This window comes from Panicum virgatum, chromosome 6N, assembly GCF_016808335.1.
Source record: "Panicum virgatum strain AP13 chromosome 6N, P.virgatum_v5, whole genome shotgun sequence".
In the NCBI taxonomy this organism is placed as follows: domain Eukaryota; kingdom Viridiplantae; phylum Streptophyta; class Magnoliopsida; order Poales; family Poaceae; genus Panicum; species Panicum virgatum.
Window position 1 is genome coordinate 44116638 of NC_053150.1, and position 142397 is coordinate 44259034.

General features: G+C 48.9%; 9 protein-coding genes, 1 long non-coding RNA gene and 4 pseudogenes across 10 annotated transcripts; 8 read left to right on the plus strand and 6 right to left on the minus strand.

The window, feature by feature from the left end:
* The first annotated feature begins 13848 nt into the window (after positions 1 to 13848).
* Positions 13849 to 15269, plus strand: LOC120677369. The gene is made up of 2 exons (XM_039958523.1): positions 13849 to 14458; positions 14697 to 15269. Exons 1-2 carry the CDS (start codon positions 14087 to 14089, stop codon positions 14736 to 14738), a joined length of 414 nt encoding a protein of 137 aa, XP_039814457.1. The 5' UTR covers positions 13849 to 14086; the 3' UTR covers positions 14739 to 15269.
* A 14800-nt stretch (positions 15270 to 30069) lies between these two features.
* On the minus strand, positions 30070 to 34960 carry LOC120680222. The gene is made up of 2 exons (XR_005677531.1): positions 30621 to 34960; positions 30070 to 30496 (listed from the first exon to the last, which is right to left on the minus strand). It is a non-coding gene; the product is annotated as an uncharacterized LOC120680222 (long non-coding RNA).
* Positions 34961 to 37482: 2522 nt separating this feature from the next.
* On the minus strand, positions 37483 to 38839 carry LOC120679434 (alpha-amylase isozyme 3D-like). The gene is made up of 2 exons (XM_039961018.1): positions 38200 to 38839; positions 37483 to 38103 (listed from the first exon to the last, which is right to left on the minus strand). The coding sequence occupies exon 2, from the start codon at positions 37885 to 37887 to the stop codon at positions 37555 to 37557; it is 333 nt and encodes a 110-aa protein (XP_039816952.1). The 5' UTR covers positions 37888 to 38103; positions 38200 to 38839; the 3' UTR covers positions 37483 to 37554.
* A 1404-nt stretch (positions 38840 to 40243) lies between these two features.
* Positions 40244 to 41477, minus strand: LOC120678448 (probable BRI1 kinase inhibitor 1). The gene has a single exon (XM_039959634.1). The coding sequence runs from the start codon at positions 41154 to 41156 to the stop codon at positions 40470 to 40472; it is 687 nt and encodes a 228-aa protein (XP_039815568.1). The 5' UTR covers positions 41157 to 41477; the 3' UTR covers positions 40244 to 40469.
* A 5817-nt stretch (positions 41478 to 47294) lies between these two features.
* LOC120678446 (protein transport protein SEC23-like) lies at positions 47295 to 54568 on the plus strand. Its single transcript, XM_039959632.1, has 14 exons — positions 47295 to 47542; positions 48135 to 48736; positions 48826 to 49041; positions 49199 to 49372; positions 50413 to 50574; positions 51557 to 51699; positions 51790 to 51865; positions 51954 to 52129; positions 52233 to 52314; positions 52442 to 52519; positions 52721 to 52882; positions 52965 to 53228; positions 53561 to 53665; positions 54204 to 54568. The coding sequence occupies exons 2-14, from the start codon at positions 48227 to 48229 to the stop codon at positions 54345 to 54347; spliced, it is 2292 nt and encodes a 763-aa protein (XP_039815566.1). The 5' UTR covers positions 47295 to 47542; positions 48135 to 48226; the 3' UTR covers positions 54348 to 54568.
* A 3-nt stretch (positions 54569 to 54571) lies between these two features.
* On the minus strand, positions 54572 to 55893 carry LOC120678447 (probable carboxylesterase 12). The gene has a single exon (XM_039959633.1). The coding sequence runs from the start codon at positions 55838 to 55840 to the stop codon at positions 54707 to 54709; it is 1134 nt and encodes a 377-aa protein (XP_039815567.1). The 5' UTR covers positions 55841 to 55893; the 3' UTR covers positions 54572 to 54706.
* Positions 55894 to 56923: 1030 nt separating this feature from the next.
* LOC120678197 lies at positions 56924 to 62473 on the plus strand (annotated as a pseudogene).
* A 3579-nt stretch (positions 62474 to 66052) lies between these two features.
* LOC120678964 (probable carboxylesterase 7) lies at positions 66053 to 67536 on the minus strand. The gene has a single exon (XM_039960431.1). The coding sequence runs from the start codon at positions 67415 to 67417 to the stop codon at positions 66308 to 66310; it is 1110 nt and encodes a 369-aa protein (XP_039816365.1). The 5' UTR covers positions 67418 to 67536; the 3' UTR covers positions 66053 to 66307.
* A 4468-nt stretch (positions 67537 to 72004) lies between these two features.
* On the plus strand, positions 72005 to 73604 carry LOC120678961 (annotated as a pseudogene).
* Positions 73596 to 75052, plus strand: LOC120678962 (tuliposide A-converting enzyme 1, chloroplastic-like). The gene has a single exon (XM_039960430.1). The coding sequence runs from the start codon at positions 73796 to 73798 to the stop codon at positions 74768 to 74770; it is 975 nt and encodes a 324-aa protein (XP_039816364.1). The 5' UTR covers positions 73596 to 73795; the 3' UTR covers positions 74771 to 75052.
* A 17665-nt stretch (positions 75053 to 92717) lies between these two features.
* On the plus strand, positions 92718 to 100227 carry LOC120678198 (annotated as a pseudogene).
* A 17907-nt stretch (positions 100228 to 118134) lies between these two features.
* LOC120679559 (uncharacterized oxidoreductase YoxD-like) lies at positions 118135 to 122220 on the plus strand. Its single transcript, XM_039961168.1, has 5 exons — positions 118135 to 118729; positions 118842 to 119131; positions 119242 to 119335; positions 119447 to 119558; positions 121509 to 122220. The coding sequence occupies exons 1-5, from the start codon at positions 118591 to 118593 to the stop codon at positions 121666 to 121668; spliced, it is 795 nt and encodes a 264-aa protein (XP_039817102.1). The 5' UTR covers positions 118135 to 118590; the 3' UTR covers positions 121669 to 122220.
* Positions 122221 to 122692: 472 nt separating this feature from the next.
* LOC120679558 (phosphoglycerate mutase-like protein 4) lies at positions 122693 to 125867 on the minus strand. Its single transcript, XM_039961166.1, has 6 exons — positions 125540 to 125867; positions 124450 to 124500; positions 124266 to 124376; positions 123991 to 124122; positions 123355 to 123430; positions 122693 to 123114 (listed from the first exon to the last, which is right to left on the minus strand). The coding sequence occupies exons 1-6, from the start codon at positions 125813 to 125815 to the stop codon at positions 122882 to 122884; spliced, it is 879 nt and encodes a 292-aa protein (XP_039817100.1). The 5' UTR covers positions 125816 to 125867; the 3' UTR covers positions 122693 to 122881.
* A 680-nt stretch (positions 125868 to 126547) lies between these two features.
* Positions 126548 to 127715, plus strand: LOC120679545 (annotated as a pseudogene).
* Positions 127716 to 142397: the final 14682 nt, after the last annotated feature.

A 142397-nucleotide genomic window follows, 5' to 3' on the forward strand; every position in this document is an offset into this window, starting at 1 on the left:
CACGGCCGGACATGGCCGGCGCACAGGGACCGGCGGTGGCCGGCAGCCAACCCTCGGCCGACGCTCAAGGGGGCGGGCGAATCGATGGAGAAGGGGAGGCGCCGACGGAGCACCCCGACACCGACGGCGGCACTGGGCACCACCCGCGGCGGCGCTCGGCGCGGTGCCCTCCAGCAGCGTCGCCAGCAGCGCACGGCCCTCGCTACAGCGGCGCCCACCGGCGCAAGACGGCGTTCGCAGTGGTGCACACCGACAACGTATGCCGGGGTCGGCGGCGGCCTCCAAGGGGCGGCAGCGCGGCCCCACCAAGAGGCCGGCGGCGGCGGCACACAGGTGCGGCAGCGGCGCACCCGAAGGAGCCCGCCGGGCAGAGGCCATCAGGCGGCGGCGCCCCATCGGGCATCAAGCGGCGGCGGCGGCGGTTCCAGGAGTTGGGGGGTTAGGGTTTCAACCCTAACCGCCCCTTCCTTATATGGGCCGGCCACCGCCAGGCCAGTTTTGGGCCAAATCGGCCCACAGGCCGAGCCGCCAGAGGCCCGGCAGGCCAGGCCGGGCCAAACAGATGGCCAGCCAAGCCGAGCCGGCTTCTCTTTTATGCAATTTTACAAAAAGGCTCCAGGCTTATAAATATTTACATAATTTAGAATTTCAATTCTGCATGTTTATATTTAAGTCTCTAGATTGTTTCGTTTTAGTCCTCGGACTATTCTGGATTTGCATAATTATAGTAAATAGCTATATAGACTATCAAGTTTAAATATTAGCACCAATATAATATAGATGCTATAATTACCGCAGTAATTGTACATTATGTAGTCCGCAGATCTCACATTGGTTATGCAAATATTTTTAGAACAATCTTTTCATGTGCAATTTATTTTATTAGTATCATTACAAATATAGCACTTGATTTATATTCTACATCATGTAGAGTTATGCAAAATTAAAACTAGGTATATAAATCAGATTTTTTGGAAAAACCCAAGGTAATGGAGACCTAGGAATCGGCTACGATAATTTTTTTAAGAATTTATTTGCCCTAAGACCATGCTTTTAGGCAGCAAGTTACTTGCCCATTACTAAATGTCTACATCTTATGATGGTTACCTATAATGTGTATATTCAAAATATTTTACACAATTAAATTTGTATACATTGAGACTATCAAGTCGATTAATTCCTGCGGGAAGCAATTAAAATAGTTACACTATTGATTCAAAATACCTTAAATTATGATTCAAGAATCATCTTGATTTCATTATTTTGCATAAATTTACACACACATTTTTTTTAAATCTATCACAGAAAATTAATTCTATATATGATCTTTTATATAGATAAATGGCTAATCTAGTTAATAAGGATTTCACTGGAATTGCAGCAGATGGTCGCAACTATCTGCTCTGGGCTATAAATGTCAAAATAATGCTAACAGCAAAAGGTTTTATTGATGGCATCAATAAACCTAATACACAAGCCCACATTTCAGACACAACCAAATATAATACATTACTTCTTGAGACATCATATTCACGTATATCTCAAGATATTGTCAAAGGATCCACGTAAATTTTGAGGTGCACTCAAAATAAACATAGGGCAATCATTTTGCCAGAAGCGTGGCGTGAATAATCACTATTTCATCCTATGAATTTCAAATCTATCGTAGAATACAATTCTACAGTACCAAAGATTTGTTGCAAACTTTAGTTTTGTGACCACACTATGGAGAAATGATCAAATAGACATTATCTACATTTTCTCTTTCAAAAAGGTTATTGCAACAGCAATACCGTCGGTATAACAATGCCAAATATTCTGATTTCATACATCAACTGCGCCCAGCAGGGCTCAGCACTACTACTGGAAAATCACCAGAATGATCAGAATACCAAAACAATATTTGGTGCCACGTAATTCAAATTGAATTTCAAGGGAAAACTAAACATCATCACAAATACAAGGGTCTTAACAAAGGCAAAAGTACTTTCAAAAAAATATTCAATATGACAACTCACAAGTTTGTCAAAGGTGTGATTGTTATATCACTAAAAGTGCAACAATATTTGGTTGAATTATATTTGAAATCCATTGGCAAACAAGTTCAAAGGGATAAGTTTGAAGCTCACTTCAACAATCGACCTACAAATATCAGTTGCTCCAAAGATGTTCCTACGGAACACAATAAAGATGTTCTACATAACATGATAATAAGGAGACCCCATTACATGGAACTATCTATTGAGCACTGACAACATGGTCATAGAATTTAAATCCAACAACATATTTGGAGACACAAGTTAATCTCCATAATCCCCAAAAATTTGATTACTTAGCCATATTTATATTGTGTTGTAAATATTTGTTGTCAAGGATTATCCTATAGGAATAATCCAAATCAAGAAAGGAATCTATTTAGTGGACATGATACAACTAATACTCAAGGAAATTAAATACTTTCAAACTCTCACAAAAGAGTTAAGGAAATTCCACACAAATCGCATGCTGCGATATTGTGATCATTGATTTTGGTCAAGCCACATTAATTTTCCCTATCGATACCCAATTAGCAATTGAGGATGCACTTCTATATCCCAAATCAACTCGTACCCTATTGAGTTATAAAAATATCCGTTACAATGGTTTCCATGTGGAAACACATAATGACAACAATAATGAATATCAATTCATCATAAAAATCACGGATATATCAAGCAAATGCTTGAAAGAATTCCTTCAACATCAACCGGATCGTATATCACATACATCAAACCTGTAGAACTATTGCGTACAAGATAATTTTCAGAATCTTGATATCCTCAAGATATGGCATCATCGCCCTAGTCATCCTAGTATATGGATGACTTCAAAATTTTCAGCAATTCAATTGGTCACCACAAAAACAATTCAAAATTTCCCAAATCTTCATATTTGTGTGCACGCCATGTGCCACGGGAATTCAATCTTAAGAACCTCTTATCTTAAGATTAGGGCTGAACCATTACAGTTCCTTGAATGCATTCAAGGAGAATTTTGTGGTCCATTCATCCATTAGTCGGATCAAATTGGTACTTCATGGTACTTATTGATGCATCAACTAGATGGTCCCATGTGTGTTTATTATCCACAGAAAATCATGCTTCCGCATGATTCTTTGCTCAAACCCTCAAATTAAAGAGCAAATTATCTAGAACACATAATCAAATCCATCAGGTTTAACAATGCCGCTAAATTCTCCTCAAAAGCCTTCAATTATTATTGTATGGCTCTAGACATTAATGTGGAATATTTTTGTACATACACAAAATGGATTAGCCAAATCTCTTACCAAGAGAATAACTTACTTGATAGACCATTATCATAGAATTGCAGTCAACATCATATTGGCAACATACGGTCTTAAACACCATAAATTTAATTCAAATTCATATAATTGCAATCAAAATGGTACCCCCTCGTTGCAGTAAGTACGTGGAATATTGGCCTCCGCCAAATATTTCCCATCTGCGTGTCGCTTGTATTTCACACATACCGATATCACCACTGCAGCATACATCCATGGGCATGAGGATCCATATAAGATATTTATCCGTCATTCATAATATATCTTGGATCACTCAAAAGGGATTAATTCATTCATTTACAAGCCCGTATGCTGACTACATTTGTGGAAAATTTCAGGCATTAGGGGGAGGTTAATACCATACGAATGCTAGGAATTATAAATTATAGAAGAATATTACGTTCAAATAATATTTGAACCAATAGTTCGGAATATCATTATTTGCAACACATTGCAAATAGTCTGCCAAATGCATTTACTAATCAAAAGTGTCATCAAACAAAATTCCTATAATTATTGTACCAGAAAGAGTGAAGCACTTAAAATTATCACTCAACTCCCATATCAAAATAAGAGGAGGAGAAGTATGGTCACAAGCTAGGAATACAACTTAATACAAGCATCCGCGGAAATAGGGAGAGACATCCTCCAAGACAGTAAATGCAAATCAACATCATGAATGTTATTAGACACTTTATGGATTTATTTAAATCCAAAGCCTATGAATGTTTTGCATTGTGAAGCCTAGTATATGTGCACGTCAATAAGGCACTGGGTCGTGGAACACCCTGATTCTATGGTCGTGGGGAATGACATAGGATTCAAAAGGGTTAATCTCTCACAAAATATATATTGATTATGATCACTCGATCATATTAAGACTACAAAATTTGTCGACATATACTCCTATTAAAAATTGATATACACCTTTAACTGGATCCAGACTAAAAAGTTCTAGGCAGAGTGTTAACAACCACTCAAATTGGGTCAAAGCAAAAGGTGGCAATTAAGGAGAAGTGCTCGCATTTTCAAATAAGCAAGTCTTATCTATATATCACAATGCTTTTCTTTAAGAAAGCAAGGTGGTGAGATAGCGAGAGCTTGTAGCACAAGGTTTCACGCAGAGACCAAGAAACATACCATCAAGGTATATGTGAGAATTACATTCCCATATTCAAATATTGGCAGATCAATTTAATTTGATAAATTTGGATTTATATGCCCCCAGAGGACTTTGTATGCTAAATCCAAAATAAAATTGCAACATATAAATGTCACTTTATGACTTGAGATAGTCAATTGATTGTGGTACAACTGACTAGATGAGTATCTCCCATAAAAGGATTACTCTAATTACTATGAATGCATATGTGTGTCCATAAATAAATTTCAAACGAAATTTTCATCATCTCAACACACAAACAACAAGCATTCATTTATGATGGAATTCGAGATGAAAATTGAGTAAAATCAAAGGATGTTTAAGTTTTCAACTTAAACACATATCAGTTCGCCAATATTCAATCAATATTGGATAATCGAATCTGTCAACACTTGTGTTCATTCAATCCCTAAAAATGGATTAATACCCATTTAGACTCTGGGATAGAAACTGAGTGCCAAAAGCGCTATTGTATCATACAAATTGCAACAAGCCAAATATTACTTTTGTAGATACATTGCTAGCTCAAATTAGCACAACTCCAATAATACCATATAGGCCGGAGTCAAATAAGATATCCTCAGATATTTGAATGGCACAAAATATCTTGATTTGTTATTATAAAATCAGAACATATCAAAAGTGGGATATCGAGATATTGGCTAACTAATCCCTATTTTGCTAGAATATAAACTGATACCAAAGTACTAAAGTTTCATATGAATCATCAGAATAGATTCTAATGAAATACTTTGGTCTATCATTCTAAAGTATTACATCAATACATGACTTCTATGAATGATTAAATTATGATTCATCGGATCATTGAATATTATCTATAAATGATAATTAAGCTTGTAAATTTACTAACTCAAACCTTGCACAACTCCAACGAAATGCCATTGGACGTGAACTAAAAATATCTTTAGATATTTCCAATGCACATTTGATCTTAGATTTAGCCAAGACAAGACTATTGTTGGTTACATTAACGCTGGCTAGAATCATGATCCACATAATACTAGATCTTAAACAGGTTTTATAATTTTATACTGTGGAACAACTACATCTTGGAAGTCATCAAAGATGACTCTTGTAGTTATATCCACGAATCGTTATGATATAGTTACATTATATGAAGCTTCACGTGAATCATATGGCTTCACAGAATGATCAACCACATGCAACAGTCATGTGGCATTGGTTCAATCATGAAACCAATAATTATCTATGAAGATAATTCATCTTGCATTTGTACAAAGGAATGCAGGCTATATAAATGGCAATATCACAAAGTAGATTGCTCATAACTATTTTATGGGGAAATAGAAACCTTGCAAACCAAATCATGAGATTTACAAGGCTCAGGGGGAGACTCTCTCTGAACCATAATCATCAGATTATATAATTGTACTCTTTTCCTAATGAGTTTTTCCTATCAAGGTTTTTCTCATATATATATATATGTTTTTAATGAGACAATATTTTATGTCATATCTCTAATTTTCCCCACCGGGGTTTTTAGTGGGATATTCAAGAGATATTACATATACATATCTTCTGTTTTCTCACTAGAGTTTTTAAGAAGATATTCAGAATATTATTTCTCCTCATATTTTCCCATCAGGTTTTGGGGGAGAATTAGTTCAGATATGATCCACAGATCATAATACATTCAAACTTACTTATGAGTTTTCCTTCGAGGTTTTTCTCATATAATTTTGCAATCAATGATATTCCATATCATTTTCTCCTTATATTTTCCCACAGGGTTTTAAAGGAGTTTTAATGGAATACTAACACATATATGTCATATCAATATTTTCTCCTATTTTCCCAAAAGGGTTTAAGGAGTTTTTCTCATGACATATACATACACAAATTGGTTTCTCCTCAGATTTTTCTCACAGAATTTTTAGAGGAGTTTTTTCTATATAATCGAACAACGAATATCGAATGGAGTTACATGAAGCTAATTGATCAAGGGGGAGTGTTGCAAAACAAGAAGTTAGTGTTCAATTAGGATTAATAGATAATCATGTAATTAGTAGATAATTACAAAGAGGAAACCGCCACCCCGAAAGGGTGTCTCCGAAAGACATCTTTCCCTGTTCGGTGGTATATATATGTAACTCATTCACATCAATGAGGACAACCATTCACTCTATTCATTCTCTCTTCTACATTCATTTCTAATAGCCTGATCGTCGTTTATTGATAACTATATTTCAAAAACACAAATGTTCATAAATGATAGCTATATTTGCTGTTGGTATAAGCTATGACAATAAATAGCATTCCTAGTTACTCCCGCTGTCCAGGTTTGATTTACGCTTAAGAAGCGGACTCACAGACCAAAGAACAATCAATCGCGGCCAGGTTAGCGCTTCGTAACCTCCTCACGCGGCCACGCGAATTAATGGCGCTCCCCTCCCGTTTGACGACGCCATTACTCCCTCCCTTCCAATTCTGCCTGGGCCATCGATCTCGGGTAGAGAAGGCAAACGGCGCGCAGACGAAAGGAAACAGTGTGCGTGGGAGTCGAAGCGAACACATTAAAGCGATGCGGCAGCCGCGTTCGCCACGAGGGAAGAAGCGTCCTCCAAAACAGTAGATGCATATCATACTTTGATATTTTTCAAATACTTAAGCGCACAACAAACCTGGACGGAGGGAGTAAAATATTGGAGAACCAAAAAAATATTTGTGTTGGATTTATTATATAATACTCCCTCCTTCCCCGTTTATAAGGCATGGTGGAACATGACACGGTCTTCTAAACAACACTTTGACCATTTATTTATCATATATTATATCACTTTTGATTATAAACTTATAATCATTGTAAAATATATTTGATTATGAATCCAATCATATGAAATTTGCATTATAAAAATAAAAATTTAATAGTCAAATTATTGGTCAAAGATGACAAGGTTTGAATCTTGATATACGTGTATGCCTTATAAACAGGGAAGGAGGGAGTATAAGTAAGATTATTTTTTTATCATTGTGTGAAGGGGAAATATAGCTACCGAAAATAAATGAAGTAAAACTCATGCTACACAAAGTGCTACAATATAGCGGCGTGTCGTCACAGGGAGTCGAATCGTGCTGGCAAGAAGAGATTTGCAAACGAGGCAACTCTTGCTCTCTCAACCATCTTTGGTTACATCTATCTATTATCTTACTCCCTCCGTTCCGGAAAACTGGACGTTTAGGACATGATCACGGTAACCAAGGTGGAGTTAATTAGGGGGTATTTTTTCCTGTCTGCCCCTAATAAATAGACCTGGGGGTGCATTTCTTCAGAGAAACAGCTTTAGCCCAGTTGACGAGTGGAGCCAGGCGTGGGTCGCGAGCACCACGGTTCGAGTCTTGGTGGCCACAACTTTTTTTGATGGATGCCCCATTTTGCATGGGGATTTTGCATGGCGCTGTTCAAGCCCGCGTGGTTGGGGCGCGTTTTGCTGCCGCGGTTCGCTCGTTTCGGCCGAGAAAACGTTTTTTGATGGTGTTGGCGCGTGTTTTGGCCCTTTTTTCGCTCCTTCGACCGGGAAAACAATTTTGCGATGGCGCCACTCCCTCCGACGTTACAGATTCACCGTGGATATTTAAACCGAGCTGTTTCCCTGCCGACGCTTGCTTCCCTTTGCTTTGCTTTCTCTGGCGACACTTCTTTGATTTTCTTTCCCTGGCGACGCTTCACGGCGCAATGGCTGATGGCAACGCTGCCTTTAACCTCAACGTTAGATTAGAAGAAGATGACGATGACGGCTTCGATCTTAACAATGGTAACACTTATTTGCTTCTTTGCTTTGCCTTGCCTTGCTTGCTTTGCTTTGCCTTGCCTTCCTGATGGCGACGCTTCTTTGCTTTGTTTCTTTGCTAGCTGTTCATTTAGAGGACGACGACGGCGGCGGCAACATTTCCTTTGACCCCGTCGAGCATGGAGATGACGACGGCAACGCTGCCTTTGATTTCAACGAGCATGACGATGACGACGAATGACCCTAGAAGATGTTCCTAATTTAAAGAAAGGTAGAAGTGGCCGTCCGGCAATCCCTATTGATTTGGAAAATTTGAGGAACATTCCTCTCCAACAAAGAATGACCCTAGAAGATGTCTCTAGTAGACTTGGTATTAGCAAGACTAAGATACATAGGTATTTGAAACAGGGTCTGCTTAGGCACCATTCTAGTAGTGTCAAACCTTACCTCACGGAGGCTAACAAGAAGACTAGATTGAAGTGGTGCATTAACATGATTGACCAAAGTTTGCTTGACGATCCAAAGTTCAAGGATTTGTTTGACATTGTGTTTATTGATGAGAAGTGGTTCTATCTCTATCAAAAATCAGAGAGGTACTACTTGCTACCCGATGAAGATGAACCACATCGTATTTGCAAGAACAAGAACTACATTCCTAGGATCATGTTTTTGTGTGTTGTTGCTCGGCCAAGATTTAGAGATGGAGTATGTGTGTTTGATGGCAAAATAGGTTGTTTTCCACTTGTTACTATTGAGCATGCTATTAGAGACAGTCCTTATCGGCTGCGTGGTGAGGAAGTAATCTAGCCAATCCAATCAATCACAAGGGATATCATAAGAGATTTCATGATAAATAAGGTGTTGCCGGCAATTAGAGCAAAGTGGCCAAGAGAAGATGTGCACAAGCCAATAGTCATACAACAAGATAATGCTCCTACTCATTTGAAAGTGGATGATCCTCAGTTTTGTGAGTGTGCTAAGCAAGATGGCTTTGACATTCGGCTTATATGTCAACCGGCCAATTCTCCAGATTTTAACATTCTAGATTTGGGTTTCTTTCGAGCTATCCAAGCGATTCAGTACAAGAAAAATGCTAAGACATTGAAAGAACTAATTCCAGCAGTGCATGAGGTAAAAAGATCTAATTCCATTTGATTGTTTCAATACAATAAAGAGAGTAAGACATAGAAAGATCTAATTTCTTCAACACTTGTTTTGTAGGCATTCTTGGAGTACAGTCCATGGAAATCAAACAGGATATTTGTAACATTACAAACTGTGTTGAAGGAAGCAATGAAGGTTAAAGGTTGCAACAATATAAAGATTCCTCACTTGCAGAAGCAAAGACTAGAGAGGGAAGATAGGCTGCCATTGCAAATCCCTTGTGAAGCTTCATTGCTAGCTGAATCCATAAGTAGTCTCCCTGCAAATTAGAAGATGCAAATTAGTTTATGCAAATTAGAAGATTGCTAGCCGAATGCTTACTGTTCAAATGCATGTACCTTACTGTTTGCTTGCTTCACCTTCTTTGTTGGCCTTTGCACTTTTTCTTGCTTGATTCATCTCGTCCAACTTCTGAACAACTTGTTCAGGGAGAATGATGGTGTTACCCTCCAATTGAAGTTCCTCCACAACAGGAATGTAGAACTTACAATCAAAATTTTCCATGCCATCGAGAACTTGTGTGACGAGGTCGTAATCTTCATGTAAAAGGCCACAACGGGCACACTGCGAGCGTTGCGGCGAGCTTGGCGACAGGCTTCTCCGAAGACGCCGCCAGCGTGGAACGTCCTGCAGCGAGGACAATGGACCACCTCGTCGACGTCCGGCGCCTCCTTGACGGTGTCTGACACATCGTCCTTGACGGCATCTGGCACGTCCTCGACGGCGTTCGGCACATCGTCGTCGACGGAGTCCGGCACGACAGATTCCGAGACAGCGCGTTGGGCCGCGGCGGCGGCGTCACTGCGTGCGCCGGTCCAGCGTGCCCGTTTGTGGACGCGTCCCAGAGGCGTGGAGTACGACTCACTGTCGCTGGCGTGTTCCAGAGGCGTGGAGTACATCCCATTCGTCGCCGACTCACTGGCGCCGTCCATGCTCCACGCCGCGGCGGCGCCCGGAGCGTGGACCACGGCGTCGCCGGCGTCGAACACGTCCGCGCGGGGAACGGCGTCGGGCACTTGCTCCACCGAGTCCGCGATGAGCAAATACTCCGAGCCAAACGATGGATCCATGGCGAACCCTAACCGCGGCTGCAGACGAAGTGGATCTAGGAGCGTGGGAGATGAAGTGCGGGCGGTGACTGAACTGCTTCGGAGGCGCGTGGGAGATGAATGGCGTCGGGCACGCGTGGTGATAATTGCGGGTGATGAATGCGGCAGCGCAACGGACGGTTGACTCGCGTGCGTGAGGGCAAAGGCGTCCATATACCGCGGCGGCGCATCGGGAGGAGCCAGGACGTCAAGTTTTTCGAAAACGGGAGTTTGGCCCAGGACGTCCGGTTTTTCGGAATAGAGGGAGTATTATTTGACTAACAAACGGAGTCTCCACATTCGCTCTCAAGGCCTAAAAATTCCCACGTTAATCGGAGAGAAAAAATAAAATTACCCACCACCGCCATTACAAAAAAAATTAGCCTAAATTACTCATATACATGTTTATAAATTACCCACCAGTGCCATTAAAATATATTTCTATTTATAAATAAAAATCTATCCATCGTTTTGCATATCAAGCTACATATCGTGCATACCTATAGGATACTAGCTACACAAACAATTAACATGTTTTACCACACGTATATCTTATTATATTACCAAAATCCCAAATAAACCTTCATGATTATATTATTATTTGTCAAAATAAACAAAATACAAAATCCCAAATAAACCTTCATGATTATATTATTATTTGTCAAAATAAACAAAATAATTCTAGACATTGCATTATATTAGACTACCACTCTCCAAAGATTTATTGCTGACATTGCTACACGACACTACCACACCTCACAATTAATACCACAAGCTCAAGAAAATTAACACCACAAGCAGATCAGGAACCAGGACAATATCGATAAGGCCATGATTGATATAGTAAGCTCATCAGGCTTGAACATGAACATATGATGCTGAAATTCTGAATGGAATCTTGTACTCTGCACTATGGAGATTTGTTGGCTTCCAAAAAGCAAGAAACTTGGATCGATTGTTCCCCAACAGAAACTAGGCCATGGAGGTATGGTACCATGCAACAGAAGATAGAATTAAACATAGTACCAATAGACGACCAAGAGAATCATAAAGTAGGGAAGCTAGCAAAATAACAGCTGAGTCAGTTGAACTTAGCAGTGGGTAGCGAATGGTAGTAGCTAAGATCGAGGCGATAGGAAGTTGTGACATGATTATGACTGTGCGCTTGCCATGCGGCCACATCATTGACAAAGGAATATGTAGGCAAAAAGAGGCACCACTGCACTAGCAGCAGAAGAGCACTTTTGATTATGTAGCATGTGATGAGAAAAATTTAAATTTATAAATAAATAATTATATAAAAATACAAGATATATTTAGAATATTAATACTAACCGCGTATTTTGCGCCGGTCACCTCACTAGTTTTTTTAGATAATGAAATTTTTCGGTCTCTACGGTTTAGCGTATACAGCCTTTAATTATTATATTTTTCAACTTCAATAGCTGGATTAACAGGAGAGTCAAAAAGTAAAATTAAGTCGGACAAAGTCTATTATTATGCTTCAATTCATGACTCATCTTTGGCTACATAAATTGCAAAAAGCTCGAACTTTTATTCTACAATAAAGAACACTCCTACTCTTTTCTCTCCCAAAAGCCATGGCCAGCTGAAGAGCGCTCTCTCCAGGGCAGCACGTCCAGCCGCGGCACCACGGCCGCCGACCATACGCCAGGGCGGCCTAGGTTTCCGGCCTGGTACGGATCCAAAGGTTCGGTGTGGCAGTGCCAGTCCCATCCCAGTATTCTGGCTCCAGCTAGCATCGCACGCACAGGCACGGCCCCCCAGCCTGCGCCGACGCGCAGAAATAAATCCTGCCCCGCGACTGCGAGCCTGCCTGCCCGCCTGTCCCCGTGGAGCTGCCTGCCACGGAGCAGCGGTCCACTCCGACGCCGAGAAAATGAGCAAGATCCCGTGCACGCATCCGTCCGGCGTCTACGGCAGGTGCCGGACCGGCACGCATGACAAACATGCACGGACGCCAGTTGAGCCATTGCTGCTGCTGCCGACACCCATGGTCGCTAGAGTAGTAGAAGGTGTGGGATATCAAGCCCTGAACCCCGGTCCCCGGAGATGAGCTGAGATCGTCCGTCGTCGATCACAAGCATGTGGCCAAATCGACGGTGCGACTGTTTCGCCCGTGGCGCGGCTCGATCTCGGGAATTTCCTGGTGTCCGGGGACGGAGCTTCAGCTTGTGGTCCTAGCTGGTGGCCGGCCGGGATGCAGATGGCAATGGCATAGTTTTTTTTTGAAAGAGCCAGGAGCTGTAAGAAGTCTCAGCACATAGAACATGTCATACCGAGGCTTACACACACCACCTCACACACGCATATACAGCAGCATACACGTACACCACCTCAGTACCCGGTGAGGCACACGGGTTGCGATTCCCAAGAATCGAACCCACGCCCGTCCGCACGCTCACCTGGCGAGCGAACCAACTGAGCTACGCTCAGTCCTCATGGCATAGCTTCTCGTTCGAGGCTCTGTTTAGTTCCCCTGAAAAACACTGTTTGTGCTGGTGAAAAAACACTGTAGCACTTTTCGTTTGTTTGTGATAGATATTATCCTACCATGATCTAATTAGGCTCAAAAAATTCGTCTCGCAACGTACATCAAAACTATACAATTAGTTTTTTTATTTACCAATATTTAGTACTCAATGCATGTATTATTTGCTACATTTAATATTTCGATGTGATGGAGATGTGACGGAAAGTTTGGTTTTTGTGCGGGTTTTTGGGCCCGAGTGTTTTCTGGACCTGCGCGAACCCACCCGTCGCTGCTTATTTATCGCCCCCATCGGGCGCGTTTGAATTCGTGCGGGTACAGTGTCGATCGCACGCTGCGACTTGTTATTTCCCCGGGCTCTGCGTCAGACATAATCTTATAAGCACACCTTGATTGTTAAACTCGTATTTTTTTTGTCAAATTCAAATGGAGCAAAGTCAAAGCTCTAAAGCTTAGCATGCCCGAGATTTTGACTTGGATATTTTAGCGACAAAACCAGTTAAAGCCGACGCGTATTGCATGCAGGCGCTCAAGGTCAACTGTATTTTGGAGTGGCAGTTGTTTTTTCTTTTCCTCCTCCAATGCTCCAGCCTCCAATCAACATGCATGCTGCATAATTTTATTCTTTACCGAGGTTTGGATCTCCCAAACCTGACATGCATCGCTGGCTGCCTGCCACTGGAACACGTACGCAGGCCGCAGTCAACTGTGTGACCGTCAGAGGCCAAGAGCACGTGCTCGGTACTACGAGGAGTGGCTCTCCGGCCGCTCTTGAAGTTATCACCGTCCGTTCCACTGCGTTTCCCTCTCCCCTACCTCTAGACTGGAGAGACTAGCGCTCGTGCTATATAACCCCTCGCACCCAGGCCAAATCCGTCCAGAGCTTGGCGCATCGTCAGCACACTAGCTTAGCCACTGCACTAGTGGAGGACGAGGAGGAAGAGCAGAAGCAAGCGCACGCCGCTTCTCCCACGCGCACGAGGCTAGCCGCACGTGTGAAGCAGGAGGGTTTTGGTCGCGCGCGTTAGATGGCACGTACGCGTTGACATGTACAGCCCGGAGCAGCAGCCGCCGCCACCGCAGCACATGGCGCCGCCGCGGATGTCCTTCTCCAGCGACTTCGCGCTGGAGCAGCCGCCGCCGCCGCGCCCGCCGGGCCGCGCGGACGCCGACTTCGAGTTCTCGCCGGTGGGCAGCCGGCCCATGATGGCCGCGGACCAGCTCTTCTCCAAGGGCCGCATCCTGCCGCTGCGGGAGGCGGCGCGCGGGGCCGGGTCCCCGACGACCCTGCGCGACGAGCTGCGCGCGCACGCCGCCGACGACCGCGGCGCCGCTCGCCGCGGGCCGCGGTGGAAGGAGCTGCTGGGGCTCAAGAGGGCGCACAGGAAGGGCGCCGCGTCCGCCGCCGACGCTCACGTGGTAACACTACGATCGACGCTAGCTGGCTAGCTTCTTCAAGTTGATTTATTTGCAGACATGGCATTTTAGTATTGGTTTGACTTGCATCTGGGATCTCCGGTTTTATTTCGAGATGATTTTCTGCTCTTCCCACGCAGACAGATACCACATTGCGCCATAGCTTGTCGAGCACTAGCTAGCGAATCCTTGTAGCTTTTTTTTTTTGTTACTGACAGCATGTGCACTCTTCAATTCGCAGGATCTTGCTGGAGACCATGCTGCCGCAGATGCAGGAGAGTGAACAAGCCAGCAGAGGCTGTCACTGATGAGGCATGTAACTGGAGCATGGCAAAGTAACTCCTGATGAGGCAAACTAGTACTTAATTTGGCGTTGCAGAGATGTAATCCTAGCATTGATCTTTCAAAGTTCACCGTCGTCTAACTTTCCATTTCTTTCACTGGTTTGGGAAGTAAGAAACCTAAGGCGCGGCCATGTCCATTCACCTATTGGATTCCTTTCTGGAGCGGAAAAGAAGATCTTGGGCTTTCGATGACCTTTTTTTTGGGGGGCTAGAATTGAGTAATGGCTACTGCTAGTAACTAGTGGGTGAAATGAAACGTTGAGATTACTTTCAGCTAGCTGAGTTCTATATTTTTCCCCTTCTTTGGTCTGGAGGGTCAAGTAGTGATTGTACTTTTCTAGCTGGGGTGGTGTGTTTTCACTCTCAACCTGTACAAATTAAAATGTGTTTGTCCGTAGCTTTTGGATTCAGTGAAAAGAAAAAGGGTAACGAAAAACGGGTTACCTGGTCCGATTCATCAAAGTGTTCAACCCCGTTGTGAAGATGTGCTCTACGCTACGTTTGTTACTGGACATATTGTTCTATTTGGCTCTTGTTTAGATGTGTAAAAGGGAAACTGTAAAGTACTGACAGCCAGTGGGCAGGGGCGATGGTGCTCGTACTGGTTGCTGGGACAGGCAGGGTTACGAAGGGATCGCACTCGTGTACAGCCAGATACAGCCCGTGGCCGCCGACGGCGGAAGTCAAAGCCGCGCCGCGCCGATCTCCAAAGATTCGGAAGCGAGCGCGGGCAGCGCAGGACCAACTAACCGGAGAACACTCCAGGTCCGCGCTGCGCGCACGGTGGCGAGCATCTCTCTGCTACCGGACAGGCCTCCCTGCGCGCCATGCGAGACTGCCCGCCGCTCCGGCCGGCCGGGCCTCTCGTCCCCTCCTGTCCTCCGGTACGGTACGACGGGCCGCAGGGGAGGCTGCACCCGCGCTCGTCTGCCGTCTGCCTGCTGCGCCTACGGTGTCGAGCAGAGCTGTCGACCGCGGCTTTCGACGAGGCGGTTTTTTTATTTTTTATTTTCGTTTTTTACAAACATATATTTTCGATTTTGAAATTTACATGAATATACTCCGGCCGCCCGGCAGCGGGGCGGCAGGGGCATTTCTGAAAAAAATTCGCAGAAAAAATTTCGCGCAGGTCCCTGGGGGCCGGTCGCTCGGTAGCGGGGCGGCCGGCCCCCCAGGCCGCCAGGCAGCGGGGCGGGCGGCCCTGGCCGCCCGGCTGCAGGGCGACCGGCTCTCCCACCCTTATATAAGGGTTGGCTAGTCCCCCACCCCTCATTTGTATCACTAAAATTCCAGAAACCAAGAAAAAAGAGGGAGGGAGGGAGGGAGAGACGCGAAGCCCTACCGGATTTTCGAGCCGGCGATTGCAGGTAATCAAAATTCTTCTACGCTTTACAAATAGATTATGTTGTAATTATTTTTGTTGAAACAGTAGATTAGTAATCAATTTAATATCATGATTGTGTGTCCAGATATGTCGAGCAAGCTTCGTTTTCAAATTTATTATGGTGACTACTATATTTCTCATGATGCGTATGGAGTAGATCTATCAGCTTTTGAACGAAGAGAGTGCGGAATAGATAAACCCTTAGAGAGGAGTTTTGGTTCCATACGCAAATGGCTTCACGAGATATTCAATGTGAATCCAAAGACTCATTTCCTAACCGTTCAGACTGTGACGAATTGGGGAACTGAAGGGGATTTCTGAGAGTTGATGCTTATAGCAAACACCGAAGAATGACGGACTTACATGCAAGCAGCTCTTGACCGTGGGTGGCCTCTTGTAATGCTAATTCAGATTCACCAGAAGGCAGCCCATTTCGGTGAAGGGTCAACAAGTACATCATCTCATATGAACCAAACAGTGGAACAAGAAAATGAAGATCAGAACATGCATGTCACAGAACCTGAGCCGCAAGGTATAGCTGATCAGGTAGGAGAAAAAGAAGATCAGAACATGCATGTCATTCAACCTGAGCCGTAAGGTTTAGCTGATGAGGGGGAGCGGATACCTGGAATAGTGGAAGCTGTACAGAATGAAGACCAAGAGGCTCGAATGATGGAAGAATGTGGGGACTCATCAGATGATGAGGACTACCCGTTGCTAGGTGAATGGCGAGACAAGGGTTTTGGAAATCCAGTGATACATGATATTAGGAGTAATGAGTACGAATACAGAGAGAATGAGGTTGTGCAGGGGGCAAAGTATCCTAGCATTGAAGCTGTGAAAGATGCTGTGAAGCTTTGGGCTATATCGTTGAGTAAGGAATTCAGAGTTGTGAAGTCTAGCAGCAAAGAATATGAGGTGAAGTGTGTCAATGGCGATTGTACATGGCGAGTACATGCATACAAGGGCAAGTACAAGACACACTGGGAGTGTTCAATTATTACACCACATACATGTAGATTAACTGCTATTGCGCAAACTCACCGTAACATCACATCCACTTTCGTGGCCAAGAAGATGTATGGGGTGATTCTGGACAAAATTGATTATGAGCCAAAATTGATAATTAGGGACATCGACGACCGTTTTCAATACAAAATCAGTTATGCAAAGGCTTGGCGGGCAAACCAAAAGGTGTTTGAGATGAGATTCGGCACAAATGAGGCATCATATGATAACATGCCTCACACGCTGTCAGCAATTGTGCAGAGAAATCCTATAAGCGCGACTGATACCTACATTATACCGAGTTTATGTGGGGGACTTAGGTTTCTGTTTCGTGCTTTCTTCTGCCTTGGTGCATGTGTGATGGCATTTATGTATTATCTTCCTGTTCTATGTATTGACGGCACATTCTTGACAGGAAGATATAAGGGGACAATACTGACAGTGATTGGAGTTGATTGCAACAAGCAGGTGGTTCCCATCGCCTTTGCTTTTGTTGAGAATGAGAACACAGAGAGCTAATACTGGTTCCTTGAACGTGTGAAGATTCACGTTGTTGCTGGAAGGCCTGATGTTTGCCTCATCAGTGACAGACATGCAGGTCTTCTAGCGGCAATAAGGAAACTACATGAACGAAGTCGAGGACAACCTCCTCTATGGCCAGATGTTGTGAGTAGGTGGTGCATAAGGCATATGGGTGCAAACTTTTATGAGCGCTTCAAGAATAAAGAACTTATGAATTTGTTCAAGATGTTGTGCACTCAGAATCAGCAGCGGAAGTTTGATGAATTGTGGCAGGTACTAGATAAGATGTGCGCCGAGTTGCTAAAAGAACAGGCCCCAACCTCCAGCCGGAGACGTTCTGGCGGCGGACCTTTCACACAGTGGATTAAGGATGCACCTAAGGAGAAGTGGTCAATTCTATATGACACTGGTGGTCGTCGATATGGGATCGAGACAACCAACCACGCAGAGTGTTACAATATGGTAATGCATCATGTTCGTGGATTTCCTCTTGTTGGCATAGTTGAGTTCATCATGTATGGATGCACAAGGTACTTTAGAGAGCGGTACCAGGCAGCTGTTGTCTTACTTAATGATCCAAGAGTGATTTTTTATAATAGGGTCACTAACTACATGAAAGAAAAGATTGAAAAGGCTCAATATCACAGAGTGGTCTCCATGGGCACAAAGGATCAAAGGTTTGAGGTTTCATAAAAGGATAGGACAGAGCAGGGTGTCCGCAGACAAAGTGTCGTTCAGGATTGCTTGATAACGCCGGAAGGTAATGTTTTTTTGCAGATGCAAGAAGCCACAGCTTCTTCACTTACCATGCTCCCATGTCATTGCGGCATATTCAGAATCTGGGTTGGATCCTGAGATTTTTGTTTCAGAATATTACAGAAAAGAAACTGCTGTGTACACTTGGGGCCATGAGATATATGGCATAGGCAGTCTGGGATCATTCAGTACACTAAATATCTCTCCAATGTACATTCTCAATCCAGATGCTAGGAGAGTCGACGGCAGACACTTCGTATCCGTACCGGAATGGATGAGTCTGAGGCAGGAAAGAAGAAAAAACGATGCAACCTGTGTGAAGCAGATGGTCATACTTACAAGAAGTGCCCTAAAATGCAAATAGATAATGTTGGTGCTGAGGTTGGACCTTCTGAAAATCCCACCGATGGATTGCCTCCGGATTTTGGAGCCCGTCGCGTCTAGATTTCGTTATGTGTGCATATGTATTTGAACCAGATGTATGGATATGTATTCCGACCTGTATGTGATAATTACATTTCGTTATGTATGGATATGTATTTGCACCAGATTGTAGCATGTAATATTACGAAGGTATTTTTGTAGTAAGATTTCTTGGTTGCAGTTCTAAATGTGTAGGTTGGTTCAATTAGATTGCTCACTGAATGTAGTGTACTGAAAATAGAAGGGTAGTTAAGAATCATAAATTTTCGGTTTGCAATACAGTTTTGTAAACAATGCTACGATTACAAAGCAGAGGCCTAAGGCGTTCGTACTACTAGGTACTTGGATAATGAAAAGCATGGCATGTGCAACACGATAACCTCGTGTTGTGAGTAAACCTAACATGCCTTAGAAAATATAAAATGCCGGGATTATATGGTGGTGCTTTACTGAGTGCACCGGGGAAATTTTCCTTTCGTAATAGCTTCAGACCCTGCTTCCTTAGCACGGCGGGCCTTCTCTCGCTTCCTCTCCCTATCAGCTTCACGTTCCTCTACCTTCTGACGTTTCACTTCTGCAATCCTCTTCTGAATCTCTTCCTGGTTTTTCTTGCGCTTCTCCTCCATCTGTTTTTCTTGCAGCATTCGTTGCCACCTTTGTGCAGCCCACCTTGTTTGACACTCCACGTGGTCCTTATCCTGCTGAGATTGCTCGGTGTCTAACCACTGCACGAAATCACATAGAGGCGGTGGAGTCTTTCCCCAAATCATGTTAGAAGTCATTACTAGATCTGAAAGTGACAAACTCTGATAGTGTTTTGTAGTATCTTTGCTCGGTCCTTGCCGTAATGCTTGGGCGGGTCGTACTCGTAATTCTCGCACATGAAGAACCTCTTGCCAAAGTCGTCCCCCAAAACCCTTGATTTCATTAGTTTGCACAAGGATCCGCAAAAACACATAGGCACCTGGACTCCTTGGGCGACTGTTTCTGTCACCTTACTCCATGAAATGTAGGTGGATCCTGAGGATGCCATGATGTTGAGCCATGTCAATCACAAGTGAGCAATCATATTGCTAATATACTATATCAATGCTAATCATTACAAGTAACTGCACCTAAATGTACCACTAATCACTCCTAACAATAATTAAATTAATTGCTAAACTACTGTTTCAAGAAAAATAATTACAACATAATCAATTTGTAAAGCGTAGAAGAATTTTGGTTACCTACAGTCGCCGGCTTGAAAATCCGGGAAGACTTCGCCTCTCTCCCTCACTCCCTCTTTTTTCTTGGTTTCTAGAATTTTAGTGATGCAAATGAGGGGTGGGGGGGACCAGCCAACCCTTATATAAGGGTGGGAGAGCCGGTCGCCCTGCAGCCGGGCGGCCAGGGCCGGCCGCCCCGATGCCGGGCGGCCTGGGGGGCCGGCCGCCCCGCTGCCGGGCGACCGGCCCCCATGGACCTGCGCGCAATTTTCTCCGCGAAATTTTTTTCAGAAATGCCCCTGCCACCCCGCTGCCGGGCGGCCAGGTCCCGGCCGCCCGGCAGCGGGGCGGCCGGGGTATATTCCTGTAAATTTCTAAATTGAAAATATATTTTTGTAAAAAATGAAAATAAAAAATATAAAAATAAAAAAACCGCTTCGGCGCGTGCGGCATCTGGTGGCTGGTTGTCAAGATGCAAACGGCGTGGGCCACTTGCCTAACCCACTGGGTTGGGCAGCGCCGTGAGCCCACATACTCGTACATCCCAGCCCACTTCGGCAAATGGTTCATATGCGGGTAAACCGCACAGCACGTGTATCCCGCCTTACCCTCCCAGGTCCCAGCTCCTGCTGCAGCCGGAGCGTCGGCGACCGGGACGATCTGCCCCTGCTGCTATAGAATACCAAATGGGTCGGCCACGATTGGCGGACCGAGACACGACCCTAAAAGGCACGGTCCTAGCTCGGCCCTAGGCACGATCAATAGTTCTTAGTGCCGGCCTGGCCCGATAAGGAGTTAGTGCTTGGGCCGCCACCACGGCCCATAGTGACGGTCCGAAGCACGGCACGATAATGGGCCGACCCGATAGCAGCCCGAAGTACAACACCCTCATCCCGTCATTCGTGCCCCCTCCCCCCTTCTCTCAGTCTTACTCCCTCCCTCTCCAGCTCTCCGCGACTCCGCCCTCCACCGCTCGCCCCCTCCCTCCCTCTTCATCCAGCTCAGTGCTCAGTGTCCCGCCTCCAGCTCGCAGCCGCTGGCCCCCCTCTCCTCTCTCCTCCCTCGCCGGGCGCCGCCGGCCCCTTCTCCCCCCGCCGCCGCGCCATGGCCTGGATCCATGGTCGCAGCGCCATGGCCGAGCTCGTGCGGCGTCGAGGTCGCGGCCTCGAGCTCCACCGCGCCGAGCTCGACCGGATCTGCAGTGGGGACTCCTCCGCCCCTCCACCCCCCTCCCTCCCTCTGCGGCGGCGGCTCCTCCCTCCGCCGCGCCATGGCCTGGATCCATGGTCGCAACGCCATGGTCGAGCTCCTGCGGCGTCGGGCTCGGCGGCCTCCAGCTCCGCCGCACCGAGCTCAATCGGATCTGCGGTGGCGACTCCAACGCCCCTCCACCCCGCTCCCTCCCTCTGCGGCGGCGGCTCCTCCACCCTCCGTCCTTGTGCGGCGGCGATGGGGCGGGGGCGCGGGGCTGCTCGGCTCTGCCCGGGCGCCCTGCTCCCTCCGCCGCCCTCAAAGCCGGGCCGGCCACGACACGATGGGCCGGCTGTGCATTCGGGCCGGCCCGGCACGAAAAAGAGGCCTTAGTGCCGGGCCTGGGCCGTCGGTTAGGCACGAAGCCCGACACGGCCCGGCATGAACAATTTATCGGGCCTGATAGGCCCGGGCCGCTTCGGGCCGGGCCATATCGGGCTAGGGCCAGGCGGTCCATTTGAAAATCTATACCTGCTGCCCGCCCCGTGGCATGCGGGTCGCCCCGTTGGCGTCTTTTCATAGCTCCACGGCGAGCCCCTATTTGTCGCAGCCGTCGTGGACAGGAAGGGTAGGCATAGCCAGCCCTGCCGCCTGGGGGCGTGGATGGCGGCGGTGAGGAGTAGTAGTAGTAGAACTGCTTTACTAGGGGTATGTCGTCGTCTGCGGTGTGGCCAGTGACGGCGGGGCCGGGAGCGAGTAGGCCGTCGCGAGGTGGAGGGCGAGCGCGAGAGCATGCAGGGCGGGCGCCATGGGAGCGGGCGAGGGAGACTGGGAGAACTGGTAGCTCGATGGGCTCACCGGGGGTGGTGCTGGCACGTCGTCGTATGCCGCTATATACGTGGCGGGGTTTGCGCGAGGCCATGAGTATAGTTGGCCAAATGGGCGGCCCGAAGACCAGCCCGAAAAAGCACGGCCCAGGCACGACCTGGCACGAAAGCAATATTGTTGGGCTGGCCCGAAACGATCATGCGGGCCGTGCCTGGGCCGCCATCTCGACCCGTAGTGCTTGCCCGACCACGGCCCGACTAAACACCAGGCCCGATACGGCCCATTAACAGCCCACAATCATTCTCCATATATATACTCTCTCCTAACCCTAATTTTTACCAGCCCCCTGCCTAGGGCTGGAAACGAGCCGAGCCGAGCTGAGCTCGGCTCGGCTCGGTTCGGCTCGGTTCGGCTCGGCAAGTGAACGAGCCGAGCTCGGCTCGGCTCGCTATTTTTGCGAGCCAGAAAATCAGGCTCGGCTCGGCTCGGTGGAGGCTCGCGAGCCGGCTCGCGAGCCACACTAAACAATGTGAACTAAACTCAAAATAAATTAATTTTTTTTTGAATGATAACAATAATTATGTGGCATATATTTCTTATGTACATACAAATTGCTATGTTATGTGTATAAATATTAATTTATACCACTAATGATGAAGAATTAATTCATCAATCATCGTGAAATTATTCTTAAACTGTATTGGGTCGAGCTCGCGAGCCGGCTCGCGAGCCTGAACGAGCCGGCTCGGCTCGGCTCGCTATTTTTGCGAGCCAAAAAATCTGGCTCGTCTCGGCTCGTTTGAGGCTCGCGAGCTGCTCCGAGCCGAGCCGAGCCGTTCCGAGCCCGAGCCGAGCCGAGCTACGAGCCACGAGCTATTTTTCCAGCCCTACCCCTGCCCATCTCCCCCTATCCAGCCGCCCAGCCGCCAGCCTCCTCTCTTGGCCGCTGCTTGGCCGTCCGCCTCCACTGGCGGCTTGCGCCAGCGCCGCGGCAGCCGTCGGCCTCCCATCACGTTGTCGGCGCGGCGGCCCGCATCCTCCCGTCACGCCGTCGCCGCGGCAGCTGACGGCTGCCGGCGCCATGGTCGCGGTGACCGTCATCCTCCCGGCGCGTCGTCGCCACGGCAGTTAACGGCCACCGGCGTGGCAGCCGATGGCCTGCAGCGCCATGGCCGCGGCATCCCACGGCCTCCCCTCGCTTCGTCGCCGCAGCAACTGATGAAATCCGGCGCGGTAGCTGCCAGTCTACAGCTCTGTGGCCGCCGCAAGGCCATCGGCCTCCATGGAAAGCGCCGTTGCCGCAGTAGCCAGCGGCCCTCCCTCGCGCCCTTGTTGCGGCCCTGGGCATCGGCCTCGCGTGGCGCGCCGCCGCCTGCCGGCATTCCCCACGGCGACCTCAGACCGGCACGGGCACGAAAGGCCCGGCATGCCGAGCGGCCCGACCCGGCCCATTTATGAGAGCTTAGGGTCGTGCCTGGGCTGCTGAATCAGTACGCCGGGCGGTCTGGCACGGCCCGACCAATTGATCGGGCCAGATAGGGTCGGGCCTAATCATGCCTGGGCCGAGTTGGGCTAGGGCCGAGTCGTGCCGGGCGGCCCATTTGGCCAACTATAGCCATGAGGCCAGTATGCTTAAGCTGTTAAGCGGAAGCACTGTGTCACATGCATACAGCATGCATGCGGGCTGCCGCATGAGTCTGCAGCAGCACACGGCGTGTCGCCGACAGCCGCATAAGGGGTTGTTTGGTTCCAGGGATTTTTTTTAAGTCTCTGAAACTTTTTAGTATTTAGAAGTATTAAATAAATGTTAATTATAAAACTAACTGCAGAACCCTGGGGCTAAACTGCGAGACGAATCTAATGAGGTATCTTAATCTATGATTAGCGAATGGTTACCGTAGCATCAATGTAGCAAATTATGAATTAATTAGGCTCGTTAGATTCGTCTCGCGAAAAAGCACTCAGCTGTCAAAAAACATTTATAAACAAATTTTATTTAATACTATAAAATAGTAAGATTACTTTTGATGTGATAGGGACTTCTGAAAAAAGTTTGGTTCCAAAACACCCCCTAAGCCCGCAGAAAGCTAGCAGTTGCTGTCTTTTTATCACAAATATATAATTGAACAGACAGTTTGTACAATGGGATGTCTGCTTGGCTGTCTGTAGGGTAATTAATTCATTCTTTGACACATAAACACATGGTGATCTAGTGTACAATTGATCTTTGTAGCCATTTTATTTCTAGATGAGAGAATGCATAATACATTCAAATAATTCGTATGAATTATATATATATAATATTAAATCATAAAATATATATAAACATTAATTCGCTTGGTTTTTTAGCAATTTTTAAGCCACCTATACATTAAATCATAAATGGCTTATAAACAATTCTCAAGAGTAAAGGTATACATTTTTGAAATGTAAATCTAAAATGGTGTCTAACAAACTTTGTTTCACATTTTGTTGGATCAATACATAATTTATTATGTATTTAAACATCCTAGCACAAATAAATCTATAGATAAAAATAGAGGATAGTAGCATGGGTATTCATATTTTTTAAATGTAAAGCATCACAAGACATATCCAACGAAAAAAGTTTGAGATCATTTGGACCTATATTTATTTTATTATGGATTTTCACAAAATCATGAACACACAAGTTATACTAACTTTGCTAGCTTGTCACCGTCGCCGCCGTCCCCATTCTGCTCATTGCTGCTGCACCCCTCCTCCGGATCATGCTGCTGCTCGCCGTTCTCCCACGGCTGCGGGTTCGCCCTCTCGTCGCCGTCGATCTGGGGCTCCTCCTGCGCCTCCCGGCGCAGGCCCCCGCTGGCGGCCTGCTCATCGAGCGCGCTCTGCTCCTCCTTTCGCTGCCTCTGCCCGCGTAGCTCGCCTCCTCGATGCCGCCGTCCAGGTTCTTCTCCTCGATGGCGGCGGCTCGGGCCTAGTCGTGCGGCAGCTCCAGCTGCGGGTCGCGGTTCTCCTCTAGCACGGCCTCGCGCTCCTTGGCAAGGTGTGGCGATCGGCGGTCGGTGGCGCTGCTGCCGCGGCCTTCCTGCCCCAGCGCCTTTGTGGCCGCGGTCATCCATGGATTTCGAGCGCGCGGAAGCGGGAGTAGCAGATCCGAGCGGGGCATTATTGAGATGGAGCAGCGGCGTACAACACGCTTCGAGCTGTCCCTAGGCCCTCGGAGCACGAGCCTCCGTCGTTGCCTTGCGAGACGACGAGGAACCCGTCTGCTCGCCCGACCGAGGGGCTTTTTGCAAAAAAGGTCTGCATGTCGACGGGTGTCGACTCCCCGTTGTACATGCCCTATATGCGGACGGGTAGTGGGTACCCGTGCGCCACGCCACTTGCAATTTGAGTTGGTTGTCATCCATTCCTGCGCGGTGTGTGGAGAGAAATCCGAGCGAGATGCCATCCGGTGAGCCGCCGTCGAGACTCGAGATCGGCAGCGTGGGACTTGTGTCTGTCAATGCTTAGATTTAGTTGCTGAGAACTAGGGTCTTGCTAATCAGCGGGCGCGCATCGGGCGGATCAGGGTCCTACTGTTCTCTTCATGTTCAACTTGATCCATATATATATTTTTGAGTTAGATCCATATATATATTAAGTTCAAAGTTGTATAAGACTAGAGCCCGTCCTAATAAAATGTAGTAAAGGGTAGCCCTGGGCATTCGGGTAATTCGGGTCGGGTAATTCGGGTAATGGAAAATTCGGATATCTAAAAATGCTACCCGAAATTAACTCGAAAAAAGAAATACCCGAAATTTCGGGTTCGGGTTCGGGTTTTCCCGAAATATCCGATCAATTGCCAAATCATTGTTTCTCCCATTAGGCAACAAGTAAAAAAGAGGGATGAAATACAAAAGTAAGATCAACATATCGCTATTATTGCACAAATCAAACAAACAAGCAATCAATAAATATAACAATTAAATTTCTTATTGCGTTGTTGGGGTCAAGTGAGTGGATTAGACCATAATCTATTAGGTTTTAAAGGAGTTCGGGTAATTCGGGTACCGGGAGTCAAAACCCGAATTAAATTCGGTTTTCTCAAGTTCCTACCCAAAATAGTGATCGGGTAATTTGGGTTCGGGTAATTTGGATTCGGGTTCGGGTAATTCGGGTTCGGAGTTCGGGTTCGGGAAATTGTGCCCACCCCTAGTAAATTACTAGGGTTTTAAAGTTAGCGTGTATCATGACTCATGAGAACTCGACTGCTTGTGTCGGGATGTCCCGCACGGCCACGCCTAGGGTTGAGAAGGGAAAGGGCGCTGCCACCGCTCACCTTCTTAACCCCCACCTACCGCCGTCATCTCCAAGGTCCCAGCCATCTCTTATCGCCGCCGGCTGCCGCTCGTGTCCAAGATCCCCGCCGACGTTGCTCGTGTCCAAGATCCCCGCTGGCCTCCGCTCGTCTCCAAGATCCCTGCTAGAGAGAGAGGTTGGAAGACCCGGGACGCCGAACCCCACCTTCCATCGTGTTGCCGCTACCGTCTCTGCTCTCAGTGACCGGGATGCTGGATCCCATTCTGGATCTCTCTGTGTGTCCTCCCCCACCGTGACGCCCTCGCTATGCCTAGGCGTCTGTTAATCCTGATGTCACAACCCCGAGACCACCGGTGGTGAGGGCCGGGGTGTGAGGAAGATAACAGGCTCTCACCGGATAAATTCTCCCGTTGCCGCCGGCGAGATCACCGTGACGTGAGATGGAATCGCCGCCACCGTCAAGGACGAACAAGCAAGGGGATAAGTTTCTATTTGATTTCTTCGTTGCCTTCCTCTGTTCTGGTTGCTGGCTTATATGTCTCTCCATAGTCTTACATGTGGGACCCGCCATGAATAGACCATGTCCACGGGTGTTACATTTCCAAGCAACAACATGATCTGAAGTTAATCTTCTTTGCCCAAGTAGGTATCGATGCCATGTCTCCTTCAAGTTAAACTTAAATAGCTATCATGAATGGTTTCTCTGTGACCGAAGATCCAAGTAATTCTTCCATATAGTGAATAAACTATTCTTCAGCCTCACAGATTGCTTGAACAGCAAAGACTGGTCACTTGGTTTGTAAAATTCTACTATACCTGGATCCCATTGTGTCACAGTTGTCATGTACTATATCTCAGGTTGCTCACTTTCTCCTGAGATACAGGTGGGCACTGTGTTCGCCCTGTCCACATCAATCAGCATAATAATTGGGGAAATGTCGACTTGATCAAGCACCTTATCCATGATCAGCTCATCAACCGATACTAGCTGTTGCAGTAAGTTGCCATTGTTAGCAAGGTGGGAATCCTTGCCCAACATATGCACAGGCTTGTTGGAAACAATGGCCAATAAGTAGAAATCTTTGAGTTTGTATAGGTCCTGCAGTAATGTCATTTCTTCCAATGCAATGATTGTTCCATTTCCATGCCCAAAGCGATGTCTCCCAATTTTCAGGATAAGGGCTTCCTCCGGCACCCTCGCCAATGATCTAATACCCCTGTCCTCTTGAATACTGATAGCCGGACTAAGACCAAAGTCAAGCTCAACTGGGTTCATTTTCCCATGATACACATACTCTCTAGCACTTGCTAGCTGCTGTGATAGGCCACCATGTGAATTGACGTTGACTGACATCTCATTCACATGATCAGTACCAATTCCCAAGAGAAAAGGAGTGTTTCTCTCAAGAGTTAGCTCATCGTCCATGTCTGCCTCGCAAACCCATTTGCTGTCCTCATGAAGCTCTTCAACAAAACCGTGGTCTGAATCAACCAATCTAAACTCTAAGAATCCCAAGGGGCCATCAACAACCTGCTCATCATCTGGGTACACTCCACCGCAAGCTAGGAGCTGCAATAATTCATTGTTTATGTCGAGCTCTGCTGGCATTTCCTTGTCCCATACAACTTAGCCAAACATTTCATCATACTCCAGTTCTGCATCATGCTCGAATAGCATTGGGTAAACATTCTTGCACTGCATTTGGTCATCCACCCCATGAGCTAGCTGCTGCAACAAACTGTTGTCCAAGTCAGGGATCTGCAGGAACTCATCATCCCATACAATATCATTGTGGTGCTTTTCATTGAGCAACTCAGAAACAACACCCACATATGGCACTGGTGGCTTGCACACAGCATGCTCATTCTCTAGATTAGTTTCTGCCATACCAACATCATGCATGGTGATCTGAAATTTCAAGGCTTCAAATTCATCCACATAATCTCGCACCGAGCCCGTCTGCTGCAACTCAATGAGACCATCAATAGCATGTTTGTAATCAAAGGAACCAAACTTCTCCTGAATAGCCTGAACAAATTGCTCCCAAGTACCCATCCCATTCGTCAGCTTATATGCTTGCCACCACTTAGAAGCATTCCCATCCATGTGCAGAGAAGCGGTTAGAACCCAAGACGACTCACTGATGTTCTGAATTTGGAAGTAATGTGTGCATTTATCAATCCAGATCTTCAGATTGGACCCATCAAACAGAGGGAATGACATTTTCGGCACATAGTGGTGGCCCTCAGCCCGTGCCTCATGATGGCGACGAACAGCAGGATCAGGATGAGATGACGACGGCTCACCTCGGAGTGGCCGCTTCGGCCGACGTGATGGTGGCCGGCAAGACGACGACGGTTTGGTGGGCCGATCCCTGGAGTCTGAATCCTCCATGCTCGAAGAAGAGAAGAGTCGCTCCACTGCACGCGCCGTGGCATCAATCTGCTAGTTCATGCCATGTTGATCTCGCGCCAATTGATTCAGGGCCCTTGTGTTCAGAGCGACCTGCTCCTGCATATGCTGCTGCAAGTGATGTAGATCCCCCACCCGAGCGAACAGCAGATCCACGCTCTCCGTCAACTGATCCAACTTGCTATCAGTAGTCTCTTGAGCCTCGTACATCGCGTCGAGGAGAAGCTGCGTCTGGGCGGAAGGCTCTAGGAGCGCCGTGATGACCGATCTCGAACAGCTCCACAGATCGCAGAATCCCGCAGTGTGAGCTCACCAGCCCCAACTACAACCCTAAGCGGCGCGACGGAACTCGAGTGGACGACGGCGCCGGACTAGCTAACCGGCGTTTTGCAGGGAAGCCGCCGCCGACTGGAAGTCAGTAGGCGGGGCATGGACGCCGAGATCTGAAGGAAGTCGGCGGAGCGGGCCTAGCGCGTTGAGGAGACGGCAGGCCGGGGAAACAGGAGCAGTAGCGCGCCGAGGATCACCAAATCTGATATCAATTGTCACAACCCCGAAACCACCGGTGATGAGGGCCGAGGTGTGAGGAAGATAACAGGCTCTGACCGGATAAATTCTCCTGTTGCCGCCGGCGAGATCACCGTGACGTGAGATGGAATCGCCGCCGCCGTCAAGGACTAACAAGCAAGGGGATAAGTTTCTATTTGATTTCTTCGTTGCCTTCCTCTGTTCTGGTTGCTGGCTTATGTCTCTCCATAGTCTTACATGTGGGACCCGCCATGAATAGACCGTGTCCACGGGTGTTACACCCGAGTGCCTGACCGCCGACCTCTCACCTCGTGGGTAGAAATAAGGTGAGCGTCCCCTCTACCCTCCCTGTTTTTTTACGGGTTTAATTGCCTTTTCAACCAAAAAATGCAAAAGTAGGTACTCGTGCGCATCCAAACACCCCCATAGTGTTGCATCTTGTCAACTCAAATCAGTAATCTTTAGAGTGTCATGATTTTGCAAAACTCAATCTTTTTGTGTCATACCTAAATGCCTTCTTTTTTCTGTATGAATTGTTGTATATCCTGAGGAATCAAGATGATACTGTCGACCACATGTCTAAAATCAAGCATACCAATTTTTTGGCTTCCATGAGTGATATTCATGGTCTTTACTGTATGAAGTGTGTAATGAGGAATTCGCTTCTTGGACGGTAAGTTTCTTAAATATTCATGCAATTATCACCTTTGCACTGCATCGACTAAAAAAAGGGTAAATGCTAGTACTTTGTATATATTTAGAAAGATATATCTCAACTTTGGCTGATAATGGAACATGCTTGCGTGATTCTTTACAAAAGATTTTATCATGCCTGGACAATACTACTAGCCATACATTATTCATAAAGCTACAAATTTCAATATAATGACATCGAATATAAGAAAATTTCTATACAACATCATTTGTAGCATTTTCACTTGATAAATAGTTTTCATCCGTATTCTGGAATCTGATAGCCACACCGAGCAAAAAGGTGTCAATGACCACATCATCTTCAGAAAGCAGCAATGTGACCTCGATGAGTTGGACGGGTATGCCACTCCATTATTTGCCCGATTGAGTCTACAGTCAGGAGGGGCTCCTTTGAAGAAATTGGATCAGAAAATTCTGAAAGGTCCCACATTGAGTCTGCGTTACACGTGCAGTATGTCAGCCTTATCTCATGCACTACTGTTTGAAAAATTTAATCATTGTTGTATTATTAAGAGTCTGATATCTGTAGACTATGATGAGGAGGCGCAATAGAACATACCTATGTTTGACGAGCCCAAGGATGAATCCGATGGCATACCTGACTAACATGAAGTCTCATTTGCTTAACCTATTAGCAATATCTCAAGTGATAATGAAGACAACATCAAGATAATGTAGTTTCCTATCTACACACTTTTCCTTTAATATCATGTTCCACTCTTTTTTGAGCATTCCTTTCTAGTTGCTCGAATTTTTGGAAGCTAGATACTGAATTTTTTGATTTTTTGGAAACTAGATTATTAGAATTTAGAATTTTTTTGAAACTAGATTCTTTTCTAGCTGCTGAAAATTTTGGAAATTAGCTGCTGGAATTTTTAGAAACTAGATGCTGTAATTTTTGGAAACTAGATTCTTGTAAACTAGATTTTTGGAACCATATTTTTTGGAAACTAGAAGCTAGATTCTTTTCTAGCTGCTGCAATTTTCGGAAACTAGATTCTCACCATGTTCTTCTCTCTTATCTCTATGTTGGTTCACACAAGCACATGAGAAACAAGTACTAACTCTATAGCTTTCACAATTACAACTTGCATCACTTTTTCTCTAGCTCTCATACTACTCTCTAGGCTTCTTTTATGTACCTAAGGAACCGCCGTACACACAAGAGCACAAAGCATCTATATCTAAGCACTAGCAAAGATATGTAAATGTCCTCTATTGCAGATTACATGGTCGAGAACTGTTCTAATATTTGAAGAACTTGGGATTTAATGTTGATTAAAGGAAGGAGATGAAGTCAAAATTTGTTATTGCCGAAGGTATCAGTGGAAAGGAAGCTCTGAAGAGAGTAACTATGTCCGTGGGGAAAATATGCTGAGCAGGACTTTTTCACCCTACACAGTAAAGGTAATAAAGGGAAGAGGGCTGCAGGAGGAACAGATGCATGTGAATACTATGATACATTGCAGCAGCTTTGCTTGCAGAATTTCTGGACATATAAACTTTGTCCTGCCAAGGGAAGGAGAATGTTTGCAGTAGCTCAAGTAGCAAAGCATTACCTTGAGGATGAAAATCATAAAAGAATAAGGAAAAATGTGTTACACTATATGTATCCTGATGAATTTGATGAGCCAAACTTGAGTGAAGACTGGGTCCAAGATAGAATATGAGAATATGTCTTCTCTCTCAGAATCACTTAAAATTCCTCATGAGTGTTTGGAAACAAGACCAGCAGCCCATGGTTTGATCCTTGGCCAAGTTAAGCTATATGTCGATGACGAGGAGCTCGCAGATTGCATGTTTGGTGGGGAATCAGGAACACTGATTCCTAGGGAATTAGTATTGGTGAATAGAATTGAGATCCCTGACAAAGTAAAACACGTCTTTGTCATCGAAAAGGAGACCATTTTCTATGACCTAGTTGCAAAGAAATTTCATGAAACAGATGACACAATTCTGGTTATGCCAATCTCAGTGGGAGTGTTATAGTAGTGTCATGGATATTAAATGTGCTAACATGTACCAATAGTATGAGGAGAGAGAAAAGATGAATGTCATGAAATGTGAGAGGAGTGTCATCACCATGACACTCCACTGGCACAGTTCTCAAGTTTCCAGTTTTGGTAACTGTGTCGATGACACTCCCACTAAGACTGACCTTATAGGGAGAAGCCATTCGGACGTGGCAACATGGATCCTACCGAGGAAGTTAAAAGATGCTTATCAGACCCCTAAAGTATTATGCGTTGGTAGATTGCAACCCGAGTGGTGTGTTAATCTACTTATTTTATAACATTATTGGCTCGGAAGAATGTACCTATGGCATGTGTTTGGCAGTAGCTGATATAGAGCTGCTTGGATTATATTTAGACGATGTCAAGGAAGCTGATTGTAGACCATTTAGTGATAGAGATCTAACACTTGTCGAATATCTGATGAATGGAAAAAGCTACATTTGTTATACCACATATGTCATGATCTGAAAGCAAATTTGATTAATACGTCTTTTAAAGGGCAGAATGCAAACATGGACATGCTTATGAACCGAAACATGCTACTGCAATTTTTTTTACGATAAATGGGATCAAGCAAAACTGAAGTGTTAACTTCTAAAACTAATAATCGGGTATGATAATGAGTCTTGGAAATAGACAATATTACTTACATATTAGGTTTGGTATGATATTTTGTGTTATCTTGCTATTTTATTAACATTCCTTATAATTGTTATTTTTTCATCATTAAATCAGGCGACTCTCGGGCATGCTCTTGATACTTGTTGGGTATTTTAGTGATAGTGGAAGAATCCGCAAGCGCATGGATATCGTTGTAACTTTCATCTCAGAGTTTTCCAAGAGTTATTGAATTCAAGGGAACGTGTGTACACTAACTCCTATTTTAGTCGATCCAAGGACACACCAAAGTAGGTGGCAAGGGTAGTGAGAATTCCAACAATAACATAATAGGTGAGTTAAAACTCGATCTCTCGGACACTATACTTGATTCGGGCACCGGCTTACATCTGGTCTGCCAGGCAACTCCGGCCAATAGTTCTACGCTATATCCGAATGTGGAAGATTGCATAGGACCATTAGGACTGTCACCACATACAGCCTACCTCTAACAAATTGTGGGATATAAGGCGAACGAAGGATATCCTTTAGCCTAGACACTATATCTACGCTATAGATTACTACTATAGTCTAAATACGTTTGGTACCCTGTAGCAAACTACAACACTCTGTATAAATACAGAGCAATGAACCCGCGACTAAGACAACTGATCTCACTCAGTTACAAGTACTACTAGCATATACTACACCAAATAAAATACTAGAGATAGGGACCACGAATGCTTACTGAGCATCGAAGAATGTAGCAGCATTCATAGAGGTACAAGTTGGGAGAAGAATGCTGACATCTTGGCACTTCTCACGAACTATTCCCTCACTCTCGTAGAGGTAAAAATTGGAGAAGAGCACCGAAGACTTGACGCCCCTCCAGAGTACATCTACCCCTAACCTTTTTAAGGCAACTCTAAACTCGAGAAAGCTTGTTGAGCACTTGATGGATAAGTTCTCCATTTGAAACCCCCTCTCATATTTATAAAGGATGACCATGGGTGTTTCACCCAGTTATTCAGCTGCAATCACCTGGAACCGACATTATGAGCCCATGTGAGGCTGCCACGTTGAAGGCTAAAGGTCGGTTGTGCCGACCATGTACTACTACAAATCTGGATTAACCGAGGTGTTTTGAGGAGGCCTCAGAGGCGGGCAGGCCGGTAGCCCGCCTCTGTTAATAGATTAACTGAGGCAGTCACCATAAGGAAACCGGCTCAGTTAAGGGTACATTAACTGAGGCGGTTCTGTTAAGGAGACCACCTCAGTAAATAGATTAATAGAGGGGGCAGACGTAACACAACCTCCTCTGTTAATGACTATTAAGGGCTTGTTTGCAGCACTCCACTCCACAAACTCCACTCCACATTCTAGCTCCGCTCTAATAAATTTACTCTATCATGTTTGGGTGATGTATGGTTCCACTCCACCAGCTTTAGTAGGCCTACCCAGTGCACGAGCTAATGGCCCAACTCCCTCCACCACAGCGGCCCAGCTAGGCCCACCCTCCTCACCTCGCTTCCACGTAGGCCCCACTTATCAGATATTTCTTCTACCTTCATGCTGGTTCTGTTTCGGTACTGGGATTATCAAGCAAAAGCTTCAGTACTACTAGCGTCACTACTACTAGCGTCTCGAGGAGGTCACGGCGGCGCGCCCTGGAGCTTAGTGCTCGCGGTCACCGCTTGCGGCGGCACCATCCGCCTCCACGCCTCGGTGCATCGCACACTAGTCGCAGACCACCACGAGCACCAGCCGCACCGCTGAAGGATGCCTCACCACACCTTGTGTCCACCCAATCAAGCCAGACGCGCGTGCGCGACGCACGGCGCCGTTGCTCGGTTGCCGCCACCGAAGGATGCCTCGCCGGAGTTGGTGGACACAATCCGATTTGGGGGTTTTTCGTAGGGTTGATTTGGGATGCAATTGAGGCGCTGCGGAGCTCGTGTGGGGTGTGGGGTTTCGATTTGGGGGCTTAGCCGAGCTGGAGGAAGCTCCATGGCGGCTGGCGGACGGCGGCCATGGTGGTGCTCAGGTTAGAGCGACGGAGGACGCGGCAGGATCTTCCGGGGGGAGGCGACGTGATCTCGCGGAGGCGCCGGAGGAGGAGAACCGGTCGACGGCAAGGAGCTCAGAGCTCGGCAGCGGCAGCGTGGCCGGAGGGCGGCGTGGGAGGCCAAGTACTCGGTGGGGAAGGAGCAGCGTGGGAGACGAAGACTGTAGACTTTTCTTCTTTTTTCGGGTGCGAACTGGTACAACAATGGCAGGTCGATAATATTTCTGAACTGCACTAGCTCCGTTATTTCGTAGAGCATCTATTGAGGAGCTCAAAAAAAATATAGAGTGGAGTCAATTTTCTTTAGAGTGGAGTGGAATGGAGCTGACTGATTTGTTTGGATATTTTTTTATGGAGTGGAGCTATTTTTTGTGGAGCAGAGCTCTCCCAAACACCTCCTAACTGAGGCAATTTTTTTAATGTCTGCTCGGCTCTGTTAAGATCTCTATAAATACCCATTAGCCCTTTTCTTCCTCCCCGCAGCTCCTCCATTATTTTGTGCTTTGAGCTCAAAACACGAAATTTGGCCATTTTAGAGGGGGAGGTTTTGCCCTTGGATTTGGTGAAGGGGGCACCACAAGAGGTTGATTTTTTACTCTCCAACTCTCATATTCTCTCTTTACATGATTTTGGTGCTTTTTTCTATATCTAGATTTAGATCTAGGAGGAGAAAGAAAACCGGATCTAGAGCTGACATGACTTTAATTCAACTTCCAAGCTTTCTACACTCACGAATCTAACCATTGCCAATAAAGCACATCATCACCGACGAATTCAAACGACGCGCCTGTTCTGAGTGCGGTCGGCAATTAGTGGGGCGCCGCTAGACGACGAGACGACGGCAGTTCCCAAGGTTGGCTTTCGGACTTCTCTTTGATTGTTACATAAGACAACGACACCAAGTCCACTCATCCCTTTGCCATTGCGCCCTCACCTCTTTCCGCCCCCATTGTAGCCGACCACTGCAACCAGAAGCTCCTTCGCCCTCCTCGTCGCCGAGCGGCCTATGGCGCCTGCGAGATCCCTCGCCGACCTTCCAAAGGAGATGCTCATCCACGTCACCTCACGCGTCGCGGCCTCGTTCGACTTCCCCATGGCCGATCTCCGTCGCCTAGGGGGGCTTTCTCTCTCATGAGAGACATGGAGTGCGGCGCGGCGCTGGTGTGCCATAATCTCAACTTGAGGCTAGTGATGCGGCAATCGGACGACGCGGCGACTAGCGAGCGACTGATCGTGAACACCCACGGCGCGGGCAACCTGCAGGCGCTCTTCATCATGGGGACGAGGGTCGTCTTCCGACAGCACGTCGGAGCTCTTCATGCGCCGCTCGACGATCTCGATCAGGCTGCCCGGCAGGGCCACAAGGAGGCGGCGTACCTGTTTGCTATGCTCCTGTGGAGAGCAAATCGTGGCACTGAGGATGACCTCCAGGCCAAGGAGCTCCTGGCGGAGGCAGCGGACGACGACTCGGTGCTCGCCGTCTTGAACGACCGCGGGGTTTCTCTTCCACGCGAGCACGTCTTCCGCACACTGTGGAGGTATGTGTGGCCTATCTGGCGTGAGGCCTTCCCCGTGCCTCCGCCAGAGCCTCGCGCGGACGTTCACCATTGCGTGTCCCCGTACCGGCAGATCGGATGGGTCGAGGAGGGCTGGTGTGGCAAGCGTGTCAGCCATTACAGGTGGTACCGGTGGTCGAACTTCTGCAGCGAGGAATGCAGGATTCGTAGCGTGTGCGAGTCCTTTTTCAGCGTCCTCGGGTGTTATCCTTAGGATGTTGTACTTCTGGCAAGTTATGTTATCCCTAGGGCCTCATATCATGTTATGGTTAACGGCTTTAATAAGCATCCTAGTGAGAATATCTACTACCAAATTAAAATTAAAGAGAATAGAGGACAGAGGATCACCCACTCTAAGCCCTTCCCATGTGGTACAGAAGTGACACATTTGTTGATGTGCACTCCTATAGAGCTACATAAAAGAATTTTCCTAATCCAAGAAATCCAAGTATGCCGAAAACCTCTTTTTTCTAAAATTTGTAGCATAAAGTCCCAGTTAACTCTATCATAAGTTTTTTCATAATCTAATTAGAACACTGCCCCTGGACGTTAAGAATGCTATTTTGTGCATAGGCTGCAGCTGTTCTGTAATGTGTAAAATGGGCATTGTTTTGATATTGACAAACACTTTTTTTCCCCCAAATCATGTCTGAGTTTATCCCATCAGTTTCAAATACTATGAGCCTTTTGTTTTTAAATGCCCTTGGCATGCTGTGAGATGGTTGACGTCTATTGATATTTATAGTTAAGAACTTTCTACACAACTCTTGGTATCACGTACTAATGTACCTATCCAATGTTGCATTCTCTTCTGACTAGACGTCAATAAATATCAGAATCTGACTAGTAGAGATATTTATCAGTATCTGACTAGAAGAGATATTTATTGTGAAAAATAATGGAATATGAAATTAAAGGAACAGCGAGTAGAAAGAAAAGTACATTGTCTCGGTGTTGTCTTCATCATCACTTGACATATAGCTAATAGGTTCAGCAAATGAGTTATCAGGTTCGTCAGGTATGCCATCAGATTCATCTTTGGGCTCGTCAAACATTTAACATAGCCACATAGGTATGTTCTCTGAGTCGATCAATGCATGGTGCAACATTTTTTTTTGCTACAGACTTACAGTATTTAGATCCCTCTCACTCCAAATTTAGAGGCGTGCATACGTTCAGGAGATCATGTTTGTTTATTTATGTGTTTTATGATGACAGTGTTTACATGTCGAATTCGAAATGAAAATACAAAAGTACAATTCAGGAAATGCTCGCTATAGGGGGGCAAAAAACGTGGTCGATGTCGGGCGCCGCGGCGAACCCCTCGCCGGTGTCGCGGTGGCCCGTGCCGTCCGAGTACTGCGTGTCGTCGCTGCAGATCATGCCGGGGCCCCAGTCGAGGCGGTCGTCGGGCGTCCCGCCCTCGAAGATGCAGTAGACGCCGCGCGCGTCCTTCTTCTCCGCGCACCGGTGGTTGATGACGATGTCGGCGACGCACTGGATGCCCCTGCCGTGGAACGCCGCGATCAGGGACTTGAGCTCCGCCGCCGTGCCGTACCGCGACGCGTCCAGGTCGTACAGGCGCCCCGGCATGTAACCTGCCGGTGGCGATTATCGACGCATTTTATTCGAGTCACAGATCATTGCAAATTAAGACGAATAATCTGAGGTGTTTCCTTGTGGGGCGACGGAGTGCGAGGGAGGAGGCAGCCAAACGTGTGTCACACCGGCCTTGGCGATGTCGTCGACCTGGGCCTTGAGGCTGTTGTACCAGCCGCCCTGCTTCTTGTACGACTCCCAGTTGAACCCCTGCTCGAACAGATACGTCGACAACCTTCAGCTCACAGAGTACCGAAGGTACTTGATGTTCTACGGTGACAGCATGCAAGTCTACGTGCAGCGTACCTGGAAGAGGACCTGTGCCTGGACCAGGCTGCAGAGGGCCACGACCACGAGGGAGAAGAGCAAGCAGAAGCTGCTCGAGTGCTTCATCTGTCTGTGTCTGCGAGTGCTCCACTGATCTGAGATCGGAGGGTGAGTAGTTGTGCCCAGTGGCCTCGCCGGGGGCCCTATATACAGGCGCCGCTGCCGCCTCGCCGGCACGGTGGTCGAGGCAGGGAATGTTCAGCCGAGGCCCCACATTAATGTGATGTGGATATGGATAGAGGGGCCACGTAGATCCCGCGTGGAAAGAGGGAGAGAGCCGAGATGCGGCGGCGTGGCGCTGTTGACGACGAAGACTGTGCCGTTGCCCGTTGGGGGCTGCGGCCGTTGCTCCCACTCCAGGCAGGGCGGAGGAGCTCGGCGATCGAGCTCGCGTGTGCAGTCGCAACGGGTGGCCTGACCGGCGGCGCGGCCGCCACGGCGCTCGGCTAGGCGGCGGTAGCTCTGACTGGACGTCGTCTGGACGCTCCCGCCGGCGTCGGCCTCCTTAAATTCTTGACATGGCGGTTCTATCCGCCAAAGGTAGCTTGATGGTCGAGCCCCCTGATGCGAACCTCGAAAGGAGAGAACTGGATAATGCTCCGATCAATTGATGGCTGCCAGCTGACCTGAGACTGACGCAAGGCGTTGCCGCGTCGCCGACTCTGAAGATAACAGCAGCCTACTAGGCTTTAGCTACTACCAGGGGAGGAAGCATTGAAGCAAAGCAGCAGCAGACTGAAGGATGGTTGACGAATGGGCCGCCTCGCAGAAGTTGTTGGGTTCGACGGCCCAATTTGAGGCTCGGTTGTGTGGCCACAGCGAGCTAAACGAAGTGGTGCGCGGCCCGTGTGCCTAGCGAACTTTCGGCCCGTTAATCGGTGCCGCGGGCTCATCACGAACGAGTTAGCACGGCTCAGAAACGCACTCCTCGCTCGGCCCACTCGTTGATCGTATTTTGTACTCCTTCAATTTCAGTGAAATTAGTAGTCACTTTAGCTTTGTTCCAACACAAACCTAACTAGTTTCGATTAACTTTTAAAAATATGATAATATTACTAAATAAAGTTACTATTTCAATATATTCCCTGGTAGGTTCAATTAACTAAAAGAATATTATTATAATTTTTTATAAACTTGGTTAAAGTTAAACATTTTTAACTTCGGATAAACACGACTTTTATACTTTCTCTCTTTTAAATAGACTACTGGCTCCCTTTGTTCTCCTCTTATCCTTTTTGGGTTGTGAGGAATAGACCGGTGATTTGTTGGTCGCTAGCTGCACACTCTCTTTCTTCCTTTTTCCTTTTCATGTAGGACAGAGTCTCATTACTAGTAGTCATTGCTAGCTAGGGTACCGACGGTTGGACGATAGAAGAAAAACAGTCAGCAAGTTTAGCTGATACGTACCAGCTAGTACCAGGACCTGGCATTTATTCCCAGGTCATGATCCTGAGCCACTCGCAGGTTGGATTGACGGTTGATCGATCCACATGCTTAATTCTGTCAATGGCAAACAGCCAGCCAGCCAGCCAACAACCCGTCGCCGTCGCGGCTGAATGGGGTTCCCCCCCCCCCCCCCCCCCCCCCCCCCCCCCCCCCCCCCCACCCCACCCCCCCCCCCCCCCCCCCCCCCCCCCCCCCCCCCCCCCCCGGACTTGTACGACCTGCAGGTGCAGCAAGCTTTGGAATTCATTACGGCGATGATTATCGCCAACCACACCTGCTTAACGCAATACTGCGTCCCTGATTAGTGATTTGTCAGAAAAGGTTTTGTACGAGCAGTACTGCCTTCCATTAACCTGCCAACAGTGTGCTTCTGTCTCGTCCAAAAAGGGCTGTTAGCTCGGCCATTCATGTAAACCTCTTTTCACGAGAATCTCATGTCGCGTCAAAATTGATGTGTCTATGTGTACCAAAAAGTTCAGAAACTACTAGTAAAGAATTCAAATCTCAAAGAATCAGTGTGTCACAATTTAGAGAATTTTTGACAATTAGTACTAGTACCAAATCAATTTGACTCTCCTTTTGCATGCATTATTGGTTCCACTCATGCATCCATGCAGTTTGATTTACAGGTCCCTGTAAACACACACCGAAACCATTAAACCTGTCACGGCCGGCCGTGCCCCGGATACCCACTACTGTACATGCCTGCGCGTACGTACATTTGCTCGTGACGTCCCACCGTGAAGTACTGTCACGCACGCAAAGACACCACGGCGCCACCACCGCCGCCGCCGCCGCATCATTTACGCGCGCGGCTGCTGCGGCTCGCCGCCGGCGGAGCTCTTGCAGTGCGCGATGGCGGCCTGGATGGCGCTGTGGAGCTCCTCCATCGTGCTTACCTCCGACGGCGTCGACGCCTTACGAGCCACCGACTCCCCCACGGCGAGGTGCCCGCTGTTGGCGGGCGACCCCCGCAGCGACGCGGGCGCCGACGACTGCCTCCCCTGCTTGTGCCGCCTGCTGGACGACGATGAGGCGCCGCCGCCGCCGCCGCGGGCGTAGGTGAACGTGTGCGGCCTCCGCCGGCGCCGCGCGTCCCGCCCGTCCCCGTCCCGGCGGGCGCTGCTGCCGCGGCTGGAGTAGGACGCGAAGAGCTGCTCCACCATCGACACGTACTTCCGCAGCGCCAGGACTATGTCGAGGCCTCGGCGCCTGGCGCCGGCTCCTCCGCCATTGGCGGTTTGCTGCTGCTTCTTGTTTTTCTCCCTGCTGCTGCTGCAGCCCGTTTCGCTGCTGCTCTCGCTCCTTGTCCAGGCGACAACGCCGGAGAAGAGGAGCGCGAGCCTCTGCCTGGCCCTGCCGGCGTTGCCGCGGTCGTGGTTGTTGCTCGCCGTCGTCGTGCTCTGGTGGTGGAGGCCCTGCTGGCCCGCTGCGCCGCGGGAGTTGCTGTGGCTGAGGTCGCTGACGACGCGGCCGAGGCGGTGGGACATGTCGGCCGGTGCGCTGCCTTCGTCGTCGGTGGCGGGGAGCAGCGGAGGGGAAGGGAGAAGAAGATGGCGAGTGGAAGCGGTGTGGGGGAGAGCGAGGAGGCAGGGAGGTGGTGGTGGGAGAGCGATCGAGGCACGAAGCTGTACGTATAATTATTGGCCAGCAGGATGCCGTCGGCGGTGGTGGCCATGGCTCTGAGATGTAGGGTTCGTGTGACTGCACGTGTGTGCATGCGGGGTGCGCGTGGTCAGCCAGTCGATCGCTTCGCGAGGTAGGGGAATGAAGGACACGAAGGCTAAAGCTTGGCGCTGCAATGGCGTCTTGTTCAGTCGTGATAAACTTTTGTAATCCAACAAGTGATCCGAAGAAGATGATGAGTGTTTTTGTTACCGCCGGCCACTACGTCGTCTCTAGTTTTTTTTTCATGTTCGCCTGAGACAGCAACTGTGGGGGACGATGCTGATGTGTACAGTATAACACGCGTATCGATGGCCAACGACGGCGACGTATATATTGTCCATTTTTTCTCACCATCAGATGCACACGAGCTGCAGAATAACCTAACATGGCGACAACATGCTTCGCGATGCGGGCCCTCCGTGGTTTGTGAGGCGCACGAAAGGCCTCGTTTTCCCATGGCAGCCCAACACGACATATATCCACAACTAAAGGTTGTAGATTGATCAAGTACGTCCTGATGTAATTGTTTTAGAACATGCTAGCTATTTTGCTGTTGCACTTTAGCATTTGTACAATCTAGAAGCTAGCCGAAAGTAGTTGAAACAGATATATTTTTTTTGTCATCCTTACGAAAAGCCAACATTTAAATATTAGCTTTTCGAACACCTTACATATTTGTCAATGGAGAGAGAAGAATTCTTTCAACATGGCAATGTGGATGGGTTAAATAGGGCGTAATTTGTTTTTGGGAAATCAATCTTTGTGTCTTTTGACCAACCCTTAAATCAGAGCAAATACTGATTTTGTGTTGCGAAATAAATCATAGGCGTGCATTCCGCGATTATGTATAAATAAATTCTAAATAGAGTCAATTTAAACTTCCAAGTAAATGTACTTGACATTTAACTATAATGTAATTAGCTTGTAGTAATCATATAAGACTAGAAGGTGTAAACAACATGTAAGATAGCTTGCAAGTATATTATTAGCAAATAATTCCATAGTATCCTACATCTACATGTATAGTTTTGTAAGGTGTGTCCCACAAACAAAATATTCTTAAAAATAAACAACATGTATTATTTTTGAACTCAAGTATGCACATTGATGTTTGAAAATACTTTCAATTGAAGTGGACCGTATATTTGGTAACAATCATAGGTTCAACTACAAGGCATCAACTTTAAGTGAAAATTATTTACAATACTACTAGATTTAAAGTTTTATTTTTTCACATTATGTTCCACTATTTATCAACTAGTAATTAATGCATTTTTGTTATATTGGATATGAAAACAAACACGAGAACCTCACAAATACAAAGGATCAGTATAACTTGATAAAAGTAAAATTAGCAGAGCTCCGTTGGTTAGGTTCTTATAGTGGAACTTGTCCATATGTTTGAGTTCTCAACTTTGGACAGAGATTTGCATTTATATCTATTATTTCTTGGTGATAGATGATGTGCCCGTCGACAGTGCGATGCATGTGTTTACTTAGTCAATCAAGATATACCATCTATATACCATCTAATCTATTAGAGATGCTCATGAATGTAGGGTGTGTGTTTATAGGAGTGATAATTTGTGAATCTTCACATTCGTGTTGTGTTTCAAGAAAAAATTATATGAGCCCTAAACTTATATATAATTAAATTGATCAAAAACTATTCTAAAATTGCATATTACTTGCTAAAAGATCTCAGGTGACTCAAAGACAACAAATTATGTTATAGCTCAAGGTTAGAAAATAATATTAAGCCATAGTGCCATACCACATGCAAAGAGTATATTTTCTTCTATTTTCTGTTGCACTAATATTTAGCTAAGTAGGGGTCAATTTCTTTTTTGTTTACCAATTTTCTCTGATCTCTTTCTTTAAAATTAGCTATTTTCCTCACGCCTCTTTCCTCAATCCTTTGTGAGCTAGTTTCATGTTATTTGCTTTTCAGGAGGTTCATTCATTCCCATATCTTTTTTGTTGACCCAATATTTTTTATTTGATTTGAGGAACCACCTCATTGAGTTCATTCTATATATTTTGGTGGGATGATTCAAATCCTTTTATTTATAATAATTGTTAGCTTGTGACTATGAGGGATGGGATGGTGATGGATCAAAAAAAAAGTGAGAAGATTGTCGTGGGATTTCTAGGGTACCCACAGCCGGGTGGCGGAATGCACCCGCCTATTCCCAGAGAGGGAGTGCTCGGGAAGGTACTAGGCGATTGGGCTGATCTTGCTCTGAGATAGGCACACAAGAACACACGATCTAGAGTGGTTCGGGCCGCCGGAGCGTAATACCCTACATCCACTGGGAGAAGTTTTGATCTCTGTTGTGTATGAATCTATCCTCTGCCGGGCCTTGGCTCTCACCCAGCCTGAGTTTTCCTTCTAGCGGGCGCCCCCTTTTATAGACCAAGGGGCGGATACATTGGATGTTGGGGCCCGACAGGTGGGCCCAACGTGACTGCGCAGCATACTGCGCAGAGTATTTAAATAGCTACAGTGGTTACGAATCTTTCCTCTAATACACTCCCACGCCCTGCTAGCGCTATGACGAAAGGTGGTCTTCTCTTGTCCCGTCAGCAAGGTGTCCGTTGGGGGAGCGTAGCTTGCGGCGTGGCCTGTGGAGGCTATTATGTAGGCGTCATAATGGGTGAAGCCGAGCCATCGTATCCATCTGTTATGGCAGACTGGCAGCAGCGGCGTGGGCGGCGCCAGCAGCTCCACTATCTTGGTAATACGCGATCAATAGTGTCCCCTGGTCAAAGTATCGCATCGGCTTCTGCTACATCAATGCGGACATCCTCCTGTCGTAATGAATGCAGCAGTAGGTGAGCCTTACTAAGGAGACCAAGCGGCCTTATATACGTGTCTGGGCCTGTTGACACGTGGTGGCCCCGGACCACCCCGAGGCGGGGTGACGATTCCTTTCCTTGGAGAGGGGTCCGGTTACTACCCAGGGGGTCCCGGACCCCATGGGGGGTCCCGGACCCCAAGGGAGGTCCGGAGCTTCCGGCCGTTCAGGCTGACCGCCAGCTTTACCCGGGACACGTGGTGCTCCCGGACCTTTCCCAACCAGGGGACGGGTCCGGGACCGCTGTTGGGTGAGCAGGGCTCCGGACCGCAGGGGTCCGGCTGCTGGACGTAGTTAAGGATAACTACAAGGCTCTTGTCTAGACGCAGCAAGAGGGGGTACCCCAGTCCTGGGGTACCGACAAAGATGATGGACGGCCTCATTCCTCAAACTAAGAGGCTGTTCGGCTGACCCAGTGAATAGTGTTCGGCTGGTAGAATGAATAGTATTATGTGAGAGGAGATAAGCCGAGATTGGATCAGCCGAACAACCCCTAAACACCTCTAAATTTGTGGGTTCAACATTTTTGGCTGTGTTTGGTTATCCATCACATCAATTTTTCACAAATAGACGAATGTTCGCATGGAGTACTAAATAAAGTCTATTTACAAAACCTTTTCAGGGATGGGTATAACTTTTCGAGACGAATCTAACGAGCCAAGTTCCACCATGATTGGCTACAGTGATGCTACAGTAACCGCCCCTAATTATCCTCCAATCATGTGGTCAAATACCTTATTAGCTACAGCACATGCTACAGTACCATAATTGTGGAGATTGTTTTGTAATTAGACTTCATTTAATACCACTAATTAGTGGTCAAAGAGGCAAAAAGTTTTTATGAAAACTTTTTCACCCCTAACCAAACATGACCTTTTATAGGAATGTTGGTCACCACTTTTTCATTGACTCAATTTTTTCTTGGTAATAGCAACTCCAAGAGACTCTCTATATTCATCCTAATTTTTAGGAATATAAATTTTAATGGAAAGATACCATCTAAGAGCTTCTATAAGTGGTTATTCAAATATAACTATCATCTATTCCGGATTTCTTGCTAGCTAAAGATAGATAGCGAGAATGAGTCTCTAGAGTGTAAAAAAGATATAGAAAAGCTATTGGAGAGAAAATATATAGAAAGTGATTTTTATATAGATGACTCTCCAAATGATAATTTAAAGAGTGAAATTTAGAAAGACTCTTAGAGATGCTCAGTATATGGAACTATTACACCGGTTCAGGCATGAACTAGGCTGGCCTGTAGTGCTCAAATCGCTCAAATCCACTTTTATACTTGAGATTTTGTTTGGTTCCAAGTGCTAATAGGTAAAAATGCTAAACTTTAGCACTAGCATATCCAAATAGAAATGTAAATAAAATGGATAAAATTTAGCTAAGATTTAAAAACTTTACCAAAAATACAAGTACTCATGGATGCTGATTTAACATTCAACTTTAGGTGTTGCAGCTTTTCAAAAAAAACTTTAGGTGTGATTAGATCCGCAAAAATCTGGTAGAAAAGGTCGCATCGGACACTGTAGCATTCTGTAGCTTCGCCGGCGAAGGCGACTAATCGCCGTCCCTTGCCTTGCCTGCTTCCTGCCGGCCCCTCATCCACGCGAATCCAATTGGGCGCTCGCACGCTGGAGGGCTTCGTGACACTCGATTTGACAGCTGTCTCCTCACCCACCCTCCAACGGCGGACAAACAAACTACCGATGCAGCTGTCTCCCCACCTACCCTCCCACGACTCAAAGTATTCCTTAATTTTCTCTTTTCATTTCAAATTTTCCTATTACATTCCCTAATAGCAGGTGATATCATTTCCTTTTCTTTTCAAATTTTTTCCTTTTACTTTCCATCTATTTGAAGTTCTCTTGGCAACTTTTTTATAAAAATTAAACAAAAAGATATACCAAGGATTGTAGTACCTAGAAGTTATACGATAAACTTATATGATGAACTTGTGGGTTAAAAGATAGTGCAATAAATCTTTCTGATAAAGTTGACACCATAGAAGTTGTGCAAAAAAGTTGTCCTCCACAAGTTATTTGAAAAAACTATGTACCAAAGTTGTATGTATCGTAAAAGTTGTGCTAAAAAGTTATTTTTTGAGAAGTTGAAAAAAAAATTATACGTAAAAGTTATGTGTACTGTAAAAGTTATGATGAGATTTTATGTCTCAGAACATGTGTGTTATAAATTATACACAAAGTTATACTTATATTTACAAGTTATAACTTTCCAAAGAAAAAAATATGGAGCTAAAATCATTTCCAAAAAGGAAATAGAACTGTTTGTCGGAGACCGCTTGCAGGAATTGCTCGGCGGGCGCTGATTAGCATCGGCCCTTGTGGACGGGCCTTGCTAATCAGCGGTCGCTCGCCAGAAGCCATGCGAGCGAGCAATGTCGGACAACAGCAAACTTTCCATTTTGGTAATTTTTTAATTCCCGCAACTTTCCAAATTTAGAATATGATAACTTATATATGTAACTTCGATATATAACTCGTTAGTAATATTTTGTTACAGATTATAATTAGCATAACTTTCAAGATATACACAATTTATATGCATAACTTATGCATTCTAGGCAGCATTTGATTTATATGTATAACTTTTTCCTCCTAACTCGTTATATAATAATTTTGCATAATTTTTATGACGGATATAAATTATACATATAGCTTTTATTATAACTTGAATTAGAATTTTATTGGACAACTTATGTATATCGATTATGCACGTAAAGGCTTCACATGAGTACAAATACTAAATGTTCCTATGCCAAAAGAAAAAACTAACTGAATGGAAAAATGAAAAATGAAAAAAAGTAAAGAAAAAAAATCAAGTACAAACATGTGCTGCTGTGGTGCGCGCGGAGTGGGTGCGATTTGGGGGCACATGGAGCCGTCGTCCGTCGCTCGCTGGGATGGCTCGGGAGGAGCGACCACGAAATTAGATTTGCGCTTGTGGACCGCACACCGCAGAAGCTAGAAGTAGAAAGGGAATATCACGGAATACAAAAAAGGAAACTTTTGGGTATTGTCGGAAATCGATTGTTAACTGGCCTCCTGGCGCTCGCGCGCTAACCAGCAAACCCCCCTCATCCACCCCTCACCTTCTCGTCGGGGGCGGCGTGAGTCCACCGCCAACAGCCGACACCTTCCGTCAATTTCCTCCCCCTGCTTCCGAACCTCACACCGTCGTCGAACCCTCCAGTCCATGTACCGAAGCGAAGCACACCAGCGCTTCGGCGGAATTCTACCTTTTCTAGTCATCCTCTTCGCTCCCGTCCTCCCTCTGGAGTGGAGATCCATCCGACCTTTTACTGATTTCGTCTTCTGCTGGTAAGAAAGCCCTAGCTTGCTTGGGTCAGTTGTTCTGGGAATGGGGTTTTGCTCTGCGGGAAAATTATCTTGAGCAATCAAGCCCAATTACTTGCTGGGTTTGATGCTCCAATGCGTCCAGGCTTTTGCGAATTGCTTTGCTGTGATCTAGTATATACTAATTTCGCAGCTCATGTTTTTTTTAATTTCAAATTTGGGGTTTAACTGAACTCATATGCCTCACGATATCGGCTGGTGGTGATGGCTACCTATGTAGAGATTAGAGACCTCCACTAATCAACCGTGAGCTTGTGAATACTGTTATTAGCAATAAAATTTTAGGGATTTCTCTGAGACTAATACAATTCATTATAGAATCAGTTTGGTCATTAGTCTTAACTTGGCGTGTATGCTTTCCCTCAAAAAAAACTTGGCGTGTATGCTGCAGTGGTTTGAAAATCCAGAAGTTCACAATGACTGATACTGTCTTCATATGTTAGTTATATTTTATTTGCTTATATCAATTGTTGGTTACTGGCTTACTATTTTTTTACTTTTCTCTGCTGGTTTCGGCTTTCATCAATTTAACCCAATGTTGAATTGGCTGTTACAGGCTGGAGAGTTTGCTACTGGCAGAGGCCTGATACTGTTGTGAAACAGAGTTCTGTTGAAGAAACTATCACTATAGCGACTTGATTACAGAAAATGTCTGAGTTTCTGGACCTTGAGGCCCAGGATGGGATAAGAATGACATGGAATGTCATACCAGGCACAAAGCAGGATGCTACTAACTGTGTGGTCCCTGTTTCCGCCATTTTTACTCCTCTAAAGCCAAATCCTGCAATTCCTGTTCTTCCTTATGCCCCCCTCCGTTGCCGCATGTGCCACTCTATCCTCAACTCCTTCTCCATAGTTGACTTTGTTGCAAAGATTTGGGTCTGTCCATTCTGCTTTCAGCGCAACCACTTCCCCCAACATTACTCCTCTATTTCAGAAAACAACCTCCCTGCCGAACTGTTTCCACAGTATACCACCGTTGAGTATGCATCCACTGCTGAAATGGGTCCTGTGGCGCCTCCTGTCTTCCTCTTTGTTGTTGATACATGTATGATTGAGGAGGAGATTGGATATTTGAAGTCTGCTTTAGCACAAGCTATTGAACTATTGCCAGATCAATCCCTTGTTGGATTTATTACTTTTGGGACATATGTGCAGGTTATTATCATCTCTCTCATTGATTCTCCATTGCTGAATGCATGGGTCAGTAACTAAAACAATTACATTTGATCCATAATTCCATATAGGTGCATGAGTTGGGTTTTGGCTTGTTGCCAAAGTCATATGTGTTCAAAGGGACCAAAGAAGTGACAAAGGAGCAAATTCTGGACCAAATGAGCTTCTTTGCCGGGAAAACTAAACCCACAACAGGTGTGATCGCTGGTGCAAGGGACGGCCTTTCAACAGAGAGCATTGCTAGGTTCCTGCTGCCTGCTTCTGAGTGCGAGTTTGTGTTGAATTCAGTTAAGAGCTCTGCTTGATTATGAAACCATTACTTATCAAAGTTCTTTGCCCAATCAAAATGCAGAACACCGTGGGGTTGCCACGACTAAGATCATGAGATATATGGATTTTCTATTCTATCATTATGATATTGACACTGTTTTCCTTTTTCTGTAGGTTATAGAAGAACTGCAAAAGGACCCTTGGCCTGTTCCAGCTGATAAACGTTCATCAAGATGTACTGGAGTTGCATTAAGTGTTGCTGCTAGTCTCTTGGGGGTTTGCGTTCCTGGATCAGGTGCTAGAATTATGGCCTTTGTAGGTGGCCCATCTACGGAGGGACCTGGTTCTGTAAGTCAGAAGTTCTTTTTCTTTAATACCACATTCTTAAGCTTCATTCACATTTCTATTTATAGTTATGCTGTAAACGTTGATGTTAAGATGGCCAGTTTGGCACTCCCGGGGGTAAGGGAGAAAGCTGGACCAGGTTCCTTGTTTCTCTTCTTGCTTAATAACAATTACAACAATAAGTTTCCTTATATTCAGGCTCTCCTAACTGATACAGATAAAATCAATTTATAATAACCATCCTAACCAATAGATAAGATACCAAGCAGTAGATATTGCAGGTAACTAGTAAGCTATTGTGGATGGAAAGCTATAATCTTAACCATGAAAAACATGTCTTCCAGTTCCAAGAGCACACAAGCCTGCTGCTACACTACCTGTAGTACTGTTGCCGCGTTTAAAGTATTTTTCATCTAATGCTCTTTGGAACTACTCGTACACCCTATCCAAATTGGGTCGGCACTGGGACAGATTGTATTTAACTCCATATGACTAGTTTAGTTGTATGAAAACCTCATGGAACCATCCAAATTGACTGGCTGATATGGCTAAGGTTGTTGTAGGCTTGTGTATATTTAGAGTTCACATTGACATGGTGGAAAGTTTGTGGTTTTGCACCTAACTCAATGTTCTGCTGTTCTGGATATAATTTGTGTTTCTTATGATCTTATCTGTAATGAAAGTATATTAAACCTCTCCAGTTTTGTATGTACTATGAAAATAAGATCAACTTGTTTAGGCTATTCTACTTAATCAATATAATATGATTTGTTTCCAGATAAAGTTGAATGCCATTTATATCCTGTCCTTTTCCTCGCTATGGCTCTCTGCTTGTGCATAAGTGATATGCCATCTGGGAAATGTTGGCACAAGTATGTCCATGAACTTAATCATACGTAGGTATTGATTATCACTGAGAGCCTGAGAGTTAGATTGTCTCAAACATCATGTTTTTTTCCTTTAACAATTGGCATTAGCCATTTCTTGATTATGCTTTCTAATGTACTATAAATCTATAATGATATTCTTTTTAAAAATTTCAGATCGTGTCCAAGTCCCTATCGGAACCAATTCGCTCACACAAAGACCTTGATAAAGGTTCAGCTCCACTTTATAACAAAGCTGTTAAGTTCTATGAGGATATCTCTAAGCAGCTTGTGAATCAAGGGCATGTACTTGATTTATTTGCTTGTGCGCTTGACCAGGTTTGTTGCCTTCTCTTTTCCTTTTGAAATCTGGGTTTGGATCAAACTTTAGGATGGTGGATAAGGCCCTTGTTTTGTTCCTTTAAATTTTGGTGAAAAGTTTTGTTTTATTTTCTTGGTTTTGTTTGTTGTTAGCTAGGAATTGAGCAATTGTTGCTGTGTAAGTATTCATGGATTCTACTTGATTTATTTGCTTGTGCGCTTGACCAGGTTTGTTGCCTTCTCTTTTCCTTTTGAAATCTGGGTTTGGATCAAACTTTAGGATGGTGGATAAGGCCCTTGTTTTGTTCCTTTAAATTTTGGTGAAAAGTTTTGTTTTATTTTCTTGGTTTTGTTTGTTGTTAGCTAGGAATTGAGCAATTGTTGCTGTGTAAGTATTCATGGATTCTACTTGATTTATTTGCTTGTGCGCTTGACCAGGTTTGTTGCCTTCTCTTTTCCTTTTGAAATCTGGGTTTGGATCAAACTTTAGGATGGTGGATAAGGCCCTTGTTTTGTTCCTTTAAATTTTGGTGAAAAGTTTTGTTTTATTTTCTTGGTTTTGTTTGTTGTTAGCTAGGAATTGAGCAATTGTTGCTGTGTTATTCATGGATTCATATCACACAACCGTTCGTCACACCAAGGTAATACATGGTATAATGACCATTCAACAGAAACTTAGTAGGCTTGTGCAATGTGCATACTGGCACATGAACTCATTGCTTTGCCCAATTTGGTAAAGTAACTGACATATTTTTTCTGGAGATGTAATTAGTTGAACATTCACCCACCAAGTAATTAGTTGCTAAATTTGGTGATAGTCTTTTTTTATCTTTTGTTAACTCGTCATAGTAGTGTGTGCAGCAAAAATAGTCAAATTAGTGTCGTTTGAAATATAGTGATAAAAAAATTACTTGTAGCTAGAACAACTCAGTACTGTGGTGATTCAATATGCACATGCTGCTTTGTTTAATTAAAAATTCTTGTTTATATTCTTTCTCAGGTAGGTGTTGCTGAGATGAAGGTTGCAGTGGAGAGAACTGGTGGAATAGTTGTGCTTGCAGAAAGTTTTGGTCATTCTGTTTTTAAAGACTCACTTCGACGAATCTTTCAGTCAAGTGACAATGATCTTGATTTATCATTCAAGTAAATATACTCTTCATGGTATTTAACAACATGTCTTAGCATATCAGTTATTCGACTGTTCTGATCTGCATATATCTATTATATTTACAGTGGTATATTTGAGATAAACTGCTCAAAGGATGTCAAAATCCAAGGAATTATTGGACCTTGTACTTCTCTGGAGAAGGTATAGCATGTATTGTTTACATACTATCAATGCTTTTGAATCATGACACTATACATGTGAATATTTTTGCATGCTGTTGTTTGTGCAGAAAAGTCCTCTATCCTCAGATACAGTCATAGGTCAGGGAAACACTAGTGCTTGGAAGATGTGTGGTCTAGACAGGAAAACATCACTGTGTTTAATATTTGATATTGCAAAGAAGGATGGGCCAGAATCGATTGGTCAATTAGCTAGCAATCAGTTCTACTTCCAATTCTTAACCTAGTAAGGAATCTGTGTGGCCTCCTCCATATTCCATAATTTTTAGTTAGAAAGCTATCACTATCGGAAAAATGTTGTGTAACTGACTTGGAGGTGCTCTATGCAGTTACCAGCATCATGAGGGTCAGATGAGATTACGAGCCACTACACTTTCTAGAAAATGGGTTGCTGGTTCTGGTGGTGTGCAGGCAAGTTTTCTTCTAGCTATGATAATTAATCATTTCTGTTTAGTCTGTTGAATGGTTTCACCACTTTTTCCCTCATGTTTCTTTTGGAAACAAATGTTGTATTATACTTGGATTGCATGTGCATCAGGAGCTAATAGCTGGATTTGATCAAGAGGCGGCTGCGGCAGTCATGGCACGCTTGGTCTCATTTAAGATGGAAGCTGAGGTATTTCACAATACTTCTTAAAATATTTTACCATTAGAGTATACATGACATGAAAGATGAATTTAGTCGCTTGAGATAGAGGACGGTACTGCAGAATGATGATTATGTTTCCAGTCATAAAATTTTGCCAGCTTGCGGACCATTTCTGTTTCTGGAACCTTAATGTACACATTTGTATAATCATCTTCGTGTTTCTTTCAGGCTGATTTTGACCCGATAAGATGGCTTGACCGAGCATTAATTAGTTTATGTTCGAAATTTGGAGACTATCACAAAGAAACACCCTCATCTTTCAGTTTATCCCCTCGCCTCTCAATTTTCCCCCAGTTTATTTTCAATTTGAGACGATCTCAGTTTGTTCAGGTAAAGCATTTTCCCTGGTTCATTGGGCAGTTATTTTACTTCTCCGCTCTCTGTGCACTAACTTATTTTTCTTCCCATTCAGGTTTTTAACAATAGTCCGGATGAAACTGCATATTTCACAATGATGCTAAACAGAGAGAATGTAGCGAATGCAGTTGTGATGATCCAGCCATCACTTATATCTTATTCATTCCAATCAGCTCCAGAGCCTGTTCTGTTGGATGTAACTGCAATTGCAGCTGATAGGATCCTTTTGTTGGACTCTTATTTTACTGTTGTCATATTCCATGGAATAACAATTGCACAGTGGCGAAAGGCTGGTTACCAAGATCAAGAAGGCCATGAGGTAATATTTTGTGAACCGAAACCTTGAACGCTAGATTTGGTCTGTTGAGTTCCATGTAGCTTTACTTATATGCATTTATATACTTACGAGCTATGACTACAGATAACCTTTTTCTGGGCTTGGTCTAAACTCTTGAACAGTTTGCCTTTGCATCAAAATGTTTTGAAATTCTTCCAATCTTCTTATGTTAAAATAAATCCAAGCGTAAGATTCTGTGTTTCATAGCCTTACACGAGACTGTAAGGCTGATCTAAGATCTAAGAACAGTGTGCTTCATTATATACAGTAAGTGCTCATTAGCAAACCGACAACTGACCTTCTGCGATGTTTAGGCATTTGCCCAGTTGTTGCAAGCTCCACAAGAGGAAGCTGATGCAATAATCAAGGAACGCTTTCCTGTGCCTCGTTTGGTTGTGTGTGATCAACATGGTTCTCAGGTTATTACTATTTTAAGCTGTTCTTTCTTTTGCGAGTTTTCAACACACTGCATGCCCTAGAAATTTCTCTCTTATCTGTTTATGGAATTGCAAACTTTCATCTCCAATTGGATAAGATTTACTACTTTCAGTTTGGAACTAGTGGTTCAAACGTCTGTTGAAAACTGCAATTTAGTCCCAATAGCCAATCAGCGCATCAGGGATTCAGGGGTTGCTCATGAACTAACTGAAAAAAGATGAATTGTTCCCTTCCCTCTGGTTTCCCCCCTTTGATATCCATGCGGTCAACCTCCATCAAATTTAACCATCAACATGTTAAAACTGATTGGACTGAGGAAAACTATATATCTATATCTGTTGTCAAAGTTACTTATGTAAACTGAGTGTTTTAGTTTCTAATAAGATAAGATAAAGCTACAAGAGGTGATTGCTAAAGTAGCATCCAGGTCTCAGCATCTGTACAAATGCATTACCATCAAGTAAAAGAGAACAGAGGGGATGCCATTTCTGTTGAGTTTACTTTCATCTGAAACTGCAGGCTCGATTCTTACTGGCAAAGCTTAATCCATCTGTCAAGTATAACTCCAACAATCCTCCACCACCGGGAGGGGATGTCATATTCACGGATGACGTGAGCTTCCAGGTCTTCATGGACCATCTCCAACGCTTGGCGGTTCAGTAAATTATGGTGATTTCACAATGCACAGCGATTTTGTAAATTTTGTACAGCGTGGGACTTCTTTTACCGTGTATTAAGCTCTCCTGCTGGTTGCCACATTTTAGCCTTGAGAAGTTGACATGCCGTTGTAGCTCTCCGTACACAGTACATTGTCTTGGTCATAGACAGATTTCTGATTCAAGGGCAACCATTAAATAATCTGAAAATAGGGTATCATCTGTTCATCGTTCTTTAGAAGCTGATTGTGAAAGGCCAGGCCCATCATGGCTTGATGCACCGATGCAACCAAATTTTACAGGATAGCTTAGGAGACATCGTGGACGGCTTGCGTGGTTCTTGGCATCTCCAAACAAGCAGCAGCTTCAGGCATCCGTTCTTAAAGCTGCGGAGCTCCCTTGGCCGCCATTGATGAAGTCCGCCACGACCTCCATCTCCTTGGCTGCCTTCTCGCTGTCGGGCTTGTTGAGGAAGTAGACGTGCTGCTCGCCGGGCGTCTCGTACAGCTCCGCCTCGCCGCGCCACCCGCTCGCCCGGAGCGCGCGGACGTACGCGCGGCCCCTCGCGCTCAGCGTGTCCAGCCCGGCCACGGTGATGAGCACGCGCGCGGAGGCGAGCCGCCGCCACTCCTCCGGCGGCATGGCCACCGGGTTGACCACCGGGTCGTCGATCCCGTATCGCCCCGCGCACACGAAGCTCCACGTCCGCTCGCGCCACCGCCGCATGCCCTCGTCCCTCGTCTCCGACGGCACGGGCCGCCTCCCCCAGAAGTAGGGGTCTAGCAGCGCGAGACCCCGGATGGCGGTGCCGCCGTCCAGGCCCTCCCGCCCCGCGCGCATCGCCATGTTGTGCGCGATGTTGCCGCCGGCGCTGTCGCCGGCCAGGAAGAGCCGCGCCGGGTCCGCGTGCCGCGACAGCCAGGGGTCGGCGCCCGGCCCCGGCGACCGCGCGCTCGCGAGCGCCCACCGGAGCGCCGCCCACGCGTCGTCGTAGGCCGTGGGGAGGCGGCGCTCGGGCGCGAGGTGGTACTCGATGGACACGGCGAGCACCCGGGCCCTGGACGCCAGCGCGTTCAGGTACCGGTGGTACGTCGGCGAGAAGGCCGACTCCGTGACGAACGCGCCGCCGTGGTAGAACACGAGGAGCGGCAGCCTGCCGCCACCGTCCGCCGCCTCCGCCGCCGTGGAGTTGGTGGCGAGGCTCGGCAGGTAGAGGCGCACGGCGAGGCCGGCGGCGGCGTCGACGGCCACGTCCCTGGAGGCGACGCCCGTGGCCGGGTCCGTGGACGCCGGCACGGTGTCCGTGCCCATGAAGCGCTGCACGCGGCCGCTCTTGTAGAGGACCAGGAACGGGAAGAAGAAGAAGTCCACGTCCGCGTCGTCCTCGGCGCCGGCGGCGGGCGGGGCCGGGGAAAGCGCGCCGCGTGGGGCGAGCAGCGCGCCCGCCATGTTGAGCAGGAGCAACACCGCGGACGAGAGGCGGCCCCCCACCGCCGCCATGAGTGAAGCGAGCTTGAGGCCTCTGAGCTTGTCCAGTTGCTGCAGTAGTACTGGTCCTTTCGCTGGTCGAGGCCTATGACTCTATGAGCTAGTACTTGGTAGTAGCTACTTCCAAGAAGTATCCGGGGAACGACAACGAAGCCGGCCGCCGGCCGGCGCGTTGTCCTCGGCGACGCCGGTGGCCACGGCTGTGCAGTTGGTGGTGACGTGCAGACACTGTGCGATCCCACGTAGCCATCGGAGCGCGACTCGTGCATTGCTATTTTCGCAGGTCCAGTCCGGTGCGTCCACGGCGACGCGGCTGCAGACGTCGTACAACACGACGAACAGCTAGCCCCTGACGGAAGATGGATTGCCCAATCAACAGCAAGGACATCCTCCTGGAGGAAGTGAGGAACACACGAAAGCCCATGCATATGCCAACGAGGTTTAAGCCCATTTTTGCAACGGTCCGATGCAGCGTTTTTTTTTTATTTTTTTTTTTTCAAAATTATTTTTTATAGAAATATATTTTCGATTTCATAATTTACAGATTTATACCCCTACCGCCCGGCTGCGGGGCGGTCGCCCCCTGACGTCCTCTTGTCGGGCGGTAGGGACAAAATACAGAAACAACTAGATGGGCGGCAGGGGGCGGCCGCCCCGCAGCCGGGCGGTAGTGGTATAAATCTGTAAATTATGAAACCGAAAATATATTTCTGTAAAAAATGATTTTGAAAAATATAAAAATGAAAAAACGCGTCCGATGCAGGTTTTACTAGTGGGCCCCAGACCACGGCCAGTGCGGCCCGTTCGTGAAATTCCCGCTCGGCCCGGCCCGGCCCGAGGTGCTGATAAAAGAAGAGACGGGCCGAGCCGTCAGCTGCGTGCGCTGCGCGAGCCCATGGAAATCTTTCAGGTTTGGTTGCCTGCTGGTTTGGTGTTGGTGTGGGGAATGCGATCAGCATGTTTATCACGCTCAAGCTCACCACTAACAAAGACCAGCACGAATAAAAATGACCGGCCATCAAAAAAAAATGCCCAAGACGAGGACCCCGTAGGCTTGCTTTGCTTCGTCGCCGGAACTTGGCTCGCCCTCGGGCCATGGATCAGGACACCGAGGTGGACGTCGACCTGTCGCCGTACCTCATCCGCTACAAGAGCGGCCGCGTGCGCCGCCTCACGGGCACGTCCAGGGTCGCCGCAGGCGCGGACGCCGCCACCGGCGTCACCTCCAGGGACGTCGTCACCGACGCCGCCACGGGCCTTGCGCCGCGCGCCTCTACGTCCCCAGCGGCGTCCTCGGCACGCCAGCAAGGCTGCCCCTCCTCGTCTACTTCCACGGCGGCGCCTTCTCGGTCCACTCGGCCTTCTCCGGCGCGCACTTCCGGTTCCTCAACGCGCTCGTCTCCGCGGCGCGCGCCGTGGCCGTCTCCGTCAACTTCCGTCTCGCGCCCAAGCACCCGCTGCCCGCCGCCTACGACGACGCCTGGGCCGTGTCGAGCTGCGCGGGGTCCGGCGCCGGCGCCGGGGCTCCGCGCCGGAGGAGGAGCCGTGGCTGGCGGCGCACGGCGACCCCGCGCGCCTCTTCGTCGCGGGTGACAGCACCGGCGGCAACATCGCGCACAACGTGGCGATGCGGGCCGGCGGGGGCGGCGGCCTCCCCGGCGGCGCGCGGATCGAGGGGATGGTTCTGCTTGTAGAGATTGTAGGATCAACCACGGTTTGTATTGATCACGTTGAATAGCTTATATAGGTGTACAACAACGGCTCACGGAGCCAGTACAAGCGCGGAACGCGCAGGCGAGCGCGGTCACGGCGCGTCGTGGGCGCGGTGGACGCGGTCTGCATGGCGCGCGCGTCGCGGGGCGCGCATGGCGCGCACGAGGGCGACGCGGTGATCGGGAGAAGAGCGAGTCCTCCGGGCGATGCAGTTAGCCACGCCAACACCCCCCACAGTCTTAGTAGTCGTCTCGCCGATGCAAAGACTGGAACGGAAGTCTTCGAAGAGAGCCGTCGGTAATCCTTTCGTGAAGATGTCCGCGAACTGCCGGCCACTGGGAATCTGTAGAACACGAAGCTCTCCGAGTGCGACCTTCTCCCGCACAAAGTGAATGTCCAGCTCAATGTGCTTCGTGCGCCTATGATGGACAGGGTTGCGAGACATGTAGACGCTGGAAATGTTGTCGCAGTAGGCCACCGTTGCCTTGGAGACGCCGCAGTGGAGCTCACTGAGAAGATGCCTGAGCCAAGTACATTCGGCGACGGCGTTGGCGATTCCACGATACTCCGCTTCAGCGCTTGAGCGGGACACGGTGGTCTGACGCTTGCTGGACCAAGACACCAGAGCCTCGCCCAAGAACACGCAGAACCCCGACGTCGACCGGCGAGTGTCCGGGCACCCTGCCCAGTCCGCATCGGTGTAGGCGGTGAGGAACGGGTGTGCGCAGCCATTCAGGTGAAGGCCGAGTGTAGCTGTGCCCTTGACATAACGCAGAACCCGCTTGAGGAGATTGGCGTGGCTGGTCCGGGGAGCGTGCATGTGCAAGCAGACTTGCTGCACGGCGTACGCGATGTCCGGTCTTGTAATCGTCAGATACTGGAGGGCGCCCGCCATGCTCCTATACCATGAGGGATCTGAAAGGAGCTCGCCATCATCGCTGGAGGCCTTGGGCTTGGTGTCAGCAGGGGTTGGCGATGCTTTGCAGTTGAGCATGCCGGCACGCTCAATAACGTCCATGGCGTACGAAGCCTGGGAGAGGGTGAAGCCGTGTTCGGTGCGCTGCACGTCGACGCCGAGGAAGTAGCTGACGGGGCCGAGGTCCTTGACAGCAAACGCGGACCGGAGGTTGCCGATGATCTCGGAGATGAGCTTGCTGCTTGAGGCCGACAAGATCATGTCGTCGACGTACAGGAGCAGGTACGCAGTGTCGTTGCCTCTGCGGTAGACGAACAGCGACGAGTCGGAGCGTGATTGGCAAAAGCCAAGGGAGGTGACGTGCTCGACGAAGCGTAGAAACCATGCCCGCGGCGCTTGACACAGCCCGTAGAGAGACCGAGAGAGAAGACAGACATCATCTGGCTGTTGCGGATCCTCAAAGCCGGTGGGCTGGTTGCAGTAGACGCGCTCGGAGAGGTTGCCATGCAAGAAGGCGTTGGAGACGTCGAGCTGATGTGCAGGCCAGTTCTTGCCGGCGATGAGTGTGAGCACGGTGCGGATTGTCGCTGGTTTGACCACCGGCGAGAACGTCTCCTGAAAGTCGATGCCGGGTCGTTGATGAAAGCCGCGGACAACCCACCGGGCTTTGTAACGTTCGAGGGAGCCGTCGGGGTTCAATTTGTGCTTGAACACCCACTTACCGGAGATGACCTTGGCATCAGCAGGACGAGGTACGAGCGTCCATGTGCTGTTGTGCTGGAGAGCATCGAACTCGAGCTGCATTGCTGCTCGCCAGTTCGGATCATGCAGCGCGGCACGGACGGAGGTCGGCACTGGGGATAGCTGCTGCTCGGACGCATTGAGGGCATACTTGGGATTTGGTTTGACGATGCCGGCGCGTGCACGGGTCACCATATGGTGGCGGGGTGCTGGTGGAGGTTGGGATGCGGGGGCCGCTGTCGCTGGTGGTGCAGCTGCTGTGGAGTGCGGCGCTGTCGAGGTGGGCTCGGCAGGAGTCGGTGGCGACGGAACGGGCGCAGGACACGTCGGCGTAGACGTCGCAGATGCGTGCGGTGCCGAAGGCGCCGGGCGGGCGACGTGTACTGGGATGTCGTCGTAGGTCACGTTGCTGAGTTCGGCGCCGTGCGGCGCCGTGGTCGAAGACGTTCGAGCGGAGCTGAACGGGAACACGTCCTCAACAAAGACGACGTGGCGAGACGTGTAGACGCGACGGGTGTTGATGTCGTAGCAGCGGTATCCACGGTGGTTGGTGGGGTAGCCGAGGAAGACGCAGGCGATCGACCGAGGGCTCAGTTTATGAGCTGTTGTGGCCGAGATGTTGGGGTAGCACAAGCATCCGAAGACGCGGAGGTCGTCGTACCGCGGTGCCACGCCAAGGAGGAGGTGATGCGGAGTCTCGGAGCCGGTGGCGCGGCATGGTCGCCGGTTCAGGAGGTGAGTCGCCGTGTTCAGCGCTTCTGCCCAGAACGGTAGAGGAGCTGCACTGTGGATTAGTAAAGTTCGTACACAATCGTTCAGTGTTCGCAGGATCCGTTCGGCCTTGCCATTTTGCTGGGAAGTGTAGGGGCAAGAGAGACGAAACGTGGTGCCTAGGCTGCCGAGGAGCTGACGAACGGCGATAGAATCGAACTCCTTGCCGTTGTCAGTCTGGAGAGCGAGAACGGGGAGACCGAATTGTGTGCGAACGTAGGTGAAGAAAGTATGCAAAATGGGGAGAACCTCAGACTTTTGACGCATGGGGAATGTCCAGACATAATGTGTAAAATCATCAAGCAACACTAAATAGTACTTGTAACCAGAGTTGCTACAAATAGGAGAAGTCCAGACATCGGAATGTAAGACTTGAAATGGGAAATATGTGGAGGTAGTAGAGTTCTGGAAAGGTAGCCGCGTGCTCTTGCCAAGCCGACAAGAGTTGCAAGAGTGCGGGGCGGACTTATTACATTGGAACGCAAAGGAATGAAGCACCTGCTGAAGAACATGAGACCCGGGATGTCCAAGACGACTGTGCCACAGCTCCACTGACGAGGGGGTGGCCGCAGTGAAGGTCTGATGTGGCCGGAGTCGAAGTGGATAGAGGTCGCCACTGCTATCACATCGGAGCTTCACCGTTTGAGTGCGAAGATCCTTAATGGAGAAACCAGATGGGTCAAATTCAATGGAAACGTTATTATCACGAGTGAGTTGTTTCACAGAGATGAGGTTCTTGATCAGAGAGGGAGAGACGAGAACATTGCGTAGGTAGAGGGGGCGAGAAGATGTCAGAATGGGTGTGCTCCCGGTGTGGGAAACCGGAAGCTGGGCACCATTGCCGACGGTGATGAAGTTGGGTAGCTGGAGAGGGTGTGAATGGGTGAGATTACCGGCGTTGGAGGTCATGTGTGCAGAAGCACCAGTGTCGAGGTACCAGTCGTTGGAGCTTGGCGGAGCGGTGGCGACGCCGGCGGAGTTGAGCACAGTGTAGAGCGCGCTCATGTCCCAGGTCGATGCGTCGGTGTTCTGGGAGTCCGTCGGGGTTGACGCGTACGCCGGCGAGGGAAACTGGTACGACGGCACCGCGAACGCCTGTTGAGCCATCATAGCCTGCTGCGGCTGGAACTGCGGGCGTGGGCCCAGAACGCCCGCGGCGGGGGCACGGAACGGCATGGGCCAAGCCTGGACGAGGCCGGTCCATGGGTTGTAGCCAGCCTGCCAGGGGGTGTTGGGGAACGGCCCGCGCGGCTGCTGCTGCTGCTGGGACATGCCGGAGGAGCCGCCACCGGGGGGCTTCTGCTTGGACTTGCCCTTGGACTTCGGTCTCGAGCGGGAGCCCGAGGCGGAGCCACTGGACGGCACAGGAGGCGCGGTCGGAGTCTGGCGGTCGTGGGAGGCGAGCAGCGCCTGACCGGCCTCCATCTTGTCATCGTGCTGCATCTGGAGTTCCTCGAGGGCCAAGAAGGAGCGCGCGCTCTGGAAGGTGTGAGGCGGGCGCTTGGAGGTGATCACCGGCTTGACGTGGCGATACTTGGGATTCAGACCGCGGAGAAGGTTGAGCACTTGGCTCGGCTCCGAGACGGGCTGCCCAATGTCACGGAGCTTGTCGGCGAGGCGCTTGAGGGTGGAGCAGTACTCGTCAATGGTGGTGTCGCCTTGCACGATAGAGCGCAGTTCGGCCTCGAGGTAGACGGCACGGTGCAGCTCGTTGTCGAGGAAGAGACCCTCGACGTCGCCCCAGAGGGTGAACGCGGAGATGCGCGGCCTGTAGACGATGTCGAAGACAGTCTTGTTGATGGTGGTGTAGATCCAGTTGACGACGGTGTGGTCGATCTGTCGCCACTCGGCGGTGCGTTGGGCGATGGGCGGCGCGGAGCGGACGAAGTCATCGAGCCCGAACTTGCCGAGGACGGACTCGAAGAGAACGCGCCACTGCCCATAGTCGCAGAGGGGAGGTCGAGGAGGACGGGAACATGCGAGCGGATGTTAACCTGCTGCACGACGGCGGCCGGAGCAGGCTGAGGAGCATCGAGAAGGGGCTCAGAGGAGACGGAGGAGCTGGAGGAGGACTGCGCCGGCGACGACATGGCGGCGCGTCGCGGCACGCAGGAAGAAGCGGATGCGGAAGCTAGAGAATAGGATCTAGGGTAACTGATACCATGTAGAGATTGTAGGATCAACCACGGTTTGTATTGATCACGTTGAACAGCTTATATAGGTGTACAACAACGGCTCACGGAGCCAGTACAAGCGCGGAACGCGCAGGCGAGCGCGGTCACGGCGCGTCGTGGGCGCGGTGGACGCGGTCTGCATGGCGCGCGCGTCGCGGGGCGCGCATGGCGCGCACGAGGGCGACGCGGTGATCGGGAGAAGAGCGAGTCCTCCGGGCGATGCAGTTAGCCACGCCAACACTGCTGCACCCCTACTTCCGCGGCGGGGAGCTCCTGCCGTCGGAGCGCGCGGAGCCCCGGTGGACTCACGGCTGTGCAAGCCCACTTTAGCGACGGAACCGGCCCGGCAGCCCGCATGGCTTCTGGGCTGGGAAGCCACATGCTGGCTGGAGTGGGCCGAAAATGTTGGGCTTCTCTTTCGGTAAGGATCAGGAAGGCCTCCAATGCGCGCTAGTAGACTGCCACGATGGCCCGTGAAATTTTCCACCGGCAGCCCCGCAGCCCCCGCGAGACAAGAGAGAGCGCACAAAGGTCGCCGAAGCCGAGCCGCAGAGGGCAATGCGGTATCCCAGATTCCCAGCTTGCAGACAGACTCGTCGCCGGCCGCAGCGCGATCGCCGATTGCTCCTGAGGGGGACGGTTGCCTTGCCGGCGACGAGGCCGCAGTTCCTTGGGCCGCTGAAAGCCGAAACATGTATAGATCTGGCCTCAAGAGCAAGGGTGTGCCGTGCGAGCAGCCCAAGCTTTCCTAGGCAGAGGCCACTCAGGCCAGATCGAACTATTTTAGGTCCCGTGGCGGCTGGCTCCGGCGTTTTATAATACTAGTTGTGTTCAGGTGTTGCGGCTGCATGTCTGCATCTTTCCACACGTAGCTTTGTCCAATGATTGCCTGGTAACTTGGCCAGGTGTTAGGCTGCTGCACGCCGGCAACTGTAGTGGACGACCGATGATGGTCCGCCGTCACACTCCGACAGTAACGCCAATACTCCACTAGCACTCTCTTAACGGAAAATCAGAGCACTCCAGTAGCACTGCCACCCTCCATAGATAAAGAAAGAGAGCACAACCGATGTCTCAATTAAATACTTTTACGCCATTCTAATTGATTTTTAGGCGCGCCTAATGGGCAAGGAATCATTCAGAGTCCGCAGGTAAAATACAACGCCAAATCTGTGAGATGGAGGACTACTATGATGATCGGCAAGCGGTACTGAATCCTGCATTCAACAATATGGTTCAGAGCTTATTGGCAGCAAAAGCATTGCTTGATGAGCGAACCCATGCATCTACCCCCTGTCGCTTGATGAACGACACGACGGCCGCCATCTCCTTCTCGCCTTCTCGCCGCCGCCGCTGCCGGATTTCTCGATGAAGTAGACCGTAGACGTGCCGGATTTGTGCGCGATGTTGGCGCCGACGCTGTCGCCCGCGACGAAGAGGTGCGCGCCTGCGCGGCGTCGCCGTGCGCGGACAGCCACACGGCTCCTCTGGCCCGGCGGCGCTGCTCGCCACGGCCCAGGCATCGTCGTAGGCGGCAGGCACCGGGTGCTCGGGCGCGAGGCGGTAGTCGACGGAAACGGCTACCAGGCCGGCCGCGGACGCGAGCGCGCTGAGGAACCGGAAGTGCGCCGCGGAGAAGGCCGAGTGCACGGCGAAGGCGCTGCCGTGGAAGTAGACGAGGAGGGGTAGCTCCTCGGTCTTACCGAGGACGTCGCTGGAAACGTATAACCGCGCGGCGAGGTCGGCCTGTGGCGACGTCCCTGCCTGGAGGTGACGCCCGTGGCGGCGTCCGCGCTGGCGCCGACCCTGGACGTGCCCATGAGGCGGCGCACGCGGCCGCTCTTGTTGCAGATGACGAACGTCTCGAGAAGTCGAAGTCGACCTCGGCCTCCGGATCCATGGCCGTTCCGGGGGCAAGGCGGCGGCGTCGACGCCAGCAAGGGAAATCGGCCTGCCTACTGACACTGAGGCAGCGTTTAGTTCCCAAACTTTTTTCACAGTACACATTACATCAAGTTTTCGAACACATATACGAAGCATTAAATGTAGTTGAAAAAATAATTAATTATACAGTCTAACTGATTCATACGAGAAAAATCTAATAATGTTAATTAATTCATGATTGAATATTAATTATCAAGTAACAACAAAACATGCTACAGTATTCAAATCCAAACTTTATCACCAATCACCCCCTGATGAGCCGAGGAGCTTTGCTTTTTTGGCAGTAAAAAACTGATCCGCTGGTCCAGCGTTCGCTACTAGCTGCGCGCCCTTTTGGCAACTGCCTCACCTGCTTGGGATCGGTACGAAATCACCAACCAATCCGGCAACACATGAACGACAAAAACATCAGAGTATTCACGGAACGAACATCGCATTTGGAAGCATCCAGAATGTCACGAGCTTCTGCAGGGGAGGAGGACGGTGCGTCGCCAAGAAGGTGGGGGGCCGAGGTGAAGTCGAGCCATTACCGCTGACGCCTCGCCTCTTGTGACCTGTGTGAGGTCGGAGGGTGCCTTCCACAGTGGCAGCAACTTCTTCTCCGGCGATGACGCTCTGTAAAGTTTACATCAACTTGTGCTTCCACACTTCCCCCCGTCTTCCATCAGTAAGGCCTCCTCTAAAGGTATATGAGCTAGTACCTAGCTCCAAGCTTTCTAGAAACAACCCTTCCAATGATCTGGCTCTTAGCACCTAGCTCTAGCTCATAACACAAATAACTCCACCCGTCATTCTCCTGTAATCTCAAATTCGCTTATGAGACTATCTTTTGAACACGAGATAGCTTTTCACTTTTAGCACTGTTCATCGATTAAAAAATTATATGAGCAAGCTAAAAGTCAGCATTTGGAGAAGACCTAGGTCATGTTTAGTTCCTAAAATTTTTTGCACAGTATCCGTCACATTGAATATTCGGACACATGCATGTAGCATTAAATGCAGTTGAAAAAAATAACTAATTACACGATCTAATTGATAGCACGAGCTGAATCTTTTAAGCCTAATTAGTCCATAATCGGATATTATTTATCAAGTAACAACGAAATATGCTACAGTAAGAGTCCAAACTTTTTCACCAACTAAACACACTCCTAATACGAGATGAAACAAGATCGGGAGGAGTCAGAGGCGGAGCCACTATGGGCTGGCCGAAGCGCATCGTCATTCGTCAACGGGGCGGGCCGCATGATCATCCATGGTGGCGTGCGGCAAAGCTATCACTAGCGCGAGCGCGACGTGCACAGACCAAACACTCGCGGCGACCTCGGTTCAAAGCCGTATGAATAGCCTACGAGTGCGTGCCATCAGGAAGGGATAAAAGCCGCCGGCACCTTTTAATTCAGTAGAAGAAGGGATCGATCATCATCGACCATGACACTCCCTACACCCTACTACAACAACTGAACAACACGCCTGTCGACTCTTGTAATATTTTTCGTATTTTTCCCTGCTGAAAGTGCAAGCAATAGTATATATAGTAGTGTCAGAATTCAGAAACGCGAGGCGTGACACACATTCGATGGTCCTTAATCCTCCCCAGGCCTCGACAGTGCGCCGCCCAGCTTTTGGCGACCCAGGACCAAAGTCTACGCAGCACTACTACTACTACCCAGCGTCCTCGTCCAGTCGTCGTCCCTGATGCAGTGATGCATGCTGCGGCAAGCGGAGACAAGGCCTCTCCCCTGATTGCCGCCGAGCACGCACGGCGAGTCACGGCTCGATCTCCTCCCTTCCGCCGGTGGACCGGCCGGGAGTGCTCGAGCTCGAGTGGATTTGGTGCCACTCGCCGGCGTTACTGCGGCCAGCCGCGAGGGGACGGCATTGCCTTTACTAGTTCGGGCAAGCGTTAGATGCAGCACGAGCCAACGGCCCCCTCGGCATTTATGTACGGCGTGCCCTTTTCCGTTGACAGCTCCGGTGAAACCGACGTGTACATTCCCCGGCCGCCGCAGTAAACACAAGTGAGGAGAAAAGGAAAAAAAAAACAGGCACCACGTAGCACATGGCTCTGGCACTCGGGCACTGACAAAATAGTAGTACACGTACGTATATGCTATGTGTATGGTATGGGCGTATGGCTGCCACCACCGGCGATAGCTACAGGTCACTGAACGATCGGAGGACCGCCGGCCGGCCGGCGAGGTATGTAGAGGTAGCTAGCTAGCTGCCGTTGATGAAGGCGGCGAGCGTGGCCATGTGCATGGCGGCCTTGGGCGCGGCGAGGTTGTTGAGGAAGTAGCAGTGGCCCTCGCCGGGGGTCACGTAGAGCCGCGCCTCCCCGCGCCACCCGCTGGCGCGGAGCGCGTCCACGTACGCGCGCTGGAACGGGCCGAGCCGGTCCTGCCCGGACACCGTCATCAGCACGCGCGGCGGCGGCAGCGCCCGCCACGCCGCCGCGGGGAGCGCCGCCGGGTTCACGTACGGGTGCCCCGTCCCGTACCGCCCCGCGCAGATGAACCCCCACGCGCGCTCCGCGCCGGGGGACACGTACCGCCCCAGGAAGTAGGGGTCCAGCAGCGCCACGCCCCGGATGGCCGTCCTCGCCGCGCCGCCGCCCTGCTGGCCCGCGCGCATCGCCAGGTTGTGTGCGATGTTGCCGCCGGCGCTGTCGCCGGCGAGGAACAGGCGGGAGGCGTCGCCGTGCTTGGACAGCCAGGGCTCCCCGCCGCCGCCGGGCCGCGCGTTCTCGAGCACCCACGACAGCGCCGCCCACGCGTCGTCGTACGCCGCGGGGAGCGGGTGCTCCGGCGCGAGGCGGTAGTTCACCGACACCGCGACGACGCCCGCCCTCGCCGTCAGCGCGTTGAGGTAGCTGTGGTACACGGGGTCGAACGCCGACTCGACCACGAACGCGCCGCCGTGGAAGTAGACGAGCACGGGGAGCCTGCCGCCGCCCCCGCCGACGACGGCGCGGCGGCTCGGCCGGTAGATCCGCGCCCTGAGCCCGGTGCCCTGGTCCACGACCACGTCCTTGGAGGCGACGCCCGTGCGCGCGTCCAGGGACGGCGGCACGAACGCCGTGCCCATGAACCGCTGCACGCGGCCGTTCTTGTACTGGATCAGGAACGGCGAGAAGTCGAACTTGACCTCCATGTTGGGGTCCGTGCCCCGGCTGCGGAATGCCGACGCCCCCACCGCGGCATCCGCCCTCGCCTCCCCTGCCGCCACGAGCAACGCGCAGAGCGCGGCGACGAGCAGGAGGACAGGGGACGCCATAGCCATGGCCACGGCGCGCGGTGGCAGCAGCGAGAGTGACCCCGCACTGTGCATGTGCGCGCTCCGCAGCAGAAGCGCCCGCGCGTCGCCGATGCCGCCGCTCTGCCCGGGGAGCGAGCCGCGCCGCGCTTTATATGCGCCGAGGCGGCGGTGCGGCCGGCGCGATGGGGCCGTGCGCGCGCGCGCGCACTAATGCGCCCGGGCACGGCACGGCACGGCCGCTTCCGCGGGACGCGACCAGTGGCGTGCGCGGGCGTGACAATGCCGGCGTGGAATGTGTCCGCCTCGCACCGTCGCGGCGGCCCGCCTGGTCAATGCGCAGGGGGCCCCGTCGCCGTTGCGGTAGTGGGGATGGCGGCAGCACTGGCCACTAGTGATCCGTAACCATCGGACGGTCAGTGGCCGGAGCCATCGGGCTTTGTCTCGCCGATCCTGCAGGCACACGCAGCAACCGGCGCCGCAGTTAACTCCTGGTCATGCGCAACGGCCATGGCCCATGGCGTTTCATCAATCCCTCCACGAACGGACGTACAAGCGTCACGGGGAGAGAGGTCGGCCATGGCCCATGGCGTAGGCTTTGCGCCGCTGCCGGTAGACCGGTACCGGCCGGTAGGTCGATTTGGAGCGTCTCGCCGTGCTCGTACTCGTGGACGTATCCGGTGTCGCGCTGGCCGCCTCCGTCCTCCGCCGCCAGGGAGCCGGGGACGGTGGTGGTTCTGGAGCCCAGATCCAGCATGGCATTTAAGGTGCCACTGGCGCCTGTGGCTCGGGGCGGGTGGGGGGCCACGCACTTCCCATCAGCACCAGTCAGTTTGTTCTTCTCCCCCTCCGCCGCGCGATCGACCGCCTGCGACGCCGCAGCAAGCCGTGACCGTGCCGGCCGTTTTCCGGAGCCGATCGAGAGCCGTAGTTAATGGCGCCCGGCCATCAATGGATGCTTGGCGTTTTACTGGCACCGGAAGCCGCGCGGGGCGCATGTACTCTCATTTACTAGCCGAAAGGCAGCGACGTATAGGTGACTGACACTGCTGCTGCTGTAATGCGGCTCCATTACTAACAGTTCAGCCTGCCGAGCTGCAGGAGCACACACTCCCCAGTCAGTGACTGTGAGAGTACCCTCGCGTTCGTTGCCGCGGCAGGAGCGTGCATGCTACGCTGTAGCCCTGTATCCTCGCCCTCTCCTTTTAGGTGCTGCTTCCGTTACGAGCGGCGGCGCCGTTGGGGTGATGGTTGAACGGCCGAGCTGCGGCGAGCCGCGCCGCCGGAGAAGAGGAGGAAGGCCTGATGATAGGGTCAGCCATTGCCATACGCCATGCTCATGCGTGCCTAAGCCTGAGGTCTTTTTGGTGCTAGGCGGTTTCGAGCGTGACGAGTGATGGGCGGGCGCGAACCTCAACGGCATCACCGGCTGTGGCGCCCGTGCTGGGATCTCTGGATGCGATGAAACGGATTTCTGCTTTGGTTCCCAGGGGATGGGATCAGGGATGGGAATGGGTCTTCCCTGCACCGCGATAAATGTCAACAAACTTTGCCGGCTACCATCCTCTGGAAACCGGAAAGTATCAAGACGTGAGAACGCGAGGTGAAAGCACCGCACCGTCTTGTTTCCCTGTTCTGTTTTCACTTTCAGGTCCAGTATAGATGCGCACAATGCATCGCACAATGCAACCTCAACTGATTCGAACCGTGACACCGTGTGCAGAGCGTACTCACACAAGAAAGAGGTAGTGAACGTGAACTGCAGGTACGTCTCCACGAGGTCGCGCTTGTACCAGATCGTCCTCATCCAATTCATGATCAACGGCTGCACGAAACACCACCAAATTCAAAGCGCACGCTTCCGGAAGCGGGAGGTCCTCCAAATGGTTTCTCTTCGCAAGCAAACAAAGTGCTCGGTCAGGAGTAGCTCACACAGGGTGCAATACATGTTGACTCTGTTAGAAAATTTGGCAATTTTAGACACATTTTAATTCCAAAATAAAATATAAATTTGAGCAATATTTTCATGACTATAGTGAGTAAAACAAAGTATGGTCACGTATTCATGATTAATACAAATTTAAACAAAAATAGAATTACTGTGCACACAGTGCTAGCGATTGCAGAAAGCAACTGAGAGAGAAAAGGAGAGGTCACTTAAGCAGGAGTACCTTGAAGCAAGTGCTTGAGTGTGTAGAGAATGAGAGGGCATGGCCTCGGTCCGGCGAGGCGAGCGAGCGCGCGTGGCTCACCAATCTCCTCTTATCTGCTTCAAAAGGGGTGTACACAAAGTCCACTATTTAAGTCGGTTGAGATCATCCTCAAATTCCCACACGGGATTAAGCATTTGATTCACTAGTATTTATTAGTGGACTTTTAATTCTTTTATTGAAATCAAATGGGCCAAGCTCATAAATTCCAACAGACTCGGAGTGGAAGCCTCGTAGAAGTCCACTTCCCATGCCTCTCTCATCTTCTTCCTTCGACGACCCCACGTCCACATTCTGGGCGGCGGCTCGCATGCCCGCCCACAGTTGCGGCGCCAACCTTCAACCCTAGCCTTCTTATTGCCCCGGCCGTCGGCGACAGCCCATGGGATGCAGCCCGGCCCGCCTTCGTCTCTGCCTCCGCCTCTGCCAAACCCCCAACCCCTCCCCCCTCCCCTTTCCGACCTCTCCTCTATACCTTCCGGCTATGGAAACAACAATCCCCATAAATCCAAAACCCAAGACCCTAACCGCCGATTCAACCATCACTCCGCCCGATGGTGAGGTCTCCGCTCGCTCCCCCATCTCCCACCTCTTAGAGCAAGACTAATAGTTTAGTCTACTGCTGGCTAAATACAAATGCCATGTCACATACAGCTCACAAAACAACTAGCTCATATAATAGCTTGGCTATTAGATTAGCTAAAAGTAGAAGTAAGAATGCATTTAATAATCCATCTCCTGCTCCTTCAGAACGTTGTCGGATCCATCCCCACGTCTCCATTGGGCATGCAGCTACCTTTTTCTTGGAAGATGTGATTCAGCCCGGCGCTTCATCACGCGCCCACTCTGTTCTCTCTCATCTCTCATCTCTCCTCCAGCTAGGATTTGAATGATGTGGAACCTCTCTCAGCCTGCTGACATGGACCCATAATACTTGCTCTTACTGACGGCTGCTCCTCTGGAAACCCTAACCCTAGTGGCGCGACGGCAGGATTCACCTTTTCGTTTTTCTACCGAATCCCGCCAACTCCCGGAAACGAAATTTCGGCCGAAATTTGGCCGAATTTCGCTAATTCCGAACGGAAAGAGAATTCAAATTCAAAAAACGAAATTTCGGTGATTTCGACCGAAATTTTGGTGATTTCGACCGGAAAATGATGTCCGTTGTGATTTTCGTACTATTTCGGAGGTCAAATGAAAAACTTTTGAATACCAACTTTGTTTAGTTTTTCGAGATCTACAACTTTTGTTTCAGGAACTTTTTCATTTAAGCAATGGTTTGAAAGTTATTTAATTATTTCAAAAACTACCAATTAAAAGTCTTGTCATTTCATGTGACAACTTCCATTTTCTCTCTTACTCCCTCCTTCCCCGTTTATAAGGCATGGTGGAACATGACACGGTCTTCTAAACAACACTTTGACCATTTATTTATCATATATTATATCACTTTTGATTATAAACTTATAATCATTGTAAAATATATTTGATTATGAATCCAATCATATGAAATTTGCATTATAAAAATAAAAATTTAATAGTCAAATTATTGGTCAAAGATGACAAGGTTTGAATCTTGATATACGTGTATGCCTTATAAACAGAGAAGGAGGGAGTAGGTCTCAACTAGACTTTTATTATTCTTGTTATTGCGGATATGCCTATTAAATTTCAAGGACATTGGTTGATCCAATTGAAAGTTGTTTTAAATCCAGGACAAACATGATTTGAATTGGTTATCAATTCATGTGACAGTGTTTGAATTTTTTTTGATTCAATTTGTATAGAGAATTCCTAAAATGTAATTTGTATAGAGCGAGGAGGGGTCTGGAGAAATGCCAAGCTGCGTCGGATACTAAAAAGCTATAAATTCTACCTCATTAGACTACAAATAACCTTGTTTTTCAACTAAAATGTAATTTTAGCCTAGCAAATGATCTTAGATTTGAGTGTGTTCTAGTCCTATTTGCTCAGAAGAACACCTAGTTTTTTATCATATTTTTTTCGAATTTTTTATACATATTTTTGAATTTTTAAATTTGAAAACGAAAAATAGCGAACAATACCGGAATTTCACCTCCCGATAACTAGCGAAAACGAAAAAAATACCGAAATTTCGACGAAATTCGCCCGAAAAGTTGAACCTGCGCGACGGCAGCAGCTGCCGCAGCCCGCAGGAGTTTCACTGGGGACTGGACTGGACTGGACTGAACTGGGCCGTGGGTGGGCCTTTCGCAATGCTTGGGCTCCCACCGGCGCACGCTACTCCTGCTCAAGTAGAAGGCGAGCGCTGCTCAAGTCGGAGGTTTCGGGCATCGAAGCCACGGCCCACCGGCCCAGTACTGGTCTTCCACGAACAGCCCTTGTCCAGCCACGCCAGTACCACGTCATCATCACAAGAACCAACACAGGCTCATTATCTTCTCGATCACGACAGTGTATTTTACTCGTGAAATGCTATCTCGCGAGGAGCACAAGATTATCGTCTTCTCTGGGACTTCACATGCTTGCTGCTCGGCACCTGAGCCTTCGATGAGTACAATACTACAATACCGCCACGGCGCGTCGATTTGGCGCGCACAAACCCGATAACCGTCTCGCCGGAATTTCGCCACCGCATCATCACGCTCGACATGGATCCCGACGCCGAGGTCACGTTCGAGTTCGTGCCCGTGATCCGGCAGTACAAGAGCGGCCGCGTGGAGCGCCTGCTCCCCGTCACCCCGGTCCCGCCCTCCGTGGACGCCGCCACCGGCGTCGCCTCCAGGGACGTCACCATCGACGCGGCCACGGGCCTGCAGGAGCGCCTCTACCTCCCCGACCTCTCCGCGCGCCCCGGCGGCGGAGAGGGCGGCGGGCGGCTCCCTGTCGTGCTCTACTTCCACGGCGGCGGGCTCGTGGCGGGGTCCGCGGCCGACGCCCCCGAGCACGCCTTCGTGAACCGCCTCGCCGCGCGGGCCGGCGCGCTCGCCGTGTCCGTGGACTACCGCCTCGCGCCCGAGCACCCCGTCCCGGCGTGCTACGACGACGCCTGGGCCGCGCTCCTGTGGGCGACGGGCACGGGCGCGGGCGCCGCCGACCCATGGGTCCGTGACCGCGGCGACGCGGCGCGCGTGTTCCTGCTCGTGCTCGGGTTCAGCGCCGGCGGGAACGTCGCGCACAGGCTCGCCCTCCGTGCCGGGTCGGAGCCGGGCCGCCTCCCCCGCGGCGCCCGGGTGGAGGGCGCCGCTCTGCTGCACCTGTTCTTCCTGTCGAAGGCGGCGGAGACGCCGGAGAGCGAAGCGAAGGACGCGTGGGTGCGCGGCAAACTGGTGGAGCTGTGGGCGTTCGCGTGCGGCGGGCGGACGGCGGGGGCGCGGGGCCCGACGACCCGCGCGTGAACCCGCTCGCCGACGGCGCGCCGAGCCTGGCGTGGCTCGGGTGCGGGCGCGTCCTCGTGTGCCTCGCGGAGGACGCGCTGGCGGCCGAGGGCAGGGCGTACCACGACGCGCTGCTGGCGAGCGGGTGGGCGGCGGCCGACGCCGAGCTGCTGGAATCCAGGCCGGCGGACCACGAGTTCCACCTCCGCGAGCCCGAGAGCGCCACGGCCGCGCTCCTCATGGACCGCCTGGTCGCGCTCATCGCCGGCGACCAGTAGAACCGCACCTGTGCTCGTGTGCAGTGTCCTGTACTGGCATCGATCGAGCATTTCTTCTGATGGGAACGATATGATCCACCCTTGTTGCTGATGTTGCTGAAAAATGAAAACTTTGGTTGTCACCTGAATCCTCGGTTACCAGGAGAGAAATGGAGGGGAAGAAATGTTTTCGATGGAATTTACACCGTGATGTGATCAGGTGAACCGGAGTTTGTCAGCTGGTTCGTGTCGTGCACGTAGTCAGTTGTGGCCTGCTGTTCGACGAGACAAAGGTGTTGACTGTTGACTGCTGCTTGTTTGTCGTAGCTTGATTGCCTGCTCAATCAACGACCTCCATTTGATGCTTTGGCTTGAAGAAAAGGTTGAAAAAAGGAAGAAAAAAACACTACCAACTTGTGAGTTTTTTTTAGCACCATCTCTCCTCTGCAACTACAGTCACCAACTACAAATTTCTCGACCCCTTTGCTGAACGGGCTACCTACAGTTTCAGCGTCAACTTCCCCATTTCCCATCCCAATCACTAGAGGCTAGACGGATTAGCTGCAGGGGGCCTTGCCTCTAACCACCGCTGCCTGCTTCAGCCCAGATCTCCCTCCCCGCCGCGCGATGGCCGCCTCCCCCGTCGCGCCTCCGCCGGCCGCGGCGGACGACGAGATCGTCTACGAGTCGATGCCCTGCATCCGCATCTACAAGAACCGCGTGGAGCGCTACTTCGGCTCCGAGTTCGTCGCCGCCTCCACCGACGCCGCCACCGGCGTCGCGTCCAGGGACGTGGTCATCTCCCCCAACGTCTCCGCGCGCCTCTACCTCCCGCGCCTCGAGGGCGGGGCCGCCAAGCTCCCCGTCCTCGTCTACTACCACGGCGGCGGCTTCTGCCTCGGCTCCGCCTTCAACCCCACCTTCCACGCCTACTTCAACAGCTTCGCGGCGCTCGCCGGCGTCCTCGTCGTCTCCGTCGAGTACCGCCTCGCGCCCGAGCACCCCGTCCCCGCCGCCTACGCCGACTCCAGGGAGGCCCTCGCCTGGGTCGTCTCCCACCTCGCCGGTCCCGCCAAGGACCCGTGGGTCGCGGGCCACGCCGACTTCGCCCGCCTCTACCTCGGCGGCGAGAGCGCGGGCTCCAACATCGCGCACCACATGGCGATGCGCGTCGCCGCGGAGGGGCTGCCCCACGGCGCCCAGATCCGGGGCCTCGTCATGATCCACCCCTACTTCCTGGGCACCGACAAGGTGCCCTCCGACGACCTCGACCCCGTGGCGCGCGAGAGCCTGGGCTCCCTGTGGCGCGTCATGTGCCCGGCCACCACCGGCGAGGACGACCTGCTCATCAACCCCTTCGTGGACGGCGCGCCGCCGCTGGCGTCCCTGGCGTGCGGCCGCGTGCTCGTGTGCGTCGGCGAGCGCGACGTGCTCCGCGACCGCGGCCGCGCCTACTACGACCGGCTCAGGGCCAGCGGCTGGCAAGGCGAGGCCGCGATCTGGCAGGCGCCCAACAAGGGCCACACGTTCCACCTCCTGGAGCCGAGCTGCGACGAGGCCGTCGCGCAGGACAAGGTCATCAGCGACTTCCTCAACCGCTGACTCGCCTCAGCTCACCGCCGGCAGTGGCGTATACGCGGCAATCGGATTGAATAACTGCAGCTTCGTCGCCGATGAATGCTGCTAGTCTATTTCAGATTCAGAAATTGTGTCTCTGTCATTGCAAGGGGGATTGCCATTGTGTTGTATTGCTTTGGGAATTAGTGGATGCTGATACAGTCATACAGATAAATTATACTTGTTGGACGCACAGAAATTGTTGAAATATTGACTGGATCTTCGATTATACTTGAAAAAAAAATCACGTCTTTGTTGATTGTAGCAGCTGCAATTGCTTATGGAATCGTTTCTCAGTTTGGGTAGAAATGCTGGCTTGGGTTCGGTTGTTAAGAATTGACAAGTTCACCTGTTCATACATTTGTCAACTAGGCCCGGCTCACATGGTAAGATGCCTTTGCATCAACATTAGTGCCCTATGTTTTTTTTTTAAAGTTAGCCTCATCTTCTGCTTCCCACGTTGCACCATGTTAGCCTATGTTGAAAGGATACACACTACTACACTAAGCCGGAAGTCAATGGCTTTGCACACTATTTTATGTCCATATTTTAGTTTCAGAGATGCTATAGAAGTTTCAAGATAATAAAAAAGAACTGTCTTCAACTGTTGCATTTCTTTTTTTTTTCTTTTTTTCCCTTTTGAACTGCTTTCTCATTCTTTCTAGGATACTTTTTGTGGGAGCATTCATATTTGCTAGTTGGGCTTCAATTTTATCAGGAAACCATCTTGCTAGGGTCTCGGATTCGGCCCAGACGCTAGACTTCTTTTGCGATGACAAAATGGCATATATCTATATCACCTTATAAATTGCACCAAGATTTTTCCTCTCCTCACCACAGATAATGAACAACAACATACACAATCACACAACGGATCCTCTGCAGTACTTCTCGCTACAGTTAGGTCACTGACGTGTGGGCTTGACCCCACGCGTCAGTGAAGGAGGAGTACTGTAGAGAATCCCGGTCCATCATCTTCGCCCTCCATCTCTGGCCACTTCCTCTGCAGTACTTCAGACAGAGTGCAGTTGGGTCACTGGCGTGTGGCCCCGAGCCCACACATCTGTGACCATGCACTACTGCAGAGAAGCTCCATCCCACTTTTCCTCTCTCCTTCCCTTCCGCTCTCTCTAGATCTCTCGATCTTGATTCCCTTAGTTATCGCCCCAAGGAAGAGCTCCATCTTCTGGCAACCTTTCTCAGTGTACAAACCTAGGGTTCCTCCTATAATATCAGCTTTTCCTGCTATAGTAAAACACTATATCTGATGGCTCTGAACCTACTACAATGCATGCCGTTGTCACGTGCCTCTGAACGAATAACGGTGCTGCGTGTGGTTGCCAGTATTTTTCCTGTTATATTCATTATCTAAGAAAATCGATGGCTGTGATGCATTCCAGCTCTCACCTCCTAGTAGGAGGTAGTCGGAGTACCGTAAGGAAGCCCTTGTCCAAGATGTCATGGATGGATACTCGTTCAGTTTCAGTTTTTCCAGACACCTTAAGCATTGAATCACTTCTTTGATGCTGACATATATATATATATATATATATATATATATATATATATATATATATATATATATATATATATATATATATATATATATATATATATATATATAATTTTTCGAGAATGTATGCTGACATATATGTATGCTGATATATATATTCAGTGGAGCTGTATAAAAGTAGTCTCATTTTAAAATCTGCATATACGGCGGTTTGTCTACTGACCTCTCATCTTCATCAGCCACTTTTTGAAGATTCTAAACTAAAACTAATTTCGTAAGACTACATTAAAAGAGTACACTCCAATTTGGATATGATTCTTAAAAGGTTTAACCTATACAAATTAAAGTTGGTTCCAATGCTATATATAGATATTCAGGTCCTATATGACACAGCCTCATTTAAAAATTTACTTATACTACAAATCACTCTATTGACCTCTCATTAATTAATCCATAACCAATTTTAATTTCATAAGACTACACGTCTACACAAAAAGACTGTCCCAATTTGGACAAACTAAGTTGCATTGACTCCAGTGCTACGTGTGAGAGTCCTTAGTGAGACCAACCATGAACATAGATGCTAACATTTTCTTGTGACAAGAAAGGCCCTCTATCACCAAACAAATTTCAAGACTCATAACTCCGAAACATAGAAAAAAAAAGCAGAAAGCGACCACTCATCACAGGTAGTAGGTGTACTTGTTGGTTGTAAAAAAAAATAAATTAAATTTGACTCCAGTTCCAGGGGATCAGTATGAAAGCCTCATTTTAAAATTTGAACATATACTAGGGTTGATCTATTAATTTCAAACTAAGATGAATATTATAAGATTACATAAAGAGTGTCCCCAATTAGACAAGCTAATGTTGACTCCAATTCTCTGTTTCATTTTTTTTTCAAATAAGGACACTAATGCAAGGCTCAACATTCCTTTGTGAAGCCAACCGAACATCTGTGCTAGACTTTTCTTGAGATGAAAAAAATGGCATATCACAAGCTACACCTAACAAATTTGCAGCAAATGACCTCTCCTCAGTCCTCACCGCAGATCGTAGGTGTACTTGCTGTTTTAGAAAATACCATAGTCCTTTCCGTAAACATATATGATCATTTTAATACTCAGGAGACAAAGGCAATTGGCCGAGGAATCTTAGCCCTTTTGTTGGATGGTATAGCAAAAAGTATACAGCCATCAAGCAAAGAGCTTGTAGGAGGTCCCGCCCATTCACGGCCCATGCTTCTTGAAGATTGTTGTTGACAGCGATTTTCTCCGTAGATTTGTGCAATGATTAAGGTGATCTCCTGAACATGTAGGGCTGATTTCCTTGGCCAGTCAAAAGATGGTTATTTTGGTGGTGGAGCATAACGCGAGTGAAACGACACAACATCAAAAGGCTCCTCCTCTGGCCCGATCGATGGGATTCCTTGATTACCCCGTACGATGCGTTCCATTTTTAAGAACCAAAGCAACGAATTAGTGTCACTCGAAAGGTATAACAATTTAAACGAGTATTTTCTGTCATCGCATTTGTATGTCTGATATAGTGATATGCCATAGAAAATCACCAGTAGTTAGTAACTAATAGGATATACTACAAGCACTTGGGAGTTGGTGAAAATTGGATAATGATTAGTTATTTTAAAGGAAAAGTTCAATTTACACCCTCAAACTATCATATATATAAAAGTTCAATTTTCAATATTCAATTATAAAACTGGATAACAGAGATCCTCCGACTGTCGAAATCGGACAAATTTGACCCTTTAAATATTTCGAAGGTGGGTTTTTATTTTATAAAAATTTTAAAAATAAATTTAAACTTAAAATCATAAATAATTCGTTTTCAATAAAAAATAAAACTAGTGCCAACTTTTTTCATTCTAAAAATACAACTTATCCATTATCATTCTACTTATCAATTACTCCCTCCGTCCCAATCAATGTTTACAAATCCGACCGGTCCGGTCAAACCGACGGGCTCCGGTTCCAGTATACCAGACCGGTTTGATCGAAAACCGGTCCAAACCGGTTGGATTCAAATTTGAATTCAAAATCCCCAGTGCTACCGGTTTGGACCAGTATATCGGCCGGTTTGACCGGTTTACCAATTGGGCCTTAATGGGCCGTCTCATTTTTTCATTTTCTTTTTTGGTTTAACTTCAAATGCCCGAAAAGTATGTTGAATGAACGAATTTTTGAGAAAATTCGACACCATTATATTCGTCGCACCTTGAAGTATTTTTAGGATTTTTTCATTTTTTTAATTCAAATTTAAATTTTGAATTTGAGCCGGTTTGATACCGGCCCGGACCGGTTTGACCGGTTCCCGGTCAAACCGGACCGGTTCCCACCGGTTTGGTTAACCCTGGTCCCAATATATAAGGCTTAACCACCTCTGGTTAAAGACCAAAGAATGTATTTAATTCTCTCTATAAACGCTAGTATTATTACATTGATGTACGCAGTGTGTCTAGAGAGCACACGCATTATATTATGGGACTTGAGTAAAAAGTGGTTACGCCTTATATATTAGGATGGTGGGAGTATTCAGATCCAACTTTTCCATGTTTCTAATATTTGTTTGCTTGTGTTATACCTTTTTTTGAATAAATAAGATTTAAATACAGTACCAACATATAGGTCACATTTTTAGAAAAAATTTGGTACTAGTTTTATTTTTTATTTAAAATAAATTAGTTTTGACTTTTTAATCTAACCATAATTTTTCTATTTTGTAGAAATACAAAACCACCTTTGAAACTACCCGAAGGACCAAATTAGTTGGATGACCCTCGCGATCCGGTTTTATAGTTGAAAGTTGAAAATAAGACTTTTGTGATAGTTTAAGATGTAAAGTGGACTTTTCTTTTATTTTAATTTTTCACTTAACGACAAGTCTTAACCGTTTCTTCTTGTTGAAAAACATCAACCAAAATTTAGACAACTGGGCCTATTTCAAAGGTTCATCTCCCTCCCTGAACCTTAAACTGGACGAACCTGTTTTTTCCATGTGGACACTGAAAATTGAAAACTTTGTCAAACCCGAAGATGTAGGCGAACTGAATCACATGGTATTCCGAGTTCCAACAGTGAGAAATTCGACTGGATGGTAAAAGTTTTAGATGTACAGAAACATAGTGACTCCTCTTTTATATACTCTATTCTCTGTTTACAGATTTACAGATAACATAATGTATCTAGATAAATAGAGAGAGCTTCCGACTGCATCAAGGGCATGTGAAAAAAATGGGATCTTGATCGCTCTTTCCTTCAACCATTGAGCCTTAACGTACACTAATCGTCACATATATATACAACAAACCTCCCCTTTTGCAGCGCTCGGCCCCTATATATATTGTCGCAGACACCCTTCTCAAATCGCCCCCAAGAATCTTCACAGGTGTAGTGCTCGGCACACAGCTAGCTTTGTAGCTCCATACTTTCTCTCCCTCCGAGCTAACGTGAAAATTTAGCTTGCTTAGGATGGCTGCCTCCAAGGTTGTGTGCGCTTGCATTATGATCTTTCTTGTCATCTCAAGCCAGGCTGATGCGAGGCGGCTCATGGCGGCGACGTGCGACGGCAAGGAAGGAGCATGCAAGGGTGGCGTCGCCGTTGAAGGCGATGGGAGCGGCGCACCGAAGCAGGAAATGGTCTCCGCGGCGAGCACGGAGCAACCCGGTGAAGGGATGCCAATGACGACGACGGACTCCCGGCCGACGGCTCCCGGGAACAGCCCCGGCATCGGCAACAGAGGGAAGATCAACAACTAGCTTGCCGTGCTCTTATCTATCTATGCTCCTATCTAAGGACCCAATCGAGCTGGGTACTAGTACTGTACTTGCTTGTAATTTGGTACTTGCTAGTGCTGCCATTCTGTTTATTTCTCTTTTCATATTGTTTTTCGTTGCTCTGTGTACAATGTTCAGTTCACTATGCATTGTGAACTTTTGTACTGCTATTTTGTAACCATGCATGATTCGCATAAATAAAGTTCTGCAGCCCCTTTGTGTCATCGCCAGAGACTCATTTTTTTCTTTCGAAACAGTATTAACCCGGCTTTTAGAAAGCAATAGAGCAACAAACTCCAATCTTAGTAGTCGGGGATGCCGACTTTACAGAGAGAACAGAAGTATCACCAGAGACTCATCACGTATACTGTATACAGCTCCTGTACTCTTGGGTAGGGAACCACCTCTGAGGAGATAACTGAAAAACTGTCTGAACTCTAACAAACTAATAACAAGTTGAAGGGCACTTAGGGCATGCAGGATCAAAATAGTGGCGGATGCATGATGAGAGACAAGGGGGGCTGAAACAATGGAGATGTTGATTTGTGTGAAGATTTAATGGTGATTTGATGTTTTTGCTACAGTGTAATTAGAGGCTCTTACGGGGGGCTTGAGCCCCCCTAGCCCCCCTCCTGGATCCGCCGCTGGATCAAAAGGATGTGTTGTATGCACGTTTTATACTATTTGGTGCTGTGCGGCAGGTTAAAGTGATGAGCTGCTGAGAAGAGGGGAACTTGGAAGCCTGAACCTGAACTAGCTAGATATGGCATTGTCTGTCTCTCCGCCCTCACATTCTCTGTTCTATCTTGAGTGAAACATTGCCAAATTTGACAAGAACATAAGCCCATGAAAGCTCAAGTTGCGATTTTCTTTGTCGCCACACTTTCAGTTTTAAGAAAATGCTAGCAAAAGTCAGGAATCATCAGCACATCACAAAAATCAGAAGAGCTAGGGAATATGACGGCAGGTCTGCGTGCCCCCATTCGGCCATTGGCACAGATTCGAGGTTGTGAAAATTATTCTGCATGCATGGCTGTCGGCAATAAAGAAACTATTAATCCATTACGCTCCTGTACAGTTTAGTTTAGAAGGACTGCGCACAACGTTCGATCAGTTGTGGTTGTGCAGGACGTATCTGGGAAAAGTTCATATGCTTACATTTCTTTGCTGTGTCTGGCTGATGCCGTGGCGGCGTCACTTCTCCTCCATCAGCCAGCTCAGAAAATGACCTAGGGCAGAGTTCTACGATAAAATTTTTGTATGACCAAAGCGAGGCGCTAAAGCCACATGCCTGGCTGCAGACGCCCGCGGCAGCGGCACAGGGGATCCACTGGTGCGGCCGACGGGTGCCGAGGCGGGGCTGCGGGCAGGATGGACGGGCACGGGGCGCCATCGCGGCCGCCTGTCACGCAACGGCAGCGTTGCGCTGGCGTGAGCGCCTGAGTGGGACTGCAGGGGGGGGGTGGATGGTGAACTGCCGAAATCGGTAGGGGAGACTGGTGGCAAGAAGACGTAACGCTGGGCTGGGGCGCTAGACAGAACCGCTTAAGAGGCCGCAACCCACTCGATCGGATAGCCCACGAGGCCACGAAGTCCTCTCGCCCAATGCCCCAATGGCCCAATCTGAGTCTCATGACTCTCGGCAGTAGAGAACAATCATCCTCACGTTCAGGTGGTGCCGTCACGCCATCATGAACTCCTGCTGGAGATGAGAATGGGGAATATTGTCAGCACCCCCGAACCGGAGGAAACATCTACTACTACGAGCTGCCGCACCAGGAAGCCTAATGTCCATTTTAGCGGCAGAGAATGGGTTCGCTAGATGTGCCTACTCGCACGTATCGGATCCAGCCCATGTAAATGCAAGAGAGTCGCTGATTAAATACTGAGTGCGTGCAAGGAGGAAGGATATCAAATAATTTGTATGAACTCTTACTCCTTTCTTAAGTAACATATCCTTCGGAAGCTAATTCTATGTTCTCCTCTGTTCTTCCTATATTCTTCAGATGTCAGATCCATCCTTCTTCTTCTTCCCCGACCCGCTACTTTTGATGTTAACAGATATGCTCAGGAGCTCACCTAGAGGGAGCTAGGGCGGCCGCCCTAGTAGGGGTGGGCATTCGGTCTATTCGGGTATTTCGGTTCGGTCTATTCGGGTTTTGCGAATTTCGGGTTTCAAAAAATGAGAACCGAAATTTTAAAGACAAAATTAGGAACCGAACCCGAATAGACCGAATATTTCGGTTCGGTCTATTCGGTCCACCGAATTAACCGAATAATAAACACACCCTCATCTTCCATCAAAATATATGCAATGAATAGTTAAATAGAAGTACGAGTAATAGCGATAAGTAACTATGAAAAAATAGCATAATGAAATAGACATACAAATATTAAGATGAGATAACAACTATTAGCTAATAAGTTCAAAAATCACATAAGATATCATGGCATACCAAGAGTTTGAATGAATTTCGGGTTATTCGGTCTATTCGGGTTTTGGAGGCTAGGAACCGAACCCTAACCTGTACCCCGAATTAAACCATAAGTGTGGACCGAACCCGAACCCGAGAACCCGAATAGACCGACATTTCGGTCTATTCGGTTCGGTTTGGTTTTTTCGGGTTTTAAATGCCCACCCCTACGCCCTAGTGGTGGCTCCACCTCTGCCTCCATCTATCATATACTATGAGGTAAGAGAATAATGCCGCCCTTGCGATGTACTCTCTCTATTTTTTTATTTAGAGCAAATTTCATATATGCCATTGATTAATTTTGACATGCTGTACGTATTAGGTTTGTCCTAAATCAAACTTGATTAATTTTAAATGAATTTATAGAGAAAAATAATAATATTTCCCATATCAACTCTTTTAATTGAATCTACTATGAAATGTATGTTGATAGTGCATATGTTGGATAGTATAGTTGTTGCTACGTTTTTTTATAGATTTGGTCAAAGTTGGCTAATTTTGATTTATGACAAACTTAATACGATATGTAAATAAAAATAGAGGGAGTATACCATGTCGAGGGATCTAAACCCAGATTTGACGCACCATTTGTCTTACCAGCAGCGTGGCTATTTAATTACTTAGTGGTAGGTTATTGTGATTTTCCAGGATCTACCAACTCGGTCTACTTAAGCATTCATTATGTGCGAATGTTTTCTAGATTCTACTCATTTTTAGTGTTTAGACTTTCCACGGGAAGGTGAGTTCACCGGTGGGTATTGAGGGGAAAAAATATAGTACTCAGCGGGAAACAACAATCTCGGAAAGTTCGACTGAAATGTTCAGAAACATCAACCAGCGACAGGATCTTTCTGAATCTTGAGCATGGCACCATTTTCAAATTTACATTTATTGACAACTTTGAACGGCAAAAACGCAAACTTATTCTTCAAACTACTGAACGAAAACCTAGTCCCATGTGTATCCTACTATCTCATCAGGTTGTCAACCCATTGCCATTGGGTCCGCGCTATTGTGACCTTGTGTCGTGTCATTTGCGTGAGACCACTCTGCACTTTGCAAAGAGAGGATCAGGTATTCAGTTCACCGGATCTTCGGAACGAAGAAGAGAGAGAGACCAAGCGCGCCATCCTCGCACATGCCTGCCTGCTCGCGTGGACCGATCAGTCTGGCAAGCCGCAAGGCGCGCAACTGCGGCGCACGCATGCACAATAATGCACGTACCTCGCCTGACACCACGCATGGCGATCACCGATTCTCGATAAGATCTCTTGCAGCAGTCCAGTTCAGAGAGCGAGCCATGATCGAGATCCCCTCTGCTGCGCACTCACCGGCCGCCGCCTTGCCGTTCCATGTGATAGATGCACCAGAGATCGCCAAGATTCCTGGCGAGGCTCGCAGTGTTCCTCGGAATATTCTGGGGTTCCTGACACCGTGGTGGTCGTCTCTGATCGTCCTGTAGCGCGCCGGCCGTCGCAACATTCAGTGGCTGTGGCTGGCCGGCGTCCGTCCGGCGATCGTGGCGATGGCGGCCATCACAATATTTAGTCCTTTATGTTCTTGTGTTGGTCAAATTTTGTTTGGCCACATCAAAATTGTGTGTGTAACGACTTTTCTCTTAATGAAAAACGTGCTCAGTCACAGTCGCGAAAAAAAACTCCGACCCGCGCCTGTCCCCGGAAAAGGAAGGGAGGGTAAAAGGTGCCCCGCCGCCCCTGGATTCTCCGTAACCGTTGGTGTGCTGCGGGCAACCCTAGCCCGCCATGATTGGGCGCACAAGCCAAGTGAAGGCCTCCATTATAGAGCTAGTGAACTACTAGTGGTGCTGCCTGCTGGTGCTGGCGGCGGGCAAGCGATGGTTGTGCATGTGCTTGTACTGGTCCTTATCTCACCAGGAGTTCACGAGCTTGCGTGTTGATCTCGTAGCTATTTTGGCATAAAGTTCATTTCAAAAATTTTGGCATAAAGCGACCTCTTTAGTAGTAGTTTAGAACCAAACAAAAAGAATTCCTTACAAATCTACAATATTATATGAGAAATTTTATTATGACATAAAAGGGTACCAAATTTACAACGCTAGAGTTGACGTAAAACTAGACCCTCGGAAAGGCCCGGTCTTGATATTTTAGTGCCCCAAGGCGAAACTCAATTAGAGGTCCCTTAATACAAATATTCATGTACATTTTTTAATACTACTATTGGATGCATATTTTCTAGACAACATGGTGGTGCTAAATTTGTAAAAAAATAGTAATTGAAACTAGCGCAAACTCAAAGGTTACTAGATGACTCAAGAAGGAAATTTCAACGAATATGTAATATATTGATCTATAATCAGCATTCATATGATCATGTTAATTGTTACGACGTCTGAACTAGGCAGCCTGAGCTGATCAGTGATACATGCAAAACATGGCTATGTATTGTTCATGATGTGTACTATACTTAGTACTCCCTCCGTTCTAAATTATAAGTCATTCCAAGAATCTTAGAGAGTCAAAGTTTATGAAGTTTGACTAAATTTATATAACAAGATAATAACATTTATGATACCAATTATGTACCATTAGATTTTTTATTAGCTATATTTTCATACCTATTTGATGTAAAAAATCTTTATGTTTCTCTCTATAATTTTGGTCAAACTTTAAGATGGTTTGACTCTCCAAGATTTTTGGAATGACTTATAATTTGAAACAGAGAGAGTATGTGTGTACTTGGGGAGAGGCCCATTCCAAGGGACCCCGCCGGCCGCACTGCTCGACCCCCTCACCGTCGTAAATTGTTGGTATAGACCAAAGTGGATTTTTATGTGTGGTTGTACCTGGTACCCTCTAGTAAACCGAAGAATTCTTTTTTGTTTCATAGATATCTGTATTGGGAAAAAGACCCTATGATTACAAATAATACCCAATGTTATCAACTTTTTACTGTTCTTGAGATGCAACTTCGATAAATGCAGTTAAAAGAATCTAACAAAAACAAATCTGGTTTCGGGTTTCCAAAGCACATGTTTTGAAAGTTATTAATAGTGAAATTTGAGGGGATCTTAGTTGAAGTGTGTATCTATGACGGAATAAATTAAAATTTGCTTCAACAATGAACTGCAGAAGGCAACACACAGGAGAAAAAAGGAATATATAAAAGGGAGGGGCCAAAGTGAAACGCTCCTTAAGTTTAGGAGCCAGCCGGCAAATAAAAAACATTAATAGACCTTTTTTTTCCAAACCATTCCACGGGCCTATTGACACCATTGACCGCAATTCCAGCCAGGTGTGACCGTGTAGATTCATCCAGACCCTGATTGGACCGCTCGTGGATCGGTTAGAGTTTTGGTATGGGCCTGAAAATAAAAGACTGGTGTTTTCTCTCTGCTGTCAGCAGCAATTCATCTCTATTTGCCATGGTTGTTCCTTCTACCGATCGATGTTCAAACCAACTTACAGAAAATCTGTGGTGAGTCTTTTGCCTTTTCGGATCAGAATCACTCTGCATTTGTCCAACGATTATGTGACCTTTCGCCCATTGCTAACCTTTACAGGAGCAGATAGATGCGGCACCAATCATTCTTAAAGTCTGTACCATAAGGCCACACTATGATTTGACAAACATTTTAAGCAGCAAACTGGATCGCACCAGCATGCTGATTGCTGATGGCTGACAATCTACCAAGACAAACGGATGAATCCAGAGTGCAAGCCACCTTTGGATCCTGATCATAACATTGTCGTCCTGAACTTTGAGGGCTACAGCCATGCTAAACACAGAGGAAAACAGTACACGGTGAACTGAGCAACACTGCATCAGACTAGCCTCAGAGGTTGACAGAGCTTTTTAGGTGCGAGATTTCAGCTGCCTCTCGACGATGTCAGCAAGGCAGACGCATGCAGGCAAAGGCAACGCAGCGAGCTGACAACTTTTTTGGGCACACGACTGACTGCCTGCCTGGGCGCTTCCATTTCTTCAGTGTTTTCTCTGATCAGCTGCGCTGTAGCCGCCATTGGCTCACCTTCTGCGGGCCTTCTGTGCTAGATGCATGCAACTTTCTTGTGCTGCTGAACCCTAAACCCGTCAGGTGAAAAGGCGTCTGGTGGGCCATGAATAATCTTTGGAGGGCTCGGTTATTTCTCAATGTTATTCTAAATGTTAAACGGTTAACAGTCGGTCACCCTTTGTTTAGGATTTAATCCGTTTAAACGGTGTTTAGACGGAGTTAAACGGCTTAAACGGTTTGGCATAATAATATTAAAATATACATATTTATGTACGTAAATGTCAAAATATGCTAGAAAGTCTACATATTTGTACCTATAAAAGTAAGCATTCTACCAAATAATCTTTTTGGAAGAAATCTAAATTTCACAACAGTTCGTATACTTACAATGCTAGTTAGTTCGATATTGATTGTGGTAGTTGTAATCCTCCTATTGACTAAATTATAAATTAAATGGTCATTTAGCTCATTTAATCATATTTAACTCGACTCTATTTAGACGTTTTAGATGGTTTTAACGGTTTAAACGGGTTTAAACGGATCGACTGTTTAGTTCACCGTTTAGAGCCTAAACAACACGGATGACCTCTGTTTACTATTTAAATGTTGTTTAAATGGGTTAAACGGCCGTTTAGGCTAACAGAGTTATTTCTGCATGGGTTGTGTTGGGCGACCTGTGAGATCGGTGATGGCCTGATGGGTGAGTAGCCATGTCCTTGCAGCTCTGATTGCTGCGTGGCTAATGATATCACTTCCTTCCTATCACTGTCTCATGCTACTGTGCTAGGAAGGGATGGGCTGAGCCGAGCTGCAAGCCTGCAACTGCAAGATGAACAATCGATGGATCGACGAAACATCAACGCTTCGGATGCCTTGTCGTGTAATGATGTGGATTTGAGGGCGATTCTTGCAAAATTGTTGCCAGAGGTTACTGTAGTTTTGGTCCGGTCCATTTGGAACTGTTTTCCCAACAAAAAAAACGGGTCAGTCTGCGCTAAAGCTGCTTTCGTGCTCCTGCAAAACAGTCATTGACAGACGCTGAATTCTGAATTTGCCAGCGTCTAAGGAAAACGTTAGCAACACAACAGAACACAATTCAACAGCCTCCAGCTGCGATCTGGTTTTTTCGATGTCCATTACGAACGTCTTTTTCCTACAGGCGAAAAACTACAAGCATGAATGGGATCCGTTTGTACTATCTGCAAAGGAAGAGAACAAAAGGCATCCATACTTGCTCAATAAATCCTAGCAGCAGTGAGGCCTCTGTCTCTACCGTTGTCACCTCCCTTTCCATGAACAGTTCCAGTTACCAAGTGAAGACACCCAACAAACCACAACGCAATCCTGTGATCTGTAAACAAGCCTAAAAAAGGCCACCGATAATTCAATTCGATGAGCATGAGACATCCTATCCTTTACAAAACAGTCCCTTTGTTCCCCCCAAATGAAGCCACACTAGCTACGGGTGCAATTCTAAGTTTCACAGTAGAAAAAAAACACAAGAGTTTCTTGCTTTTTTTTTTGCAAAGGTAAGCCATCATTTAGCTAGGGTGTTACAACCGGGAGTGATGATTATTATATCCTTTTCTTCTGAACTAATACTAGTAGTTTATACTGATCGGCAGCTTTCGTTCAAATGCCGCACGGCAGATTACTGACGATTCAGCAGTAGTATAACACAAGCGCTACGTGCTCATTAGGTGCAGCAAAGCGAGGTCACATGAGAACGGTTAGGAAATTTGAAACCACGCCCCCTCTGCCGTCCAATCAGCAGAGACCCACACGTTTGCAAAACCGTCATTAGCCACGACAAGCAGCATTCTTAGCAGGTACGGCCAGTGCTTTCCCTGCACTTTCTGAACAAGCTGAACCAGTAAAATACTTTTGACGCGGCCTTTCTCTTGGTCAGTAGCTGCTGGTCCCGGCCGGCAGTGGCACACTGCCACTAGCCATGAGCTGAAAGGAGGTTTCAGCTTTGGATTCCAGGGGTTTGGTTAGGGGTGTAAAAGTTTTCATGAAAACTTTTCGCCTTTTTGACCACTAATTAGATGTATTAGATGAAGTCTAATTATGAAATAATCTTCATAATTATAGTACTGTAGCATGTGATGTAGCTAATAAGGTCTTTGACCGCATGATTAGAGAATGATTTAGGGATTGGTTACTATAGCATTACTGTAGCCAATCATGATGAAACTTGGCTCATTAGATTCGTCTCGAAAAGTTACACCCATCAATAAAAAGGTTTCGCAAATAAACTTCGTTTAGTACTTCATGCGTGCATTCGTCTTTTTGTGTAAAGTTTTACCAAACACGTCCTGAATCTCTCTGATGCACTGTCAAGCCAGGCAGGCAGCCGACCTTTCAGCTGCAAAGCTTGGACGGCTCCCGGTTTGAATCTGCTCAAACGAGCAGCATCTGCGGAGGGCTCAGAAGAAGACGGCCAGAGTGCATCAGTTTAATCGGCAGTGCTGATATTGTTTAATCCGGTTGCAGTTGGACATGGATCCTCTGCCTCTTGACAGAGCAGAAGGATAGGGCTCAGGATTCAGTGCCATGAATCTGGTTTAAACCTAACGGCTACGAGTTTGTTTATATGTTCATCAATGTATTCTTGTACATCTGATGCTCCAGCTGCTGTAAAATACTAACTGTTACATTGAAGATCCTTACAGCATAAAGCATCCTCGGCCTACAACTAATCCTCACATGACAGAGTGTGAAAACAGTGCCACATTGGTCACGCATGCCTCCGAAGTTCCAAACGCGACGCCCTTGTCCAGCGTTGCAGCCTTGGACCATGTCGCATGGACACTGTCACTCTGTCTGCACGTAACGAAATTTTGTCGACAGGAAAAAAGAAAACCGGGGTTACTTGCTACCACCGCGACCGTCATGTGCTCCCCCCATGCGGTGCAGAAACTTATGTTAGCAGCCCAGTTTAATGCCTGAAAAAAAAAGAAAACAAAAATGAGCAACCAGAGATGAATTCAGCTCATGAAGGCACCGGTTTCCAAACGTACGGTGGCGTATCCTGATTCCTGACCCTTATCTTGCCCTGCATCTAGGGAGGAATCATGCTTTCTCATCACCTTTTCCTGTTCAGATTTTATCCAGCAGAAGCTAATCTCGGGTGGATCCTGACCAAAATTTCGCCCTCTGCAATGCAAAACCAGACGCTTTTCACCTGCCACTCTTGTTCCTGTCCGCTTGTTCTAATCTTGCACAGATGGCGACGGAGTAGGAGACGTGGACACGTGGTGCAGACTTCGCCACGGCTACCTTTCGCGTGAAGGGCGCCGGCCCCTGCGGTGGGATGGCCGGCGGCTCAACGGCGGCACGATCACCGCCGCGGGGCGCCCAAAAGTTTAGTTTCTCACGTGGCCGCGAGCCTGGCCGTGCAGCGGTGGCCGGCCGGCCGGCGACAGATGCGTCTTTACTTCACATGCGCCGATCTATGATCGAAAACGTGATGGCGTCCATGGATGGTGGGTCAAACTGTTTCGAGGGAACGAATATGTTTCCAATCTCCAACCGATTTTTGGAGCCTTTAGCTACTTTGTCCCCAACCTATCAATCCGTGCTCCCGCACGGGCTAATTAAAATTAATGATGTCAATAATTATAATTACGTATCTCACGCTCTTTTTCATTAATTAAATATTCTAATTCATACTCTAAAATATATATTTATCATTATTTAGTTACAAGAGATTTCATTTTGTATCCCACCTCCACATGTATTCAATATATATATTTAGTTGAACTATTTATTTGTAAATTGGTAGTCTTAACTCTCCATCATACATAAATACATAGTGACACATTGTGGGTAGTATTTTGATATAAACAATAATATTAGTAATTATAGGAATTGTAATTTAGATTTTTATATTGATACTTTAATATTTTATTATAATTATATAATTTAAATTCAGATTTATGAGTAATTTAACTTCTAATAATGATATAATTGGATTATTTATATGCAAATTTAGGGGGCTATTTGTATTATATTATAATGGCATAGGTGGATAATTTACATGAAGATTAGAGAGTTACTTTAGATTTTTTTTATAATGGCATATGTGGGTAATTTAGATACATATTTAGAGGTTACTTTAGTCTATTTTTATAATGGCAGAGGTGGATAAATTATAAGAAAAGATAACGGATCCAATGTATTATAATTAGAGTTATTAGATTGATGGCTTGATGTTTCTGATTTTTGTGAAAATTTATAGGATTTCTCTATTTTTTTAGAGTGTCCACCTATGATCTTAGGTGGCTTTCATGTGGAGCCTTCAATTAGTAATAGTAAGATTTGATCAAATTTGAAATATTTTGACTCTTCAAGAAAATTGAAATGACTTACAATTTGGAACGGAGGTTGCACATTTTACATGTGTCGACACTATTCGCCTCATCATACATAAATGTACGCATGGCAAACCAGATTGTCACGATTGGGTGATGATGCTCGTTTTGTCAGATCACAGAGTAATTTGAACCTCCAGGCACCTTAAGAATATCTTCCTAACTGAGTTTCTTGGCTCATCAAGCACACATATATGGTGCCACGGTGGGCCAAATTGCGTCCATGAGAATTGATCTCAGTATGTCAGCAACCAAATCTGAATCTCTAGGCAGCTTGAGATTGATTTCGGTTTACTGGATCCCAAAATTAGATCCTGTTTGAAATGTGAGAGCTTAATCTATTATCTTATTATTTAGCCAACAAACAGAGCCTCCACGTTCGCTCTCAAGGCATAAAAACTCATGTTAATTGGAGAAAAATAAAAAAAATTACCCACCACTGCCATTATGATAAAAATTAGCCTAAAATACCATGTGCCTAATTAAAAATCACCCACCAATGTCATTACGAAAATTAAATATAAATATCTTTTAGCTATGTATTAGTTACAAACATATACTATTAATAAAAACTAAAGCTAACAACAATCAATCAAAATAAAACGAAAATAAGAATAATTATATGCATAATATTATTAAAGCTCAACTAATCAAATTTTTATTATAGGTAGATCATATTAGAATTTTTTTAACCAACAATTAGTATGATAATGAACAGGGTGATGTATGGTACAAAATAGTGTAATTCTTAAGTAAGGATATAAGGAAATGCAAATTTTTGAATTTTCAATACTAACCGCGCAAATGTGCGGGATGTACGCCTAGTTTAAGCTAATATAAGCACCCTGCTATGGCAGGTTTAAAGTAAGTCTTAGACTTGTTTGGATCCACCAGCAAATAAGCACATTAAGCACACACTAATGGGAAAAAGGGGATATGTGTGCGAGTATCTGGTGAGCCCTATCAGCAAATAAGCACAATAAACACATCCCCACGTTCCTTATGGTCTTTTAGGGTGCTAAAAACAAACCCTTCTAATAAGCTATGATGTTTGGAGGTCAAAAAAATTTATTTGGAGGTGTTTATTATAAGCACCCTAGAACCAAACAGGAGCTTGAGGTGATAAGTTAGTAATTGACGTGACACGATATTAACACCAGGAGCACATGCTGCTTAAAACACTGTTAAACAGTCGACAGGTACCGAATTCACAATCCTCTGCGTCAGCTTTTTCCGGGACCGTGCAGGTAGCACCCCAGTTTTCTTGTTCAGGAAAAGCACCCCAGTGTTTTTACAGCGTGCCAACAGTCAAATCGAGGAGCTCAGCTGCCACTCCACCACCCATGGAAACAAAAGGTGAAAAAAACCCGCGAAGTGGGCGCTGGGCAGGCGGGACTTGATCATCCCTCCTGGGGCAGCGAGGGTGGCTGGGTGGGAGCCGGCTGGAAAGCAACCGCGGCCGGCCGCGACGAGCGCACGCCGCGCTCATCATTGGCCGCGGCGCGTACCGCTGACCCGTCCGCCCCACCACGTCGTCACGAAACCAAGCTCTGGCCCTGGCCGGCACGGCGGCACGAGCCCGAACCACCCGCCTCTCCACCACGCAGGCGGCAGGCAGGCGGACGCGCGCCCCGCGCCGACCACGCCGCCCCACCACGCCGAGTGATCGCCCCCGCCCCCGCCAGCGCCGGCCGGGCAAGTCGGCACGGTAAAAAAAAAATTGGAAAGGATAACGAGCCCCGCCCCGCATGGCCGGCACCCACACCCGCACGCACGTTGCCGCCGCCGAGCGCCTCGGTCCGGTCCAGTCCAGATCAAAAAGAGCGCCACACGCTTGAGACGAGACGACGCCAAGCCGCCGTCGCCGTCGCCGTCGCCACCGCCGACACGCACGCACCCGGCACCTCCTCGCCGCGGCACGCCTCCCGGACCCCGAACCCCAATCCCGCGCAGCCGAATTCTGTCCGGCCGTCCGGCCATCCGGCTCCAGGCGCCGCGCTACCGCTCTCCCCCCGGAGCTCCCGGGGGACGCGCTGCTCTGCCCGCCATCAATGCCATCCATCGAGGCTCCTCCCGCCACCTAGTCCCCCTCTTCTTCTCTTCATCTGCGCCCGGCCTCTCGTCCCGCGGTTCCGTTACTCGTGTGACCCGCTGCCTGCCGCGTCGCGGAGGCGGATGCACACGCCGCTGGAGACGATGAACGGGAGGCCGGCGGCGCGGAGGCCGGCGGCGGCGCGCGGCGGCGCCAGGGCGGCCCCGAGGAACGAGAAAGTGAGTAATCCTTGCGCTGCGCTGCCGCCGCCCCTCTCTTTTTCTTGGGCTCCGCCGGCGTCGGGAAAGTTCGCGCCTTTCGTTGAGCTGAGCGCCCGCGCGATGATGATATTCTCTGCGTTTCCGTTCCGGGCGGTCTCCGAGATGGTATTTTTGGTTTCCCGGCGTCGTGCGTGCGTGCGTGCTCCTCGGATCGGAAAGCTGGCGGCTTTCAAGCCCCCGAATGGTGACGGGTCCTCCTCGAATTCTTTGCGTTCGAGTCTTTTCTCCTCCGCTTTTGGTGTCTTCGAGATGTGAGCTTTGCACTCTGCTGTCAGCAAGGATTGTTTAGTGGTAGACTGGTAGCACGCCGCTTGTGTGCTCCGTCCGCACTCTGTTCTTCCATGCTTTTCCGAGCCAAATTTGGGCGGCTTTGTTCTAGCAACCGTTTGAAATGGGCTCGGTCGGATCCGTCGCCGTAGAGAGCACCTCGAATTTGGTACTCCGTCTTTGATCGCCGCCGGCGCCTGTTCAAGGCCTACTCTTTCTCTGACTCGAATTCCGTTTTCTGTTCAAGGCGATGGAGAAGGAGCAGAGGAGGCCGCCTGTCTCGAGGACGGCGCCGGTGGCGATGAAGGCGTCCTCCGCCAGCGCGGCGGCGCAGGGCATCAGGAACAGGAGCCACTCGCGGAGAGAGAGGAAAATTGCGCTGCAGCAAGATGTACAGCTTCCCACCTCTCGTTCTCCCTGGTGCTCGATCCTGAACCCATTGCCTTTTTGCTGAAGAAACCCAGCGTTTTCCCATTCCGGGCTGCAGGTGGACAAGCTGAGGAAGAAGCTGCGACACGAGGAGAACGTCCACCGAGCTCTGGAGCGGGCGTTCACGAGGCCGCTGGGCGCTCTGCCTCGCCTGCCCCCTTACCTGCCGTCTCAGGTTACTGCCCTGCTCGCTTGCAATTTCAATCAGTTCACAACCCTCTGCAGTTTCCAAGCGATTTTCATCCTGATCGCCGCTTCTTCTGGATTCTGCCCAGACGCTGGAGCTTCTGGCCGAAGTCGCGGTCCTGGAGGAGGAGGTCATCCGGCTCGAGGAGCAGGTCGTCAATTTCCGGCAGGGACTGTACCAGGAGGCCGTCATCACGTCCATGGCGAGGAGCTCCTTCTTCCCGGACGGCGACCGGTGCACGCCAGCACGGCACAAGCCTCCGGCCCAGGCGCAGAGTTCAGAGGTGTCCACCTCGACGCGTCAGGCCTCCGATCAAGATGCCGCCGATTGGTCATCTCTGAAGCGAGCCGCCAACGTCAAGCAGACACCAAGAAGGCCCGGCCGTTCCCTGAGCCAAGGTGACTGTCCGGGCAAGGAGAATCAATCGTGTGGCACGAACTCGTGCAGCAATTTTGGCCGGGCGCCTTTGAGTAGCGTGCCAAAATGCCGGGCACCGCCACCGGAGAAATGCGCTGGTGTTGAGGTACAAGACTTGGTTTTGAGCTGAAATTCAGACTGAACTCGTTTCGAAAAAGAAACTGAAACTGAATTCAGTATTCGGGCTCATGTCCTTGCATGCTCATCTTCCTCCATTTCAGACAACCAGTACGGTGGAAGATCACAAAGCTATCGACGGCAGCAATGGCATTGATTCGGACACGGCCTCAACCGCCGCGAACAAAGTCTCGGAGGAGCTAGTGACGTGCCTGCTGGCCATCTTCTCGCAGATGAGCACCTCCGGCGGCCAAGACGAGGAGCGAGCATCGTCGTCGCCGTCGGTCTCCGGTTCCTGCGAGAGCAGCTCAGACGGCGCCTGCGCCGGCACCGGAGATCCCTACGGGGTCCTAGATAAATTTGGATGGCGAGACATTGGCCGGTACAAGCAGTTCCGATCAGTCGACGCCGCTTCATTCGTCACGAATGTTTCTGCCGGCGACGCCGCCGCCGCCGCCGCCGCTCTCGGTCGGAGATTGAAGTGAGTTCCCATTGATCGGTAACTACTACTGCTAGTGCGTTAGGTGCAAGCTTAGATTTGGCTGTGGTGTGGTGAGCTGGAGTCTGTTTGACTCCGCGTCCTGATGGAATCATGGAATGATCGTCGTGTACCTGCCAAAAAAAATCAGGGAGTTGCTCCGGAAGCTCTCCGCGGTTGACCTAGTGGGCCTCTCCCACCAGCAGGGGCTGTCGTTCTGGATCAACACCTACAGGTCCTGCATGATGAACGTAAGCTGTCCCCCATGATTGAGGCCTCCCTTTGCTTCTGCCTTCAGCATCCATGATTCATAGCTTTAGACCACATCTTAGCCGTTGTCACTCATGGATGGCCAACTCGCTCTGTCAGGAAATGTGTTTATAAACTCTTTTTGAAGGGGAGTGTTTATAATTCACTACTCGTGAATCACAAACATGTTCATCCTGTACATACATGTGTGTAGGTTCAAAGTTTGAACTATTTTTGTTTGAAAACTGAGCAAAAGACAAAGCATGTCTGCGCCCAGCATGTTAGTAGTATCAGTTACTAAACTTCAGTTCCGAAAATGCTTCCTGTCTCCCTAATCACGAGCAAAGCCCTAAATAATTGCGATCCTGGCAGCATTAGCCTTTGACCGCAGGCACCTCTTCCGTGGTATCCAGAGTTTTCTTTATCGGCCGATATCGGCCGAAAATTCCGATATTTCCCTTTTATCCCTAGAGTCCGATAAAATTTGATATCTCCTATTTATCTTGCTTCTACACAGACAGCTCAAATCCACCCGTGCGATGATCCTGTACTCATAGTATTCTATTCTTATTTTATCTGTGAACAAGTGATGTTTAATAGCTTAGAAATAGTTTCAAGTCAAATTCTACAAATTTTTTCAAAATAATTTGAATTTCTTTTTGAATTTGGTCCGATAATTCCGATATATCTTTATCCTATTTCTCTATGACCTCCGATAAATTTTAAATTCCGATAACGAAAACATTGGTACTTACAGCCTAACTGGAACACTGGATACATTAAGAGGTTCCAGCGGCATGTGTAGGTAAACGGGTAGGCTACGCTAGCATCACTACCGCATATACTCAAGATGCTTGCGAGTAGAAGATCATAGATCGTTACCACTAGACGCGCAGCGCAGCGGAAGAAGTCGCGCGTCAATGTAGAGGAAGTAGTCGATCACATCTCACGAACCGAGCTCCTCGTACTTGATCCCAGCAGCCGATCAGCGCAGCAGTCGCAGCAGCGCCTCCACGGAGTCCACACGTACGGGGATGAAACGCCGGGCGTCGGTGTGCTAGCACCGCACGCACGGCATGGGCGGCGGCCGAGAGAGAGAGGGAGGGGCGGCGGCTAGGAGGTGGCGCGCCTCACAGGGGTATCGCCCCCTAGCCCCTCCCTCGTATATATAGGGCGTACTAATGGGCTTCTATCTCATAGACCCATTAGTAATCCTAATCCTTCTTGGATCAATATCCTCTTGGGCCTTTAAACCGTATTATGATGATGGACTCTTGGACATATCACCAACAGCATGTCCTGACTTGGCACTGATGCTTGCTTGTGTTACCCTGCATTTCCAGGCATTTCTTGAGCACTGAGCACCTACCAACCCCCATATGCTGGCGGCCATGATGCCCAAGGTCCCACCGCATGTTCACTTCCTTCGCCTCTCTAGATAGTAGATACATGCACGCGTAGCATTTGCAGGAGATGCTGTCTGAGAAATCTCTGACGCGAGTGAACTGGCGGTGTTCTTTCTTCCCCGCAGGCGACCATCAACGTGGGCGGCCGCGTGCTGAGCGCCATGACCATCGAGCAGTTCGTCCTCAGGCTGTGCCCTACGAAGCAAAACATGTAAGGCCGCGATCATCGTTGCCGTGTGTCCGCCTGAAAAAAAAAGGGGGCAAAAAAACTCTGAACCATCATCGTCTACGATCGCGTTGTGACAGTGGAATTCCGACATGGATGGGCAGGTGGACACGGAGGGCGAGTACGGTGGACCGGGATTCAGTGACTGCCTTACACTGACTCCAACAAGAGATGGCATTTTGGAGAGGCAAAATGACGTTTGCATCGTGTGAACAGTAGCTGCATATCCAATTTTCGGTAACGGTCTCCAACAGAGAAAGGAGGCAAACGCGAACACCACTCCGCCGTGCGCCGCCGCTCTCCACCCCGCCACCCCATGTGGCCGCGGCCGGCCCCGCCTCCCTCCCGCGCGCCGGCCCCGCCTCCGCCTCCGCCGCCGGGAGGCCCCGCCTCCCTCCCGCGCGCCGGCCCCGCCTCCGCCTCCGCCGCCGGGAGGCCCCGCCGTCGCAGGGCTCGCCCTATGCCATCGGGAGGCCGCGCCGCCACCTCCCCTGCATCCCCACAGGTGAGCCGCGGCCCGTGTCGCCCCGTCCCCTGCATCCCCCGCCGGCGAGTCGCGGGCCGCACCGCCTCCTCCCCGGCATCCTATCGCCGGGAACGCGGTGCTCGCGCCATGGCCACCGTTGCCGCTCGTCGGGGGCCGCGCTCCTGCGGCTATGCGCTGCGCTGCGGGGCGCGCTAGCACCGCCTTGCCCCACCGCCAGTCCGCCCCCGCCACCGCGCGCGACCCTCCTCCTCCCACGCGCGCGTGGCGGCGGCGTTGGGCGAGCACACGTAGCGGCGGCTACGGCGGTGTCGAGTGCGCGCATGGTGGCGGCGGCGTCGGACGAGCGTGCGGGCGGGCTGGGGACGCGCGGCGGAGGAGGCAGAGTTCCGCGTGGCCTGCGGGGTGGGCGGAGCGGCGCGGCCGCGGTAGGGCGGGCGGAGCGGTGCGGACCGCGATGTAGCGAGTAGAGCGGCGCGGACCGCGGCGGGGCGGGCGGGCGGGGAGCTCCAGGGGGCGGTCGCGCGGCAAGGCGTGCGGCGGAGGCCATGGCCGAACTCGGGCTCGTATCTGGCCGGAGCCGCGCCCTCCCGAAGCCCCTGCTCGGAGGCGGTGGAGGAGCGGCGGGTGCGGGAGGAGGGCGGAGCCCCGTCCTCCTCCAGCGCTCACCTCCGCGATGGCAGTTTGTATTTGAGGAGAGAGGGAGTGTATATTTGCATCGTTTCTCTCCAGCGATGGCAGTTTGCCTCGCATGTTGCCTCGCCTGTTGGAGAAGGTGCCGCGCGCGCAGTACCGACCGGAGATGCATTTTGCTTTTGCCTCGCGTGTTGGCTCCTCTGTTGGGGTCGGTCTTAGGCAAGTCACAATGCAACATGCGCTAAAGGACAAAAAAAATGCACTGTAGCGGTGACACTATAGCAGCCACGGAAGCAAAAGCACTGTAGCACAGGTACTATTTGTTAATGTACCATACGCACTGTTCATCTAGTTTGGTAAGTCACTGAATCTCAATCCGAATCTCAATCCGAGTACGGTACGGCCGTGTTGGGGCTGGAGTGGCCGGAGCCGCTGGTGACCTTCGCGCTCCCCTGCGCAATGTTTTAAATAGCGGGCTAATCCATTTAGTTATCGATGTCAAAAACGGGCTATAGCCAGCTATAGCGGGCTATAGCGGTAGCTAAGAGCTAAATTGTACGTGAAAAAATTTAGCTAAATTTCTTTCAAACAACTATAGCCAGAGATTTAAAACCTTGCTCCTGCGGCAGCTGGTCCTCGGCAGCGGTGAGTTCTTTGCTTGGCCCAGCCCCACCGGCATCGTGCCACTGAACTTTCTTTAGCTCGCTCGCACTGTACAGCTTGATAGTCTCATACAGGACTGACAGAAGGAAAGGTGCAGTCCAAATGCATCTTTTCAACAGCAACAATGTGAAATCTTTCATCAGTATTTATCATCTGACGGGACAGGACGTGATAGCTAGCGATCGAAGCATGTGCCAGTGTTGATCCAGTCGCATTTTTGTACTGCACAGTTTAAATAGGGTATACAATACAATACAGCCGATACTGCTACTGGTCTTCAAAGTTAGTTGCCGTCCGAGATCTAATTGTGTGGAGGGTTTAAATCCCGAGTGTGCCGTGCAAAATCTTCCGAAGCTTTTTGGCGGTTTCAGCAAAACCATGTCGTTTCAGGCTTTCAGGGCATGACAATTTGGTACTAGTATTCCAAAGCACGTACTCCTTCTGTTCTGAAATGTAAGATATTTTTGTTTGTCCAAAGTTAAACTGTATTCCAAAGCACGTACTCCTTCTGTTCTGAAATGTAAGATATTTTTGTTTGTCCAAAGTTAAACTGTTCCATGTGTGATTAAATTTATAGAAAAAAAAATACTATTTTGAATGTCAAATAAAAATAATTAGATATATTATAAAATATATTTTCTTTATTTACTTATTTGATGTCTTAGATATTAGTATTCTTCTTTCAAAATTTGATCAAACTTAGACTATTTTGACTTAAAACAAAATAAAAGACGGAGGGATGCTCTGCCCAGTTGTCATGGTCTGCTGTAATTCTTCCCTGGACAGCTTCTTGTTCACCTTTAGTCCTTCGTTCCAGTGCAAGAATTCAGGCATGCCATAGCTAATCATGCAGAAAGCAGGCGACACTTTTAGGTGCTCCGGACTTCCGGTGGGCGGTCTGTCTGTCCTCCGGGCCGTCTCGGCGCAAATGATTTTTAGCCACAGCACAGTGGCGCTGATCCCTCGCTGACGAGTACTGCAAGCCGGCCGGCATAATTCGCTAACCCCTCCTCTTCTTTTCCTTTCGTGCCTGTGCTGGTGAGGTCTACATACACGGCGGCCCGCGTGGAGGAGGAGCTGGAGGCGGCGAAGAGGGAGTACCTGTAGGCCGCCGTTGATGTGTCGCCGGCGGGCGGGCTGGCGATCCCGAAGCTCCTGCGCTGGTACCTGCCGGACTTCGCCAAGGACTCTGGCTCCCTCGTGGTCGTGGACTGGGTGTGCATTCTGCAGCTGCCCCGCGAGCTGCTGCGCGCCGAGGCGCGGCGGCCCGTGCGCGTCCTGCCGTACGAGTACGAGTTCAGGTTCAGATACCTGCTGGCCTCGTAACGCCGTTGGGATGATCTCTCCGTCTCTCTCGCTCTATTTGTACACAGGTTGTTCTTCAAAAAAATATATTTGTACACAGGTTTGATGGGCCCAGACTTTTGCGCTTTCAACCGAGGATTTTATTTGGAAAAAGTCATTTTTCCCTCCTTCAACTTTGAGCCGAATCTACTTTTCCTCCCTGGACTACAAAACCATCCGTTTAGCCTTCTCAGACTCACAAAACCGTTCACATAACATCCCTAAGCGGTTTTAGGGTGAGGTGGCAGCGGTTTTTCTATTTTTCTTTTATTTTTTATTTTGACTAAATCTTTAAAAAATCAAAGTAAATTACTAAAAAAAATCATAAAAGAGAAAATACAATTTTGTTGAACTCCACGTAAGTAGATCTACGTGAACTCCACGTAAGTAGATCTACGCGCGTAGATCTACTTACGTGGAGTTCAATAAAATTGGATTTTCCCTTTCATGATTTTTTTATGATTTACTATGCTTTTTCAAAGATTTAGTCAAATTAAAAAATAAAAGAAAAATAAAAAAACGCTGCCACCTCACCCTCAAACCGCTCAGGGAGGTTATGTGAACAGTTTTGTGAGTCTGAGGAGACTGGACGGATGGTTTTGTGGTTCAAGGAGTAAAAGCAAATTCGGCTCAAATTGAAGGAGGCAAAAATGACTTTTTCCATTTTGTTTTGTTCCCCTGGCTAAGTGCGAGAGCAAGCAGTTTTGGGCTACTAAAGGGCCTGCCCAGTACATTAGGCCCGTTTGTCAAACGGGCCAAGCTGTGCCCACTAAACGCTGGGCTCCCAGGCCCGTCACCTGCATGCGTACTGGGCTACTGATGTAACTCCGCCGCGAAAACCCATTGGTCCACGGGACCTCAAGTGGGTCTGAACGCCCGTGGCCCACCATGCGCTCGAGTCGCTGTTTTTCTTTCGCCCTTCTTTTGTTCTGTTTATCTTTTATCTTCTATATCTCCTACCGTTAACTCGCAAACAGTAATTTGTGGTTTTCACCTTTTTTTAACTAAAATGAACTCCAAATCATCTCCAAATTTCGGAAAACATTTTAAAGTGTTACGACCAATGGAAATAAATTCATTTTGTAAAAGAAAAATATGTAGCATTTACAACCTTAAAATTAAAATTTATCAAATTAAGCTACTTTTTAAGAATATCTATTTTTTATGGCACAAAAATATTGTCCAAAAATTGATAAAAATACCTAATATTTCTAAGATGAGATGTTTATAAAATTATTGTACACTATATGTTATTAGATAATTTTGAAGTTCTTTAACAAAAACAAATTTAAATTTTCTTTAAAAAAACTTTTAGAAGAATTTAAAAATTCTCCAAGCAACATATGATACAAAATAATTTTATAAATTAATACCTCATCTTAATAATATTAGGCATTTTTTCTCAATATTTGAATAGTAGCCATAAAAAATTAGATAGTCTTAAAAAGTATCCTAATTTGGTGGATTTTAATTTTAAGATCGTAAACGCTACATAAGTTTTTCCTTTGCAAATGGATTAATCTTCATCTGTTGTATCACTGTAAAAAATATATATATAAATTTTGGAGGTGATTTGGAGGTCGTTTTAGTCAAGAAAAAAGAGGTTAAAAACTACGAGTTAATGACTGTTAGACTTGACAATAAGGCTGGAGTTTGAACTTTTCAGAACAAAAAGGAGACTACCATTTCTTTCATGACCATATAAAAAATTTACCCTTTCTCCTCGCTCTTCTCCGTTGCTGACCACTGAAAGACGAATGCATCCGACGCAGAGAAGCTCTCGCATTCAGACACGATTTGGCATGGTACCCGCTCCCCTGTGGCCCTGTCCCAGGGCCCGTTTGGTTTGAAGTAGCACAAGTAGTACAAAAATTTTGACTAATAATTAGGGTTACTAAATAAAGGTAATTTACAAAACTAACTCCACAACCCTGCGCTACTTCGCTAGACGAACCTAATGAGGCCTTTCACCGCGCGTTTGGAGGATGGTTACTATAGCATTACTGTAGCCAATCATCGATTAATTACTGTCATTAGATTCGTCGTGAAAAGTTACACTCATCCGTGAAAAAGTTTTGCAAATAAACTTCGTTTAGTACTCCATGCATGTAAGATTCTTTTCTCGAGAATTGTGTGGGATAGTTGTGGTAGAGAAACCAAACACGACCCCAAAAAAGGAAAGTCCGTACCGACAGCCGACAGGCACCAGAGGTGGCTAGAAACGTCCAGCGGCGCGACGACCAAGGCAACCGGGAACGGAGCAGCGGATGCGAAATCCCCGCCGGATCCGGCAGCCGGCGTACTCGGGCTAGTACAGTTCGGGGCTAGCCACCATTGCCGGGGCGCCGTGATCCTGAGCCGAGCGCGTCGCAACTTGCGAGGATCCGTATCCCCATCCCGATCCCGATTCCCTGGGTCCCGGGCCGGGCGCTGGCACGGCAGGTCCATGGGCGCCGAGCCATACTGTTTCATTTCGCCAGCTCCTCTCCTTGTTCCCTGCCATAATGATGCATGCTACACTGTTTGCTGTCATGCTCACACAGCGTTTGTTTCAGTGAAGTGGTGCCGCTCGATCTCGTACTGTGTGCTGTTAGTTTTTTTAAAAAATATGGCAGGAGCACTGCTCATTCATATAAGAAGGAAAGAAAAAGTCCAGATCTTACAGAGTTGATATTACATAAAAAAAACTACTCTTACTCAAGCGACAACATACTCGAATGCAAAACATTGAAACCTAAGATAACTCTGGCCTCCCACAGGCCGCAACATGCAAAAGAAGCTCAGCTTTTATCAAACCGAACACCTGTGCAGGCTGCTGAAACTTGTTGCTGAACACCCTTCTATTTCTTTCATTCCATAAATTCCACGCCGAAACCATTAAAATGGCTGCTAATGACCTTTGCTTCTTGAAGCTGTGCGGTTGCAGAACCGAAGCCCACCAGAACTGAATATCATCACAGTCAGCTTGGATAGGGGATGGATCCAGGTTAGCCCACGTGAAGACCAAGTGCCAAACTTCTTTCGCGTAACTGCAATTGAGGCATAGGTGCAGTGCAGTCTCATTCTCTTGATCACACAAGCTGCAGGTCGGATTGCACGGCCAATTCCTTATCAAGAGTTTGTCTGCAGTCAGAATTTTTGCCTGAAGTAGTAGCCACATGAAGAATTTGTGTTTCCCTTCAGCATGGGCCTTCCACAGCGTTCTTCCATCAAATGTACTGAATACTCCTTGCAATTGAATATTGTAAGCTGATTTTGCTGTGTACATCCCGTTGGCCGTCCATTTCCAAATGATCACATCTGGTTGTTGTGTAAGCTGGACGTTTTGCACTGCATCCCACAGAGCCACAAACTCTGCCATTTGCTCGACTGTTTGCATACGCCATAGCCCACGCGTCCAGTTCATATTCCGCAAATCTTCCTGAACTGAGTTTTGTTTTCGCCAAGCCAGTTCGTACAAGGAAGGGGCAAGGTCCCTTGGAGCACTACCATTCAGCCAAGCACATTGCCAGAACCTCGCTGTCCTCCCATCACCAACTGTTACTTTTGTGCAAGCTCTGAAAAGACACATATCAGTTTCATCGCATGGTGGTTTGGTGCCAACCCAAGGTCGATCCGGCTCCGTCCAAGCGAACCATAGCCAACGAAGGCGTAGTGCTCTGCTGAAAAGCTCTAGGTCCAGTATACCCAGGCCCCCCTTGTTTTTTTGGCAGCACAGCCTTCTCCCATCGCACTAAACAATGTCCCCCATTGACAGCCTCAGCACCTTTCCACAGGAAACTGCGTCTAATCTTGTCGATCTTTTTAAGAGCCCACTTCTTCAGCGCAAAAACTGTTAAGAAGTAAACTGGCATGGAGGTAAGGACTGCATTTACGAGTTTTAACCTTCCTGACTTATTGGTAAATTTTCCTTTCCTGGCAGGGAGCTTGGAGGCCACTTTATCGATGAAAGGTTAAACATCCACTCTTCTCAAGCATCTGACACTAAGAGGGAGGCCGAGGTATTTGCAAGGAAAACTGAGCACGTTGCACCGAAAGTCTGCCAGAACTTCTTGCAGATCAATACCATCACAACGAATCGGATAGACTGCACTTTTAGCAAGATTGATTTTGAGCCCCGAAGCTTCACCAAAAACCTCAAAAACCTCCTTGATAAGGTTGATGTCCTCTTTGATTGGATTGGCAAAAACAGCAGCATCATCAGCATAAAGACTGACCCTTATTTTTGCAGCTCTACTGTGGATAGGTTGCAGAGCTGACTCTTGTTCTGCCAAGGCTAGCATCTTTTGCAGAGGTTCCAAGGCAATGATGAAGAGCATGGGGGACAGTGGGTCCCCTTGCCTCAGTCCTGCCTTGTGGAAGAATTTTCTCCCTTGGCTTCCATTTATTAGAACCGAGGAACTAGCAGTGGAAAGTAATCCCGTGATCCATGACCTCCATTTAGCACCAAAACCTAAAACCTCAAGCAACTCAAGCAAGTAGCTCCAGTTAACCGTGTCAAATGCCTTCGCAATGTCGAGCTTTAAAAACAGGGCCGGTCTCTTAGCAGCATGAAGATCTTTGATGAGATTTTGTGTGTACAAGAAATTGTCATGTATACTTCTTCTTCGAATGAAGGCACTCTGGCTCCTCGAGATTAGCTGATGCAAACATCCACCAAGTCTGTTGCTCAATAGTTTGGATAGAATTTTAGCAACACTGCTGGTAAGGCTAATGGGCCTAAAGTCAGTGATTTTCCTTGCTTCGGCCGACTTTGGAATTAAAACAATATGTGCCGCATTCAATAAGTTCAGGTGTTGCATGTGCTGGTTGAAAAAGTAATTTACTGCAAGCATGACATCATTTTTGATAATCTCCCAAGAGGACTTGAAGAAACTCCCGATGAACCCATCTGGCCCAGGCGCCTTATCTGATTTGAGCCCAAAGATGACCTCTTTGACTTCATCAACTGTGAAATCCTCCTCAAGAAACTGCAGATCATGCCGAGGCAAATTGAGTCTGCCCCAGTCCAGAGTGCTAGATCTATTTTGGTGGTTTCCAAGCAACCCATTGAAGTGACTGTAAATTTCCTGTTCCTTGTCCTTATGCAAATGAACCATTCCATGAGAAGTTTCCAAGCTTTGAATGAAGTTTTTTCTTTTCCTTCCATTAATTGCCATGGAGAACAATTTTGAGTTAGCTTCTCCTGCTCTAAAAAAGGAAATTCTCGACTGTTGTTTAGCCCTTAACTTCTCAACAGCTGTCATAGCGAGGAACCTATGTTTAACATCCCTTCTCAAGAGAATCTCTGCATTGCTCAGAGATCTATGTTCTTCCACTATGTCCAAAATCCAAATCAACTGTTTGGCAGCCAGGAGCAGCAATTTATTTGGCCCAATCAGAGCTTTAGCCCACAATCTAAGTGCTTTCCCTGTTCTTTGCAGCTTTGAGTGCAACCTTAGAAATGGGTTCTGGACAGAGAGCGGTTTGTTCCATGCTGCAGAAACAGTTTCAAAGTAACCAGGAAGCTTGGGCCAAAAGAATTCAAACCGAAACCCTCTATAAGTCTGTCTTGCATGGTCTCCACTGTGTTACGCCTTGAGGTGACTCGATCTCACACTGCTCGTAGGTGGGCAGCAAGGGGGTGCCAGGCAAGGCAAGGCAGAAGATGCATGAGCAATTGAGTGAGCACACGACATTCTGTCGGTAATTTCAGTCGCAACAGAAATACATGGCAAAAAAGACACTGACAACAACAACGTCAATAGGGGAAATACATTTCAGGACTAAACTTTAGACCATGTCACATCAAAGAGAATATTGATATTTTTTTTCTAGAATACGCGCTGCATATCAGTGTATTAAGACGAAAAAGAAATTAATACAGTATTCGGTTACAACCCAAATGGAACGGACTCCAAATGGACACAAGCTGGCAAGCCAGCTAAACACAACCCGAAAGATAAAATCCAACATTAACTACTCACATCCCGCACAACCTAAACGACTGGCTCTAAACGTAGCCCTCAGTCAACGCTCCATCCCACAGAGGGAGAGCCGTTGCTCTTGTTCTTCAGCATCAGAAGTATGTCCTGTAAGGCGTCCATGTGGCGCGGCGAAGGTCCTTCGCGAAAGAGTTTCTCCACCGCTTGCTCTGCCGAAGCCGCTAAGGGCAGAGGCGCGCCAACCTCATCGAGTCGGCGCATCAGGAGCACCGCCCCTCGCTTTGCTGGCTTGACGGCTGAGAGAGGGTCCAAGGCTTGGCGATGGCTTCGCCTGAGGCCATACACCTCAGACGAAGGCAGCTGAGGAGGCGCGTCGACAAGGACAGGGTCAACTCGACGGCGGCGAGGCGGCTTGTCCAGAAGAGGTGGCAAAATATTCTTCGTAACTTTGCTGATGAAGTCTTCCAAGGCCGCGGAATTGCAGTCTTCTGACACCTCGACCATGCTGGTTGCCTCCTCAGAAGCCGGCTGTGACGGAACCGCCAAATTAAAACTCTAATTAAGCATAATGGCCGTCATTTGAACACATCGGGCGCATTAGCTTAACGGCTTAATTTGGCGATCCTTTCTCAACCCACGGCCCGATCGAAACAACACCGGTAGTCCCACGCGAAGGTGGGCACAGATGGTACAAGCACGACACAAAAACTTGAAATTATACAATGATGTGTGATAGAACTTTAAGTTTACAAACTGAGTTTCAATTACAAAGTTAATTTACATAAGTTGGAACCCTCACAAATTTACAACTGGAGGACTAAAGCTAAAACTTGATAGAAAATACACTAAAACAAACTACCCTACACTGCTGCCCACTCTCAGCCTAACAACACCGGTCAGACCGGTTAGGAGAACCGGTCAGACCGGCGCGCATGCACCTGCCCAAGGGATACCGGTCAGACCGGTCCACCAGACCGGTCAGACCGGTCCCGACAAAACAGATAGGCTGAACACTCCGCCCTCAAGTGTGCAATCCGACAAACCCCTAACCTAAGGGTCTCGCTCCACGACCTGCCACCCCACTGCATCCCGGCGGATGAATTTGACGCAACAGGGGCAGAAGTCGACGTCCTGGGGTCCTGAAATAATAACGGTGGCAACAAACCCTGAGTATTCTAATACTCAGCAAGGCTTACCCGACCAGTGGGTATAACTTAGCCCACATATCTAGACATGCACGGCATTTGGCTGGTGGTTATTTTGCAGAAAAAGGAAACTAGAGGTGTATCCTTACTTTCAATGTTTTAGCCGCATATTTTATATAGCTAGACTCTCATCAATGTTTGCCTATCTACACACACATGTGGAGCATCCATATAAGATTAAGAATTTATATCCATTTTTATATCTCTAATACCCTATCTCATTCGCTACGGTGTGACAAAGAGACCAAGGCCCTCATAACCGCGAGACACGGCGAATCGATCCGATTTAACCTTGCAACGTGGACCTAACCAACACGGCACGTATTTGCCCCGTCGGACTATACACGCCAACCATTCCCCTCCCCGCCTCGAACTACAGAACCATCCCACCTTCATATAGTCAGCCGAGCTCAACGTGAGACCACCAAAAGTAAACATATGCATCCCGTTTCTCCGCGACTACTCGACTCGCCCTACGGGGTGGTGATGCAGTTCTCTACTTTCGAAGCGAGACAGTACTAGGCTTACCGGTTTCGACTACCTCCTACTCCCGGCATGCGGTTAGTACAATTCAATCCCCGATCAGCACTGCCACAACGACCGGTCCTTAAGCGACACAGACGGGGCTAAGGCACCCAGGAACCCTGTCCTGCTGCCACCTAACATCATCATCCCCGCCCGGTCTCACATTTCCATATCCATTCCAATTCCGAGTCAAATACTGAAGTACAAAGATAATAATATATCTCGCGAGTAACCGGCAATTACTCGGCTTCTAAAGCTTTCCTATATCTCGCGAGTGACAAGAGTCACTCGACTTCTATCGCGACTATTAAGCATAGCACTTCTATCGTCCTATACATACTAGTATAACTCAGGGAATCCTAGGGAATCATGCAACTAAGGTTCCAAATAATTCCTACACCTAATGCACAAGTAATAGAACATATACATAGGCGTCATAATTTAAAATAGAAGGATGTGCACCGGGGCTTGCCTTGCGTCTGCTGCTCCACGCCGGGGTTAGCCGGGCCTTGGGCCGGCTCCACGCAAACCTCCTGCTGTGGGGCTTGCCCCTGGGGCTCCGGTGGCTCCGCAACCACCGCGTATACGACCTCCTCTGCCGCGATTGCTACATGTATGCAAATGCTTATGACATGAGAATGCATGCATGATTTTATAAAAATTACAAGTAATCAATACCCAAATAAATTTCCATCCAAATGAATCAACAACACCTAATTACCCCTGCTCAGCCCAGCCACACCGGTCAGACCGGTATACCCCACCGGTCAGACCGGTATACCCCACCGGTCAGACCGGTCTGGCCTGTGTGCAACTCAAATCCAAAAATCCGGAGTACCTGGACGTATAGCCGGAGTATCCGGACTCCCAAGTCCAGAGAATCCGGACCTATACCCGGTATGTTTAAGTCACCCCCAAATCCGGAGTATTCGGACAAATGGCCGGACAATCCGGGCCCTACCGGTCAGACCGGTACACCCGACCGGTCAGACCGGTCCTACCCAGACCAAACCTAGAATCCACAACGCGGCGAAAATCGTGAACAAATTCTAAAACCCTTCTAGGCACTAGTTCATGGGTTCATATGGATGCTTTTGACCAGAGGAAATCACCTAAAAACCTTCTAGAACAAGAGATCGATCCAAACTCCTAAATTACCTTGAATGAGTCCTTTTTCCCCACAAGAACTTGATTCCACCGCACCAATTCCACCTAGGCTCTAGCCTAAGGTGCAAGCAAAGGTTCATGACCAAGGAAACTACCTAAATCCCCCTAGAGCAAGAGATCAATTCAAACCACTAGCCATTACCTTGGGTCCTTGCCTTAAGAGCTTGGATCCCAGCCAACCAAGGATGAAGCACTTGGGGAAGATGATTTTCCCCACCAGATTGAAGCTCCCTTGGCCTTGGATCAATGGAGGAAGATTAGATTAGGGTCCTAGGGTTTGAGGTGAGAGGGGAGGAGGAAGAGAGCTCGGGCTCGGGCTGAGTACGGCTCTGGTGAGGGAAGGGAGTGGTTGGGAGAGAGAGAAGAGAGTGATTTAAATGCTGTGGGGCCCAAAACCAACAGCTCGGTTTAGACCGGTCAGACCGGTTGCCCATACCGGTCAGACCGGTCCGGGCTGAACTGGCCCAGACTGCCAGAAAACTATCGGTTTGATTATTGCTCGCGAGATTGGGAGCTAATGACAGTGATTAATTCAATTAATTCATGGATTAACACCTGAGTGTTACAATCCTACCCCCTAAAAGAAATATCGTCTCGAGATTTATGGAAGTGTTAAATTGCAATAAATATAGAAGGGTAGGTACTTTGATAAGTTTGTAACAACTCCGGATATTTGGATTTAAGAAACTCTTCGGTTTCCCAGGTGGCCTCTCGCTCGGAGTGATTGCTCCACTGAACCTTATAAAAAGTGCTGGTTTGATTCCGTGTGACCCGAATCTTGAAGTCAACAATTTTTATTGGTTGCTCCGAGTAGACAAGGTCGGGCTCCAGTTGCAATTTCTTGACGTCAATTACCTTTTCTGGAACCCGGAGACATTTCCGGAGCTGGGAGACATGGAAAATATTATGAACCGCGGATAATTGAGTAGGAAGTTCCAGGCGATACGCTACCGGCCCACATTGCTCAATAATCAGAAAAGGCCCAACGTAGCGAGGTGCAAGTTTTCCTTTTTGGCCGAACCGCTGAATCCCTTTCATTGGAGAGACCCGCAGGTAGACATGATCTCCCACTTGAAACAGGACGGATCGATGCTTCTTATCCGCATAACTCTTTTGTCGGGATTTCGCAATCTTTATGTTTTCCTGAATGACCCGAACCTGTTCTTCTGCTTCATTCACCATATCCGGTCCAAAGAAAGTCCTTTCTCTAGCTTCTGACCAATTTAATGGCGTTCTGCATTTCCGTCCATATAAGGCCTCAAATGGAGCCATCCTGATGCTCTCTTGATAACTATTATTATATGCAAATTCGGCCAAAGGTAGGCATTCATCCCACTTCTGACTGTAGGTGAGTGCACACGCCCTGAGCATATCCTCCAGAATCTGATTAATCCTCTCTGTCTGGCCATCTGTCTGAGGATGATAGGCTGAACTGCGGATCAATTGTGTACCAAGAGCGGCATGAAAGTGTTCCCAAAACCGGGCTATGAATTGAGTACCCCGGTCCGAAATGATGGTCTTTGGAATTCCATGGAGACTCACAATACGGTCCATATACAGCTGAGCGTACTGCTTCGCCGTATGTGTGGTTTTTACCGGTAGAAAATGGGCTGTCTTAGTGAGGCGATCCACAATAACCCATATGGAATCATATCCCTTGGAAGTCTTGGGTAAGCCGACAACGAAATCCATACTGATATCTTTCCACTTCCAAGAGGGAATACTCAAAGGCTGTAGAGGGCCAGCTGATCTCAAATGGCTCGCTTTAACCCTCTGATAGGTGTCACATTCTGACACATATCTGGCAATTTCCCGCTTCATTCTGGTCCACCAGAAACGCTGTCTCAGGTCTTGATACATTTTATTACTGCCTGGGTGGATGGAGTACCTAGAGAGGTGAGCCTCATCAAGAATCTGCTTCCGTAGCTCTAAATATTTAGGTACCACCAGACGATTATTAAACCACAACACACCATCACTATCTTGGCGAAAACAAGCAGCCTTAGGGTCATTTTCCTTAAGCCTCTGCCTGATCTTCTCCATGCCCACATTATTTTTCTGCGCAGCTACAATCCGATCTCGAAGCGTAGGTGCAAGGGTGAGATTGGCAATAGTACCCTCAGACACCATAGTCAAGTTCATCTTCTCCATTTCTTGGCACAAAGTGTCATTCACCGCTGTGGCTGAGGTGCAACTGCAACTTGCCTTGCGACTCAATGCATCGGCCACCACATTTGCCTTGCCTGGATGGTAATGTATCTCCAGATCATTATCTTTAATCAGCTCCAACCACCGTCTCTGGCGCAAGTTCAATTCACTCTGGGTAAAAATATACTTGAGACTCTTGTGGTCTGAGTATATATGCACTGGATTGCCCAGAAGATAATGACGCCAGATCTTCAATGCATGCACCACTGCTGCTAATTCCAGATCATGTGTAGCATAATTCTCTTCATGCCGCTTGAGGGCTCTGGAGGCATAAGCAATCACACGCTGATCCTGCATAAGGACGCAGCCTAGGCCCGTACCTAATGCATTACAACAAGTATTAATGGCCGAACAATATCCGGCGAAGACTAAATAGGGATGAGAATGTAGCCCAGATCCGTACCTGATGCATCACAATACACATCAAAAGGCCGGGTAATATCTGGCTGAGCAAGGACAGGGGCAGACGTCAGAAGTTTCCTCAAGGTTCGAAAGGTCTGCTCACATTTGTCGTCCCAATAAAATCTCACCCCTTTCTTGAGTAGTTCTGTCATGGGTCTAGCAATTTTTGAGAAGTTTGGAACAAACCTCCGGTAATACCCTGCTAGCCCAAGGAAACTCCGGATCTCTGAAACAGACTCTGGAGTCTTCCAATTCAGGACATCCTGAATCTTGCTAGGATCGACAGAAATCCCGATGCCATGATGCATGGTATAACACATGAGCTCCTATACCAACTTCCAATGCGACTAGAAATTTATATGCCATGATGCATGATGCATGAGCGTCGTACGCAAACCCCTCAACCACATCTGAACATCTATCTTCTACTCGAACATCGACTATATATACACAGGGCTTAGTACGATCCACATCCCCCCATATTAGTATACCACCCGATCCTAAGTCAGGATTCCACTTTTAATTTGTAATCTCTGAAAATTAGTCATGCTCGTACCAACCCCAGTGTGTTTTGGCTCTGATACCAGCTGTGACGGAACCGCCAAATTAAAACTCTAATTAAGCATAATGGCCGTCATTTGAACACATCGTGTGCATTAGCTTAACGGCTTAATTTGGCGATCATTTCTCAACCCACGGCCCGATCGAAACAACACCGGTAGTCCCACGCGAAGGTGGGCACAGATGGTACAAGCACGACACAAAAACTTGAAATTATACAATGATGTGTGATAGAACTTTAAGTTTACAAACCAAGTTTCAATTACAAAGTTAATTTACATAAGTTGGAACCCTCACAAATTTACAACTGGAGGACTAAAGCTAAAACTTGATAGAAAATACACTAAAACAAACTACCCTACACTGCTGCCCACTCTCAGCCTAACAACACCGGTCAGACCGGTTAGGAGAACCGGTCAGACCGGCGCGCATGCACCTGCCCAAGGGATACCGGTCAGACCGGTCCACCAGACCGGTCAGACCGGTCCCGACAAAACAGATAGGCTGAACACTCCGCCCTCAAGTGTGCAATCCGACAAACCCCTAACCTAAGGGTCTCGCTCCACGACCTGCCACCCCACTGCATCCCGGCGGATGAATTTGACGCAACAGGGGCAGAAGTCGACGTCCTGGGGTCCTGAAATAATAACGGTGGCAACAAACCCTGAGTATTCTAATACTCAGCAAGGCTTACCCGACCAGTGGGTATAACTTAGCCCACATATCTAGACATGCACGGCATTTGGCTGGTGGTTATTTTGCAGAAAAAGGAAACTAGAGGTGTATCCTTACTTTCAATGTTTTAGCCGCATATTTTATATAGCTAGACTCTCATCAATGTTTGCCTATCTACACACACATGTGGAGCATCCATATAAGATTAAGAATTTATATCCATTTTTATATCTCTAATACCCTATCTCATTCGCTACGGTGTGACAAAGAGACCAAGGCCCTCATAACCGCGAGACACGGCGAATCGATCCGATTTAACCTTGCAACGTGGACCTAACCAACACGGCACGTATTTGCCCCGTCGGACTATACACGCCAACCATTCCCCTCCCCGCCTCGAACTACAGAACCATCCCACCTTCATATAGTCAGCCGAGCTCAACGTGAGACCACCAAAAGTAAACATATGCATCCCGTTTCTCCGCGACTACTCGACTCGCCCTACGGGGTGGTGATGCAGTTCTCTACTTTCGAAGCGAGACAGTACTAGGCTTACCGGTTTCGACTACCTCCTACTCCCGGCATGCGGTTAGTACAATTCAATCCCCGATCAGCACTGCCACAACGACCGGTCCTTAAGCGACACAGACGGGGCTAAGGCACCCAGGAACCCTGTCCTGCTGCCACCTAACATCATCATCCCCGCCCGGTCTCACATTTCCATATCCATTCCAATTCCGAGTCAAATACTGAAGTACAAAGATAATAATATATCTCGCGAGTAACCGGCAATTACTCGGCTTCTAAAGCTTTCCTATATCTCGCGAGTGACAAGAGTCACTCGACTTCTATCGCGACTATTAAGCATAGCACTTCTATCGTCCTATACATACTAGTATAACTCAGGGAATCCTAGGGAATCATGCAACTAAGGTTCCAAATAATTCCTACACCTAATGCACAAGTAATAGAACATATACATAGGCGTCATAATTTAAAATAGAAGGATGTGCACCGGGGCTTGCCTTGCGTCTGCTGCTCCACGCCGGGGTTAGCCGGGCCTTGGGCCGGCTCCACGCAAACCTCCTGCTGTGGGGCTTGCCCCTGGGGCTCCGGTGGCTCCGCAACCACCGCGTATACGACCTCCTCTGCCGCGATTGCTACACGTATGCAAATGCTTATGACATGAGAATGCATGCATGATTTTATAAAAATTACAAGTAATCAATACCCAAATAAATTTCCATCCAAATGAATCAACAACACCTAATTACCCCTGCTCAGCCCAGCCACACCGGTATACCCCACCGGTCAGACCGGTCTGGCCTGTGTGCAACTCAAATCCAAAAATCCGGAGTACCTGGACGTATAGCCGGAGTATCCGGACTCCCAAGTCCAGAGAATCCGGACCTATACCCGGTATGTTTAAGTCACCCCCAAATCCAGAGTATCCGGACAAATGGCCGGACAATCCGGGCCCTACCGGTCAGACCGGTACACCCGACCGGTCAGACCGGTCCTACCCAGACCAAACCTAGAATCCACAACGCGGCGAAAATCGTGCACAAATTCTAAAACCCTTCTAGGCACTAGTTCATGGGTTCATATGGATGCTTTTGACCAGAGGAAATGACGTAAAAACCTTCTAGAACAAGAGATCGATCCAAACTCCTAAATTACCTTGAATGAGTCCTTTTTCCCCACAAGAACTTGATTCCACCGCACCAATTCCACCTAGGCTCTAGCCTAAGGTGCAAGCAAAGGTTCATGACCAAGGAAACTACCTAAATCCCCCTAGAGCAAGAGATCAATTCAAACCACTAGCCATTACCTTGGGTCCTTGCCTTAAGAGCTTGGATCCCAGCCAACCAAGGATGAAGCACTTGGGGAAGATGATTTTCCCCACCAGATTGAAGCTCCCTTGGCCTTGGATCAATGGAGGAAGATTGGATTAGGGTCCTAGGGTTTGAGGTGAGAGGGGAGGAGGAAGAGAGCTCGGGCTGAGCACGGCTCTGGTGAGGGCAGGGAGTGGTTGGGAGAGAGAGAAGAGAGTGATTTAAATGTTGTGGGGCCCAAAACCAACAGCTCGGTTTAGACCGGTCAGACCGGTCGCCCATACCGGTCAGACCAGTCCGGGCTGAACTGGCCCAGACTGCCAGAAAACTATTGGTTTGATTATTGCTCGCGAGATTGGGAGCTAATGACAGTGATTAATTCAATTAATTCATGGATTAACACCTGAGTGTTACACCGGCACCATAATCTCGGCCGAAGGTGGCACCTCCATAGGCGGCACCTCCACAACCGACACCACCTCGGCCGATGGTGGCATCTCCACAGGCGACACCTCCACAACCGGCACCACCTCGGCCGAAGGTGGCACCTCCACAGGCGTCACGGGTATGGCAGCCTACGAGTGCCCTAGCAGACCACCGGAAAGCAATGGCCCCTCCTGGGAGACACTCGCCGCCGAAGCCCGATCTCGGAACTCCTGAGACCGGAAGGTGGCCATGAACAGCTCGGGGAAGGTAGGCCCGAGGGTGAAGTCGTCCTCCCCGATGCAAAGCACAGCCATGATCGCTGACTTGGCCGCAGCCAAAGCAACCACGGCCAAGGCATCGGTGGCGGAGAGTGTGAAGTCAAGGCAACCGCCAGTAGCAGCGGTCGTCGGCAACGATCGATCGTCCGAGACCGAAAGGCGATCATGCCCAAACCCCGCAGGAGCGACACGACCGTCCAGCCGAGCCTGGGCTGAGCGGAGTTGTGGGCGACGAGGCCGCAAGCAATCCTTGGCACGGTGTCGAAAACCATGGCAACACAGGCACCGTGATGGCTGACGACACAAAGCAACCCAATGCTTGAAGGAAAGGCAGTTCAAGCATCGTCCATCGAGCACCTTGGGGAAGCATCGCCGCGGTGGCGCTTCCGGCCGACGAGGCTGCTCCCGATGGTCCCGAGGATGCGCACGCTGCCTCTCAATTCGTTGCCAGCCATCAGGGTCGACACGAGGAGGGTGATGTGCAGCCTGACCCCGGACACGGCTTGGGGCAGCCCGACCAGCCTTGCGGGGGTGGTCATGCCACTGGAGACCGACGACCAACTCCGTCGTTCCGCGCCGGCGAATGCCGCGCCGGGAACGCTTGTCCGTCCAAGGTGGCGGAGAGGGTAGCCGGCGGCCCCGCCGACGAGGATGCGTGCGGTGCCCACCCTCGCCACATGGAGGCAACACCACGATGGAGCGGAGAGTGGGCATAGGAGCCAGCGCGTCGACCAGCGCCGCCGCTGGTGTTGAGGTGGTCGCCCTGGGTTGCCGAAGCAGGATGTCGCGGTAGGACGGGGAGCCGTCAATGTCGGAGAGGGTCGGGGTGTCGTCCCTCCATCAGAGCTGCTTTCCCCGGCCGCCGGAGTGGCCGCTAGGGAAAAACGGAGCCGCGTCCGGGGAGAGAGCTCCATGCCCGGGGGAGGGGAGAGGAGTGTCCGTCGGCGAGGAGGAGGTCGTCGGGGCCGGGGTGGCCGTCAGCGTGCCATCGTGGGTGTGGTGGGGGAGAAGGCACCCGGTGCTGGAGCAGTTGAGGATGTGGGCCGCCGGCGCCGGAGTGGCTGCCGGCAGGCGGGTGGACGGCGGCAGCGGTGAACCGAAGAGGTGCTCCGGCGAGTCGCAGGTGGCGGGTGGAGGGTCGGGGCCGGGAGGCCGAGCCACGTCGTCAAGGAGGTCGTCGCCGTCATCGTCGTCGAGCACCATGGCCATAGCGGACGGCGGCAGCGCGACAGCAGCTCGGAGGCGAGGTCAAACCGAGGTGGCCGGGGGAGGGGTGGAACTGTGGCCGCCGGGGCCGGAGCGACCGCCGGCAGGGGCTATGGCTGCCGGGACCGGAGTGGTCTCCGGCGGCGGCGACGACTGGTGGTGTGGGCGGCTAGGCCATCCCCCTCCCTCCATGCACAGCTAGGGAGGCCATGGGATGGGTGGACGGTGAGGGTGGGCCGAGGGGAGCGCAGATCCGTGGCCGGAAGGGGCGGAGGTGGCCGGAGCAAGGAGATCCGGCAGCGGCGACGGCAGCGCACAGGCGGCGGAGTCGCGGCTACGTGTTCCTCTCCGCGACCTGATCCGCGGGTGCAGGGTGGGTGGCGGCGGGTCGGGGGTTGGCGGTGGCTGCACAAGGTGGGAGGTGAGGGCCGGGGTTGGCAGCGGCAGCGCGGGGTGGGAGGCGCGGGCTGGGTTGGCGGCAGTGGTGGCGGTGCCCACCTTTTTCTTTTCAGGCCTCCGACTATCCTACCAGAATATTGATATTTATAAGTATCAAATAAAGTTTAATTACAAAACTAACTGCTAAACCTTAGGGCTAAATAGAAGGAGATCGAAGTCAAAAGAAAAGTGATGGCAGGATGCTGTTTGGGTTTCTGGTTGAGAAATGCATGCTCATATTCAACCCATGTATGACTGTAGGAGTACTACTACCTAGCGCTTAGAGGAGAGGGCGTGAGGCCTTTCTTTGACCGAACAAAGCTTTATGTTTTCAGCCAGCTGAAAACCAGCGTATCGTCTATTTCTCGGCGTAAAGGTTGTGCCGATGTGATGTGTACAGGACCACACGAAGGGTTCTGTTTGGCCGGGCTTTTTCAACCGCACCGGCTTCGTGTAAAACTCTGTTTCGGAAGGCTCCGGCTCCTTAAAAAAGGGTGGAGCCGGAGCTGGAGCTGTTGGAGTTGGTTTTTGTGGTTCCACCAACTCCATCTTCTCGCAGGCAAAGCTGCTGCTCCACCTTCTCACATGCTACAGTATGGAGCCGCTCCACTTTTAGAGTGTTTGGTAGGGCTCCAGCTGGAGCCGCTAGAGGAGCCGGAGCTGGAGCCCTGCCAAACAGGCCCTAACAAACCCTCAAACACAAAACAGCTTCAAGGCCCAAGCTTATTTGGAGCCGAAGTCATTTTTGTCCTACATCTAGGAGGGACTTGGTGAAGCTGCAAATTGTGGCTCCTCCTAGAGGTGCAAATGAGTGACCCTTAAAATATTCATTGTCCCTCTTTAGTTCAAAAAATTGTACTAATTTCTAAAATTAAACTCCTATTTTGAAAAATTAGTACAAACTTTTAAATTAAAGAAGGACGATGGATATCCTTAGGTGTACCTCTTTGCACTCTTAGCTCCTCCAACTTTAGCTTCTGTCTGCTATAGTACACAGGCCAGCGCTAGAGGGAGCCGCACCAAACAGACCCTAAACCATACCACCTTTTCTCTGTTTTTTTTTCACAAGGAAACCATACTTGCTCGTAGCGGAATACTAGAGTTTACTGTGGTCCAAGCTGTTGGCTGTTGGCCAAGAAAACAAATGGCGGAGCGGATAACGCCAGGCAGAGGAGATCTGATGGTCCATGCACACGGCGCCGGGGATGCGTCTCGTCACTCGGCAGCGTGAGTTGTGTACTTCGCAGGGTACAGCAGGGCGGTGCCCGAATCGGCAGAGGGGCCGGGACTGTGCTCGAGATCTCTCTGCTCGAGCAGGGCAGGCAGGGGAGGGGAGGAGGCCAGGCCAGCGCTAGCCAGATTCTCCTCCCATCTTTTACCAGACGCCATTTTTTGGGCTGGTTCGGTGCTCCGGCGCCGCCGTTAAAAGGCACCGGAGATACCGAGGGGACAGGCCATCTTGTGTCCAAAGTCCAAACCAACGACTCGCAGTTCAAAGCTGCTGGACACGCGAGCTGCTTGCTGTCTCGCCAAGTAGCCAGGAGGTTCTTGCTCCGCCAAGTTGCTCTCTCTCTCTCTCTCTCTCCATATGATGAGGTCAGTGTCCGGCTCCAACTCCTCGAGGGGCATCGCTGCCGTGGTCGGCGTCGGGCCCCGGCTCGGCTCGGCGGTGGCGCGCAAGTTCGCTTCCGAGGGCTACACCATCGCCATCCTCTCCCGCGACCTCGGCACGTCCCTGGCTCTGGCTTCATCCTCCCTTCTCCTCAGCTGCTCTTCCCTTTGTCGGCTCCATGGAGCACGCAGCAAGTGACGGCTCTTGTTGGCGCGTGTGGCGTGCAGAGAAGCTGTCGCAGCTGGCGGAGGAGATCGCGCAGGAGGCCAAGGCGCAGGTGTTCGCGCTCCGGGTGGACTGCGCCGACGCCCGGTCCGTGCGCGAGGCCTTCGAGGGCGTGCTCTCCCTCGGCCCCGTCGAGGTGCTCGTCTACAACGCCTGCGAGCCGCCCGACGCCGACGCCGACGAAGCGCCGGCGCCGGCGCCCCACCCCACGCCCTTCCTCGCCGTCACGCCCGACGCCTTCCACCGCTCGCTCGCCGTCTCCGCCGCGGGGGCCTTCCACTGCGCGCAGCAGGCACGACGCCCGCCCCCCTTCCCTTCCATTTCGTCCACTCGATCTTTGCCTCAACTTCGACCTCTCTGGTCGCGCGCGCTGACCGTGCACACATGGATGATGGATGGCAGGTCATCCCGGGGATGGTGGAGCGGGGCAGGGGCACCATCATCTTCACGGGCTCCTCGGCGTCCGTCACCGGCTTCGCCGGCTACTCCGATCTCAGTAAGTGCCCGGCCGGCGTGCCGCGTCTGCTGCTGGCAAACCGCGAACCAACTCGTTGCTTGCTTTCTGTCGCTGAAAAAGCTGATTCTTGGAACGAACGAACGCGTGCAGGCTGCGCCAAGTTTGCCCTTCGGGGTCTGTCCCAGTCGCTGGCCAGGGAGTTCCAGCCGGCCGGCGTGCACATTGCGCATGTGATCATCGACGGCGTCATCGGCGAGAGGAGGTCAGTGATCGAGAGCTCCTTCCTCGCATTGATCCATTCATCATTGTCAATCCGTTCCGATTCGCGCGTCCTCCGATCTCTCAACGAAAACAAAAAAAAACATCTAAGCAAAAGTATGTGCATTTCTGTTCCCAGAATTATAGTCGTTTGCCAGATTCAGACTAGCTAGTGACTAGGGAGCCGGGAAGATCTGGCCCAGGAGACGCCAAGTAGGCAGGGAATATTGTTCTTGCCCCTGCTGAGCTGTGAGAGACAGTGAGGAGGGGGAGAGGGGTGCCACGGTTTCGAGAGCTCTGAATTCCATCTACCATCGCTGCCTCCTCCTCCCCTAGTCAGGAAGTGGTCCAAGCGGTATCCCAACGTGTAGATCTGATCCGCCCGGAGGCCATTTTCAGCAAAGACAAACAAAAAGAAACTTAATGTGCAAGAATCCATTCCCGAACGGTGCCGCCGCGGATATGTACGACTGCTGAACCTCAGCAAACTCAACCTAGTTGACGAGATATTTGGCCGATGTGTATTCCAAACCAATAGGCACTAACAACGGTTTTGCACTCTAGCCGTTATTAGACACACCTATAAGTAGATAGTTGCAATATTAAATTATTACTTCCGCCGTTTTTATTTACATGTCGTATTAGATTTGTCTTAAGTTAATTAAGCTTAACTAACTTTGACCAAGTCTATAGAAAATATATAGCAACAATTATACTATCCAACCTATATATGCACAATCAACATATACTTCATGGTGGATCCAGTAAAATAAATTTGGTATTATAAATGTTATTATTATTTTTATATAAATTCGATCAAAGTGTGCTATTTTTTTAACACTTGATCAAAGTCTGCTAAGTTTAACTTAGAACAAACGTACGATATGTAGATAAAAACAGATGGAGTAATTTTTATAAGAAATATATAGTTATATAGGTTTGTTTTACATCAATTACTAGCTTATATCATGAATACATGAGATTTACATAAATTGACACTATGATTGTCAATATGATTCTTTTCATAATATACAATATTTTGCGTTAATAAGTAATATATTTTTATAAATAAATTTTGTGGGTCTAACCATCGCGGCATCATACTGAACACCATATATATGAGTATCGTTGAATAGAAGCTAGCAGCATTACCCCAACACTGCAGGTAGGCACTTCGTTTCCCAAGTAATGAGTAGATTGGCCACGCACACTGCCTGCAGGGACCGTGATATTTCCATCCTTCAGTTCTTGTGCGCCTGCACATTGGAACAACGAATCTCTAAGTCCAGTTCAGATTTTCTTTGCGACCAAACCGCGTATCAGCAGCTGGCTACGTATCTCCCGACGGCCAGTCCAGTCCATCTTTAGATATTCCGCCGGTTGTACGTGTAAGCTCCCGGTTCACCGGCGAAAGGCTTTCAACGGAATCGCGATGCGCTTTCGGCGCCCTCCGGCCTGCTCGGAGGCCCCGGCGCATGGCTCCCGCCGCCGCCGGGCACGTCGCGCACCCTGAGCCCTTTTCCCCCGGCGGCCCGCGACGGAGATCCGGGCTCGCCACGTACGCCCCCCGGCCCCCGGAAAGCCGAGAAGGCTGCCGATTTTTTTATGCAGCCGGCCCCGCCGCGCGCGCCGCGTGTGCGCGCCGCTTTCCGGGCGGAGGAGGCGCGCGTCGCGCCATGTGGCGCGGCCGTCGGAGCTTTCGGTCCCCGGCGCCGGACGATCGAGCACCGAGTCAGCGCGAGGTGGACGTGCGTAAGCGCGAGTCTCAAGCTTTCCGCGCGACTGAACTGAACTCGCTGCCGCTGAAGCATGCACGGACGTGTCGCGGTCCCCGTACGCGTGTTTCCGGCCGGATCACCAACAATGTACTACCTGAGCGAGGCGGCTCGTATACTGATTACTGACATGAAAGGGTTGATGATCTCATCCTGTAATTTTGGTATCATTTGATCAGGTCGCCGAGGAGCGGCAGGGCCGGCGGCGCCGCCGACACGGCGGCGGCGGCGGGCGCGGACCCGGACGCGGTGGCGCAGAGCTACTGGCACGTCCACGCCCAGGACAAGAGCGCGTGGACGCAGGAGATGGACATCCGATCGCCGTCATCCTTCATGTAGCAAGCAGCTGGTAGCTAGTAGCAACGATGGCCGGGCTGATCGAGCTAGCAGCAGCAGCAGCTGCTGCCGCGCACTGTGTGACCGACTGGCGTGTGGCCCCGCGGAATTTCCGAGCAGGGGAGAGAGTCAGAGTCAGACCCCGTCCGGCCCCGCCGCGTCCCCGTCCTACTGTACCCATCGTCGCGTTGTGTGCGCGCGGCTGCGGGGCGGGAATCGTGTCCCCGTTCCGCGTCGCAAGTTTCGCGCCGCGCTTGCCTAGCTAGTAGTACTAGCAGCAGCTTTCTAGTGTGATGCCCCGTCGCTCCCCCCGCCGGCCGCCGCGGGTTCGGTGCGCAGGGGGATTGCGGCCGAAAGCGACAGCGTGGCTCCCTCCTGTCCTGTCCCGATCGCCGCCGGCGGCGACCTCGGCCTGCAGGTTCATGCATGTGGTTCTGTGTCGTCTGTGTGAGTGTATGAGCTGATCGCCTGATCTACGCATATGATTCTGAACTTGTACATGTACAGACATGCGTACATCTGCACTGTAAACACGTGCTGGCAAGTTGCCTCCAAGACTCGGGCTGACACGGCAGCGGTGGTCGTCGTTGTACAGGTAGGTCGCACGGAGGCTTCGAGGCTGGAAGAGAGCGCCGTCCGGTACGGCACGCGTTTGTGCCATCAGCGTTGTGGCCGCGCTCCGAGTGGTTAGCCAGTACACGACTGCAATCACGGTGTCCTTTTGGACGAAAGGGACGGGCGCGATCTGTCATCGGCTCGTCGCCGTTCGGTTAGCTGGAAATGGCTTCGATCGGCGCCCCACATCCGACAGGGACTCGCCACTTCCCCCGTGCCCCTTGCCCCGTCGCACGCTGCACGCCATGCGCCCGCACCGTTCCGTTCCGAGCGATGGAACGCCATCCCTGTGCTCGAACAGCACCCGAAACTGGGTGATGAGGCCGAGCATGCGCGAACGCAGACCGCCTCCGATCCACACGCCAAGAAGGTGCGCAGCGACGAACGCAGACCGTCTCCGATCCACATGCACAAAAGTCCAGCGAGCAACCAAAACTATTCCTGCGAAATTCCCTAGCGTTCCCGAATCGGGCGCCATCAATCGCCCGGCCAAATGATAGGAACAGGATGACTGGTACAGCTGAAAGGACTGACGTCCCCGCACGTGATAAATGCCGCGGGCAAGCACACGAGATGGTCCGGGACTGGATCCGGAGAGCAATCAGGCGGAGTTCTTATCGCCGCCGAAGGCGTTCTCCAGGACGCCGGCGCCGGCCTCCTGAAGGTGACTGACGTCTCCGCACGTCTTGACGATGCAGCGGCCGGTGGTGCCGGACACGAGGATCACGCTCACCGACGTGTTGTGGATCTTACCGTGGAGCGGCCTCGTGGGGCTGGCGTGCCGGTAGAGTTCCCTGATGGTGCCGCCGTGCGAGACAACGATCACTCGCTCACCTGTCAACAGACAACTCCTCGTCAGCTCGTAGGTAACTCGGCATGTCACATACAAGTGCAGGTAAACCATCATCTTAAATGGAACCGATGCGACATGTCTAACACAGTGCAAGTAATCATGTCTGTGGAGATATCAGTAACCTGAATATGTAATGAAGAGCTGGTCACAGGACACAAGGAGTCCAAAGATTGAAGCTCACTATTTACCTTTGTGTTGGTCACAAAAAAAAAACTATTTACCTTTGTGTTTCTCAACAATGTTGTACAAGCAGGACACACATCGTTCTGACAGTTGATCAAGACTCTCTCCACCACCCTGAGAAACAAACTCAAGGACTCAGGAAAGAATCCATAATAGATATATAGCAATGGACTATGTATAAATATAGTTAAAGAAAAACTTGAAATCAAACGTGATAATCCCTGAAGCTCTTTATTTCTAGATACAGGCATACAGCATAGCTCAACAGTTTCCACAAATAAGTGCTTTTTCATCTGCACCATTAAGTGATTCTTGAACTTTATTGCTTGTGTAATGATTCAACTGTCTGGATTAACTGTATAACCAATGAGGCCAGACTAGATTGGAATACTGAGCTTTTTATCAGTTCAAGTTGTCTATAGATCTAGCAATAAAGCCTGTGATAGGATACAGAAGGTTGATTTTATTCCAATAGGACCATATTATACTAGGCACACATAAATTGCTTGTGCAAAATCACTCAATGTTCCAGTTTGACTTGTTGAGCCATTTAATGCACATAGTTTATTCATCTATGCTTGAGAAGATCCTTAGTATCACTGGTACACGTACAGACATTTTAGCATGAGCAGCATTGCTAAGCATAATACTTGTCAATAGGCTATAACACTTACAGGAATTGGTTGGTTTCTCTTGTGGGACACAAAAGCTTTGTAAGCCTCTGGCCTCTCTGTAGCAGCATCTTGAAACTTCATGCCCTGCAGATCTCCAATGTGTCTTTCTCTTAGTGCTGGATCGAACAAAACCTGGACGATCAAGCATTGCATTCGTTAAGAACTTTATTACAAACAAGTGAACCATCTACAAGCAGTATACTTCCAAGCACAGAAAAATGAATAATGCTGAAATATCCACGCAACATAAGCAAGGATTAAAAGAATACACATACATTTGGTAGATTGCAGATTCTTGCAATTGTTTGGGCAGTCTCTGCTGCTCGCTTTAGATCAGATGAGTATATAGCAGCTGCTTTCACTTCTCTAGAAAGCCGATGGGCGACCTTTTCAATAAAAGTCCACATAAGAAATGCTACTACAAATGTCTAGTGAAAATCAGTATAAGTCATACCATACCGCGACAGCTTGCTGCCTTCCAATATCATTCAGCTCTGCATCCATGTGTCCCTGGTGCAGGATTTCAGATAGGATACCAGTATAAAGTAAGTAACCCCAAAAAGGAAAGCTATTATGTTGACAATCAAAGAGTAGAACAGTACATGGTTTAGCAAGTTATAATTTCCTGATCTAAGACAAGATATCAGGTATCAGGTTTGTGATGATGACTACCTGGTTATGGTACGGGGAAAAAATACGTGCATTCCATTCCATCATGCAAACATTTAAGTTATGAAACAGGGCCAGTGTCTTTCTTTTGATTTGTATTAATGTGTTAGTAATGCTATGTACTGCAGTACTGCCCATCAACTTTCCGATAAACTCGAGGCACTCCAAGAGCAGAAATAAGATGACTTATCCCCAAGGCCTAGCAAATAAATGTAGCAAAGCATGCGCTGGCAAACATTATCGATTTCCATAGACATATCACATGAGCCATGGATTATTTGAGAAAAGTACATATGCACCATAGGAGGATGAATGTTAATACTCCTATGTCATAACAAGCAAACACATTGCTCTGATTATATTGAAGTTGAGACGTTTTTTTAGAGATAGATTTGAGACTGAAGACACAACCACCTGAATAATGACGTTACTAGTTTCAGACTGAAAATTAAAATAAAAACTAAACGCTGTTAGGCAAAGGTTGTCAATGTGCTTCCAAGTTTCAACAGGCATAGAAACATTACTGATTTTTGAACCGTACTATATGCAGTGGAAGCAGGGAATCATCCAACATCCCTTTAGCTAGTTGACAAAATATCTTAATTGGCTACATGACTAGATAATGATCAACTAATCAAGGCGATAATAACAACAGTCTGACAGATATGCAGTCTAATCATTTTCCTGTCCCCAAACACCGACCCCCAAAACTGTGGACTAGCCCCTACCCCAGCATAGTAGGACGAACCACTAATCTAAACATTATAATCTAATGCACTTAGGTCCTACAGGAGTCCTCCATCGCCTTAGGTTTCAGTTTAAGCCCGCAGTGAGGATTCAAGGCCGATGCGATGGATGAGGGAGGAAAAGCAGGCGGCACCTGTATGATGCGCGAGGCGTTCCATGACGTCTCCCCGTGCCGCACGATCACGACCTCCGTGAAGTCGCCGCCTGCGGCGGGGTACCCCTCGGCGCTGGAAGCGGACGACGACATCCCCGGCGGATCTGCGGGAAATTCGCGGGTCCGGGAGGGGGGGGGGGACGCGGCGACGGCGGAGGCCGGAGAGGGGAGGGAGGCGGCGAGGGACGCGATCGAGGGGGCGGGCGGCGCGGGCAGCGGCGGCAGAAGCGTGCTCGCTGGGAGGCGCCAGAGCATGTCCGGGGCACGCCGGGCACACGACTCCGCCGAGCCGACGACCAGCGAGTCACGTGACCGGAAGGGTCAGATGGGCCCTTTTTTTTAGACTAGACGGGCCCGTTTGTTGCACGGTTGGCCGACAGCCCGGCCGGGCTGAAACAGTTTTTGTGCCGAGCCCGACTCAGTAGATGGGCCATATGTTTGGCAAAGTCTGGCCTGACTGAGATTGTATTGGGCCGCGCTATTGAGATTCGTCGCACTTAGAAGTGGTAAAGGGTCTTAATTTTTTACCTAGATAATCTAAGACCGGACTCTAAAAAATCGGGCTCTAATTTTATTCAATTTTGAGCTACAAAAAGTTAAGGGCCAACTAAAATTGTGAAGAGAGCATTAGGACCATGATCCATTACCACCTCTAGTCGCACTTTGTACCGTCTATACAGTTACAATTCACCCTACTCGCTGCACTTCCTCAAAAAAAAAAAAAAACTCTACTTGCTGCACGGTGCGCGTGCATTCATGCACCAGCGAACACGGCAATGTGCTCACCGATGGCCAGCGAGCTGCCCCAACCATGGCTTTTCCAGTACAGAGTTTTAAGGTTTTTTTTTTAACGCCTCCCATGACCGGAAGCGCAAAGCCACGCATTCTCCTACCATCACTAGTCACAGCAAAAGCAACCCGGGAAAAGTTTGTGCAAGTCGATCCCCGAGCGTATGAAAAGCATTGGATCGTACCACTCTTCATGGCTGCTGAGTGCTGATGAACATTTGTCCTTGCAGCAGTTGACCAGCCTGCAGGTACCACGAAACCAGACATCACCTCAGCACAGCAAGCAAAGAACATGCGCAGTCCATTTCAGATCAGACCAAAGCGCAGAATCAAAACGATCGACCACCAAACAATCATTACCAGCACATAAATCAAGAGGTGCCCGATCGACTTCCTCCCTGCCCCAGGTCCGGGGCTCCATCGATCGGAGGAAAGCTGCAGCTATCATCAGCTAGGCAGCTAGCTGCACCAGATCCGCGGGGATCGACCAATCCAAGCCGATGCCATCTCTTATCGACTACAGCCCGGCGGCGCTGCGGTCGCTGCTCCGGCCGTCGTCGGCCACCAATGAGCGGCGGGCGAAGCTGTCGGGGGCCGGGTCCGGCGGCGGCGCCCTGGGGCTCTTCAAGATGTTCAAGCTCCTGCCGGTGCTCACCACGGGGTGCAAGATGGCGGCCATGCTGGGGCGGCACAGCGGCCGGGCCCTCCTGGCGGACCACGCGCCGACGGTGACGCTGTTCGGGCACCGGCGCGGGCGGCTGAGCCTGGCCATCCACGAGGACACGCGGTCCCCGCCGGCGTTCCTCATCGAGCTGCCCATGCTGGCCGCCGCGCTGCACCGGGAGATGGCCACGGGCACCGTCCGGCTGGCGCTGGAGAGCGACACGCGCGGCGCGCGCAGGCGCCCGCTGCTGGAGGAGTACGTCTGGGCGGTCTACTGCAACGGGCGCAGCGCCGGGTACGCCATCCGCCGCAAGGACGCGTCCGACGACGAGCGCCACGTCCTGCGCCTGCTCCGCGGCGTGTCCATGGGCGCCGGGGTGCTCCCGCCGCCGCCCGACGGCAGGGCGGGCGCGGGCGCCGCGCCGAGCGCCGGCCCCGACGGCGAGCTCACCTACATGCGCGCCCGCGTGGAGCGCGTCGTCGGGTCCAGGGACTCGGAGGCGTTCTACATGATCAACCCCGACGACGGCAGCGACAACGCCACTCGCGCCGGAGCTAAGCATCTTCTTTGTCAGGAACAAGTGAGAATGGACGTGTCTATACATACACTCTTCTTTGAGGGTGCATGTACGTGTACATATACGTATATACCTGTGTGTGAAGACAGCCATATATATAAATATATGCAAACTATATGAGTTAATTATTTTGGCAATGCATTGTGTGCTAATTTAATCGATCAATGCAAGTAGCCGGAGTGAAATCGTTTAGCGCACACTGATCACTCTTCGCTCGAATAGTCTTAGAGCACCCATCGTGTAGCTACTAGCTAGGAGTAGTATGGTACGTGAACATCACTGTTCTGATCAAACAGATTTTTCGTACGTAAGTTACTGTATGTTGACATGTGTGCTCGCTTGCCCGGCCGGCCAGTTAACATCTTCTGCACTGTTCCACATTGCAAGATTGCGGGCATGCCATAAATCGTGAGGGGACATATATATTCGTACCGAAAACTATTTTCTCTGTAAAGTGGTGCGCACGTGGAAACATATACCAACACAATGGTTGGCATAGCAGTACCAGTTCTGCTAGCATTTTTATTTGGTTTGAGGACGAAACCGGGCAATTTGACTTCTTGGGTGATTTTTCATTTCACGAAAATTGAAAAAAAATCAAGTTTAATCTTAAAAAGTTTACAATATGAAACTAGTACCAATATTTTTCTAAAAATAAAACATATCTAACGGTACTCTACTTGTCATTTATTTTGATCCAGTTTATTTTTATTTTTAGCGTTCATATGTTTATAGATATACCTATAATTTTTAATAAATAAGATCTAAACAAGGCATCAACAGATAAATTGCATTTTAATAAAAATTTTGGTGTCAATTTCATATTTTTCTGATTTAAAATAAATTAGCTTTGAATTTTTTAGATCAGGTCAAAAAATTTTAATTTATAAAAAATGAGAAACCATTTTTAAAACCACACAAGGAGCCAAATTTATCTGGTTTTGATAGTTAGATAGTCCATGTTATCTAATTTTATTGTCGAGAGTTGAAAATCGGACTATTGTGCTACTTTGATGGTGAAAAAAAATGGATTTTTCCCCTTTCTTTGAACATAAAATCTAAATTTCTGAATCTGCACTGTTTCCTAAAACTGGATATAGAAATCTCAACATACATTTTTCAAGGGCTACACACAAACACACACACTAACTTTAGTATGTACCTTGTCGAATCGTCTCATTTTCTTCTATATATAGAAGAAAATACAGAAGGTCAGAAGGAGCAAAGCATTTACAAATATGTAAGTATGTAACAAAACAAAAACCAACGATGCTCTCATGTTCGATCAGTCTATACTTATACATGTAGTAGCATCACCAAAAATTGCCTCAGTCTCTTTGGGCAGTCAATGAAACTATGAAAGTGCCGCGTTTCAAACTGGCGGTGGGTAACTCCATGGATATCCGATATATTGCTGCCTGGGATTGCATTTTAGAACCGTTGGCGCTGGCATGAATGCCACGGCACGAACCTCGCAGGGGCAGGGCGCAGCTGGCTGCTAGCTAGCTTCATTGTAGCTGGTCGATCCAGCAAGTGTCTGCTGCTTGCATTGCCAAAGCAGCAGTATGATTGCGTCGGCCGGCCGGCGGCACGGCGGCACCACAGACCACACAGGTCCACAGCACTGCACGAGCAAGAGCGATCGATCAACGCTAGAGGAGAATACAGATCGCATCAGTTCCGGGAGTATGCGTAGCCGGTCGAACACAGCTCACTTGTGGGCAGCAGGCCAGCACGCCGGGTCCGGACCGGATCATTACCAGGTCTCCTGCTGGAAGCTATACGTAAGGATGGTCGCCACCACCTTCATCAGGATTCAGGACGGGCTGTTCGATCGATCGATCATCGGCAAAGCTGGTCCTCGCGATTGTAGGCCGCACGGCCGCACCATGGGCCATATGCAGCACAGTGATCGGCGACCGACTGATATGATAGGATTTCGCATCAAACAGTGAGTTTTTTTTTCGGGCGGAAAAAGCTTTGAAGCAATTTTTATTACGGAAAAAATAAAAAAACAAATGTGGCTCAGCTTTTAATTTAAGGGAGGAAAACTTTACGAAAATTTTAAAAAGAGAGGAGAAGTGAGCTGGTGAGCCCAACCCTTTTATTCAACAATTATATCTACTACAGACCAGGTCATTGCAAACACCCATCACCACCAATTAGCTTTAAATTGAATCATAACATGAATTGCGGTGATAGCTAGTTATTACTGCCGGGTCGAAACACGACCCGGCGGTGATGCCTATACCACTCATTCTCCCCCTCGGTGCTTCTCTCCCTCTCATACTTATCTTCGTCCGCTCCTCCCTCTCTCCCCAGCCGACGCCTCCCAGCTCTCACTCTCACCGCGCTTCCCTCCACTACTACAAAACATGATTTACCACAACCTTTTCGAAACACCTCCGAAGCAGGCAGGAATTCCAACCGCCTCGATTAATGGTAGGCATTAACCGAGATGGTCATTTCTTATTAAGGCAGTTGCAGAAATCGCCTCACAAAATCTATTAATCGAGGCGGTCACCATTAAAACGCCCGTCTCGGTTAATACCCTTATTTTTGGAGGTGGACGCCTTATAAAGGCCCGCCTCAGTTAATAGACTGAGCCCAATAGAAGCCTATATGAGCCTGATTGCTGAGAAAAGTATATAAATGAATCAAAACACTAACCCACTCACCTCCCCCATCTCCAAGCCGCACTTCTCTTCCCTCCACTCTCCCCCCTTCCTACCTCCCCTCCCATGCGGCGTCTAGCTCCTCCCCCCCCCCGCGCCCCGCGACTCCACTCCCCTCCTCTCCCTACAGCACCGCTCCCTCCCGTTCTTCCCTCCCAGCAGCAAGCGGTGGCACTCCGGCAAGCACGGGACCGGGGGGCTGCAGCGGGCGGCGGGCGCAGTAGGCGGCAGAAGGTCGACGCAGCGTCGATGAGCTTGGTGGGCCCGTAGATGGGCATTGACATGCTTTTTCTTTTTTCTTTTTTATTTGATTAACCAAGACGGACATCAAACCACCTCGGAAATAGATCATTTACCTTGACCTTTTGTCCGAGACAGTTGCAAAAAATGTCTCGGTTAATATTTTTTACCCGCCTTGGTTAATAGTTATTGTACTAATGCTCCCTCTTTCCCCCGCCGATGCCTCCCAGCTCTCACTACCATCGCGCCTCCCTCCCTCTCCACCGCCGCCTACCCTTCTCCCCTCCCCCAGCCGACGCCTCCCATGCCGCACCTCCCTTCCCGTCTCCCCTTCCTTCCCCTGCTCCCCCTACCCCTCTATCTCTCCCCAATAGCAGCGGGGGGCCACGGTGCAGAGCGGAGCTTCATGCAGTGGTTGTGACGAGCAACAACGTGGAGTGAGGCCGCACGACAGAAGTGCTGGCAGGCACAACGGAGTGGGCGCTGCAAGCGGAGCGGAAGCTAGCGTGGAGCGGGCGGCACGGTGTGCCGCGCGGTCTTCTCTCCCGCATCTTCTCCCTTACCTACCGAATAATTCATCGATGTTCGACAACCCCATCATTCAAATAAGAAAAGCCATCCATCCAGACCCTTCCCCCTTCCGTCCATGAACCAATCCACCCCACCCCCCTAGCTCCGCCATGAGAAGCGGTGGCGCGTGGAGAGGCTCGAGGCCCAAACAGCGGCGGCGGGTGGAGTAATTGGCGCAGCGCTCGAGCAACAGCGGCATGCAGAGTAGCGGTCTAAACCTGTTTTTTCTATAACACAGGCACCAACGCCAATTTCGGAACTAGCAGTGAACAGTCCAAAATATAACCGCTGGCTTTGGAACCGGTGGTAATGGCCCTCTCCATCTTTGTCAAATTAAATCCAACGCTCCCTAAAATTAGCCGTGAGGAATATTTTGAACCAACGGTGATGGGAGCACTCCCTTCAAAAAGAGCATGAGTCATTTCACACGGCCAAACTGAGCGAGTTATTTCACACGGCAAGTACACATTATGCCGATCCATCGTGCCAACGGGCTTAAGAGCATCTCCAACCTATTCTCCAAACCACTATGGATCGGTAAAACAAGAAAAGGGACGCAAAAACTCCATTCCAACAGAACCACTAAACTGGTCGACTCAGCTTCTCCTTCGGCATTCCTGGAAAGATGGCAGCCATCTTTGCCTACGCGGAGCACCTCGCCATCCGCCCTCCTGGGCCTGCCCCCGCCCTCCCGCCTGCGCCCGTCCCCGCCCTCCCGCCTGCGCCTCCCGGCCCCACCCTCGTCGTCGCCGACCACCCCAGAAGCCGCGCCGAGGTGCCGTCCTCCCCGGAAAGGGACGGCCACAATGACTGGCTGCTGGAGTGCCTCCCCTTGCCGGCCAGCGGCTCGGGGAGACCCAGCACCTCCCCCGAAATGCGCCCGAGGCCCTGCCCGGGCCATGGGATGGCCGGAGCCTAGGGCTCAACGGCAGCCCCCTCGGCCACGGCACGGACACCACAGGCGGTGGTGGTGAGGCAGCTCCGGTGATGAAGGGTTTGGACCGGGAGCGGCTCAAATGGCTTGCTGGAGGGTTGGGGAGACTACAGGTGAAAGGAATTGAAAAACACACCATACTTTTTGCAATTTAGCCCTTTTTTCAAAAGATTTTCACATTTAGGCCCTTTTTGAAATGATTTGCGTTTTTGGACCCTGGACCTCAGCGCCACAGATCGTAGCGCCGAGGTAACACAGCTCGGCGCCACAGGTCGTGGCGCCGAGGTGCCGGCACCGCTCCAGCGTGGAAACTAGCGTGGCACCCACATGGCGGGGGCTCGGCGCCACAGATCTTGGCGCCGAGCTCAGCGCCACGGATCTCGGCGCCGAGCTCGGCACCACGGATCTCGGCGCCGAGCTCGGCACCACGGATCTCGGCGCCGAGCTCGGCACCATGGATCTTGGCGTCGAGCGTGCTTCTTTTACCCCGCGCCCTCTTCCCTTTCCCGAGCGTGCCTGCATTGTTCTTCCTTCCTTCTCGGGTTTTCTCTCCCCCTCAAGTCGCCCAACCCTCGGATTCGTCGTATTTGACCGTGAAAATTTTGATTTCATCCGTAGATCGTCAAGAGCAAGGTATTCTCTCTCACCTCCTAAATTTGTGCATTTTCATTTGGTGTATTATACGCGTATTTTCGAAATTTAGGAACTTAGGGTTTAGGTTGTAATTGTTGTAATGTGTAATATGCAACTAGGATGCCTAGGCGGGGGAAATCAAAGAAACCCCCGGTTCGGACTGGTGATGCTTATGTCCGGTTGCCGCTGCCAAGTGGAGTTTCTGTACCGATGTGCTTCTGCGGTGATCCTTGCAAGGTGGATGTGTCCATTGAAGAGGACACATATAAACAGAGATATTGGATGTGTGCCAACTATGCCTTCGATCCAACACCTCATCAGATCCGCATTGGGTTGCTGGTTAGTATTTATGTTTTGTCTACATGAACTTTGATATTATTTGAAATTGTGTGTGAATATTGTGTAACAATGGATTGTTTTGTAGACTCCTCCCCCGCTATGTGACTTTGAGCAGTGGATTGACACTGAGATCAAGGAGGAGGACAAGAGGTATATGGAGATGTGCAAGAAGTGGGAAGCAGAGCGGCTGGAGAGGGTGGAGAAGAGACGCCAGGAGGAGGCAGCAGAAAAGGAGCGGCATGAAGAACAGCAGAGGCTGGCAGCTAAGCGTAGGGAGGAGAGGGAGTGGAAGCTTGAGCGTGCTCGCCGTGCCAAAGCCGCAATGGAGGAGAATCCAGATGCTTTGAGGAAGGAGAAGTGGCCTCGTTGCATGCAGTAGAATGCGTGTTTTCATTGGGCAAGTCTAGCTAGTAATGAACTATTCTGGTCGACTGATGTCGTGCTATCATGTAATGTACTATTAGGTGTGTGCTGTCTTTTATTTATGTCTGTTCTTGTGTTGTCATGTACTGAACTTTTCAGTGAGCTATCATGTACTCTAGTTTTAATATGTTGTCATCATTCCATGTTTTAGTAAACTTTTGGAACTTAATATAATCATAGTATGTGTGTTAATTAGTCAACATAATCTTATAGAATTAATGACATTGAACAGGGGACATTACATAATTAAACAGAGACAACACAGGAAGTGACATGTCTAGTGGTGCAGAATACTAGAATGATAAGGTTCTGGACATAACCTGACATGCCTTATTGCACTAAACGGGAGAAGTAACATTGCATGTAGCATCGGAATGCTACTAGGGTACTTTAGTAGTGCGGCCACCTAGCATATTGTGTTGCACCTTCTCCATAGTATGCTTCCGTTGCATGTGGTGCTGGTGGCGGTGACGGTGACTATGTAGGACCCTGGTTCTTGTGACAGGGGCAGCTACAATTAGGAATAGTGCACATTTGCTGTGGGGAGACGCCATCATCTTCCTCTTGGGCAGCAGCGCTCACTTCAGCTTCTAACTCAAAGATATGATTCTGTAAGTGTTCGATGTACTCCTGATGCGGATCAATTGGCGCGGGATCGACCCACCTAGTGAACCCACAGTTCTCGGGAGCATCTGAAGACTACAACATAAATCTTATGTATGTTACAATGGCAGTTCAAAGAAAATATAAATAAAATTTATGCTAATAGTTACCCAAGGGCGCAGACATTTGAAGAAACGGCGACATCCATCCATCCCACCGGTACACATCTGCACTAAGCAGTCCTCACAATGCCTGCATTTTGGCCAGTCCTCTTTGCAGTTATCATACCGTCTGAGAGGTGTTTCTCTGGTGAACTCTCTTTTACTCTGAGCTGGGAACTCAAATATCGGTTCCGGAAACAAGTCTGGACCAAGAAGCCCATCCCACACTACCGGAGGTCCCTTTCTCCCCCCCCCCTTTCCTTTCCCACTAGACGACCCTCCAGACATTGCTACTCCAGTGAATGTGAAACCCATGAAATGAAGGGGTATATATAGCCGGGGAAAGGTTCATCCTGTTGTGTGGATGTGTAAATGTACATCGAAAGTCGGATTGAATTGAGTTATCACTAGATTCTGAAAAGGCTATGTACTATAACTGAAAAGGCTATATGACAGATCAATGAAAATGCTAGTTGTGATAGCACTGAAAAGGCTAGATTCGATAACTCTGAAATGGCTAGCTCTGAATAGTCTGAAAAGGCTAGGTTCGATAGCTCTGAAAAGGCTAGGAAAACTAGCCTTGAATCATCTGAAAAGGCTAGGTTAAATAGCTCTAAAAAGCCTAGTTTGCGATAGCGCTGAAAAGGCTAGGAAAAATAGCACTGCATAGTCAGAAAAGGCTAGGAAAAATAGTACTGCGATAAATACATTAATACATAACATAAAGTAAAATATAATATATCACAGTAGTTAATAATGCAATGGCTTTTCAGGAAGGCTCACATGACGTTAATAATTCCAACACGGAAATTGACAACTATTGATAACATTATTTCAATAAAACTATCTCTACACCATGGAAAAAAATTGCAATAACTTATCTTCTTTTTGGACGTAGGGACAATTATAACAACATATCACAATTATAAATTCACGTAATAGACAATATGACACTAAAAATGAGCATGATATGAACACATGTATCGAAGACCACACATTAAGTTCATACAGTCCAAATCCATACATAGTTCGTCACACACAAGCACAGTCCATACATAAAATCCATATTACATATCATACACAAAAGCATAGTCCATGAAGTCCATCTACTCCATGACGTCACCCTCACTGCTTCCTAGCCTTACCCTTGCCCTTGGCACCAAGAGCGTCGGTGCCTGGAGTGTACTGATCAGTAGCACGGCGTCGCCTACATGCTCGAGGCTGTGACGTCTGCGTGGAAGGAGCGTCCGGCATCTGGGACAGTCCAATCTCCTCGACCTGGTCCCCTGCATCGTCGCTACCGCTCGCCGAGAAAGTAGACCGTGTAGACAGCGACGATGTGTGTGCACCCGACTATGCACCCTGGCGCGAAGAAGAACCGTGGCCAGCACTGGTGTCGTATCGCTGTGTCGATGGCCCCTGTACGTCTGTCCCAGTCATAGACCTGCAGCCACAACGAGTGGCAGCACGACGTAGCCTACGTGCTAGTCGCTGGAGGTCAATGTTAGATTGGTGGATCATTTCGAGTTACTAGATGTGTAATGTAACTGATCAGTAAGAACTTACGCCAAGGAAGTTGCTGAGTGTCGGCTCATCCACTCCTGTTCTCGGGAATCGCTCGATGTCAAGCACCGACTGCTTCAGCGCGTTGCCCTACACACAACAAAAGTAAGGAATCATTGCACTGGTCACATGCTACTATATGACATAAGTTTCCTAGATAGGTCCAACTTAACTACTATATGAGATAAGTAAATGCTTCAACGACAACTTGAATTGATACTTACCACTCTATCCAAGATCGGGGCAGCCTCCACAAGCGTGCCGCTCCTGGTCGCAAGGTCGTACGATGTGTCCTCGTCGTCCGAAGATTGAATGTCCCCGTAGTCCGCCTCAGTCCACTGGCCCTTGAGCTTAGCCCGTGTAGCACCCAAGTACCAAGATAGGTACACTCTGAAGTTGTAGTTCGTATGCGGCTCGTCAGTGAGAATAATGTTCTCTGTGCCAAGGTCCCATTCAGCTATGTACTGGTGGTGAAGGTTCTCGAAGTCAGTTGTCTTCTTCTGCTTCTGACGATCAGTCCTGTGCCACAAATGATTCAAATTGTCAACCAATATTCTTATTCATGATTAAATGACATGTAAAAAAACTTACTTGTGCAATTCCATGGACGTAGAGAACGGAGGCACATGCCAGTCTTGCCTCAATCCAAACAGCCGTGCAACTCTGTGCGCCAGGTGGTATTTCACAGCATAGAAGCAAATCAGCGGGCACGTCATCGTGTACATGTCCTCGTTTGCGAAGCACTCGTTGAAGCACTCGTTGCTAAGTGCGAGCTGCTGGGCTTGAACATCCTCATATGGCTCCCAAACAACCTGCAATGGATATGTTTTCATAAGGCTAGATTCGATTATACCATGTGTGAAAACTTGCAAGTAACAACAAATAACTAACCATCGAGGACGTGAGTGTGTCGAGCTCGTTGCCGTACTCCACGTAAGCCCTCGAAGCCCCAACGAAGGTTACTGTGACCTGATCCTAGTGGTACGCAAAGGTGGGTCCATATCGCGGGTCGACCACCTGGAACCAAGGACGAGGATCAAGAACCTTGGGCCGTCCAACCAGAATAAAGGACCACATCCAAATCTGCAGAAGGAAGACACAACCTCCTAGGCTCTCGTGTCGTGAAGTGAGTCTGCAAGCCTCGCACAACTGACGGAACAAGAAAGAGAGCACCGCCGACCCCCAGCTATATCCCCCCGCCATGTCCCAATCAGTCAAGCAAGGCAGGTACATCCAAGATGCAACATCTCCTCCAGAATTGTGCAAAAAGTGGTGTTAGTAGGAACTAAAATGAACAGTACAACAGTATACAAATGTGTTAATATGAACTAAAATAGTAAAACGAAAGGTCACCTGTGCTTTCTGGGAACAGGACACAACCAAACTTGTGAAGTATCCAAGCCCGACAATATTGGCTAACTGCCTGTTCATCTGCATTGTTCGGACAATGTCCGAATTCCTGTCGAAGCCAACTGATAGGCACACCTGAGGTCCGGGTAGCTGGTCCCGCTGGTGGAAGCTCTCTACCAACGAACGCTTCCACTCTACCCCTCCAACCATCTGACCGGCAATGCCCTGTCAATGGGCGGCCTCTAATACTGAGGCCAAGGATCTTCTGGACATCCTAGAGGGTGACTGTCATCTCACCACACAGAAGGTGGAAAGTATGAGTTTTCGGCCTCCACCTACATCAAACACATCAAAGTGTAGTGATTAATTACGAACGAACGTCCAAGAACAACAAGATAACAAGATAGAAAGTATACTTGTCAACCAAAGCAGTGATCGCCGCGGGGTTGAAGTGAGGCAACCCGCGGCAAACCGAGTACGATACGACGTCGAGGCCAGCCCTCTGTAGTAGAGGAGTGTACCTCTCGTCATACCGCATGTCCTCTAAACCGTCATGGGTTCGAAGACACGGGGGGGGGGGGGGGGGGGGGGCGAGTTCCTACAAAGAATTTGTGGTTTCAATACTTTTGAATCGATAGAGTGAATCAAAAGGGCTTAAACTAGGAATCAATTACCACCCCCTCTGCGGTGCGTCACCCTCGGTGGTTCTGCTCGTAGTAAGGATCTAGAAGGTGGGGTGGATCCATCCTGCAAAAAGTAAATGTCAGTTTATGAAATCAGGACATACATGTACAACAAATAAATGTGATAAATGAATTCAATAAAGACAACCTAATTGAAATGGTAAGAATCAATTATGTCAATAAGTGCAAAAAATATATCTACTTCAAATGTACTACAACAAATTAAGTGAACCCCCTAATATTAGTACCTGGCTAAGCGGCCAACTGCATCTCCGCGAATTGTGTCCTAGTCTGCCACATCTCCCACAGTTGTTTTCCTCTGGGTCACTAACAAAGGGTCTTGCTCTACCGCGCCTGGTACGTCCGGATATCTGGTCCATTGCCATGTTGTACCTCGATCTCTTTCTAGATCCACGCTTGTTCCATCGGCAACTTGGGTCTGCAATGTATTTCGGACCCGTGTATGGTGGCCACTGTCCTTCATCGAGGTATGGCTCAAAGCGGGGGGACCACGTTCGCACTAGGGCGTCCACACTTAGCTCCAACGGTAACCTACTCTCGAAATCATAGCCGCGGTGTCGAGTAGCCGCAATGTAATGTGAACATGGAGAGTGATACTGCTTCGTTTTCCCACACGTGCATGAGAAATCAACAAGTACAACAACGTAACACCTTGAGGGCCGCGAGGCACCATCATCAGTTGTGCCTCCCCGAATGGTGACCTCATATTTTCCTGTGTCATGATCGAAACATTCCACATCATGGTTACGAGCCTTCTCCTTTGCCTTGTCAAGATGTTCAATAGGTTTAGGTGCCCACACATGGTTGCTCCTTTGTAATGCTAACCCCTCTGCGTGTCTACTGTTGTACATTCCACCAACCTTGAAAATGTGAATGCCACAATACCAGTCACAGGCATGCCCCGGATTCCCTTGAGAACACCGTTAAAAGACTCTGCCATGTTGCTAGTTTGGAACTCCCACCTCCGGCCACCATCATCATGTGCTCTGCACCATTTCTCAGGTTCTCTCAACAATCCTCTAAGCCATTGCCTACCTTGATCATTCATTGCCGTTTTCAGTTCCTCCAGCTTCTCCTCAAAAAAATGGACCTAATTCTGCCAGCAAATCTCTTCGAAAAGAGGGAAGTTATCCTTGATATTGTCTTTCCTAAACAAATTCTCTGCAAGATGCCGAGTGCACCAGCGATGATGCAAAGGTGCATACCCCGAGAGCTGTTCCTGTACTGCATTGAGTATACCCTGGTGCCTATTAGAAATGACACAAACCTCCCTGCCAGGCCCTACAACATGTATCCGTACAAGACGCAAGAACCACCCCCAGCTGTCTTTGTTCTCCTTCTCAACCAAGGCAAATGCTAGAGGAACCAATGCATTGTCCGCGTCACAAGAAATGGCTACCAAGAGTGTGCCCATGTACTTGCCCAACAAGAAAGTGCCATCAATAAAGAACACAAGCCAACAATGCCTGAATGACTCAACAGACTGAGGGAAGCACCAGAAAGCTCAGAAGAATATCTGCCTCCCATCCTCCCGCCATGCATTCGGTTTTGGAATGTACTCATAGTGCATACCGGGATTAGCGGCTTTCATTGCAGCTAATAGTGAAGGCAACTTCTCATACGCCCCCTCCCAACTACCATATATCATCTTCCAAGCCCTTTGCTTTGCCCGCCGTGCTTTGCCATATTTGATCTTGTAGTTGAATATCTGCTCAGCGATGTTTATAATTGACTTAATCTTCAAATTGGGCTGACTCTTCAGTATTGCTATCAGCCTGCTAACTATAACGGTAGAGGTCAACTATCGATGCCTCGTATGCAATTCTTTCTCTGAACATGTGTGTTCCCCTACAACTTTGGTGATCTTGAACTTTCTGGTGGCCTTTTGCTTCCGAGCACATACCCTCCAATTGCAATCATTCTTGTCACAAACAACTGTGTATCGCCGCTCAACATATGAGTGAGTAACCTTGAACGGCCTCTTACGTTTCACATCATACTCTTGCAACCACCTTTTTTTAATGTAGTCAAGTCCTTGAAAATAAGACCCTTACGAACTTGCATGCTGTCCCCGACATCAGGAGCATCCAAAAGCTCATCATCTCTACCTTCAGCATAAGCACTAGCACAATCCCTGAGATCGCTAAATTCAGGAACTAGTGGATCAATATTTGGACAGAAACATCTCATTAGCTCAATATCTTATGCACTCAATGGTGGTACATGCCTGTCATCATCTGAATCAATTGCTCTTGCCGTCTCGTACGGCTCCTCATCATCCTCAATCTGAACATTGACACTATTCGATGCACGGCCGGTATTGGAGGAGGGAGGCACATGACAAACACCACCATTGTCTCCTGCAGTTGAACCACAATTAACAATGCCATTGGAAAAGTGTATTGGAATCAACAATGGGAAAAATAATGAAACATGCTACTACGACACTTACTTGAATGGTTCTGGCTCAAAGGAATCTCCATAGGTACCGTAACAACATCTTGAGGACCCTTGTCAATCCCATTAGGGGCGGATTTTGCATCCGGGACCACAACCGTATCTTGCATATGCGTTGCATGGTCTACGATTGGTGGAGGGTCATTAGGTGCGGGAATGTCTTGTGCTGGGGAAATCTCACGACACGGTGAACTCCAATTGCGAGGGGGAGAGCATACATGAGGACGTGGATCGGTTCTCATCTTTCGGACAACCACATCCAATCCTGGAATTTCATTGTTTTTAACCGCCTTGACAAACTTCTCCCATTGAACCTCGGACGCAATTTTTAGCAGCCGCCTATAGTAAACTTGACCCATTTTACCATACCGAAGAACCCCTTCAATTGGGACTACTTCCTCATGTGAATTCCATTCAAGCTCATCTCTAACCCTTACAGTCAGCTCACTAAACGTCGGCCGCGAATCAAATATCAAAGGGACCATTTCCATTCCAATAAAATTGGCATTGCTAAACCGATCTAGCTTCACACTTCCTCCATGGTACAAGGTGACTACATTCTCCATCTAGTTTGTATACACACAACGCAAAAGTTATAACCGGTACGTAATCCAAAAAAAATATAGTGCTAACTACATTCTATAACTTCATAGCTAAATTGCTAACTTCCTAATTATAGTGCTACCTAAATATTCTAAAATGCTACCTATAATGTACTAACTAAAATTTCTATATTCCTAACTATATTGCACTAACTAAAGTTTCAATATTGTACGTACTAAATTTTCTATATTGCTAACCTTAATTTTCTAACTAACATTATCTACAAAATCATAAATAATCAAAATTCGAAATTGAGTAAAAATTTTTTACATTGCCATTGAGGGTCGCCGGGAGGGTGGACGACGGGGGCCTGACCGGGCAAGGCGCCGCGGACGCCGCCGGATCGCGACTGACCCGCCCCTAGCGCCACGCCCGCCCCACGAGGCGGCCGCAGAGCGCCGCGGTCCCGCTCCGCGGCGGCGGCCGGGCCGAGCACCGCCGCCTCGGCGGCCGGGCCGACCGCCGCGCCGGACGGGCCGACCGCCGCGCCGGACGTGCCCCCGACCAGGTGACGGGGTCGGCGGCGGCGTCGGACGGGGGGCGCGGACGGGGTCGGAGACGGCGGCGCGGACAGTGTCGGCGATGGCGGACGGGCGGGATGGCGGCAACGGCACCCGACGGCGGCGGCGCATCTGGCGCGAAGGCGGCGACGGCAGCCGACGGCGGCGGCGCAGAGGGCGGGATGGCGGCGCAGCGGGCGGATGACGGCGCAGCGGGCGGGCGAGGGGGCCAGAGAGCGGGCTAGGGGGCGTATATACTAGGTCGGCGCCGAGATCCGCGGTGCCAAGATCTGTGGCGCCGAGCCCCCGCCACGTGGGTGCCACGCTAGTTTCCACGCTGGAGCGGTGCCGGCACCTCGGCGCCACGACCTGTGGCGCCGAGCTGTGTTACCTCAGCGCCACGATCCATTTTTTCACATTTAGACCCTTTTTCAAACGATTTGCGTTTCTGGACCCTGGACCTCGGCGCCACGGAAGAACACACTAGTGATGGTGGTGAATTTTGGGTTCGATGGGAGCTTGGCCGTGAGGAAGGTTTGAGCGGAGGAAGAAGAACATGCGTGAGTGAAGGTGAGGAGTAAAGGATAGCGTGGGGCCCATCTGTCAATGTTTGTGGAGGGGAGTTGAATAAATGGATAGCTAATCTGTTGGACTCTACCATAATATAGAGAGTCAATATTAACTAAATGAATAGCTAAATAAAAATTTAGCTAGTCTATTTTGGAGAGTTTGTTGGAGATGCTCTGAGAAAAGGATGCCAAGACTCTGAGGTTTGTGCCTTCTGCGGTGCGCGTTGAAGGCCGTAAATGGATGCTAGTTTTTTTTGGTGCCCATAATTAATATGCTGATTTTATTGGGAAAAGTCTGGTTTACCTATTTGAACTATCGCAAAAGTATGATTTTCAATATTAAACTATAAAATCGGATAAGATAGGTCATTCAACTATCAAAACCGGACAAATTTGGCCCATAGGATGGTTTCAAAGGTAGTTTTGTATTTTTTTAAAAATAAAAAATTCTAATGAGATTTATAAAATCAAAACTAATTCATT

Coding starts and splice junctions, on each gene's coding strand:
- LOC120678962 (XM_039960430.1), top strand. CDS start 73,796: ATGGCCGCCTCCCCCGTCGCGCCTCCGCCGGCCGCGGCGGACGACGAG.
- LOC120678964 (XM_039960431.1), bottom strand. CDS start 67,417: ATGCACAGTGCGGGGTCACTCTCGCTGCTGCCACCGCGCGCCGTGGCC.
- LOC120679559 (XM_039961168.1), top strand. CDS start 118,591: ATGATGAGGTCAGTGTCCGGCTCCAACTCCTCGAGGGGCATCGCTGCC. Junction 118,730..118,841: donor CATCCTCTCCCGCGACCTCG/GCACGTCCCTGG, acceptor TGTGGCGTGCAG/AGAAGCTGTCGCAGCTGGCG. Junction 119,336..119,446: donor CGCCGGCTACTCCGATCTCA/GTAAGTGCCCGG, acceptor GAACGCGTGCAG/GCTGCGCCAAGTTTGCCCTT.
- LOC120677369 (XM_039958523.1), top strand. CDS start 14,087: ATGTACAGCCCGGAGCAGCAGCCGCCGCCACCGCAGCACATGGCGCCG. Junction 14,459..14,696: donor CCGCCGCCGACGCTCACGTG/GTAACACTACGA, acceptor TTCAATTCGCAG/GATCTTGCTGGAGACCATGC.
- LOC120678448 (XM_039959634.1), bottom strand. CDS start 41,156: ATGTCCCACCGCCTCGGCCGCGTCGTCAGCGACCTCAGCCACAGCAAC.
- LOC120679558 (XM_039961166.1), bottom strand. CDS start 125,815: ATGCTCTGGCGCCTCCCAGCGAGCACGCTTCTGCCGCCGCTGCCCGCG. Junction 124,501..125,539: donor ACGCCTCGCGCATCATACAG/GTGCCGCCTGCT, acceptor ATCCTGCACCAG/GGACACATGGATGCAGAGCT. Junction 124,377..124,449: donor GAAGGCAGCAAGCTGTCGCG/GTATGGTATGAC, acceptor TTTATTGAAAAG/GTCGCCCATCGGCTTTCTAG.
- LOC120678447 (XM_039959633.1), bottom strand. CDS start 55,840: ATGGCGGCGGTGGGGGGCCGCCTCTCGTCCGCGGTGTTGCTCCTGCTC.
- LOC120679434 (XM_039961018.1), bottom strand. CDS start 37,887: ATGCCGGGGCGCCTGTACGACCTGGACGCGTCGCGGTACGGCACGGCG.
- LOC120678446 (XM_039959632.1), top strand. CDS start 48,227: ATGTCTGAGTTTCTGGACCTTGAGGCCCAGGATGGGATAAGAATGACA. Junction 49,042..49,198: donor GCGAGTTTGTGTTGAATTCA/GTTAAGAGCTCT, acceptor CTTTTTCTGTAG/GTTATAGAAGAACTGCAAAA. Junction 50,575..51,556: donor TTGCTTGTGCGCTTGACCAG/GTTTGTTGCCTT, acceptor ATTCTTTCTCAG/GTAGGTGTTGCTGAGATGAA.